Below are 137,101 nucleotides of genomic sequence, written 5' to 3' on the forward strand. Positions count from 1 at the left end.
TAAGCCAGACAGACAAAGACAAACACCGTATGATTCCACTTATATGTAGAAGATTAACTAACATATGGACAAGGAGAACAGATTAGTGGTTACCAGAGGGGAAGGGGGTTGGGGGGGTGGGCATAAGGGGTAAAGGGACACACATAGTATCCTTTTAACAAAAGAAAATTTGGATACACAAAGACACACCAGGGGCATGAATGCCCAGAGGGAGGACCATGTGAGAGAAAATGGCCATCTGCAAGCCAAGGAGAAAGACCTCAGGAGAAACTGAACTGAACTGAACTGAATCTGCTGGCACCTTGATCTTGGACTTCTAGCCTCCAGAACTGTGAGAAAATAAATTTCTGTTAAGCCACCCAATCAGTGGTATTTTGTTATAGCAACCCTAGCAAACCAATGCAAATATTAACTACATATATTCGACATCACTCTTAATTCCCCAGCACCTTCCTGTTCTCTGTTTCTGACCTTGAATTCATCCTTCAAGCCTGATTCACTCTGCTTCTCTGTTGTTGTTCTTGGCTTCTGGCCTTAGCTGCAATCGGCCTCCCTTCTCTTGCATTAGGCCTGCTTTTAGCCTCTACATGTACAAAGCAAACAGATCTAAATGGATGCTGGCACTTTTCCTGAGACCTTCTTTACAGGGCTAATGCAACCACCAAATCCCACCCTTTCCATTCTCAACCCAAATCCTGTGGTTGAATTGAGCCAATGCCTGGCAGCTACACCTTATAAACTTCTCATTAACCAATATCCCACCAAGACTTGGAGAAGTGAAATTCCTTCCCCTAGGCATTGGAAATAGTAACAAGTCATACAAAAGCTGGAATACAAGTTCAAAGTCTATGCTGGTTCATCAGCACAATAGGATCAGCCTGGGAGAGAAGCTGTTGGTCTCTGACAGCCTCACACTTGCTCTATACCAACAATCCTCTCCTGTCCTTCTACAGTTTCTGTTATGCAATGAGCATGGTACCTGGAGCAGAGCTATGTGGGGTTAGGTGATATTCCTTCCTCTTGCCAGGGTTCTCTTTACTTAAATTGTCATACATGGGGCTTTTTCTTTGGCTGGAGGAATAAAGATTTTTTTCCTTTTTTTTTTTTTTTTTTTTTTTTTTTAGAAAGAAGTGCAAAGGCAATGGAAGAGATGGAAAGAATCAAGCCAATGAGGTGATATTTGCAGCCCACCAAACCTCTCATATGAGAGCTTCTGGGAAAGAGAGGAGTTGGGACCTAAGCATGATGGAGCCCTGTCATGAGGGATCCAGTGACAGTCTAGGAATTGGCACAGCCACTTGGGGCTCAGTTGCCAGAAAGTTGAGGAGAGATTCATTCCCCTCCCTTCCTAAAAATACCCTGCTCTGACCTCTGGGGACGTCAGCAGCTTTAGCTCGACTGGATGCGTGTACTATCACAGGCATGCTGAGGTTCCTTCAAGCAGTCGTGAAACACTGGATTTGACAAGGGAGAGCTGAGACAGATGCAGCAGATGCTGTATAGCAGTTTGCTGGCTGTGGCTGAGCTGGGAGAGTGAATTCTGTGCAAGCATGTTTTGCAGGCGCTCTTTAAAGATCCCTGCAAATGGTAAGGGGAGATACTTTGCCGTGTTAGGGAGTAGGGGTACTTTGGGAGTACTGACTGGGAACAGTATTAAGGTGGGAATCTACTTTTGTTTTTGCCTCATGTGTCCATGTAGAGGGACCTCTATATCCAGGATGACCTCATCCCAAGATACTCAACTTAGTTACTTCTACAGAGATCCTGTTTCCAAATAAGATCACTTTCACAAATGCCAGGAGTTAGGAGTTGGACATGTCTTTTGGGGGAGACACTACTCGACCTGCTACACTGCCCTACAGATGTGTTCTTTCAGTTGAGAATCACTAGATTTTCTGCTCATCTCAACTAAGCAAGACAATTTTGTCCAGCTATATTTTCTATAGTTTGTATTACCAAAACTGTAGTGTTTTTTATTTTCTAGAAAATATCATATTTACTTGAATTTCAATTTTCAAAATACATCCTCTCTTTACCCACCTCCCATCCCTATGGGGTAGGAAGCCCCCAAATGCCTGCCAGTTGCACTGTGCTCCACTGATACCTACCAAGGAAGGCAGCCTCAGGCAATTCACTACACGGCCGTGGCTGATTGAACTATTTCCCTTTATTCCTGGGCACCGAGCAGACTACATTTTCCACTCTCCTTTGCAGTTTGCTATGGTCATGTAACTGAATTCTGCCCAAAGGAATGTGAGCAGAAGTGCTGCTTATCACTTCAGCTGGCCCATCAAACCGTCTCGTGAGATCACACATTCTCTTTCCCTCACACTCCCTAAGGCATTTCCATCTGGATATCTACATTCAGGGAAAACTTGAAAGCCATGTGTTGATGATGAGAATCTTCCTCCAGTCAGGGTCCTTGAATAATTTAGTAAAATAGAGCTCCCCAACACTGATTAGGAACACCAATTCGCAATGGAATAGAGTAAGAAATATAATTCCCTTCCATTCAGTATTAAGTCACTGAGATTTTGAGGATAGTTGCTCAGAGGAGTAAACATTTTCTTAATTAATACAAGCAACTAGGTTGATGAGTAATCTATTCAATTATTAAAATCAAAACCCAGAGACACACAATGGGGGGGATATTCCACGAAAAATGAAAGAGTAAAATTCACACATTTCAAAGTGACCCATTAGGCCCTCATGAAAGAGTCCCTATGTCCCCCCGCCCCCCGCCACCTCCTCTCCTATGGTTTGCACCATACACACTATGTTCCCACATACTGGTCTCTTTCCTAGGCTTGAACACACCACAGGGCCTTTCTCTACCTGGATTACCCTTCCTTCCATTCCTTGCAAGATTAGCTTCTTTTCATCATTCGGTCTCAGCTTAAACATCATCTCCTCAAAGAAGCCTTCCTAGATGTCCCTATATAAACTACATGTAAAGTAACCTCTGTCATGCCTCTAAACCCATAATTCTCTATCACATTACTCTGTTGTTCCTATAACCCTTCAAAATGATCATTTTAATTTTTTTACCTGTTTGTTTATCTCTCCTCCAGACACTAGAAGTTTCATTAGAATAGGGACCTTATTTGTCTTGGTCACTGTTGTGTCCCCAGAGCCAAGAACAATGTCAATCAACACCGAAGATGCTCAGTGATATTTGTTGAATGAATGAATGAGAGAAAAGAGGGAGAGAAAGAAGGACAGAAAGAGAGAAAGAGAGAAGATTGTTGTTACATACTTACAATAAACTTTCATTAGTTATGTCCTGCGGACATCTCTTCCTTGTTCTACGAAGGACGTAATATATACTATACTGTAGTATAATACACTATACTCTTCTGTACTCTTAGAGAATAATATTCTTTCAAATTACTTAGCTGTATTTTTCAATGTACCTCACATAGTAACCGGCACATTTCACAGAGAAGAGAATATTTAATTTGGATCAAGGATATCAGAAAATGCTTGAGAGAAAAAGATTTCACAGTTTGAGGACAGGTAATTAGCTGTTTTTGGTTACAGATATAGAAGGGACTTAGTGAAATACGGTCAAGTCTCAGAGATTAACACATCACAGGAGGGCCAGGCTTAGGAAACAGACAGGAATCAAAGCCATTTCAAAGGGCCAGGAACAGGAGGACAATAACCATCTTATGGCAGGAATGGTCTAGCCAGGCCACCCCACATCTTCAACATTGCTGCTGTTTGTCACCCTGATGATACCGAACCTCTTAATCCCAAGTGTTTGTGCCCAATACCCAGCAAGCCAAACACAGACATCGGTGCTTGGAGATGAGAAAGATTTATTCAAATTGGCCAAAACGAGTAGGTGGGAGCCTGGGTTTGCTCAAATCCACCTCCCCTAGAACAGAAAGCAGGGGGTTTTTATAAGCTAAGGGATTTGGTGGGAGGGGCTTCAGAGAAACAAAGGGGTCACTCTCGATAAGCCTCTGGGCAATCTGACTTCTGGGCGTCAACAGCTGCTGAGGGCTGGCCATCTGTTTCGTGTTGGGCCATCCGGTGATCACGACCTCCCCGAAGGCATTCTCTTTCTCCTGCAAAACGAGCTCAAAAATCCTCGAGACCTCTGAGTCACCGGAAAAACAGCAAACTGGTTTAATATCTATGGTACCCCTCAGATACCCGGCTTCACTGACATGCCTGAGAATGGCCCCTCTGTTAGAGTCTACCTCCACCACGGTGAATGAATTCAGATTTTTTATTTTTGTGCGATTTGCTCAAGTTTCAAAGAATTAAATGAGGGCATCTAATTGGTGAAGTCTAGATCATGTGACTGCTCCTTAGCTTCTACCCCATCAGCTTCTACATTAGGAGTGAGGGGAATACCCCCAAAAGAGAGATGCATTCCAGAAAACTATACTTATGAAGGCATCAAGGCACAGGCCTGCATGGAGAGGAGTTGGATGTTCTCAATGAGGTCAGAGTGAGGAGAAGGAGGGTTTTGAGGACAATAAGGAAGGCTGTGGTCCAGTTGGGAAGAGCCTTGTGTGCCAGGCTCAGAAATTTGGGCTTTATCCAGGAGAAAATGTGTACATTATTTCTTTAACCAGATTATAAATTCCTCGAAGGTTTAGAGGATAAAATATTTTCTCTCCACCCCACCACCTACCCCACACTGCCAAGGGGATAACAAGTTGACATGAATTCAAAATGAAAAAATATAAATAAAAAGTCAAAGAGCAGGGCAACTTTAGACAATTAGAAAGCACTTTATTTTTCTCCATCCTCTCCTATTTACCCTTTCAGGACCCTCGAAACACCTCTTTCCCCTCTTCTCCCCTTCCCTAGAAGGTACCCAGGGTAATGGAGGAAATAGTACTTAAATATGGGGTCAGTTAGATGCGATTGCCAATCCACGTTCTGCTGCTTACCAGCGCTGGGACCATGGGCAAGTCCTTAACCTCTTTGATGTTCCGTTTCCTTCTTCACAAACTGGGACTCATGCTAACATCTCACTGTTGTGACAGTTTAATCTAATAGGGAAGGTCCTTTCTTTCTCCTCCACCTTCGTCTCACTGAGGCACAAATCCAGGCCCAACCTCCAAGAAGTTCTCCATTGCACCAGGATTTGTTTCTCTCCTTCTCCCCTCCGGCTGCCCAGCCTCACACATTCACCTACTATATGCATCTTAAAAGAGGTAACTTGTGACGCAAAGAAATGAAACTTGAATGGTGCAATTACAGGCAGTTAGAGAGTTATCTTTGTCAGGACGTCTCCCAGGGACATTTATATAACATTAATTGGTAATCACTTTTGCATACAACACATCTGCTAGGTAGTGAGCGTTTTCAGCTGTAATGTATAAAATTAATAAACCATTAGGATGCAGAAAAGCCCAGAAGGTAAGAACATGATCTCCAGAACCTTGGAAATACTGGCTTTACCACTTAACCAGCTGTGTGACCACAGGCAAGTTACTAAAACCCTCAGTTTCCTCATCAGAAAAAGAGGGAGAATGGCATTTATTGCACGAGGTTGTTAAAAAGATTAAATGAGTTAGTATCCGTAAAGTCCTCAGAGCAGTGCCAGAGCTGGAATTGAAATCAGTTGAATAAAATGATTAAGAGGAAGATCCCTAAATATAAAGAAAATAATACATATGTTTGTACTGTTAACCTTCTTTTATTCAAAACAGCTAAACGTACAGTGTGAGCAGACTTGCAAACTCTGACTCAGGAAATACACACCTCACGCTCCTACCAAATGTAGGTTAGGCACGCAAAGACTTATGAAGTGTGACACATACTAGTCACCCATTCATGTGCTGAGAAGAAAAATAGATGACCCAAGCCAGACACAGATGTCTTTAGCTTCTCTTTCTCTCTTACACACACGCAGAGACATACGCACATCCTTTTTTCTGTCTCTCTCCTCCACAAGCTCTATATCTTGTTGTCTCAAGGACTATTAATTTTTATACAAGTTGAATGTAAAGCAATTATAAAAACTAATTAGGAATTGATTAAAAACTATAGTATGGTATAGTATAGTATAGTAGTTATGAGCATGAGCTCTGACCATACTTAATGTCTTTATCTGTTTTGCAGACAAGCACATTGAGACAAGGAGACGTTAAGTTACCTACACAAGATGACTGGGGAGTGGAGCTACTTTTATTGAGCATCTGTAATGGGCTAGAGACTCAAGTCCTCTGCTCCCCTACTCTCCACAGCAACCCTACAAAAAGGGCATTTGCCCATTCACAGCTGAGGAAACAGATCCAACAAGAATTGGAAGCTTGTGCGAGATTATAAAGCCAGTAGGTAGCAGAGCTATGATTTAAATTCCAGTTCGCCCACCCAAATGCCATGGTTTTTTCTTGGTTTCTCAACCTTCATCACTTTCCAGTAGTTAGATGGAACCATATGAAATTAACATGGAATTCATAGGTCAAAAATGGCCACATTTGGGAATTTCATATAATTCCATGTATTAGAGATGTGCTGTGCAGAAATCTTAAACAACTCTTTCCTGCCACTCCTGCTTCCCTATCTTTTCCTTTACTTTCTTGAATTCACAGCTTCACATTCTATCGGTATCAACACTGACTTGAATGGAGCACCACTGGGAAGAATTTTGGAGGAATATAAGATATGGTCTCTGCTCTCAGATGACTACAGTCTAGTTGGGGAGATAAGACAATCTCAAAAGAAACGACCAGAGAGCAAAACAATGAAGGAGAGATTCGCCATCAATCAATGAATATTCCTACTTCAAGCTCTGTGCTCGCCTCTGGTGGATGCAGTGATGAGTAAAAGAGACGTGGTTTCTGTCCTCATGGAGCAATGGAAGAGAGGTTACTGAGCAAATAAATAATCGCAGACATAAAGTATGCTTGGAGAGCCCACAGTTCTTTTCTCTTCTGGCTAGACTCCCTTCCTGGACAAGTCCTGGTCCTTCAGACCCAGCCTGGGGTCCCTCTGCAGGGCCTTCTCCGACCTCAGTGGACTGGATGTTGGTCAGCTACCTTGGGAGGCAGCCTGTTTTTATTTTCCAGACTCCCATTTCTTTGTCTTTGAAGATGACTTTTCTGGCAGTTCAGGGTGAGAACCATCCCCTTAATGTAAACCAAATATGTAACTAAACAGGGCAGGCTCGTTTTCTCTGTGAGTGACTGCTTGAAACTACAAATAAGTATCTAACTTGGGGGAACTAAATAAAGAATGTGATTAACAACTTTCTCCTTTAAACATGAAATTACAAGCCACAGCAGGCCCAGTTACAAATATGCTCATGATATGGGAAGAGTCAAACATATTTTTGATGCTTCTTATGCTACTGTGAGAACCAGATAGCCATTGGGTGGAGTACGCAAAAGAGGATTTAATTAGGTAGATAGAAGACCAGATGTGACCACTGAGGCAGTGAAACTCTTTAATTGCATATTCTTTGTACTCATGGTTGAAATTGTAACCAAATTAGATACTTTGAAAATAGACTGTTTTCATAAACATATTTTATGAAAGGCCTGACCAATTTTAGTGTACATAATTGTATGCTTTCACTAACTTGAAGCTCCTCTATTTCAATCAAGTTTGGTTTTCTACTTAACACAAGTTTTAAGGATTCCTTTAGAAGTTCAGTAGTGGGTATAATGTATCTTAGGGATGTGAAAATTAATGAAGAGAAATCTCACTAAAATAAACTTGAGAGACGCAAATGGGGAGCTTTCACTCAGTACCACTTGATGTCAATTACAAAAAGACATGTCAGTTACAGATCCCAACAGAAGAATCATCAACAGGCAAGAATCATCCATTATAGGCCCAACAGGAAAAGATGTACCTTGTATCTCCTACAAGAAATCAACTACCCCAGCAACTCAGCTAATGAGAAACTGTCCCTCTTGCTTTCCACCAATGGACTTTTGTCCAAAACAACCCCTTCCAACTTACTCCTTTTTCTCTGTAAAATAATATTCCCCCTTTTCCTTGCTGGACTTGCCTATGGCTTTTGCTGTAGCTTGTTTGTTTTGAATTGCAATTCCTTTGCTATTCCTGAATAAACCCATCTTGCTGGTAAAATAAATCGCTGTTTTATTTTTAATGTTGACAGGAAATAATAGTTAGCCAACAGCATATTTGAATCCAAGCATTAAATCACCTTTAATGGAAACCTACTATTTCTCAGAAGCTTTTATTTCATTGCCACAGCAGTAAAGATCATCTGAATGCTACATAATGGAGCACTTTAATCAATTTGTGAGTCCATTGGGTCTTAAGAGTTCTTTCTATTGCTTCAAACAATATTTGTATTGACATTTTTATGCATCATGCACTTGATTTAAAAGTTCAGAAATTTTGGGGTTTGCTTCATAAATTACTGGAAATATTACAGACTAATAAAAATAAATCCTTTCATGAAAATTAAAGAAATGAATATATATTTAACAGTAAAAGGCTCCAGCTTCTCCAAAACTTTACCACTTAAAATCAACTCAAACAGTAATAATAACAAATGCAATAAAATGAAAATGGCATCCCATGGTTTAACATTTGAACAAGTGAGAACACATTAGTTATTAATATTTATTGCACCAAATAACCCTGTGAATTTTCTCCATTTTATAAATAAGGAAACTGAAGCTCAGAGAGGTTAAGAGTCTCACCAAATATCACACAGTTAAGAACTGAGAGAGCTAAGATTTGAAATCAGTTCCATCAAAACCCAAAGCAACACAATTATCCATAAACAATACTGCCTGATGGGAAGGAAGAAAATCAACCGTCAGGCGGTCGTAGGAATCAGAGAGGCTGTACAGTGACAGCAGTAGGAAATCACCCACTGTGGCTTCCAGCTAGATGAAATCATTTTCAATAACTGATGAATGAGACATTTCAAAAGAAGAAATGACAGTAATTTAGGTGTAAGTTATAAAAATATTGGACAAAATCAGAGCTGATTTTAGTTTCCACTTTGAAAGCCATATGGTGATTAGGAACATGAACTGTGGAGACAGGCTGTTCTGGATGCAAGCTCTTGCTCTGTGTGTTAATAGCTATGCAATTCTAGGCAGGTAACCTCTTTTAGCCTTAGTTTACTAAAGGATTTTTTCAAAATAGGGATACAATAATTCTGTCTTAACCTGGATTTCCACTAAAAGCAGATCCTGAGATAAGACTTATGTACAGTAAGATTATTTTGGGAAGTGATCCTAAGGAAGAGGAGTAGGGGCCCAGTGAGGGCTGTTGGGAAGAGTCGAACACAAAAGGAAGGAAAAGCCAAGCCAAGGGCAGATGGGGGCTGGTCCCTCTGGTGAACCCTTGAAGAGCTGTTTTTATTAGATGCACCTCAGAATTTCTCCTCCAAGGAATGGAAAAGGGGAATATTTATCCATTGTCCCCTATTGGTCAGAGTTGCCTCATGTTGTGCTAACTTCCTCCAACTCAAAGATTTGTGTATGTGTCAGAGTAGCAGAGTGGACGCATGCAGGAAACCCACTTCCCGGTGGTGAAGAAACCCTAGGGCAGAAAGCATGAGATACTCAGTAGAGCTGAGGCAAGTTCCTTTCAAATTATACATGTGCACAGCTAGTTGCCATAGTAAAGACTGGAATAAAAAGGTGAACCAAAAAACTAGTGATAGAAAGAATATCAGTGATGGCCAGGGGCCAGTGGACAGGACTAGGGAATTGACTACAAACGCAAGGAGTGGTTTTGGGAAATGTTCTATGTTGTGAATGTGGTGTTGGTTACATAATTGTATTCATGTCACAAAATTTGTCTAAGCGCACACATAAAACTGGTGAATTTAATTATTAACATAAATTATAGCTCAATAAAATTGGTTTTAAAAGAAAGGGTGAGCCAAGAAGCTGTGCAGCACATACCAGAGGTGTCTGATAATAAGTACCCACCTCATATCATCCTGAGGAATTGGTGTAGTAATACACGCAAAGCACATAATGAATGCATATTTGAATAATAGTAGCTATAGTAATAATTATAACACTATAATATATAGTTACAATACAAATACAATATTATAACAGTAGTAATTATTAATCACTAACTTGAGATAATACTGGTGAATTTGAAATAAATAGGAGAGTTGGGAATTTCAATTAATTTGGAGGAAGATTGATTTAGCCCTGGATTTGTTCAAATTAAGGTAACGTTAGAACATATAAGTGACACATAAATTTTGTTAAGAATTTCGAAATTTTCAATGAGAAGTATGGAATGTATATTTGAGTGAGAGCCTCAAAGAAGGGAAAGTTAATGGAAAAAAGAGTAAATGAGAATAACAAGGGAGATTTTGCTGAAAGAAGATGAAAGAGCCAAGGAAATCATTGAGTGTGCAAAAGAAAGGAGAAAACTAACATTCAATGTCACTATATGCTAAGGACTTAGCATTATTGTTTAATTTTCATAACCACAACATTTGGTGGATATGATTGTTTCCATTATATGGATCAGGGAATTAAGGTTTAGATCAAGGTTATGCAGCCACTAGGTCACTGAGTGAGGATTCAAACCTGGGACAGGTTTGCCTGAGCCAGAACAGTCAGAGTTTAACATACATGCTCTTTCTTCCATATCATAGCACCTGAAGAGTGGGAGAGTCAGAATTATGGATGGAGACTCAGCATGACACAGGTCCTTGTGAAGATTTGGAAAGAGGCCCTGGATGTAACGACTGATACAGGGCAGTGAAGGATAACCCTTAAGGGAACAGTTTCTCTCAGTGACATGATAAGGTTCAAACAAAGATTTGATGGTAAAGAAAATGTAGAGCCAGTGGGTGCAGATTCCTTGATGGAAAACTTTATCTATGAAAGATGAAAGGGAAATATAGTAATATAAGTATATCCACTCAAGGCCCAAGATTCAGATTCTTATTTGATGTAGCCAGTGTAGACCATATGGGTTCACTTTTTTTTAATCCCTTATTTCTCTGTATGCCAAAGAGAAATAACAATCCTAAGCAGCTGCCATTTAAACAAGAGGATGTGATTGCTTTATACTAAAGGCCACTTGTTATTACAGGAATATAGTAGCGTAAAGCACAGATGGGTCTTAGCTTGCCTCTTCTTGTCATTTGCTGCCCCGGCTTGCCAAAGGTCCAGCATCTATCTTCAAAGAGAAGCCAAGAGATTGGTGTTCAGATGGTGAGACAAAGTCCTGATTAATACTGTCTCTATCTCTGCTGATTCTAGTAGTTTCTTTAGGTAATTTTTATAGTTTTAGAATTAGAAATTATTTCTCAGAATGGCACTTGGCAAGTGTGTAATACAATTACTCTCCCAGCTGCTAGAAAGCAAGGGGCATTGGAGGAGTCAGCTACTGACTTAGGGAATAGGAAATTGGATGATAGACCTTGGTCATATCATTCATTCAACAAATATTTATTGAAAACCTTTCTGTGTCAGACACCATTCTAAATGCCACAGCTACAACAGTGAAGGGAACCGACGAAACCTCAGCCTCTATGGAGCTTATAAACAAATAAATATGCATGAGCAAATAAATACTCGAAGTTAGAAAGATAATAGCTATGAAGAAAAATCATGCTGGTTAAGAGGATAGTGATATGAGATTGTTGTCTTAGAGTGCTCAGCAAAGTTCTTTCCAAGAAAGTGACATTTGCATAGAAAACTGAGTCATGTAAGAGAATGAACCATCAAGCATCTGTGTGAAGATCTTTGTGGGGAACAGCAAGTGCAAAGTGCTTGGGAAAATGATGGGAAAGTGCTTATTGTGTTTGAGGAACAGCAACAAGACAGCATGACTGGAACGTGACGGGAGAGGTGGGAAATACTAACAGAGATTTAGCCAGGCCCAGATCACGCAAATATAGTGTTGCAATCCTACTGACAGGAAAGGTGCTTAGATTTTCCCCTATAGGTAATTGAAAGCCATTGGCAGATCGAAAGCAGGGGAGTGTCATTTGTAACTTCAGTTGCTGTTGCAAGCAGGCGTGGGAGAGAATAACATACCCTTGTTCCTTATCTTTTGCTGAGACAGTTCCATCTCTTTAGTCTGGGAATCAATGCCATTTTTCTAGCCACAAGGCAGAGTAGAAAACTGCCATCCTAGGCAGTTTACGGATAATGGCAAATATCAAGCATGCACACGAGTGCCAAGTATTAAACCTAGGCTTTTCTGATGACCACGATTGTTGCAGAGGCCAGCCTGTAAAGTGAGCTTTTTCTAGGAGGGGGAAGAATGAAGATGGTTGGCAGCGATAAAAGTGCTAGTAAACAGGACTAGGGCTTATTGTAAAAGTCCAGGACCTAAAAAAGCCAGTATTCAAAGAGAGAAATTTTGCAGATAAAGAGACTTGACCCCTCCTCTGAAACCAGTGGGTAGTGCATGAGGAATTTGTATGGAGTCGGAAAGTGCCTGCAAACTCCAGAGAAATGGTTAAAGCAGCATTTTGTAGGGGAAAACAACACCCACGACTTGTAGCCCTACTTACCAGTAAATCGATAACTTTACATCTGCCAGTCAATAAAACTTTCTCATGTTTCTTAAATTTTTACTGTTTCCAAAGTCCTTTCATGCGTATGATTGTTTGACTTTCTCAACAACTTTGGGAGATGGGGGACAGAAATAAGAACCTTAATATTCACAGATGAGGGACCTGGGGCTCAAAGAAGCCGAGTCATCTGTTCAGGGTCATCTTGCTGCTCGTCTTATTCAGGGACAGAGACGGGGCTGGGATAGTCTGTTGACTCTTGATTCAAAGCTCCACACATTAGAGCACACTATTTTATGTGGATTGTAGTGATGTTGAATAAATGAAACTTTTAGGGGTTAAAAAAATAATGAATGCCTAGTAGCCCAAAAGGAGGAAATAAATTCTGGCAGTTAAAGCTCTGATATGTAGAGAAATCGAGAAAGCAGACTAATCCAGACCAGAGACTGGAGGTGCCGTATCCTTGCTTTCAATACCAGGAGGGAGAAGGGTGCATTAGACCACTTCCCGAGGCCTTTCTGGCCTCCAGAGCCGAGCCCATGAACTTACCTCTTCACTCAGGCTGCTGGAATAAAAATATTCACACGCAGTCGTTGCTCAAGTGTATACACTTAACTCTCATACAGCTCAGGCTTCCACACATCACACAATGACACCCCTAAAGTGCCTTTCCCAGAGCAAATTCACACTTTACCCATCAGTCGGCAAAGAAGTATCTCAAAAGCTCCAGTAGGCAGTTTAGTTTCCAAAGTATCGTCATTTATATCTTTATAGTTGTTTTTCTATTATGATTGAAATGCTTTTGCATTCCATCCTTAGTAGAGGACATGAAAGACAAATTTTCTAAAAAAGACACTACCAGATGATTGTAATAAAGTTGACACAAAGGCTGAAATCATTTGGAGGGCTAAAAAAGACAACGTCTTGACCCCAATCCAATACTTAACTGTGTATTCCATTATGTTAAACGAACATGTATTCATTATTCAGAACATAATTCTGGAAATGTATGGTTGAAGATTGTGTCTAAAGAGGCAGGGTGTAGCAATGGAGGAAATGGACAGATCCTAAAATTATGACTGGATAAGCAACACAAAATACTTCGGTAATAAGAATACAGAGAAACTTGATCGAGATCTGAAGAGCTGTGGATAAGATACAGACCTTTATCAAAAGAACACAAGGAGCTATCATCTTTTTGTTAACAAAGTTTACAGGAAGTTGACAAAATATCAGCAAATTCAGCATTAAAATACTTCATTAATTTTGTGCAAAATAAACAACATTAAATGTCTTCTCATATATGGCACTTCCAATATGGTGCAGAATCAAGAAATATAACACATAATTATATAAAATTATAGAAAAATAATTTTGTTGTGTTTATTTTCATTAAATCTACATAAAGCAAAGACTGTACTCATCTGTTAAATAACAATATCCACAGCATGGAGCAGAGTACCCTGTATATAGGAAGAACGTGAAACAACTCATGTCAACACTTTATTAGAATCAAACAATGATTAATAATCAAGAGGTAAAAACCAAACATAACTAGCAATTTATTATACTTTCATGTAAGTCTGTTGCTCGACTTATGTATACTCACATTTCAAACACAATTCCAAAATACATTAAGTAAGGAATTGCCTATCTCAAATCATTTGGCCAGAACTGATCTATTCCTAGAGGTTTTAATAGGGAACAGATAGCAAGGTATAGAAAAAAAAATGTGATTTCCACTTCCACAGTTAACTATGATCTTCCCCCAAACACTTCTCTCTAGGCCTGTTTCCTCATCTGTAAAAGGTAATTCTCAGTTCTAAAATGTCAATAGAAAGGGGAAAAAAAATAGAGTAGCTTAAAAATGAAGAAAGGCCAAGTCTTACTTGGCCATCTCTTCCTTTTTTTAAATCATCCCATCCCTGCCCCAAAATCCGTCGCTCCCTCCTCAGCACTCTGGGCTCCGGGCCCTCAGCTCAGACCTCTACCTCACCCTCAGCTTATCGCCAGTCATCTGCTTCCCCCTTTAGACAGTAACTCTTGTCTCCCGATTGCTGGGGAGCTGGCAGTGCACAGGGTCTCAACAGCACAGAGCCGAGGCAGAGGAGCGCTGAAGAGCGGGACGGTTCCCGCCGCCTGCGGCTGCAGCGCGGGAGGCACTCAGGGCACCGGGAGGCGGGGCAGGGCTCAGCGTACGCGGGTTGCTTTTGTCGGCAGCTGACTTGTTGGCACCCTATGCCAGGGCGCTACACCTGCTCCTCACAACAGCCCTAGGAGGGGGGTACTGCTATCGTTCCCATTTAAAGATAGGAAACTGAAGCTGACGGAAACTTGCCCAGAACCACCCAACTTTTAAGGGGCAAGGCTGAATTCAAACTCGGGCCAAAATGTACAGCTTGCCCCCACCTGTATTAGCCACAGATCCGGTTCGGCGTCCAGGAAGCGGGAGAAAAATCAAAATCCACGCGCCGCACGCGGGAGGGAGGGGCTGCTAGAATCTTGGAGGCGCGGGTCTTAAGGGTGGGGGGTCCCTTAAGGAAAGGGGGCTTTTTGCCACCCGACAAAAAATAACTCCCCAACTGGGAGGGGGTTCCCTCCGGGTGCCACCCGCTGAAGGCGCGGGGCTGGGCAGATGGAGGAGGACCAGGCCAACTGGCTGGGGGCGCAGCTGGCCCGTCGGCGGGCGGCGGCGGAGGAGGGTTCGGAGAGCGGGGAGGCGGCAGCCCCGGGGCACCAGGAGTCCGGGACGGGGCCCGACCCGGGCGAATGGGACGAGCGGGGCCAGTTGAGAATGGAGCTGACCGGCCGAGAGAGCCGGGGGGCGGCGGGCCCCGAGGGGGGGCAGGAAGAGACCAGCCCCGAGGAGGGAGAGGAGGGAGAGGAGGGAGAGGAGGGAGAGCAGGGGGCCGGCCCCGAGGAGGCGGCAGAGCCGGGCCCGAGCGGCTCGGGGGGGCCGCGGGGCGGGGAGATGGCGGGCCCGGGGGTCGGCAGGAGGGGGGAGAGGCGGGGAAGGCCGCGGGAGGGCGGGAGTGGAAAGGAGGCGGGGAGGCCGGGGGCCCGGCCGCCCGGCACGTTCCGGGAGAGGTACTGGGAGGGGTTCCAGGCGCGCTACCGGGAGAGGGCGGAGAAGAGGAGGGCCAAGGGCGCCGGGGAGAAGTACCGGCTGGAGAGGAAGCCCCAGCGGCTGCGGCCGCCGAGTCTGGTGGGGCTCCAGGACGACGTCCTCCAGGAGGAGAGGAACGAGACCTTGACGGGCTGGGTCTCGGGCCAGCAGAGCCGGCGGCCCACGATCCGGTTCAGTCTCTACCCCCGATCTCGCCGCCAGTCGCAGTGGTCCTCCGCCTGCCTCCCCTCGGGCAGTGTCATCAACGAGCTGGCGAAGATGGGCGACCCGGACGTCCTGGAAATGGTGCAGGAGAAAGGTGGGAGCCGGCGGAGGGCGCGCGGGCGGGGCGGCCCCCGCCACCACGGGCGCAGGGACCCCGGGGGACGTTGGCGACCCCGCGGCCTGGATCCCGGGGACGTTCGCGGAGTGGCGCGCCCTGCGCGAGACGGGGACCGCGACACGAACAGTCCCTGCCCGGTCGGCGCCCCGCGAGCCCCCCGCTCCTCCCGCGAGCCCGGGACCTGTGTGCCGTGATCCCGGGTCCCGAGACCACCCTCGCTGCTCCCCTGGCCGCGGGGCGGGGGAGTAATGCAGGGAGCGAGGCGAGCGCACCCGGGGGCCTCTGACCCCCGGCGCCGGGAAGAAAGGGTCCCCACTCTCGGAGAGCCGCACTGAGGGTGCGTGGCAGCAGCCCCAGGAGTGCGGAGCGGGCCCTGGCTTGAGTCCTTTGCCTCTCGTGATTTGCCGATTACTGCTCATGCTTTGAGATCCTTGTTAATTATGGGAGGCGCGGGCTCTAAGGTTGATCTGCTTGAGATTCTTATGCGCTTGGGAACGCTGCTGTTTTACCAGCTTTCATTGAATCTTTAATTCCGTCGAGAAATATTTGCTTATTGTTTGCTTATTGCTAAGGCCTTTGTACAGACCTACATTCGGTGGCTCTATTTTAATACACACATTTTCCTAAAAATGAACATATTTTTCTGGGGCTATCTCCAGGACCTTCAAGTGACACCAGGTTCCCTCAGTGACACTCTAGTTTCATGTCTTGTTTAGTATTAGATCTCAACATGGAAACAATTTCTCTAAGTGATAAAAGATCTAAGCAGTCTTACTATTCAGTCTTCAAAGGCTGATATAATATAATATAATTATATATTATATTATATATAATATATATAATATATATATTACATGGAAATATAATACATTATTGCATCCTCCTCCTAAACAGCGTTGACCTATAATTTACATACCATAAAAGTCACCCATTTAAAGTGTGCAATTCAATGGTTTTTAGTATATTTATAGAGTTTTACAATCATCACCATAATCTAATTTTAGAATATTTTCATCATCCCAACTAGAAACCTCTTAGCTGTCACTCCCCATTCCCTACCCCCAGCTCCAGGCAGCCACTAATCTATTTACTGTCTCTATAGATTTACCTATTCTGGATGCTTCATGTAAATACACTTGTCCAATATGTGATCTTTTGTAACTGGTTTCTTTCCCTTAGCATATCTTTTTTGAAGTTCATCCATGTTGTAGCTTCTATTGTTCCTTTTTATTGCCAAATAATATTCCATTGTATAGATATACCACACTTTATCCATTCGTCAGTTAGTGGCCATTTGTTCTCACTCCTTTTTTGCTGTTATGAATAATGCTGCTATGAACATTCATGTACAAGTTCTTGTATGAACATATGTTTTCATTTTCTTGGTTGTGTACCCAGGAGTAGAGTTGTTGGATCGTATTTAGCTCTATATTGAATATTTTGAGAAACTGCCAAACTGTTTTCCAAGTGTCTGTACCGTTTTGTGTTCTCACCAGCAATGTGTAAGGGTTCCAATTTCTCTACATCCTCACTAACACTTGTTGTTGTCTGTCTCTTTTATTTATAGCCATCCTAGTGGTTGTGAAGTGGCATCTCAATGTGGTTTTGGTTTGTGTTTTCCCAATGACTAATGTGTCAAGTATCTTTTCCTATGCTTGTTGGCCATTCGTATATCTTCTTTGAAGAAATGTCTGTTCAAATCCTTTGCTCATTTAAAAAAATTGAGTCATTTGTCTTTTTGTATTGCATTGTAGCAGCTCTTTATATATTCTGTGTATATGATTTGCAAATATTTTCTGCCATTCTGTCAGTTTTCTTTCTATGTTCTTGATCGTGTCACTTGAAGCAACTCTCCTTTTTTTAAAATCAAAAAATAATTTAAAGATAGAGGGAAATAAAACTATTGAAAACTTTAAGCTTTGACTAATGGCTCTGCTAAATGATGCAATAAATGTATTTGTTAGGGAAAATGATTGGTATTCAGTGGGGCAAAAGAAGTCAAATGACTTTCAGATGTATAAAAATGGAGGTCCCTTTTTATACTTATTTAATAGTTTCCTCCTTTGCTGAGAATTACTTTCTGTTGTAATTTTAGTAATCCAAAGGTCTAAATAGATATTTTTTTCATTTGAAGTGTTCAATAATTCCTTATAATTAGGTCTTCTGAAGCAAAGTTCTGAGAAGGTACCGAAATATATTCTTCACTGAGGGAAGAGTGGAGGAAGAAAATGTAGAGTATGTAACTTTCTATGTATAATGAAGAAAAAATATATCAATATGGTATTACAGAGATTGACCATTACTTTCTTTCAGATGTTAGAAAAGTATGATCTAATTTAGCCTCAAGATAATTTTACTTACTAGAATGTATACTTAAATTACTGTTACTTCAGCATGAGGTCATACAGCAGCTTGAGTCCATCCCAGGAACGTTTTAGAATTTTTCCCAAAATGATTTTGGTTTTCCCTTTTCTTGGCAAAGGACTTTGTAATTTATTTATATTCCCTCTTGTTGTGACTGCAAACTTTGCCTCTGATATGGGTGGAGATAGGAGAAAAAGATATTGATGTGGAATAATATATATTTGATGGTTGGATCTAATGACTGCATCCTGCCCAAATTCCTGTTTCCTGTTGTGTTCATAGATCCAGAACCCAAGCAGCAGAGGTGTGTGGCATTGGCACGAGCAGGGCCTAAGGAGCAGGGTGGTCTGGGCCACTCAGATGACTTATTTCTCTAAATGTTACTCAATATGTCAATTTTTTTGCTGGGTTGATTTTACTGCCTATTGTTGAGACGTCTGTTATTACCAGGGCTGTATAAAAAAGGCATTGCAATCACGATGTAATTTTAACATTGACAATCGAATGGATTTTTCGAAGCCCAGTTGTAAAAATATGTTTCTTCCTGGAGTTTAATGACATGGTTATGAAAACAAAAGTGTTGATTGAAGAAGTCTGAAAAATACTGCGTTCCACTGCATGAGTTTTTAGGAGCTACTTTCGTTTCTGCATTTTAAAATATAAATGGACTTCTTAGAGTAAGTTTACTGATATACGTAAGCCTGGATGTTTTATATGATGTATTTCCTAAGTTGCCTTCAAAGAGTAAATATGAGAAAATTAAACAATTGATTTACATGTGATAAGATTTCTTTCCAGAGAGAGACTGTGAACATTTTGCCTTTTAGACATAATAGTTAATGAGATATTTGTAGGATTCGTTACATTTTCCCTGAGTTTATTTTCTTCACAATTGGACATATAAGCAATCAGTGATCTCCAGTTAGCTGTTTTCCCCACTAGCTAGTAATTTTTAAAATGAGATTCTAAGGGAAAAGTGTAAAAGAACATCTAAATAGCTATGTAAACAAAGACTGTAGTAAAATGCCGATGTTGCTGAAATTTAACTATTGACTGGTTGACGTTGTAAGGAAGTTCTGATTTGAAATATTCATTCTTGAGCTGATTTATGATACATTCAGCATTGGAAAAGACAGTTTTAAAGTTGAATGTAAAGTTGCTTGCATCTGTACGTCTACATTAAGTATTGTATTTAAGCAAACCACCTATCCTTTAGTAAGTGAATATTTGGTTGCGTTTATTTATTTTATGCTGCTGGAAGGAGTGTAAACTGAGATGGCCATTTGGTAAATGCAAGGTCTATTTTTGGGCTCTGGGTTTGCTGGGGTGTGTGTTCTTAGTAAGGTGCTTTCAAAGCTTGGTCTTTGGGCTGGCTTTACTTTTATCTCATATTTTGTGGTTCTCCAAGTGATTGGTATTAAACCCTTCCTATCTCTGGTTTCTAGGCCATAGGAAGAGTACAGTCATGTCCATTGATTTTAGAGGAAATTGGAGGAATAACCAGAAGCTGATTTAGAGTTGTTGGCTTCAAGTCCTGCCTCCTCAGATAGGCCTCTGTTTTGACAGAGGTTTGGTGGTTATGCGTAGTTATTACAGCTTTAGACTCAGTGAGTGTGACAGTGTGTCTGGGTCTATGGCATGTGTGAATAGAGAAAGCTATTGAGCACTATGTGTGAGAAGGAGCATAGTGTGAGAGGAAACACATCTATGCTCTTTAATCTTTCTGCTTTTCAGAGAAGGATACAGTTTACAAAGTGGGCTCCCCTAAGGAGGGAGGTATAATTGGGCGAGGTTCCCAGAGAGGAAGCAGGATGGAGGCCAACTCAGGAGCAGATGAGGAGGCTTCTGGCGAGGCCTGAGAGGAGGATGTCAAAACTGTTAGAATGTGAGAAATAAGCAAGAGTTAGCCAAGGAAGAGAACAGTTGTCAGTTCTAGGGAAAGGAAGCAGCAGGTTGAATGAAGGCATTAAGAGACAACTAGAAGGGATAGGAGATAATCTGGAGGACCTCTATTGTCCCTTTAATACATTCTCAGATAAACACATCACATCAAGTTCTGAGTGCAGTTTGAAAATATTTTTTCAACTAGTTGTTTTATGTTAAATGGAGCAAAAATAATTAGAGGAAGGAGGGGTTAGTGCTTACAGTTTTTGAACTTTCTCTTCTGAAAAACAGAATTATAAAATACCCTATAACCCTAGCTTAAGGCTTGCACTTGTCTGCACTGTGCTTAGAACTAGATTTAGTTCTTCTGCATAATAGTAACTGTTTTGTCCTCAAGAAAACAAAAGCCTCCCTGAGTCAGTGCTCAAGTACCGTACTTGGAGAGACAAAGCCTGCATTTCTTAGAATCCCATTCTTTTTTTTTTCCAGTTATTTTACTGAGATCATAATGGTTTATAACATTGTGTAATTTCAGGTGTACATTATTATTTATCAATTTCTGTATAGACTGCATCGTGCTCACCACCAGTAGTCTAATTTTTATCCATCACCATACATATGTGCCCCTTTACCCCTTTCACCCGCCTTGCCAACCCCCTTCCTCTCTGGTAACCACTAATCTATTTTCTTTATCCATATGTTTGTTTATCTTCTACATATGAGTGAAATCATGCAGTATTTGTCTTTTGCTGTCTGGCTTTTTTCACTTGACATCATACCCTCAAGTTCCATCCATGTTGTTGCAAATGGGATGATTTTGTCTTTTTTTATGGCTGAGTAGTATTCCGTTGTAAATATATACCACATCTTCTTTATCCATTCATCCATAGCAGGGCACTGGGTTGCTTCCACATCTTGGCTATTGTGAATAATGCTGCAATGAACATAGGGGTGCATAAGCCTCTTTGGATTGTTGATTTCAAGTTCTTTGGATAAAAGACAACCCACCAACTGGGAGAAAATATTTTACAAATCATATATCTGACAAGGGGTTAATTTCCAAAATATATAAAGAACTCATATAACTCAACAGCAAAAAGCAAGCAACCCGATCAAAAAATGGGCAGAGGATCTGAACAGACATTTTTCCAAAGAAGACATATAGATGGCCAACAGACACGTGAAAATATGTTCAGCATCACTAATTATTAGAGAAATGCAAATCAAAACTACGATGAGCTATCACCTTACACCTGTCAGTCATTATAGAATGACTATAATTACCAAGACAAAAAATAACAGACGTTGGAGGGGATATAGAGAAAAGGGAACCCTCATACACTGCTGGTGAGAATGCAAACTGGGGCAGCCACTATGGAAAACAGTATGGAGATTTCTCAAAAAATTAGAAACAGAAATACCGTATGGTCCAGTTATCCCACTAGAATCCCATTCTTTATCTACTCAGTATAAGAGTTTGCTAGATTGGTCTGCTTTTCATTCAAAAATGCAATAAGAGACGGTCAAGACATTGTGAAGTTTTGAGCTATACGTCTAGAAAGTATTCATGGTTAAAATGCTTTGATAATGGTACTATATGATGCTTTATATTTTTCAAATAATTTTTACTTATATTTTTAATCTTTTAGATGAGAAAGCCTGCACTCAGAAAAGTTAATGATAGAGCCATAGTTACAATTTACTAGTTTTCATGCTTTACTTACAATAACTGTTAACTTGTCAATAACAGATCCTGCAGCAAAGAGATCTGAATACAAAAGAACTTTTTTCGTCTTTATTCTGACACTCTAAAACTTATCCCAAAGAATTTAAAACAGTTTTGAAAATTAATAAAGGAATAAACATATCCTAATAATAACAACATCAACAAGAATAACCAACATTCATTGATCTCCTCTGTGCCAGTGACTTCATGAAGCACTTTACATGCATTATCTCATTTAAGGCTTACACAAATCTTATGAGATAGACATTATTGCCGTTTATATGATATTTGATAGCTTTGAATTTATGTCATATTATTAAGTTGCAAGGAAGGCTAGGAAATGTGGTTTTTTGGGGTTTTTTTGTTAGAGCACATTGCTGCATCATATAATTAGAGTTTTGTTAGTAAAGAAGGAGGAGAAAGGATATTTGTGGACAGCCAGCAGCCTCTGCTGTATTAATTGCCCACCATTAATAATCTTCCCCATTTCATTAAATGGAATGTTCTCAAATTGCTGAAGCCTAGCAACTCAAGCCTAGGATTGCTTCAATCCTCTTTGTCCCTCAACTTGCACGTCTGCAAGGTGACAGCAATTTGTTTCAAATTTTTGCTCAAATATCTGTAATCCGTTCATACGTCTTCACGTGTCCAGTCCAGACTGCTCTCATCTCTTGTGGTCCAGTGCAGCAGCCTCATAATTTGTCTCCTTCCTCCATTCTTGCTTTCTTTTAACCCATTCTCCACTCAGCAACTAGTGCTTTTTATGAAATGTAAATGTAAATACTATTTAAAAGCGTTTTTATGGCTTAGTATTTCACTTAGAGAAAAATTCAGGCGTACAAGGTCCTTGACAAACTCCACACCTCTCCAGCATCTTCTCACGCCCTCTGCCATTTACCTACTCGTCTCTAGCTTGACCTTCACTTCTTTGAACACCTCAGACTGTTCCTGCCTTACAGCCTTTATGTGTTTTCACCATGGCTTGCATCCTCTCAACCTTCAGAGCTCAGTATAAATATTACTCCCTCAGAGAGATTTTCTCAGTTTCTCATATCTAAAACCCCCCTTCTCAACTCTGTTTGTCTCCTTTCTAGAATTTATCACAATTTTGGGTCTGTCTTCTCCACAGTACTGTAAATTTCTTAACAATGGAGAATCAACAAATGTTAGCCATTATCATCATCATCATTATCATTATTATATTGATGATCATTGTCAAGAACTGTGAAAGGTTTGAAATTTACGAACTTGGAAGTTAACAAGTAGCCTGTCACAGTTTCATGGACACTGGTAGAAATCATGAGATGGATATGGTTACTGAATCAGAGACAAAGGACAATTTATTACTCCCAGTATTAACAGTAGCCAGAGAGCAGCATTTTGTGCCAGTTTCCTGAGCCCAGGTTGCCACAGATCAGTGCAAAGAGGGCCAGATAATACCTGCACCTGTGGTGAGTTGCAATACAGGAGAGCAATTTAAGCTTGGGGAACTTGAGTCTTTTATCCTGGTCAGTCATTATGCCTTCCCTTTGCTCTGGAGGGAGACACTACTCCCATCTTCCAAGACTGTAAGCAAACCTGCCCTTTGCTCCAGAAGGAGACAGTATCACTGTCTTCCAAGGCTGTTAACTCAACTAAGATCTTTGAAAAGATAATCCAGAACAAAGAGCAGTCAGTGTCTTCCTTGCAAAATGTGCAGAAATGTGCGATACTCAAAGAGAACTGTCTCCCAACAATAAATGGCCTTAAGAATTCATCTGTATGTAACACTTTGGTTTTGCATAGTTAACTTTATATAATTGAAATATTACAGTCTCTGCCTATTTTTGCTAAATAGTATTCTTTGGAGATTTATCCATGTTTTTGCACACAATTGAAAAATTCATTCAATTTTGTTGCTAAATATAATATGTAATATGATTATACCACATTGTATTTATCTGCTCTACTATTTCTGGATATTTGAGATGATTTTGGTTTCCTAGTTATTCCCAACAATACTATATTGTGAACATTCTTGTACATTCCCATAGTGCATGTATTTCTATTGAGTTTATACCTAAGATAGCACTTTTCAAACTTTTAAATCTCAGGACCGCTTTATACTCTTAACAGTTATTAGGAACCTAAAAGAGCTTTTGTTTATGTGAGTTATATCTATTGTTATTTACCAGGGATATCCACTTTTGCCACTTCAGCATAGTAATGAAAGTTCTAGCCAGACAAGTTACGCACATAAAAAGGAATAAAAGGAATCCAAATTGGAAAGGAAGAATTAAAATGATCTCTGTTCGTAGATGATGTGATCTTATATGTAGAAAACCCTAAAAATTCCACAAAAAAACAGCTAGGACCTATAAATGCATTCAGCGAAGTAGCAGAATACAGAGTCAACACAAAACTCCGTTGCATTTTTGTAGACTAGCAATGAACAATCTGAAAAGGAAACTAAGAAAACAATCTGTTTATAGTAGCATCAAAAAGAATAAAATACTTAAGAAGTAACCGAGGATTTGAAAGACTTGTACAAATAAAACTACAAAACATTGCTGGAAGAAACTTAAAAAGGCATAAATAAATGCAAACACATCCTATGTTAATGGATTGGAAGACTAATTATTGTTAAGATGTCAAGGCTATCTACAGATTCAATGCAATCCCTATCAAAATTCCAATGATTTTTTTGTGGAAATAGAAAAACCCATCCTAATCATTCATATGGATTTTCAAGGGACTGAATAGCCAGTCAATCTTGAAAAAGAACAAAGCTAGAGGACTCACACTTCCTGATTTCAAAACTTACTACAAAGCTGCAGTAATCACAACAGTGTTGCTGGCATAAAGACAGACATATAGATAGATGGAATAGAGTAGAGTGCCCAGAAATAAACCCTTACATGTATGGTCAAATGATTTCTTTACCAGGATGCCAAGACCATTCAGTGGTGAAAGGACAGTCTTTTCAACAAATGGTGCTGGGAAAATTGGATATCTGCATGCAAAAGAATGAAGTTGGACTGTTAACCTAACACCATGAACAAAAATTAACTCAAAATGGATCACAGACCTAAATGTAAGACCTAAAACTATAAATCTATTAGAAGAAAAGAGGGCAAAAGCTTCACAACATTGGATCTGGCAGTGGTTTCTTGGATATGACACCAAAGACACAGGCAAGAAAAGAAAAGTAGACAAATTGACCTCATGAATATTAAAAATATTTTTGCATCAAAAGATACTATAAACAGAGTAAAAAGGCAGCCTATAGGATGGGAGAATATATTTGCAAATCATATATCTAATCCAGAATATATAGAGAACTCCTAAAACTCACCAATTAAAACAACCTGATTCAAAAATGGGCAAAGGGATTGAATAGACATTTCTCCAAAGAAGATGTGAAAATGGCTAATGAGAACATGAAAAGATGCTTGACATCATAATGATTAGGGAAATGAAAATCAAAACTACAATGAGATACCACCTCAAATCCATTAGGATAGCTACTATCAAAAAACAAAAAATAACAAGTGTTGGCAAGGATGTGGAATAATTGGAACCCTTGTCCATTGTGAGTGTAAAATGGGACAGCCACTGTGGAAAACAGTATGGCAGTTCCTCAAAAAACTAAAAATAGAATTACCATTTGATCCAGCAATTCCACTTCTGGGTATATACTCAAAATAATTGAAAGGAGGATCTTGAGGAAATATTTGTACACCCAGGTTGATAAGAAGTATTATTCACAGTAGCTAAAATGTGGAAACAACACAAGTGTTCATCAGTGGATGAATAGATAAGCAAAATGTGGTATACACATACAATTTGATATTATTCAGCCTTAAAAAGGAAGTAAATTCTGATATAGGCTACAACATTGGTGAAATTTGAGGACATTGTGTTATATGAAATAAGCCACTCACACAATGGCAAACACTGTATGATTCCACTTATATGAGGTACTTAGAGTAGTCAGAATCATAAAGACAGAAAGTAGAATGCTGGTTGCCTTGGGCTGGAGGAGGGGAGAGTAAGAAGTTATTGTTAATAGGTATAGAGTGAGAATTTATTGTTAATAGGTATAGTTTCAGTTTTACAAGATGAAAATAGTTCTGGAGATGGATGTTGGTGGTGTTTGCTCAACATAATGAATATATTTAATACCATTGAACTGTACACTTAAAAATGGTTAAGATGGTAAATTTTATGTTATGTGTATTTTATCACAATAAAAAAATTGGGAAAGAACAAAAAAAGCTGTACAAATGGTAGGTTGGTATTTTCTGTATTTTCAGAATATGTACTAATACTTCCTAAAGTTACAATTACTGTGTGGGTGGCCCTTAAATGGTAGGAATATTTTATGCTGTTTCCATTGTGATTTTCTCCAAATTTTTTTTATATGGAAAGTTTTTGACTTGAGAAATTTTTCTCAGTATTTTTCCAAGTTGGAGTTGCTAGAGAATAAGAACCTGAATCTATAAACTTAACATTTTTTAGTGTCAGAAACTTATTCAAAGATGCATTTCAGTCCAAATGATTTAACACATAACTATCACAAAGATATCTGTGCATCAGGAAGGTAATTGGGCTGATTTAGAACTGGTAGTGCTCTGTTAGTGCTTTGCTTGCAACCAGTTTAGTTCAATTCCAGGAAAATATACTGATAGAATATTAAACCTCACACAGTGAGAACTGAGAGATGGCGATGGACATCCCTACTGGATGTTTAACACCCAGCAGTTTTGTAGCTATGGATTAATAACTACATTTATCAGAGTTAAGTTTCTTTCTTTTGTTTTTGCTGAGGAAGATTCTCCCTGAGCTAACATCTGTGCCAATCTTTGTCTATTTTGTATGCGGGTTGCCGCCACAGCATGGCTGCTGATGAGTGGTGTAGGTCTGCACCCAGGAACCAAACCTGGGCTGCCAAAGTGGAGTGCGCCAAACTTCACCACTAGGCCACGGGGCTGGCCCTGTTTGATTTTTGAATTCCTGTTTTCTCCTTGTGTGGACTTTTAACATATTCTGATTAGTTGGCCATTTTAATATTTTTTTTTCTTTCTTATTTAATTTAGAGAGAAGATCCAGTAGAGAAGCAGATTATATTTTCCATATGAATGAGGTACGTTAAATATATATGTATTAGCTCCCTGTAAGTTAGAACAAGAAATCGAGACAAGGTTAGAAATGTCCTTCATATGAATACTTAGGTCTTTGTACTTCAGTTATTTACTCACACTACATTCTTTCTATTTTGTCTTGTAACTTATTCATTTTTCACTAAGTAAAGCAAATTCCATGTTTCATGTAGATTTAATACTGGATCTTTCTAGATGTTATAAGGGAGCAAATGTAAGTTTGGACTTGTTTTGAGGCTCCCTGTGAAATAAACTCAGATATGCTGAGACTTGATAGGCAAGATAATAGTATTTGGCTTAACACTTTGTTAGAGCATAATGCAGGCACAATATGTGACAGCTTTTTATGTTATAGTTATTAGTATGTGATTAGTGCTTATTGATGACTATGCAGGGGTTCAAGTGACTCAACCCAAACTAAGTAAACATATTAAATTAAATAGTAAATAATAAAATTAAATACAACTTGTAAATATATAGAATTCTCTTAACCAAAGGTATTATTTTATTTTTATAAACTTGCAAAAAGATACTAATAATTTAGATTTCTTGTTACAAGAAAGTATAAGTGTTCTAAAGGTATTTCAGATAAAATAATCTTTCATAGTTTTTTAGTTGACCCAGAGCAGCACTTATGGAGGTAGATATCCTTGAACTGGGTTAGGGGTGTTCATCCAGATAGAAAATAGTTCTTAAAAAATAGCTTTTTAAGAATGACTGAAATTCCCACCATGGGGAAACATAACCTAACAGAAGAGGTTGACTGTGTGCTAGTTAGCTGGATAAACTGGCTGGATAAGCTGGTTGACTTAAGGTTCCCAGAAGTTCTGGGATTGCTTTAAAAAAACTCAGTGACCAAAATGCTGAGTGAAACAGAGTATGAGAAGCGAAAGGACTGTGAAAATCATTTAGTCCAGTGATTTTTACAGTGTAATTTGTAGATCACCTGAATAAGAATTATATGAAGAATTTCTTAAAAATGCAGACTCTTGGGCCCAACCTCAGGCAGTCAGTATTGTTGGGGATAAGGCTAAGGAGTCATGTTTTAAAGAAAACATCCCAGGTGATTCTCATTGTCTTTAAAGTTTGAAAACCGCTGTCATAAAGCAGAATCTCCACAACTAAAGTGACGTAATTGTGGCACAGAGAAATATTGAGTGAGTAAGTGAGTCAAGATAATTATCTAGAAAATAAAGAACATGAAAAATTAAAGTTTTCATGTCTTTGGAGCAGACTGAGGAAAGATGATCTTACGAGATTGACTGATCCAATTTAAATGATAATAAATATATTTTCCTTTTCATTTTGTTCATGTAGACATAATAATAATATGCTCCTCACAGATCTTTATATATATTGCTCAAGTTAACTTCAATTACTGTTCATATTCTTTGCTTCTATGTGTATCTTTCATATTTATATATATTCCAGACTTAAACTTCTATAACAGAAAAACTACTTCATCAAGTCGTATTTATGCAGTTGCCTATCCCTTTGCACATTTCAAGAGCAATGGATATTGCTTACTTGCCTTCAGCCTCAGATAGGTCTTCATTTGAAACAATTTTGCTCAGATTTTTAAGGCTTTATGTTTGGCTTGCCAAACTGAGAAATTTATTTAATTAAATTTAAACTGTAGTATTTTAGAAATATAATATGTCATAATTTTTTTTTTTTTTTTTAGTTTTACTTTTATACGAAGGCAACAAGTGACAGGGGAATGGATTCAACCCTAGGAGAATAGCCCTGTCATACCAAACTCCCTTTTAAACTCAACTTAGAGTTTGTGTAGCTTGTCCTTTTAAATATAAAGTACTTTGGAGTAAAAACAGCACCTGTCTGAAACAAAAATAAAGAATGGCTGGTAAATGGAAATATTATTGAATTAATCAGTTCAAAAGTGACTCTAGCTTTTGCTTCCAGAAAAATAGAGCAAACAAAATTTTCCCTATTCCTTCTGCTAAGAACAGCTAAAAATCCTGGACATTATATATAGAACAAACATAAGAAGACTATGAAAGTTAGAGAGAAGAAGCCAAACTGACTAGCAGCATTGGGACTCAAGGAACAGCACTGAAGTTAGTTCCCTGGGTTTTCTCTTTGCTTCATATATTGCAGACTGAGTGCTGGAGAAGCCAGCAATGCAGAAAGCTAACTGGTACAGACAAATAAAGGATCAAAAAGAGCCTACTCTCTCTAGCCAATGGGCCAGGAAAAGGGTGACCTAGGAATAGAGAAAACTGGGTCAATAACTGCTCTTTGTAGCCAAATACCACAGAAAAAAATTGTGATCCTACCACCATCCCTTTCAAAAGAGCTTAAGTGGGGAGACTAGACTTTCACCCCCTCCTGGTGGTAACAAGGTGTCCCAACTCCCCATAGAGTTGGTGTCAGAGAAGGCTGAGTAGGGGCCAGGACTTTCATCCCCACTGGGTGATAATGTGTCTCTCCCACACACGCCTCTGCATGATGTCAGTGGAGACCATGTGGGCAGCGTGGACTTCCACTCTCATCAGCAGTAACAAGGTGCTCAACTCTTTTCTGCTGGGTTGGTGTCAGAAGTGGCCTGGTGGAGAACCAGGATTTTCACCACTGTCTAGAGGTAGAGGAGCCACCCCCACACCACTCCTTGCCATGGTGACAGTGGAGGCCATGTGGGGAGCAATAAGGAGGCACCCTTGCCTTTCCATCCGGGTTGGGATCATTGAAGGACTAATGATAAGCTTGAACTCCCACTCCCACCTGGCAGTAATGAGAAACCCTTCCACCACCCGAGCACCTCCTTGTGTCCACAGAGGCTGAGTGAGGACTTCTACCCCCATCAGGTAGTGAGGCATCACCCCATGTACCGCACCAGAGTGGTGTCAGAGGAGACATGCTAGAACAGAAGATTTAAATAAAATCTAGAGTTTCATAACATAATACTCCAAAGTCTAGATTTCTTTAGAAAATCACGTATAATACCAAAAACCCGAAGGATATAAACTTGAATGAGAAGAGACAATCAATAGATACCAATGCTGAGGTGACACAGATATTAGAATTATCTGATAAAAATACTAAAGCAACTGTCATAAAAATGCTTTAGTGAGCAATTGTGAACTTTCTTGAAACAAATAAAAAATAAGAAAGTCTCAGCAAAAAAATAGAAATTTCAAAGAAGAACATAATGGAAATTTTAGAACTTAAAAATAGAATAACTGAAATAAAAACTCAATAGCAGAGTGGAAGGGATAGAAGAAAGAATCACTGAATTTAAATAGAATAGAAATTACCAATCTAAACAGCAGAGAGTAACAAACTGAAAAAAAAAAAATGAACAGAGCCCCAGGGACCTGTGGGACTAGAATAAAAGATCTAGCATTTGCATTATTGTGGTCCTAGGAGAGGAGTGAGTGGGCTGAAAAGATATTTGAAGAAATAATAGCTGGAAATATCTCAATTTGTCAAAAGACATAAACCTACACATTCAAGAAGCTGAGAGAACCACAACAGGATTAACCCAAAGAAATTCACACCAATCAAACTAAAACTAGTTCAGAAAACTAAAGACAAGAAAAAAAAAATCTTGGAAGTAGTGAGTGAGAGAGAAACAACACCTTAACTGTAGGGGAAAAGTAATTAAAATGACAGATTTTTCATCAGAAACCATGGAGCCTGAAAGAAGTGGTACGAATTTTTTAAAGTGCTCAAAAAATGCCAATCCAGAATTCTATAGTCAGTGAAAATATTCTTCAGGAATGAACAGAAAATCAAGACATTCTCAAATGAAGAGAGACTAAAGAAATTTTTCACCAGCACATCTACCCTAAAAGATTGGCCAAAGGAAGTTCTCTACCAGAAAGAAAACAAAAGAAGGGATTTTGTAACATGGGGAAGGAGGAAAAAATAACAGAAAGAGTACAAATATGAGTAAATACAATAGACTTTCTCCTCTTGAGTTTTCAAAGTTATATTTGACAATCGAAGTAAAACTATTAACAATGTCTGGTGTGGTTCTCAATATATGCAGAGAAATATTTAAGACAGTTATAAACAAAGAAGATTTGGGGATATAAAGAGGTGCAGATTCTATACTTCACTTGACAGATGAAACTTGTACACTGTAGACTATGATTATGTATATATAATGTAATATCAAAAGCAACCATTTAAATAGCCATACAAAGACATATACTCAAAAACTGTTTAGATCAATTAAAATGGAATTATAAAAAATAATGTTCCAATAACCCACAGGATGTTAAGAAAAATAAAACAGAGAAACATAAAACAGGGAACAATCAGAAAACAAAAAACAAATGGCAGAATTAATCCCTAATACATCAGTAATTACATGAAATGTAAGTAGTCTAAACACACCAATTAAAAGACAGATTTTGCAAAGTGGATTAAAAAGACACATGAAAATAAGAGGATTAAAAAAATATACATTATGGCTGAAAATATATACAAACATTAAAAAGAAAGCAGGAATGCTATATTAATATCATATAAAGTACACTTTGGAGCAAAGAAAATTGCCATGAACATAGTGGGACATTATATAATGATAAAAAGGATCTATCCAACAATAAAACATAGCAAAGGTAAAGTTACATACAACAAATAACAGCATCACAATATGTGAGGCCAAAACTAATAGAATGGAAAGAAGTAATACACAAATTATAATTAATAACTGGAGATTTCACCTCTTTCTCAACAATAGATGGAACAACTAAGTGGAAAACCAGCAAGGATATAGATGAACTCAACACGTCAACCAATAGGATATAATTGATATTTATAGACTACTTCACCTAACAACAGCAGAATACACATCCATTTCAAGTGCTGTTGGAACATATGCCAAGATAGACCACATCTTGGGCCATAAAACAAACCTCAACAAATTTAAAATAATTGAAATCATATAGAGTCTGTTCTCCAACCACAGTGGAATCAAACTAGAAATCAGTAATAGAAAGATAACAGGAACATCTCCAACATTTGGAAACTGAACGACATACTTCTAAATAATCTGAGGGTCAAAGAAAGTCTCCAGGAAAAAACCAAAACCAAACCCAAAAAGCATTCAACTGCATACAAGTGAAAATGCAACATATTGACATTTGAGGGATGTAGCCAAAGAAATGCCGGGGGGAAATTTGTAGCACTAAATGTTTATGTTAGTAAAGAGGAAAAGTCTCAAATCAATAATAACCTTCCATCTCAACATATAAAAGCAAAATAAACCCAGAGAAAAACGGAAGGAAGGAAATAATAAAGATAATAGCAGAAATCAGTGAATTGAAAACAGAAAAATATTAGAGAAAATCATTGAAACAAAAAGCTGGTTCTTTATAAAGGTAATAAAATTGACAAACCTCTAGCTAGACTGACAAAAAGAGGAGAAAGAGAGAAAAGAGGAGACACGTATAACCAATATCAGTAATAAAGCAAGGCATATCACTATAGACTTTGCAGAGATAAAAAAGATAACAATGAATACTAAGAATAACTCTTTACATATACATTTGACAACTTAGAGGAAATGGACAAATTCCTGAAAAAACACAAACTACCACAACCCACTCATATGAAATCAATAATTTGAATAGTCCTATAATTATTAAGGAGATTGAATGTGTAATTTAAAACTTTCTCCAAAAGAAGTCTCTAGGCCCAAATGGTTTCACTGGAGAGTTCTACCAAAGGTTTAAAGAATAATTAACACCAATTTTATACAATCTCTTTCAGGAAATAGAAGAGGAATGAACACTTCCCAGTGCATTTTAGAGGTGTGCATTACCCTGGTACTAAACCAAAGACAGTACAAAAAAAGAAAATTACAGACTAATATCCCTCATGATGATGGATATGAAAATCCTTAGTAAAATATTAGCAAATAGAATATGAAAAGAATTTAGCACCATTACGAAGTGGAGTTTATTCCAATGATGGAAGAAATATTCATTCATTGTTCACATTCATTGTTCAAAAATCATTTGACGTACCTCATCATGTTAAAAGGCTAAAGAATAAAAATCACATGATTTTATCTGTTTTCTAAGAAAAAAAATCTAAACTTAATGCCTATATGTGTGTGTATACATATATATATGTGTGTATATATATATATACACACACAAACTCTCAGAAAACTAGCGCTAGAGGAACTTCCTTACCTGATAAAGAATATCTACAAAATACCTACAGTAACATCATATTTAATAGTAAAAGACTGACAGCTTTCTCCTTGTGATCAGAAACACGGCAAGGATGTCTTCATTTACCACTCCTTCAAATGTAGTACTGAAAGTTCTTGCAATAAGGACAGAAAATAAAATAAGTCACGTAGATCAGAAAGGAATAAATAAAACTCTCCCTATCTGCAGATGACATGACAATCTAAATAGAAAATCCTCAGAAATCTATTAAAAAAAAAAAACCCTTCCTAGAACTAGGAAGTGAATTTCATATAGAAATTAATTGCATTTCTATATAAGAGCAGTGAACACATGAAAGCCCAAATTGGTATATAGGTTGGTGCAATTCCTATCAAAATCTCAGCAAGACTTTTTGTAGATATAGACAAGATTGTTCTAAAATTTATATGGAAATGCAAAGGGAGTAGAAGAGATAAAACAATTTTGAAAAAAGAAGAAGAAAGTGGGAGGAATCACTCTACTCAATTTAAAGACTTATTTTTTAGCTGCAGTCTAATCAAGACTTTGTAGTATTTGCAGAGAGAGGCACGTGGATTAATGAATCAGAATAGAGACTGCAGAAATAGCCCCATACAAGTACAGCCAAATTTTTTTGGACAAACGTGCAAAAGCAATTCAATGGAGGAAGGACAGTCTTTTCAACAAATGGTGCTGGAGCATTTGGATATCCATAGGCAAAATTATGAACTTCAACCTAAACGTCACACGTTATACAAAAATTAATTCAACATTGATTATAGATTTAAATGTAAACCATAAAACTATAAAAATTTTTGAGGAAAACATAGGAGAAAATATTTGGAAACTAGATCTTGGTGAAGAGTTCTTATACATGACACAAAAAGCATGATCCATTAAAAAATTGGTAAATTGAACTTTATCAAATTTAAGAACTTCTGTGAAAGATCCTGTTAAGAGGAACAGACAAGCTTTGGACTGGGAGAAAATATTTGTGCATCATATATCTGACAAAGGACGCATATCTGCGGTATATAAAGAAATGGAAAAACCTAATATTAAAAAACAAACCCAAATTGGCAAAATATATAATGAGATATTTCCCTAAAGAGGATATATGGATGGCAGATAAGTACAGTCATGTGCTGCATAATGACGTTAGAGTCGACAATGTACCGCATGTATGATGGTGGTCTCATAAAATTAGTACCATGTAGTCTAGGTGTGTAGTAGGCTATACCATCTATGTTTGTGTAATTACCATAGAGAAGGAAGAAATTTTCCTCTACCTTCTAGGTTCTTCTGGCTGGTCTAAGATTAAATTGACATAAGACAGGTTAACAGGAGAAAAACAAATGAAAGTTTAACAACATGTATATGTGGGAGAAACCCAGGAAAACTGAGTAACTCGCCAAAATGGCCCAAACCCCCACCTTAGATACCATCCTCAGCCAAAGACAAAAGAAGATGTTGGGGATGGGGAGAGTCAGGGACTGCAGAAGGTAGGAAGGGAATTCACAGGTAGGTGAAAAGGAGCAAACATTTGGAAAACAAGTGTTTGGCCACACAGAAACAGAAGAACAGAGGGCAGCCCAACAAACAGGCTTTTCTAGGTTCCTCCCTGTCTACCAGCTAGTTCGTGTGATGCTAGGGTGATAGCTCACTTCCTGAGACAGATTTTTTTATCTGAATTCTTTTAGGCAGTTAAGGGGGAGGTAACAAGAAAAACTTTCAGAGTTTCGTTTCTTAAAAATAATCAGCCTAAAATAATCCTCATGTTAAAGAGACACATTTTGGGTTGGCAAATTTTGTTCCCCTTCTGTCCACTCTCTGATATTCACTCAGTGACAAAATTGCCTAGCAAAGCATTTCTCATAACATATCCCTGTCGTTAAGCAATGCATGACTGTACATAAAAAGATGTTCAATATCACTAGCCATTAGGAAATTGCAAAGTAAGACCAAAGTGAGATATCACTATTTTCCTATTAGAACAGCTAAAATGGAAAATAGTGACAATACCAAATACTGGTGAGGACGCAGAGTAACTGGTTCTCTTATACATTGCTGGTAGGAATATAAAATGGTACAGTCACTCTGGAAAACATTTGGGAAGTTTCTTAAAAAACTAAACGTACACTACACATACCATGTGACTTAGTAATCACACTCTTGGGCATTTATCCCACAGAAGTGAAGACTTATATGCACACAAAAACCTGTGCACAAATGTTCTTAGCAGCTTTATTTGTAGTAGCCAAGAGTGGAAACAACCCAAATGTGTTACAGTAGGTGACTGGTTAAATAACCTGTGAGACAGCCTTACCATGGACTACTACCCACCAATAAAAAGGAACAAACTACTGATACACACAACAACTTGTGTTGATCTCCAGGGCATTATGCTGAGTGGAAAAAAAAATTCTCAAAAGACCACATACTGTATGATTCTATTTTTATTCAAATGGCAATATTATAGAGATGAAAAACAAATTAGTGGTTGCTAGGGGTTATGGATGTTTAGGAGGAGGAAAGTAGACATAATGTTAAAGGGGTAGCACGAGGGAGATCTTTGTGGATGGAATAGCTCTGTATCCTAATTGGGCTGATTCTTCCTCAGATGTACCCATGTGATACAATGACACAACTATACACACACATTGTACTCATATCAGTTTCCTGGTTTTCACACTGTACTACAGTTATGTAGGGTGTGACCATTCGGGGAAACTGGGTGGAGGGTACCAAGGGATCTCTGTACTATCTTTCAAGTTCCTGTGAATCTATACTTATTTCAAAACGAAAGTGAAAAAAAAATAAAGTGAATACAACTTATTTAACTTTCCTCTATGCCATCTTGATTTTTTTTTACTGACACTCAAATGCTGTAAAAAGACAAACGCTACAATGCAGTCAATTTTTTAAAAAAGACATATTGATAACAGAATATTCATTTAAGCTGTGGATTGAGGCAGAGATGACTAGAATCATTTGATTTGGTCCATTAGCAAATTTATAGTTATGATGAATGTTTGGGCCTTTTACAAGACAGAAGAATGTGTAGAAATTCTGGTCTCACTATTTAAGAATTGTTTTATACTTTCATAAGATCTTATGTAAATTAAAAATTTATGATATGATAAATATATTAAACCTATGATATGATCACCAGAAATTAAGCAAAAATTAATTTTAAAAAGCCAACATTTGTTGGGAGCTTCCCACGTGTTATCTTATTTAATCTCACTTTACAGAAATTGTGGCATAGACAAGTTAACTTGCTCTAGTTTACATATGTAAAGTAATTAGTTTTGCATAATTGAAGGAGGTTATGAGGAGTCTGTATACTGAGAATACATAAATTTGTTTATTGTTACATATATGAAGTGTTGATGCTGGGGTTCTGAACCCAGGCAGTCTTATTCTAGGGCACGCTCTCTTAATCACTTTACAGTATTACTTCTTTAGGAATATTGTTTTAAGAACCCTATCTATGAGTATTTTTTTCTGAATTTCAATCTCTAAACCATTGCTATTTATGTTTAGAATATTCAGGATGGCTACTGAGTTTCAATGATGATTTAGAGATCTTCTGAATGCTGCCATGTTTTGTTGCTAGTGGAAGTTTGTGTCATTCATTCATCCATTCATTCATTTTATTCCATTTTGTACCACTTCATTCAATTCCTTAATGGTTGGGGTCAGGGAAGGAGGCAGCCTGAGACCTGAAAGCCGTGGCCCCTGAAGAGGGATGTGTAGAGTTGAAAAAAGCTAAGATTAAGGTCAGTGAGAAATGAGACAAGGAAATACTCAGCAAAAAGTATGAAGAAACCTATGTTATTTCATTTTACATTTTACCACTGAAGATGTAACCACAGTTTTTGATTGGAAAGTCACAGCAAACTCATTTTTCCTAAAGTGAGAGATTGTAAAGTGACTAGCCTGGTTGCTTTTGGAACCCTTAATGTATGGTATTCTTATACCCTCCCAGAAGTGAAACAACTGACTGTTCTCCAGCATAATTGAAAAAATTATGAAGAGTCAGTATAAAATGAAGCTATGATAAATTTGTATATTATCTTAAATACAAATAATTGAGTGATCAAGATATTCATTAGCTTTCTTTGATATCTGATGTATTTAGATGAGTTAATGGAATTCCTTTAAGGTCCATAGGTAGATAGAATCACGTAGCATTGAAATAGGATTTTGAGCGTATATTTAATCACGGACTCTCAGCTTCCCACAACTCTTCCTGTTTTGGTATAACTTTAATACCAGAGATGACATTCATCTTTTTATGGAATTTATATTGAATTCAGTAGTAGGGAAATTGATGTGTGTTCAAAATGATCTCTTCTTTATCCTCCTTAGGAACACTGATTAATTACTGCTTTTGTTGTGGCACCTTCAACTACTTACCTTTTGTAGCTCTGGGTATGTTTCCAAGGTACCCTTTGAGTTCTTTTTAAATATGTCCATAGTGCTTTTTATGTCCTGTTTTCAAAACTGATCTGCCCAGCATCACCTGGGTGTAATGAGATGCTGTTTGTGACTTTCCAAGAACCAGGTAAGTGAATTCGCAGTCTGGACATGAGTTGGAGGTCATTTCTGCTAGCTGCTGCCTTTCCATAGCACCCTACTGTCCCTGTCGCTAGAGATTGCTGAGAAGTGATTGGGTGTGACCTCAGGAGTGTGTGCTGTGGTGAGCGGTATGTCATGGGACATGAGGATTTAAAATCCACCATACACCAAGGGAGGCATCACCATTGCTTTAATTACAAGTGGTTCGTGTGTATTTATATCCATGTATGGCTTTTTTTCTTGGGTTATAAGTACAAATCCTTAAGAATCCTGGTGGTGCATTTTCCAAGATATTCACTTTAATAATTTCAAACAAATTTTGGAATACCTAAAATAGCCAATTAATTCTGCCCTTTCAGCCCTGTTTAGGATTCAGCATCTTCCAAAGAATGGAGCTCCCTGTTATTTCTCTGTAATGGGGTAGTTCTTAACTATTTCTTGTGTGTGATTTTTTTTTTTATGATTTGATAAAGCTGTCTCCAAAATTCTCATTCTTTCTCAAGCTCTTTCTCTCTCTTTACACACATGCACACACACACGTGCGTATATGCACATATATATACCCACACGTTCATGAACACACATGCATGTGTATACATGTATGTACATGCAGTTTTGCATTCAGCGTCAAGGGTTTCGTGGCTCCCCTGAGTTGCAGGTTTAGTATTTCTTCATAGAGAACCTAGAGTTTTTGTTGTTGAAAGTTGTATGGTCCCCACTTGCATCATTATTAACAGCATTATATCTTCCCCACGGTGCTGTTGGCAGAGCCTGAGCAGCAGAGAGACCAGCTTTCTCATCAGTGAAGAATCAGCGGTAAGCAGCATCAGTATTATACTTTCTTGCATGGACACAAATGGGGTATCTTTTTATAGTCAGTAATGATGATGTTCTCTTCCCCAGTTCAGAGTTATTTTTTAGGTCCTCATACATAATATTTGAGAATTTATGACCTTGGAAAAAATCAGTTTCTTATGGGAAAAGCGAGTAACATCAGACGTATTAATGAGGACACATAAAACAAAGCACTTACTTGCATTTTAATTTGTCAGTTTTACAAATGAGAAGAGGAAAGGTCTGAGAGGTTTAATGACTTGCCCCAAATTACCCATATGTTTAAGAGGCAGATCCTGGACTAGAACTCAAGTTTCTGAGGCCTAGTTCAGTATTCTTTCTCCATTACATCACACCTCTTACCTGTAAGTGCGTGCCTAAGAATAATCATGGAGAAGTACAATTTATTTAAAAATCAAATTTGAATATCAATTAAGAGGTTAGTAAAAGGACTCAAAATTTTTCATTAGTTGCTTAGTAGGTAAAAGACGCTGTTTGGGAAGATGGGGAAATAGAGTTATATTCTTATATTGACAGTTTTATCGTTGATGTTTTGCTTTTCACTGTGTCCAGAATGAAGGTTGTGGGGGTGATTAAATTATAATAATTGGAATTTTGTTGTTTTGTTTTCTTTTTAATTTATTTTTGATTTTTGACCATGTAAAACATGTACATGATTCCAGAGTTGAAAACCAGAGATCAAATAAGGTTTAGTGGAGCCTGAAGCTTATGCTGTTTTGGTATCACTCTTTAAGAAGAATAATGAAACAATAATTTTCTGTAAAAAATTTACAAAAGTATTTGACCATGAGAATACATTGCTAGACTCCTCCCTAAATCTTGGAGGGGCTGGTGTGAGTAAGAGGCCCTGGAGCTTGGACTCTATTAGCTTGAAGGTAAATCTATCTCGGTTATGAAACAGAGCATTTTCAGAGAAAACTTTCTTCCTTCTTTTTCCTCTTAATCCTTCTATAGTAACCATTTTTATTTGGTTTATCCTTCTAATATGTCTTTTACTTTTCCATGTGTTTGTGTGTGTGTGTGTGTGTGTGTGTGTGTGTGTGTGTACACATACATGTGCGTATTGATATTCCTCCTGCTGCTTACACTAAAGGCAGCATACTGTAGATACTGGTCTATTCCTTGATTTTCACTTAAATACACATCCTGCAGGCTAGCTTGGTGGTGGAGCATTTAAATTCGCGTGCTCTGCTTTGGTGGCCCGGGGTTTGTAGGTTTGGATCCCCGGTGCGGACCTATGCACCGCTTATCAAGCCATGCTGTGGCAGGCGTCCCACATATAAAGTAGAGGAAGATGGGCATGAATGTTAGCCAAAGGCCAATCTTCCTCAGCAAAAAGAGGAGGATTAGCAATGGATGTTAACTCGGGGCTAATCTTCCTCACACACACACACACACACACACAAAAAATACATATCCTGGAGTTCATGTATATTGTGTAGAGAATTCATTCTCATTCATTTGTAAGCTGCCTAATATTCCGTTTTGGGGGTTTAGCATAGCATATTCATCCAGTCCTTTTATTGATGGACATTTGAGTTGTTTTCAATCTTGCTATTACAAATATTGCTGCAATAAATCCCCTTGGGAATTAGTCTTGCACTATTTTGGCCCATGTATCTTTCTAAATAGGATTTCTATATCAGAGAATAAAGGTGTATGTAGTTTTGCCGTATTTGCCAAATTCCCCTCCATTCTGCTTTTCTAACCAATGAGAGTGCCCGTTTCCTCACAGTCTCATCAACAGTGTGTTGTCATGATTTTAGATTTTTGCCTGTCTGATAGTGTGATGGTGGTTGTTGGGAGCTTTTTCGGTTAGCTCTGTATTTTAGTGTAGTTTAAATCTGCGTTTCTCTCAATATGAATGAGATATGCATCTTTTTCTTTGTGGATGGTCCTTGTAATTTGCTGAACCATTCTATTCATATATTATGTCTATTTTCTTGTCAAGCTGGTAGGTTTTTCTTTTTTCTCTTGTTTTTTTAGAGGGCTGTTTACATATTTATTGTTATCCCCTTGTCTGTGATATAAATTTCAAATAATTTCCCCAATTATGTCGTATACTCTTAATTGAAATCTTAGATTCTAAATGATTTTAAAGTGATTTATGGTATTTCATCTTTTATGATGACATTGTCTTTGGTTAAACAGTAAGTTGTTAAAATTGAAGTCAGTTTCTTTTTCTAATAAACTTTTTATTTTAGTATAGTTTTAGATTTACCGATTTAATATGAATGTGAAGTGTGCCTTGTACTGCACACCCATTTTCCCCTGTTATTAGCGTTTTGCATTAGTGTGGTACATTTGTCACAATTAATGAACCAATATTGGTATGTTATTATTAACTGAAGTCCATACTGCATTCAGATTTCCTTGATTTCCCCTGATGTCCTCTTTCTGTTCCGGGATCCCCTCCAGGGCCCCCACATTGCATCTAGTAGTCATGTGTCCTCAGGCTCCTGTTGGCTGTCACAGTTTCTCATACTTTTCTTGTTTTTGATGACCTTCACAGTTTTGAGGAGTACTTGTCAGGTGTTTTGTAGAATGTCCCTCAATTAGGACTTCTTGGATGTTCTTCTCATGATTAGACTGGGGTCATGTGTTTTGGGGAGGAAGACAATAGAAATGCTGTTTTCATCACATTATATCAGGGGTACATCCTGTCAACATGACTTATCACTCTCGATGTGAACCTGATGCCTGCCTTGAATAGTGTTTGTCAGGTTGCCCCACTATAAAGTTATTCTTTGTATTCTCCTTTCCATCCTGTGCTCTTTGGAAGAAAGTCAGGTCACTATGTGCAGCCCACGCTTAAGGATCGGGAGGTTATGTTCCACCTCTTTAAGGGTAAATGAATTATTTGGAATCTTTCTGTATGGGATATTTGTCTCTTTTTATTTATTTATTCATGTATTTATTTATGTATTATTTGTGTATTTATTTATTTATATCACTATGGACTCAAGGATATTTATTTTGTATTTTGTGTTATAAACCCAATACCGCTTTATTTATTTTGTTGCTCAGATTGTTCTAGCATTGGCTATTAGGAGCTTTTTCAGTTGACTGCTGTATCCCTTTGACATATCCCTATTAATTTTGTTTTTAGCGTTTTCTTACTTTCTGGCACTACAAGGTACTCAAAGCTCATCTTGTACTTTTCCTGTGTCAGTCCTAGAGTCAACCTGCTCTCTAGGGAATTTTCTTTTAATGTCGCAGAAATATCTCAAAAGAAAAATTTGTATCAATCAAGGTCCCATTAGGCATACTCAGAGTAGGATAATTTGAGGAGGGCTTAATAAAAAAAAAACTTTTACAAATGTGGGGTGCAGGAAAATCCCAGTATGTGTACATCTGGTAACCGTGAATCTGTTATCACCCGCAGAACTGAAGGGAACAGTTATTAGAACCCAGAAGGACAGAGTCATGTACTTAAGACAGTCGCGAGAGGCTCAGTGACCTTCAGTGGATGGATACAGCCTTCCTGAATCCAGCCTCAGGAAGGAAGACACTCATTCATTCCTTTTCTCCAATCGTTTGTGGGAAGCTGGAGGTTAAGGGAACTCTTTGATAGCTAAACCAGTCACACTCACGAGAATGAAACAGGGTAGAGAGAGATAGAGAGGGGATCTGCTGGGACAAATCAGAGATAGCCAGCAGAATATGTATCACTGGACGTATTTTTGTTTTTCTTCATTAGCAAGGACATATTTCGTATTTTCTTCTTTATCAAAATTGTTTGGCTATTCTAGATCCTTTGCATTTCCATATAAATTTTAGAGTCAGCTTGCCAATTTCTAAAAAAAAATTTACTTGTGTTTGATTGGTATTGCTTAGAATCTGTAGAGCAATTTGAGGAGACTTTATATCTTAACAATATTGATCTTTCAATACATGAACGTGGAATATGTCTCTATCTTGATCTTCTTTAATCTATCTCAGCAACATTTTCAGTATACAAGTCTTGCACATATACTGGTAAATCTGTCCATAAATACTTCATATTTTTGATACTCTTGTAAATAGTATTTTTTTTTCAATTTCCAATTGGATATTGCTATATATATATCGATTATCATCTTGCTTTTAAAAGATATAAGATTTAAAATACATGGCAGAATAGTTCAAAATGTAGAACTTAAAGTGTTCAAAGGTATTTTCATTGTACAGAAAGTAGTAAAAGTGCTAATTTATATTAGATTCCAATAAGTTAAATGTGTATGTATTATCTTTTGGGCAAAAATATAGTAAAGGAATAAATAGCCAACTATTAGAGGGTAAAAATTGAATAATTTCAAAAGTAGGCAAGAAGGAAGAGTAAAAGGAATATAATACAGTATAGTTTGTCTGGATTTAGAACTGTAGGTTCAAAATAATTTTTCCTTGGAACCTTTGAAGGTACAGCTCCATATTTTAATGAATCCAGCATTGCTTGTAAGAAGTCTGGGGCCAATTTGATTCTCATTTTACTACAGGTAATCCGTTGTTTTCAGTTTGTTTGTTTTCTTTTATATAGATATGCATGTCTGAAGTACTTTTAGATTTGTCTCTTTAGCCTCAAGCTTTGATATTCCACTGACTGTGATTTTCTTTCACTTATTTTTTGTGGCACGTGGAGGCAGTTTCAGTCCTAAGACTCATGCACTTGTTTTCGGCTAAGGAAAATCTCTCCCTGGTATTTTGTTGATCATTTCTTTCCTTTATTTTCCATGTGCTCTTTTTTGGAAATTTTTATTGGCAAATACTGAACCACTGGGATTGTCTTGAATTTTCTCTCATTTTAAATTTTGTTGTCTTTTTGCTCTCTGTTCTTGGAGTTTTCCTTGAGTTGATCTTCCAGATCGCTCTCTGTTGGTGCATGTGTGCAAGGTTGAAAGCAGTCAGCATGGAGATCTCCTAAAGCACCGTGTTAGTGCCCCATGAGCAGGACGGGCATGAAGGCTGTAGGGTGTCAGATGACACAGCACTCACTGTGTGGAGGGAATTCATGAAGGAAGTCAGAATGGGCCTTGAAAAAATAAGATTGACTTGAATGAAATGAAAACATATAGAAGGCTGTAGGCCACATTTCTTTCACCTCTTGCTGTTAGACTTCCTTCCACATGTGAGCATTCTTTTATGTGATCTCACATAACCTGAAAAGTTGGTGGTAGTATTAGGAGATACTTGCTCTGAATTATTTTTTTCTGTGTTAGTTGTTATGGTATTTAATAAAACATATTAAGAAGCCTCACCAGAATATTCATTGTTTTAAAGTTCTGAGCCAGTCTATCCCTTGTTTGGAGTGCTGTACACAGCGTATTTGCCACCTGGAATAGTTAATTTGTTTTAACACACCTCCCCTACATGACAAAATATATTTCAGGCTTAATAATGAAATGAAATAAATGCTAATGATGGCCAGAAAAGTAATACATACAGTGAACGATTTATATTATTGGATTTATATGTATATGTTCTTGATAGTTAAAAAAGTAAAAATTAAAAGTAAATATATTATTACAAAAAATGATAATCAGTACTTTTAAATTATATTAATTAATTTTGGAAAAAAAGGGAAAAAAACTTATTCCTACATATTGGTCTATCTCAGCATTATGGTGCCTGTTTTGGGGCTTTTTGCAAATGTGTCAGTGATGTATTTAAAATTGAGCTTTGCATATTTATGCTCAATAGTGTATAGCCGGATTTGTAAAATATGCTCATAGTTGATCAAAGAATATATTTTATTAATTTTAGCTCCAAAAGTTTCTTTAACATCAAGCAACAGCTATACAAATAGTTAGGAAAAGTCTTAAACATAAGGATGAATGTTTTAGAGATACATAAAATCCCATTTCACAGTAAATTAAGGAAATCATAATACTGTGCATGTCTTTGTTTTTTTTGAGATCTGTTCTATCTTCTTTCAAATGTTTTTGCATTGTAAAAAAAATTCCATTAGAAGGATCTTCACCAGAAAATTCATCCTAAATTCGATTATATTTGGTAAAAATTTCCAAAGTTTTTCTTCTTCTGCAACAAAAATCAAAAACAAAGAAAATGGCTAAATGAGAGTGAACATTGACATTATTTGTCTCATTATTATAGAAGGAGTGTCTGGTTCTTGGTGAAACTGATTGATGAATTCAAACATTGAAATTTTGATTTCTTCTGGCCATGTAAGACAGGCATCTTTTGTCATTTTCCCTGGCATTCTTCTTATAAATTGGATTTTCTTTTTATGTGCAAATATCCATTTCCTTACGTTTTTTGCTGCATGGTTAATGGTTTCTTCACAATTTCTATGCGCTGGTCTTAAAGGAACAGCTTTAAAGCTTGGTGTTGCACTGTATATTCTTCAAGGTTCATTGCAGGTATTTGCAAATATTTTTGTGTCTGATTAACTCATCTAATACTTCACACTAGAAAAACAGAAAAATTTCACACAGCTATTATTACAGTTTAAACATAGGAATATGTAGACCACAGAGGCTGGGTATATGAAATGCACTCAGCAATCTTCAAGAGAGTTACACATATACTCTCAAAGTGAAGTCTTGCTGAAGCCACAATCATTGGCATATTCGGATCTGGTCATGTACAACTGGGGATGCTCCAAATTAACTTCCGTTTACTAAATTGAAACTTACATATAGATTATTAAAATTCAACAGGAATTGTTTAGGATTTAGACAAAATTATATTTTTCGGGAAGGACTACTTTATCAATGATGTTGTGTAGAATTTCCTGGTGACTGACTTTTGTTGGTTTCATTATTTGAGTTTTGCGTGCACGGAGGGTGCGCTGCCCCCGTTACCAGCCTTTGGTGTACCAAGCTGCTCATATGTCTTCATTGCCATTTGCTGAAAGTTAACAGGCTCTACCCGACAACGTTATTAAACATACCGAGTACACAGTGTCTGGCACAAAGAAATCAGGATATGTTGGCTACTATTTAATTGCTGTGGTTTTGTTTAAATTTAGGACTTGTGTAGGGTCCATTCAGTAAGGGGTTTTATAGTTTGTAGATTGAGTACCCACATCCTTAACTTCGAGGGATAATATAGATTTTAATATGAAATTCAAGTCTCAAGAGCAGTTGGACTTTTTTTGCTTACAAATTCAGAACATTGAATGTGTTGTGGTATAACTCCGTGAATTATACTGATTTTCATTCTCCTAGAATATAGAAAATGCCTATAATACTGGACTTTTTTGTCCCTAATCTCTCACAAATTATCTGTAGCTGAGACAGAAAGTGCAGTGGGCGACCTAAGTGCGGCCTGCAGTGGCGCCTACACCGGTCGGGGGCCGGCCTGGTGAGACGTTCAGACATGACAGGGAAGGGTGTGAAGAGAAAGAAATACCTAAAGGAAGAAGAACACAGAAGAGTGACGAAAATTATATATAAGAAGAGAAAGATGCTATTGACAACTCTTACTATGTAGCGCCAGTAATATAGGTTTTCAACTCTATTTCTAGAGAAGGGACTCTAAAGTATAGTAGTAATGTACAAATAAATTAGATTAAATTTAATGAACTGGAATTATATAGACAAAATTGTGTTTATGAAAAGCTGATATGAAAATTTATTTTAGTATTATGGTAATATTATGAAAAAGGCAAGAAAAATGTGTACATTAAATATAATCACTTACTATATTAAAAAATTCAGTGCTTAGACAAAACTAGAAATAAATACACCAAATAGTTACTGAAGTAACAAGGAAATAGGAATGATTTTAAAAATACGTTTTCATTAGTTTCAGTGTTATCCATTTTTTTAAATAAAAAGTGGCCATATTCAGCACATGATGGAAATATGTAATAAAGTTATTCTAAAATTTTTTTCTATAAAATGTTAATATTATTTTTTTTAATCAAGTCCTTTGGTGATCTTCATTTAGTATATTTAAAATCAAGTTAAGAAAATATTAGCTATTGAGTCAATACTTTTTCAGGACCAACTGCTGGCGTTGAGCCCGCTGGTTTTTATGAGGATATCATGTGATTGGAAAAGCGGCAGACTAACTTGATGTTAGATGTATTTATCACAGAAGGCTTTTTACCAGTCGTCAAGGTAATTTTTATGCCCTGCACTCTCAGCAGCTCTTGAATGTGGTGGTACCTACTTAACCCTGACTCCAGGGCCAACTTATCCTCTAGGCACAGTAGGCACAGTGCCTGCTGGCCCCTGATGCTTTTTGGAGCCCATGGAAATATTTTAATTTTAATTTCTTTTAAAATCAGAATAAAAAAACAAAGACATATATAATAGTATATATTTTATGTGTATATGTGTGTGTGTATATATATATATATGTATTTTTTTTAAATTTTTAATGGAGGAAGGGGCCCATGAAAGGCAAACAGGCCAGAGCCCATGAAGATCATAAGGTGATCCTGCATAGCTCCTTACTGTACAACTCTTTCAATTCTCATAACAATTCTGTAATGAATTTAGGGAAAATATCTGAGAAAAACAGTAACTTGTAAATCTCGTGAAAGATTCCCAGAAAATCATAGTGCTAAGGTGAAAAATTTCAGCCCAACAGAAGAATATAATTTAAAATATGCCTTAAACAACGACCAACATCCATCTCGTATCTGTCGTGTTTTTAAGTAACAGCAGTATTAACTCCTTTCTAAGTAGTGGGCTCATCAGTTTACAGAGCAGGGATTTTCACTCCAGTGTTAGCCTGTTCTAGGAAACAACAGTTTAAGCAAAACTTGCATGATAAGAACTGAAACTCCTTATTGATAATTTTATTAGATTATCTATTGTTTCATTATACTATAAAATACACAGAATACTAGCCTTTTTGTGCCATAGGTTTGGTTTTCTTTCAAATATTATTGATTATCCCAGATGTTTTTAGCTAGTTGCCTTGGTATTTAAAAATAATAGTCGTGGTAACCGAAGATTGAAGACAACTCAATATTTAAATAATCCAATGACTTTTCCTTTTTTCCCCCAGTATTTTGGGAGGCTATGAAATGTTTTACACTATCGAGTGAACTTTCCATTCCATACATAGTCCCAGTAAAACTGTAGTAATTTTGCTTTCTTTGCCTGATATATAGAGGAATACTTAACAGGATAACTATTTTACTTTACATTTTCATTATTCCCATGTTTCCCTTCATTATTCTTTTTTCTCTCTCCTTTCTTAATTCAGTTCCACAAATATGTATTATTTAAACTTACTGTATAAAGGACTTAGGGCAACGTACTTGGAAGTCTTTTTTTTTCCTTCCTTTATTCTTTGTTTTCTTCCTATTTTTTGTTGTTTCCTTCGTGCTAACCTCTCCCACCCCTCAACATTAAGTATTGCACACACACATTCACACGAGTGATTGTACTGAGGGTTGGTTTGCGTGTGTCCGTTTTTCGGGAATCTTTTCTTTAATCCTGGGCAGGATTCTCTAACTCTCCACTGATTGCTTCACAGCCTGCAAAACGATTCAATTTGTTCCTGAGGCGACGTCTTATGGTAAAACTAGTGTGGAATGATGCTGCTTATGCTCTGGATGGCTGCAGTGATAGCCTGAGTCATTTCTCTTCCAATGAACACTATTGATTTGGGGGGACTTTGTCACTGATTCCTAGTCCCCGGGCAATTGAGGTTTTAGAATAGTGATTCTTAATCTTTTTTGGATCTGATTAAAGCTATGGACCCTCTTCCAAAAATATCTGTTTCTGTGTGTGTGTGTGTCTGTATATATATATATATATATATATATATATAAAACATACACATATGTATATACACACACATACATACACACAATTTACATACAGTTTCAGAGGTTTATGAACCCGAATTAGGAATCTAGGTCTGTGAACCTCAGAATAACTACCTCATTCAGAGAAAAGCCACCCAGATGTTTGCCTCATTATAAATAGGCATTTCTAAGAACAAATCAAATATGAACACAAACACATACACATACTGCAAAATATGATCTTAATGTCATGTCTTGAGCAAAACAAAAGAATGATGTGTTTTAATAATATCAGTTATATGTAACAAAATTATCAGGCTTTTTCTGCCCCAATTGGCTTTAACCAATTTTTAACAGTCCTAAGACATTTACCTCATGGTGATTTACAAGGCTACCAGTGATTTCTCTGTATTTTAAAAAATTTCACAGTTCATAGTTAGAGAGCAACATAATGAGAGAAGTTGGGTTTTCTTAGGTAGCCTTTGGCTTTCAGAAGGGAAGTAGGTATATACCCATTTTGACTGAACACTCAGAAAAATTGTTGGAGTCACTGTTCTTCTAGCTACCTTGTTTACTCCCTAATAGTCAAATTTTGTGAGTGTGATTTTTGTTGATTTCTATGTGCACCACTTCTGTCACCAGAACTTCTCTTTGTGGACCTAGATTTAGCTTGTCCAAACAATAAGAGCACTTGTAAATATATGTTGTTTTAAAAAAAAAATCCTACCATGCAAAATATAGCTGTCACAGACTTAGAGTGAAAGGATTAATGCATTTTTTCCCTCTGATTTTTTGCTTTGATTATATTTAGTCTAATTAGTGTTTTTTTTTTTCTGCCCCAGTTGGCTTCTACAAGTTTTGGTGAACTTCTTAAGATATGCTAATACTATGATGATTTATGAAAGCTCAAGTGATTGTTTTGTTTCGTTTACTTTTCCTTTTTTTAGTGACATAATCAAGGTATAACATGATACAGTCTGAGCTTCCTCAGGTTCTTTCATTTTCTTTTAGGGAAAAGGAGATGATTGTGCATCCTTTGGCTGAGGTGCAGAGACCTCAGACATAACATTTGAGTTACTATATTTTGATATTTAATCTCTAGATTCCCTGAATGTTTTTTGTTTATTTTTTCACTCGTTTCCTCCTGTGCATTGGGAGCTAGTTCTTTCTGAGACACATCAGGTATACATTCATATACATAAAATACACTTACTCTGTTCATAGACCACAAATCAAATATGAGGTTTTTGTCTTATTTGTACATGACTGATCTATATCCATTCCTTTTTATGGGAGATCTGTCTGGCTGAACGTGGGTGAAAAACAGCGTAGAGTATCATAAAGCTAATATAAGCTAATATAAATACCAGTTATGAAAATTAAAAACCTCCAGTTCCCCATTCACAGTTTAGCTAAAGCAATTGGAAAGTTGTCTATATTAGAACTTTGCATCACCGGGTTAGAGAGATCACTGACATCCACTGCTTCATCTATTTGTATCATTCTGAGTGTTATATCTAGGCTATTCCAGTATTAAATATCATAAATTACTTATAAACTAAGAAGAAAACCAAATCAGTCATACATGAAATCTCTTCTTTCTCAGGCTCTCTGGTGTTTTTACACTTTTGAAAGGAAAGGAATTAATGAACTATGCAACATGTGACAGTTGAATTTGTAACTTTTACTATTACATGGAGAGAATTGATAACACAAATTTAAACAAAGGATTGATTTGGGTTCACTTAGGAAATTGATGTTGAAAGGAGATTTGCATGAGAGTTTACTTGTAGTGAAGTCAGCTGGCGAGCTACCTGCTTTCTCATTTTTAACTGCACTGTGGTTTTATTTTAACTCTTCCGAAGTTGAATTAGAAAGTGGCAATTTTATGAAAACATGGTATAAGCATTAATCATAAGTTTATTTTCTTACCGAGAGAGTCATTAATTGGCCTATAATTAACTACACCTCTAAAGCAGTGTGTGACCATGCATTATTTGTTGGACTAATTTGCATGTTTTTTAATGAAGATAACCACTCTCTCTAAATATGCGTTTTGGGGTGATGTATACATATATTCATTTTATATTTTGGTCTAATTGCAGCATTTTGTTTTGTGTGCATGTATTTAGTATGCCTGGGCTTTATTGTTCCGTATATATCTGTCTCCTTCACGGACTTTGACTTGCTAATACGAGCGTCATCTTCTGTTGATAAGAACCCTGGTTATTTGTCTTCGCCTGTCATGTCAGGACTGAGAAGAATTAGACAGGGACCAAAGTTTAGCTAATCCCTTTCATGTTTTTGCCATTTGAAAATAAAACTATGATTTAAAGTTGTGTCATTCATGTCTCCTGCAGTTTAAAAAAGATGAACAAAGCAAAGATTCTATCTTCTTCCGAGATGGGGTTAGGCAAATTGATTTCGTGCTTTCCTATGTTGATGACATAAAGAAAGAAGCAGAGTTAAAGGCGGTAAGTGTTTGTGTGAGAGAAACGGGGAACAATAAAAAGAGGCACCTTCTTTAGTTTCACAGGGATGTTCCCACTGAATTGTGTAGTGAAGGTCAGAGGCCTCTCAAGTGTTCACTGAAAGCTGCAACTCAGTGAGAAGACCACAAAATAGGCAGCCTAAGAATGGGTGTGTAAAGTCAATTTTATTTTTTTTTGACATTTCAGACAATAACTTCTTTTTCATTTTCTTCCAAGCGACTGATATTTTTTTATTCAGCTCACCAATAATGTGACCTCCAAAATTTAAATATGTCTGAATGTAGTATTTATCTTTTATAAGCAGTTTTCATTTTGAAAACATATGGCTAATCCATTCTGTCTGAAATAGCTTTCACATTATGCTCTATTTCTTATCCTATTTTCTTTTCATTTTAACATCACTTTCTAACATATTATTTATTCTTTTGTTTGCTGTGTTCAACAACATAAGTTAAGTTCATAAGACCAAGGATTTTGTCTTGTTCGTTGCTATATACCCAAATGCCTAGAATAGTAGTCGGAACATAATGGATGCTCAATAAATATTAGATATATGAAATAGTGAATTAATATATTAATCCGTTATGTGTAAGCATATATACACACACATTTAGTAACATACTTACATAGGAAATAACTGTCATATAAAATAAAAATAAAAAACTATAAGTTTTATCTCCGTAAGACCCTATAGATATCCATTTCTGTCCCTTTCATCTACCTCTTCTCTGGAAACCCTTCCACCAGACCTCTGAAATTCATTCACTATCATCATTTTCATCTCTTCTCGGAATGTGCCCTTCCGACCTGGCTCTTGGTTGAGGTTTGTTGCCTTTCCCAACAGTCCCCTCAAGTTGTGGTGGATTGTTCCTTACAGAGCCTTTTTCTGCAGACAGGTGAATGCCTGCCCTCCTTGTGTCTTATTGTTGATTGCAGTTCGTTCTCCCCGCCTTATCCCTAAAGTTCCTGAGCTTTAAATCTCAGCAGAGCTATCACCACCCCGTATTGTTGTTATTAATCTGTTCCTGGGTCTTCCCTTTTATTTCTCAACAGTTTTAGCTCCTGGTTCGTTATCAGGCTCTCCTTTTTCAATTATTGGTAATCTCCGTGTGGACAGAGATGGTTCTTTTGGCACCTAGCCTCTCTGTTTCTTGAACTCCCTTTGCAGTTCTCTTATCCTCTAACTCAGCCCTTCTGTCCCCATTGAGCAGATGTTCAGCATACACTATATTGTTTGTACAAACAGTTTAGGTAAAGTGACCACTCTCATCAGTTCTGGGAATGGTGGGAACCCTCCTAAACACCACGTTCCCAGATGCCAGAGCCAACCTTCCAGGCAGGCCTTTCTAAGAGAGCAGTTTCAGTCCTCTTCTATTAACTCTTGTGTACACCTACTGAGGGATATTGCTCTTAGGATTCTTTTCTAAATTATATTTTGTGTTGTTCTTTACTGGGTCATTCCTTTTAATAAACAAACATGCTGGTAATTCTTCCATATTAAAAAAAAATTAGCAAGAACACAAACCTTCTCATTTTTTTTTTTTTGTGAGGAAGATCAGCCCTGAGCTAACATCCATGCTAATCCTCCTCTCTTTGCTGAGGAAGACCAGCTCTGAGCTAACATCTATTGCCAATCCTCCTCCTTTTTTCCCCAAAGCCCCAGTAGATAGTTGTATGTCATAATTGCACATCCTTCTAGTTGCTGTATGTGGGACGCGGCCTCAGCATGGCCGGAGAAGAGGTGCATCGGTGCGTGCCGGGATCTGAACCTGGGCCGCCGGTAGTGGAGCGTGGGTACTTAACCGCTAAGCCACAGGGCTGGCCCCAAAAACCTTCTCTTGATCTCAGTTTCCCTGCCAGCTACTGTCCATTTCTCAAATTCCTTTCTGCCCGGATTTCTCTTAAACTCATTCCTATCAGGCCTTCACCTCAATCCCTCTGCTCATATTCATATAAATAAATCCAGTGGTCAAGTCTCAACCCTCATCTTACTTCACCTGTTAGCAGCATTTGCCATAGTTTATCATTCTGTTTTCTATTAAGTATGTTCTTCACTTGGCTTCTGGGACTCCACAGTCTCTTAGTTTTTCTCTTATTACACTAGTTGCTCCTTCTCAATCTTTTCTTCTCTCTGATCCCTTATTATTGTAGTGCTTCAGGGTCCAGTCCTTAGTCTTCTTTTCTCAGCCTGCATTGATTTCTTTGATGATACATCCTGTCTCACAGTTTTAAAACTACGTCTGTGTTAATTCTAAAGTTTACCTGTCCAGTTCATACTTCTCTCCCATATGGCTATTCTGCATCTCTACTTGGAAGTCTCAGAGAATCTTAGACTCAGCAGGTCTAAAATGAATTCCTGGACTTCCCTCAAAAGCCTGATCCATTTACAAGTCTTCTCCATCTATAATTATTCATCATACATTTCAAAGCTGCAAAGGATGTAATTTACAGTATATTGTAAATGGTCCAGTTAAATCACTTTTTAGCATATATCTGTGGAAAGTAAATACTATAGAAATTTGACACCCACCATCATTCATTTAAAAAAATGAACTCTATGAGGAAACCCTTCTTTAACACTTAACTTTCACATCATTTATTTTTCTCCTTCACCTAAAATTTCCATTCCACTTTCCCTGCATATAATCTGTCCTAATGTAAATGTTTTATCTTTGGGAATCTTTTATTGTTTGTTCAATCATAAGTTTGGTAAAACAAATATATGTATATACATTGAAATATTTTTATTTCCTTTAACCGTAACAGTCTAAGCCTTAAACTTTTGCTTTTGAGTTTTTTTTACAATTATACAAATGCATAATTGATAAAACATCACAAATATATTATAAAATTTGAAAAGTAATTATCTAATATAAAAAGTAAACTCATCATAAATGCATCAATTAATGAGATGGACAGAGGGGCTTTAAAAAACATTTTCTTTATTCACAGATGAATGAAAATTATTCCTAGAACGAGATGGTTCAGTTTCACCTATATTCCTTTTTTTTTTTTAATATATGTTAGTGTAAATTAAGCTTGTTCAGATAAACAAGTAAATTGGAATAGAAAGAGTGTTATTTTAGCAGTTTTAATCTTTATTGAACATCTGAATTATATCCCAAAATTACACAGTGATTTATCATAAAATTAATGTTTAATGATCTGTTAGCTAACAATCCTATCAGCTGTGCCTTCAATTTTGTTGAACTTGGAGAATTGGTGACCATATGCCTTGCAAAAACATTTGTTACTATAATGAGAAGAGTTATTCACTTTTTCAGTACTGAAAATAATATTTTGAATGTCCTTCCCCTGCCCCCCATTTTTTGTTTCCTAGAAGTTGGCAGTTTACCTTACTTTGGTAACATAGAGGAAGGGTAATTACGAGAGGGTAGCTGAGAGGGAGAATTTGCTCCACCGTCATAGACCTGTTTTCATATGTGGTAATAGACTTGTTCTCATAGGTAGTAAACACTGGAAGTGGAGAAAAAAGCACAATGAAATGATCTTTCATTCCTTGTATAGTTTGAAGATATCTTAAGGAACACATATCCATTTGAAGATGAGCGTCCTGTAATATTCTAGTGAACCCTTTTAAAATTTCCATTACTATGAAATTTTTCCCACTTAAATCGTAATAAGGCCAAAAGATTTTTCAAGAATCAATGCATTGTTTTAAAGCCTACAAGTAAGGATTATTTGCATTTAATTTAATTTTACTTTTTCTAAGTGAAGTTATTCTGTTCTTCAAGATTAAGAAGCCATGATGATATTTTGGCTTAAAATTGCATTAAATTTTATTACATAATTAAATTACATAAATTTCAATATCATGAATTGAAGAGTACTGATATCTTTGTAATACTGAGTCTTCCCAACTAGGAGCATGATATGTCTCTCTGTTCATCAAGTTTTTTAAATGTTATTCAGTCAAGTTTTGTGCAGTTTTTCAGATAGAGGTCCTGCACATTTCCTGGAGATTATTCCTAGACATACTGGATTTTTATAGTTATTTTGTGAATTATAGTACAGGGAAAAAGCAATACATGGCACTAAGATGGGGAATACATATGGTACTTTTATTTACAGCCATGGGAGGGGCAGAGGACCATCTGGAGGGACAGTCATTGTGAAACAAGTCTTTTATCACTGGGCTAATAAAAGAAAAGTTTTCTACATGATTCTATTGGTTTGTTTTTCCACAGGAAAGAAGACAAGTGTTTGAACAAAATCTCAGAAAAACAGGTCTTGAGTTGGAAATTGAAGACAAAAGGGTAAATGTAGTTGTTAATTAGTATCAAAATCTTGGTGTTTGAAGTGTTGTTTTCTCCTACTCTGGCCTCTGACTGGACAGACTTGTGTTTGGTAGCAACGCAGTAGCTTTTTGGCTACAGATATGTACAGGGGGGATGGTAGGGCCTGCGGTCTTTGGGTGAATAAGTAGGTCAGTGCTCTGAATATGAGATGATGAGTGGAGCACTTTAAAAATAGACATACGTAATTCTATGCAGGATACAAAGATGGTGAAGACGTGGTTTTTGTTTCATATCTATCTAATTTTGAAGGCTGCCTGTCATCTGGCACCCTCACTGGTTAACCTGGCTACCTGGCAGCACAACCTGCTATTTATGCCGAAAGACGTTTTTTCTGCTCAAGAATATGTCCTTTTTTTTTTTTAACCTCCTGCCATTTACTGGTTTTCTAGAATTTCCTTCATAATTGTTTTTAAAGACCTATTTCAGATGCCACTCTGTCCATGAAACTAATAGTCTCTAGTTGTAAATTAATACTTTCTAGTTCTTATTTATCCCTGTTTTTACTGAACTAATAAATACGTATTATACCACACAATCTATAACTTAATTATTCTCCTGTGTAATGAACCCTTATTACCGCAAGTTCTTCCTCTAGGTGTAGGCTGTATGTAGAAGCTGGGGGAAAAGAGTGAGTGCATCTTACACTTGTGTGTATCCCTCAGTACCCTAAACACAATTCTGAGCTGTAGCTAGTCACTAAACTTAAGAGATTGCCCAGAACCACATACGTATCTGTGGATTTCCGTCTAGTGTACACTGACCCTGAAATATGTTTTAAAAAAATTCTGTATTTGTCTCTGTCTGTCTCACACACCTATATATATAACATATATACATATACATACATGTATATGTAAGTATAATATTTATATCTGTTTTGAGAATTTGCTCTCCTAGAAGTTTTGCTGAAAATTTTCAATAAATTGAAAATGCTGTGACATCTTTAATTTGTTTGAGATTTTATAAAATTTTGTTTCCTTTCTTTAATCAGCTCAGTAACAAACAGATCAGTAATCTTTCTATTATTTTGCCTCCTTTTTATACAGAACTCTGAAGATGGAAGAACTTATTTTGTCAAGATCCATGCCCCTTGGGATGTATTAGTTACTTACGCCGAAGTGTTGGGAATCAAAATGCCTATTAAGGAGAGTGATATTCCCCGAGATGCAAATATCCCCTTGAGCTATCTGGCTGGACCTGTGAAGCTCCCAAGGAATGTGAAGCATCCTCGTCCTGAATATTTCACTGCCCAATTCACCAGACATCGGCAGGAACTCTTCCTCATTGAAGACGAGTCAAGCTTCTTTCCATCCTCAGCAAGAAACAGAATTGTAGGTAGAGAAGACCTTTAGCACATCCCTTCAAGTGAGGGACGTGTTGCGTGTACATGTGTGTGAGCGATGCTGTGTCTGCAGGTGTGTCTGCATGCATTTGGTAAGTGTTAGGTGGTATTGGGCAGGTTTGGGTATCCACTTGGACCAGTCAAACCTGTTAACTTCCCTACTTCTCAAACTCTTGTTTAAAAACGAATGGTTGACAGTGTGGACACAGTAAAGAAAGAGACATCATGCAATCCTGGGCAAAGCACTGAGAGCCAGAGGACTTTGATTTTATAAGATCTTTGTAAAATGGTTTCCTAGTCTTAGAGTTTGGTTTTATAAATTCAGTGCATAGCAGGAGGAATATTCGTCATTCCAAATGGAAATGGAATGTTTTAATTTCTTTATCTATAGATAGCATTTGAAAACCTCAGAACTTTTTCCTTTCATTTAAAACTATTTTCAGTCTTTTGAATAGTAATATTTCCTTTCCATTTGTAGTGCTAAGATCTTTAAGTTTCCCATTAAAAACCTCCCTCCTGGGGCCTGCCTGGTGGCATAGCGGTTAAGTGTGCGCACTCCGCGTTGGCGGCCTGGGGTTCACAGGGTCGGATCCTAGGCGTGCACCGTCGCACCACTTGTCAGGCCATGCTGTCGCAGCGTCCCGTATAAAGTAGAGGAAGATGGGCATGGATGTTAGCCCAGGGCCAGTCTTCCTCAGCAAAAAGAGGAGGATTGCAGCAGATGTTAGCTCAGGGCTGGTCTTCCTCCCCCCAAAAAAAACCTCCCTCCTAAAGAATCATAGTTTCTGTGCCAGTTTCTTCGTGTTAAGACAGGAATAACATCCCCCTCATAGGTTACCCCGAGAATTAAATGAATTGAGGTATGAAAGACTTTGAACAGTTTCCGGAACATGCTAGGTGCTCCCTAAGTGTTAGAGATTGTTATCATTGGTCTGACTTTAGAGGAAAAAAGCTCAGGGTCTTTGTTGCTCTTACCGTCTGTCTGTTGCCTATTAATATGAGCACAAAGTTCCAATAATCACGAGACCCTCCCCCTGAGGCAACTTACGCTCTTCCCTGAGGAATTAGAGGCTTCCTTCCCTTTAGGTTCAGCACTCTTAAGTGTTTAAGAAGGATCTTGAAGTACTCATTTTTTTTAGTTCCTAAATTTATTGACAGGAATATTAAACAAAATGTAATGCCTAGAATTTACATATAAAACTGTGAATCCGCAAACTAAAAATGTTCTCCCTTTTCTTACCAGGATTAAAAAACAACAACAAACCTAGGAGGCAGTTTTTAAGGGAATAAAGAGCACATGACATGGAATCAGAAGACCTGGTTTCCAGTCATAACTTTGCTACCTTCTAAATAAGATAACCTCTTCTAAAACAGAAATAATAATGAATACCAGCATTATTGGGAGAATCAAATGAAAGAGGAAGCACTCTGCAAACTGTGAAGTACTTCAGATATGCTTGTTAAGTTAGGAAGTTGTTAACAAAAGGCCAGTGACCCTGTGGGAACAAATGAGGAACTGGGTCAGGTGTAGAAATGTCAGTATTCATTTATCTTTATTTGTTCTTTGTAAAGAGTGCCGATACCTTAGGTTAATTCAGCATTAAAACACAACAGTTTTCCCTCCTTCATAGTAAAGCAATACTATTCTTGCTCTGCTGAGGAAGTTATTTGGGAGATTAATGTAGAAAAGTCCCTTCCTTCCTATTCTCATCCAGAACACTGTAGTCCATGTATGTGCAAATCGAACAATATCACAAGAGCGTCTTACATTGGTATAGAATTTTATGCTTTTCAAAGCATCTTCACAACCATCATGACATCTGCGCCTCATGATATCTATTTTGTAATATCTAATACATAGTTATAACATAGTTTTATTAAACATTTCCACTTCTGACAGCTATTGAGTTTGCTTCCAACTTTTCTGATATTACGAACAATTCTGCAGTTTACAACCTGGTAGTTACATATTTCAGCATTTATATAAATTTTTCTGCAAAATGGATACCACATGTAAAACCTCTGGATCTAAGGGCATGCATATTTAAAATTTTCTATGTATTACACTACCACCTTTTACAAAAAGATATACTATTTTAGAGTTCTAGTAACAACATGAGAGTGCTCAGTTTCCCACATATCTTTCTCAATACTGGAAATTACCCATCTTTCTTTTTCTTTCTTTTTAAATTGTAGCAAAACATAAATAGAGATAGGCCCAAAAGTCATAAGTGTACAACTCACTGAATTATTACAAAATTAACTTGGCCATGTAACCATCACCCAGATCAGAAGGGAAAACCTTCCTATCCCCTAGAAGCCCTAGTGCCTCCTCCCAATCACTGTTTCTGTCCTTCTCAGCAGAAGTTGACGCTAACTTCTAACTGCAGAGACAAGTTTAGCCTGTTTTTTAAACTTTATAAAAGTGGAATCATATAGTACGTGTTCTCTTGAGTCTGGCTTCTTTGTCTCAACATTTATTTGGGTGATTAATTTAGCTCTTATATGAGTTTTTGTTCATCCATTTTTGTTACTTTGTATGGAAATTTATTTGTGTATGTGTGTCATGGTTTTAATTTGCATTTGTCTGATACAAATGAGATTGATCTCTTTGTATATGTTTATTGGGCGTTTAGATACGCACTTTTGTGAAGTCCCTGCTAAAATCTCTTGTCTGTTTTGCAATTCGGTCTTCTCTTTACTTGTTGATTCTTAGGAACCTTTTATATATTCTTTATATGAGCCCTTTATTCATTATATATTTTACTGATATTTTCCTACTTTGTGCTTCTCTTTCTTTCTTTTAATGGTTTCTTTTGATAAACCAATGTTTTTAATTTTAATGTAGTCCACTTTCTCAAGCCTTTACTTTAGGAATAATGCTCTTAATCTTTAACTACTACCAAGATTATGAAATTAATTTCCTAAATTATCTTCTAGAAGTTGTATTATTTTACTTTTCCCATTGAGAACTACTGTCCACTTGGAATTAATTTTTATGCATGGTGTGAGATCGAGGCCAAGTTTTTCCCCCATGTTTATAGTTATTCGACTTGTACCAGTTATTGAAAGTACTCACCTTTCCATAGTCTCTTACAGTTGCGCCTTGGTTATACCTGCAGAATCTAGGTATTCGTAGCTCCACTTCTGGACTTGATTCTGTTGCTTTGATCTTTTTATCTATTTTTGTATCAACGTTGAACTTTACCTGAGCTCTGTAGTCCTGGAAAACAGGGCCAGTTAAAGAAATGCCCCACTCTTCTTGTTCTGGGAAACTGCTTACTGTGAGGAGCCACCCTTCCCCAAATGACTTAAAGAATATTCATAGACAACCCCCACAGTTTGACTTGACAATACCATTTGCCACATAGTTCATCCTAAATTCACTTGGTAGTTGAAGTGTCCATCAGTGTTAGTTGTCTTTATCCAAGGAAAACATAAAGCTTCTCATACCTCTATGTCAAGCAGGTCGTCACAACCTGGCGCTGGTGCCCAGGCTCCACTCCCACAGAGAGAGGGAGGCGGGGGTCCTCTCCTTCTTCAATCTACAGTTGAGAGAGACGGCTCCCAGAAGACTTCGGAAAAACACTTCTGGGTTGTGAAACTGGCAAGAGGCTTATTTAGCTTTTACAAAGATTTATGTGCATCTCAAACGATAGAGAAAGAATTTATAAGTTCTCTAAAGGAAATGCTCTCAAGAAAGGGAGATGGAGGAAGTCTTTCCCTTTAGGCACGAGGGCAATTTCAGTTCTTTTAGGCCTATTCTTACTCTTACAGTCTCTCCCATTTGTTACCACCTTATAGTAATAAAGGCCAGACGTAGGCCCTCCATGTTCCTGTTTTTTGTTTCATAAGTGCTTAGTTAAACTGTTTATCCCCGTTGATCCATCAAGACAAAGTACTTGTTAGCTGGATTCACCAAACTTTAATTAAACTTCTTTCTTTCACACAGGACCCTAAGCTTTGATGCACCCTCAACCTCAGCCAACATTGGCATGTGGTATAGTCCTTCCTTAACACAAAGAAAGACACTCCTGGGGCCGGCCTGGTGACGTAGCGGTTAAGTGCTCATGCTCCGCTGCGGTGGGCCAGGGTTCAGATCCCGGGCGTGCACCGATGCACTGCTTGTCAACCCATGCTGTAGCAGTGTCCCGTATAAAGTGGAGGAAGATGGGCACAGATGGTAGCTCAGGGCCAGCCTTCCTCAGCAAAAAAAAAAAAAAAAGAAGAAGAGGATTGGCATCAGATGTTAGCTCAGGGCTGATCTTCCTCAAAAAAAAAAGAAAGACGCTCCTGAGTGTGGCTTACTTATCCCTATAAAAGAAAGGCCCTTTTCTGCCTGACTTTTCAGACGTTCACAGATCTCCCTATTGCAATAGTTCCCCTCACCCTCTTGCAATAATCTTTTCAAGTAATGTCTTTCCTAAGTATAGACTTGTTTTTGTTTGACAATACCATGCTGTATTTTTTACCGTAGCTTTATCATAAGTCTTAATATCTGGTAGAGTAAAATTTTCCACTTTGTCAACATCCCAAGACAGAGTTCTTATTTTGGTGAATCTCTCCTAAGGAAATAATCCAAAGTATTTAGAATAGTTAATATTTAACACTTTGTTTATAAAAATTAAAACTGCCTTGCATAAATTATGATTTATTTACCAAGATGGAATATTAAGTTGCCCTTAAAATGAGTAACCAGATTAGATAGTGATGATTCAAGGACAACAACCATTCCAATCAACAGTTTCTTAAATGATGAAATGTAACAAAAGGGGGGAAAGGAAAATATATTTAAAACAGTGCTAAAAAGACCAAATTCAGAAATCAGAAAAGCAGAAATTCTGAAAAGTTGCTGGAAGCCAAAAGGCGGAGAAGATTGAATTGACAGAAATCCAAGAGCAGTGGACACCAAAGCCCAAATTACATGGAGGAGAAAATGGATATAAAGCTATAAGTGATTGCAAAGTAGGTGTAGAGATAATGTTGAGTTAATAAACTCAGATATCACCAAAAGCCCCTGTATAAATCATCAGAGTAATTAACTGAATAAGTGTTCAAAACAGTTTGGCCAAGTATCAATTGTACTCCATATTCCCCTACCCGAACTGTTAGTAGTGGTGATACTAGACTCCAAGGTGAAGCCCTGATAATATTAGGAATTCTGGCACAAGGTACTCGCAGAGGAGCTTGGGACAGGAGAAGCAAGATAAGTTATGATCCATTCCCCCCTCTCCCCAAGGAAGAGGGCGCTCCCATACCCAGGAGCTAAAATACCTTCAAACTACGCGCCCCTACCCTCTACATCTTCCCCCAAACATCAAAGGGAAGGTTCCTTCTGTAGTCAGAGCCCATATCTACATTCAGACCAAGTAGACGTTGTCAAGTTGTGATTGGAAAAAAATGTGGAAAGCATAAAGTTCTGAAATGTATGTCTCTTCGTGCTTACCTTGTAGGTATATTATATTCTCTCACGGTGTCCTTTTGGCATAGAAGAAGGGAAGAAAAGGTTTGGGATTGAAAGACTGCTAACTTCTCACACTTATTCATCTGCCTATCCACTCCATGATGTAAGTATACGCTTGGTTTTGAAATACTGAGCCCATTCATTTTCCCTCTTCCACATTTGGGGGTTGCCTTGTTGGGAGAGAGAATCTTCTATTTGCTTCCTTTGTCATGACAGGTTGCTTAATTCTCTCTCATGTTGGGAAAATCCCCAAAGACTCCTTGTTCCAAGCTGAGAACTTTACCAGCTATGCTGAAACACATAGTTAATGCCTCTTCACATTGGGGTTTCAATGGAAATTCATTAAAAAATTTATTACATTTGCACATGACTTTTCTTTAGAACCCATATTGAAAATAGTAGTCACATTAAAAGAACATTTTAGAACATAATATTTGGAAATTTCTATCTGAATCCATCAGATCTTTTCTCATTTATACACTTTTGAAGCCATAAAGGACTTAAATTACATGCATTCATATATGCATTCATCAAATACAGATTTGGTTTTAACTACATGTAAAGCCTTCTGTTAAGTATTATTGGAACACAATCATGAATCCAAGCTCACAGACTGGGAATTTTTGGGAAATAAAGCATATGTACAACTGCAGAACAAGCTAAAGTCTTCAGTCCATAAGAAAGATTCAGACAAGTGAAATTCAGAAAATTCTGTACGAAATTCTTTGTGATGATTCTTTATACAAAAATGTCGAGCTTTGTAAGTTCAACAAAGAAGTGACGTTTTATATGATGCACCTATTCAACCAAATGTGAAAACGTGGCTTGACAACCAAGATAGCCTAGTTCCTGAGGGAAACCTTTCCGTTTAAATTTCACCCCTGTTGGCAGTAGACCTCATGTGGCTGCACGTATGTAAACTACTTAGAGCTCATCCCTTGGAACTTCCATTTGTTTTGTTCCTGTTTTACTCTATCATACTTAAAAGACTTTTTGATGATGTGCTCTCTTTTCAAGAAACACATTCCTTGGGAATGTAGAAGAACCAAGTATCTCCATTTAAACAAGGAACATCAAATCATTGCCCAGGTTTCGAAGGGAATGTTGCTGTAATCGTTTCCAAAAGCCCAGAGCCAAACTCGCTCTTTTCCAGGACTTAAACTATTGTGCCAGGTTTACTCTGTCAGTATTTTTTCAACAGGATGAGAATGGACTTTAGGTCTGTTCAACACTGGTTAGTTGATTATCTTTGATATGATTCCTATAACGGTCCAGCAGAATTTTCCAAAATAGGACAGGAATATCAATTCAGGTGAATTTAACTTAAGTGTCAGAGAAACCATCCTCCGCTTCCCAAACCCCTCCCACTCCCCCCCCCCCCCGCCACGTTTTTTCCCTGAGGCAAAAGAATTTCTAGAGGATTATGGATTCTAAATAATGCCACAGGCGTTTGACAAAGAAGAGAGATCTACAGTAGGTTAATAAACACTTTGCAACGTGTTCTTTATCAGTCTTTCTTCACAAAAGGGCTCATTCCTTTTTTGAAGATTTTGAGGATTTTTTTGTTTGTTCGTTCGTTTTTAGGGCGTTAATTCTCCTCTTACTATTACCAGGTCATAAACCCAAACTAATATCCTCAGTCACCAGCAAAGTTAATCCATGCATCTAGACTTCCATTAGAGTCCTTTGTGCTCACCAGAAAATCAGTGTTACTGAGCTATTATTAGAGATAACTATAACTTACTATAACTTACTGTTAATTTTGCATTTTTTTCTTTCTTCTCTCCTGAATGCAAGTTTAGGTACTGGTTTTCCCTTATGTGCTTTAAAGAATAATTTTTCAACATTCCCAAATAGGCTGCTCTTTTCTTTTTTTCTATTTCATTTTTCAAGATTCAGTAGGATTAGCTGCAGCAGAAGAAAAAAGTTGGAACCTGGATGATATAAAATCTTATACCTTATCATATAGAGATTGTCACGTGTGCTTAATTTTAAATTGGATATTTATTCAGTGTCTTTTCAGCAGTTCACTTGTGTAGGTGAATGGTTAAAAAGAATGTATTGAACAGCTGTGTGTAGACGGTACTCTGCAGGGCCCTAAAAGGATGTGAATAAAGCTCCGCGGTACCTACAATAGGGAAAGAACTTGGGCGTAAAACTGTACTGAGGCTCTCAAGTGCTGAAGTTTGTTGTATATATTTTAAGTTCTTTGGGAAATGTGTATCAGTGGTGGCCAGTGAGGACAAGATATGCTTCCTATAGGAGATTCCTGTCATAGCTCTGTGACTTTGGATCACTCACTTAACTTTGCTTGGGGTTTAATTTTTCCATCTGTAAAATGAAAGTGTTGGCCTGTTTCTAAAGTCTCAGCCAGTTTCATAGTTTTATGAATCCCTGAGCCATGACTATTATATTAGAATTTGAGTAGAGAAGAAAGGGCGTTCAGGTGAAAGGAAGAGCTTGAGTAAAGGCAAGGTCTCAAACTTTAACTTGTATTTTTAAATAACTGGGTGCCAGAATTTAGTAAATAAATCACAGTTCTATAGTTCATTGCAGATGTTAGTAAATAATTCCACACCAACGGAATATGAAAATCCAAATCTAGAAGTAAAAGGGAACATTTGCTTCATTTACTAACCTTCTTATAAAAACAGTATTCATTTACTTCCCCCTTGTCTTTTGCTCTGTCGTTCAAGTCCTTTCTTCTTGAATATCTCTAGGGTCAATACTGGAAGCCGTCAGAACCTCCTAACCCTGTCAATGAAAGGTATACACTTCGCCAGAACTGGGCTCGATTTTCCTATTTTTACAAGGAGCAGCCTTTAGATTTGGTTAGGTAAGTTTCTTACATGGGATCAAACTGATTAAAACTTGATGATGTGATTTTTATTTACACTGGCGTCATATTGATTCTTTTTACCTCTATTTTCACCCACTACATTTTACACCTTCCCAGTTTGATATGTACACTATCGTTTAATCATTCGTGAGCAGAATGCTGTTGCCAGAACGCTCTAAACCACTGTGTAGAGATAGCCCGGTGGTTCAGAGGTTGGCCTTGGTATTTACGCAGGTGGGTTCAAATCCAAGTTCTTCCTCTTAGGAGCTGTATAAACTTGGTCAAGTTACTTAAAATCTGTGAGGCTCATCTGTAAAAAGGGAATAGCAGTACTCCTTATGGGCTTATCTGATAATTAAATGAGATGTATAGTTTTTGGCATAGGGGTTAGCACTTAGTGCTTAATATGTGCTAGTTTTGTTTTGTTTTTTCTGAGTCCAGGAGTTTAGAAGATAGCAGAAAGGTTGTATATGGATGTTGGTGTGTATGTGTTGATCTCAGAGAGCTGTGATGACAATTATTGTATAACTTCAATTCCTTTTTTTTTTTTAATCTTTTGGCTCAAGTAATCGACAGGCTTAGTATCTGACCCTGTCTGAGTTCCAGGCTCTTAGCCTATTTCCTTAGACAGTTTTCTTAGCTAAGCAAGAAGACTATGGTTGCAGGTTCCTGCTTTGAACCATAACAATACCACATACATACAGGCTGTTAGGAGACTCCGGGTATGATTTCAGTAAAGGATCAGTCAGATCACAGACCTCTGGTTGCTGTTTGTTGTTATGTGCCGGCAAGTCGGCTCTGACTCCTGGGAACCCTGTGAATGAGTGGTGTCCACCATGTCCTGTCCTCAACAGCCTAACTCATCTCCTGTAGACTCATGCCTACGGCTTCCTCTGTGGAGTCAATCCATCTCATGTTTGGTCTTCCTCTTTCCTGCAGCCTTCTACTTTCCCCAGCATTATTAGCTTTTCCAGAGAATCCTGCTTTCTCATGATGTGCCCAAAATAGGACAGCCTCAGTTTTACCATTTTTGCCTCTAGAGAGAGTTCAGGTGTAATTTGCTCTAGGACCCACTTGTTCACCTTTCTGGCAGCTCAGGGTATCTATAGAGCTCTCCTCCAACACCGTATGGCAGATGAATCCATTTTTCCCTGTCAGCCTTCTTCACCGTCCAGTTTTGCACCCGTACAAAGTAATTAGGAATACGAGGGTGGATAATCTTGCCTCTAATGACACTTCCTGACACTTGATGATCTTTCCTAATTCTTTCACCGCTGCCCTTCCAAGTCGCAGTCTTGATTTCTTGGCTGCTGTCTCCATTTAAATTGATGACTGAACCAAGGCACACACAATCTTTAACAGTTTCAGTGTCTTCATCGTCTACGTTCAAGTTGTGTGGTTCTTCTGTAGTCAAGATTTTTGTCTTCTTGATGTTCAAATGCAATCCTGCTTTGGCGCTTCCTTCTTTCACTTTTGTCAGAAGTCGTTTCGAGTCATTGCTGCTTTCTGCCAGTAAGATGGTGGCATCTGCGTATCTTAGATTGTTGCTATTTCTTCTGCCAATTTTCGCTCCTCCTTTGTCTGAGTCTAGCCCAGCTTTTCATATATGTTCTGCTTGCAGATTAAACAAATAGGAAGATAAAATGCACCCTGTCTGACACCTTTGCCTATAGGAAACCATTCTGTCTCTCCATATTCTGTCCTGACAGTGGCTTCTTGTCCACAATACAGGTTATACATCAGGACAATCAAGTGCCGAGGGCCCATTTCTTTCAGAGCAGCCCATAGCTTTTCATGATCCACATAGTCAAAGGCTTTACTGTCATCTATACAACAGACTAACCTTCTGAAATTCTTTGGAGCACTCCAGTAGCCAATGAATAATCACAATTAGATCTCCCGTGCCTCTCCCTTTTCGAAATCCAGCTTGGATATCAGGCATTTCTTGCTCCATATGGGGTAAAGGCGTTTGTTGCCCCACTTTGCTTGCATGGGAAATTAGAGCAATGGTCCTATAGTTAGTGCACTCCTCGGCATCTCCTTTCTTGGGGATTGGGATGTGTATTGATTGTTTCCAGTCTGTAGGCCACTGTTTTGTTTCCCATATTTGTTGGCATATTCTTGTTGGGATTTTGACAGATTCAGTCTCTGTGGCTTGAAATAAGTCTATCGCTGTCCTGTCTCCCCTGGAGACTTATTTCTTGCCAGTGCTTTCAGGGCAGCTTTCACTTCTCATTCTAGAATTATGAGTTCTTCCTCACAGGCAATATCTTTTACTTGATGATTTATGTTTGTACTGCTATGCTTGCACAGCAGCACACCATCCTTTTAAGTAGACTGATTTCAATGCATACATCCAAATCAATTGAAATGTTATCTTAACAGTTTCATTTAAGGCAAATAAGAGGGGAAATTTCTAAGAATAAATAAAAGACAGCATTTATAAACTGGTGCTTTCTGTAAATCTTTATATGAACTCTTTGTTGGATGGATGTTTTAATTGTTTTGAATAATGGTCATTTAATTTCTCATATTATAAAAGTAGCACATTTATCAAAAAAAAGTTCAACTAATAAAGAGATGTGCGAAGTTTTAAGTGAAATTTCACCTCCATTGAACTCTACAGAAGTAACTACTCTTGATTTGGTAATATCTGCTCAGTCTTATTTTTAAGTGCATGCATAATAAAACACATACAGAAAAACATTTTTTTCTCCTAGAGCAGTGGCATGGTTATTTACTTTTTCGCTGAGATTTTCTTTTTTCACTAAATAATCTAGTATTGGTACCCTTCCCTGTGAATACACACAGATCTGTCTCATGCTTTTTAACCGAACACAGAGTGCCATATTATAAATTTTGCATAATTCATTTATCTGTTTTTCTATTGAAAAACATTATGCTGTCCCCAAGTTTTCACTATTACAATCAATACTGCTAAGAACATTGGCAGACATTGTGCCCTTGGAGAATATTTTCATAGTATATCTTCAAAGACGTGAAGTTGTCAAAAGGAAGCTTTACATATTTTACATTGTTCAGAATATATTGAGAGTATTTATTCACCAGCGGTTGTTTCTGCCTACAGATGTTTCTGCTATAAGTGTTCCCCAAAGGTTTGCATTTGTAACCCTGGATATACACAGACACATTATATATATCACAGGTCCACGCGGGTGTACCTGGTTAGCGCTCGGCTAATCTCCTTTTACAACAGAGGGGAAGCTCAGCTATTTCATCACATGTCAGCATCTAGCTTAAATTTAGTAACTTTTAATGTTTTTCATTCTATTATTTTAATAACTTTCCATTTATAGCAAGTTATACTGTTTTTCCATTTCAGTGTGAGATAATTTTTTAAATAAATTTAAGTATTTAACAAAGTTTAGTGTAAAGAGTTGATAACTGGGTGTAAAGTTTTAAACTAGGTAACTGAAAAGGCAAAAAAGAAAACACTATGTAGCAATTGCAGAAAACAGCTATTATCCCTGGGGTTTCTTTTCAGTGGTTATGTAAGATAATATCCTTATTCTTCGGAATAGACAATGAAGTATTTAGGGGCAAAGGACCATAATATATTCAACCAACTTACTTTCAAATGGTTCAGAAAAAGATAGTTTTATATATATACATATATGTATAGTTGTAAAAGGAAATATATATATGGAGAGAGAGTGCAAATGGAGCAATATTTTTACAATAAATAAAATTTTACAATAAATTAAAAGGTATATGGATGTTATTTGAATTATTCTTGCAACTTTTCCATATATTTGAAATTATTTCCAAATTAAAACTTCGATAAAAGGAGAGACCAGAAATAGATCCATATTGACATATATGGTCAATTGATTTTCAACAAAGGTATCTGGTCACTCATTGGGGAAAGGATATTCCTTTCAACAAATGATGCTAGAACAAATGGATATCCATATGAAAAACATGAATCTTGACCCTTTCTTGTACAAAAATTTAAACCAACTTGAAATAGATCAGAGAACTAAGTATAAGGACTAAAACTACAAAACTTCTAGAAGAATATATAGGAGAAAAATCTGTGTGACCTGGGGTTAGACATGGACTTTTCAGATAAGACACAAAAAGCACAATTTAAAAAATGGATAAATTTGACTTCATTACAATTAATAATGTCTGTACTTTAAAAGATGCTGTTACAAAGATAAAAAGGCAAACCATAGAGTGGAGAAAATACTTGCAACCCGTTATCAATAAAGGACTCTTAACCAGAATATTTAAGGACCTCTTACAACTCAATAGTAATACAAAATAATTAAAAATGGACATAAAGATTATAACAGATTCTTCAATAAAGAAATCTATTTATGGATGGCCAATTAGTACATCAAAATACACACAACATCTTTATCCACTAGAGGAACAAAAATTAAAATGTCATTGAGATACCACTACACACCCACTAGAATAGCTAAAATCTAAAAGATGGACAACCATAAATGCTGACAGGAAGGCAGGGCAACTTGAAATCTCAAACATTGCTGGTGGGAATGCAACATGGTATAGCAACTATTACCACCCAATGTGGGGCCTTCTGCTCGCTGCAAGACATGCCAATAGTCAAGAGGCAAGGTGGTAGGAGAAAAAGGACTTTTTTATTACAGCTTGCTAGCAAGAAGGAAGATGGCCGACTCATGTCCAAAAGAACCATCTTAAGGGGGCACAAAATCTTACAGCAGTTATATAGGCCATTGGGTTATTGGGGAGGGGATTAGGAATGTTGACGTTCTGGTGTTACAGACCGGGAGTGCCACACCAGGTCTTTCAGTTTTCACTGATGATGGCTATCAGCATAGATTCTCTGGGGATCATCACATTCCTAAGGAACTCAAAAAGCAAAGTTATCATCTTATCGCAGCTGGGAGGTACGTGCACAAGCAGGGGTCGTAAAATCTACAGAGCAGTTAGATCTCCTGGAGGGTGCAGATCCAGCTGGGTTAGTTTGTCAGAGGTCATTCAAAGGTACAATAGGGTTTTTCTTTTCTACAATATGGCTTCCCTTACGTCAACCTTGTCTTGAGCCGGTATCACAACTTTGCAAAACAATTTGACAGTTTCTTATGAAATTAAATATGTACTTTCTATGTGACCCAGTAATTCCACTTCTAAGTTTTCGCTCAGGAAAAATGAAGCATGTATCCACAGAAGCACCATTACTTGAATACTCATAACTACTTAACTTATAACAATAAAAAACTGGGAGCCACCCGAACGTCCATCAACTGGTGAATGGATAAACAAATTATTATGTATTCCTACAGTATATTTTTTTCTCAGAAATAAAAAGAAGTAAATTACCAATACATGCAACATGAGGAATGAATCTGAAAAGCATTATGGTAAAGAAAAGAAGCGGGCCACAAAAGGCTACATACTCTTATGTTTGCATTTATAAAACATTTTTCTGGAAAAGGCATAACTATAGGGACGCAAACCAAAGTAGTGGTTTCCCAGATCTGGATGTTAGGGAAGAGATTAACTACAAGGGGTACAAGGGAGCCTTGGAGATGATGGAGATGCTCTGTGTGTTGATTGTGGTGGTGGTTACAAGAGTGTGTGCATTTGAACTTATTGAACAGTATGCTTAAGCCAGGTATATTTTATTGTATGTGAATTATACCCTAATCAGTTTGATTAAAAAAAACCCACTCCTCCAAGAGGATTTACCTTCTGGGATGGGGGATGGGATGGGGTTTGGTGAAGAAACTCAGAGGGGGAAGGAAGAACTTCTCCTTGGAGAATTGAGCACCGCTCGCTTGGAAGAGCTGAGATCCTTAAACAGTGGCCTGGAGACAGTATTGAAAGCTGTCCCCCAAAGATATTCCTAGTATAGGTGAGACGCATCTGGGGATTCCCCAGGAGACTGGGAAGGAAATGAGGCAAGAGATGGGGGCTAAGTTGTGCAGCTAGGAAGTGGCAATTGAATAGTGAAATACTGGCCTCATACTTCGTGGGATCTCATTTGTGCCATGTGCCAGTTATTAAGCTCCAGCCCACTTTTTTATAATTTGCTTTGTGAAATTGAGGCTGGAACTCTGAAAACCCGAGTTTGTATGGTACATACAAAACATGTATGTACACGTTTTGTCTGTTGGCTCACTGTTAGGCTCTGCCAGAAAGAGGCACTGAGGAAAGATTGGAGGAGGAGGAAGGGGTTTGTTTTCATTGTTTTTAATGGGTTTCCTGTTGCTTCCTGTGAGCATTTCCCCCATCAATGCTTCTTTTACTGGCTGTGGCCGTGCTTGCCTGTTGCTGCAGCTGAATGCAGTTTGCAATTTTCCAGAAGAACTGGCCCCCTCAAACCTCCTGTGCGATATCAGCACCAGCTGCCTTCTTCTCCTGTTATTCATTAGAGCCAACCAATTTCATGGTTTTCTGGTTAATCTTTCCTGTGTTTATTTTTATAAAAAGAAGCAGATATATGTATTAGCTAAAATTTCTCCTTCACTGTTAAAAAAAAAAGTGGCATTCTCATATAGACTCTTCTGCACTTGGCTGTTTTCACTTAATAAATCATGAAGATCAATCCATATGAATTCATAGAGGCATTTCTCATCCATTTTATGGCTTCATGGTACATCAGTATGTGTATTTGGACATTTAGGTAGTTTCTAGTGTTTCGTAATTATAAAAAGATGCTTCAGTGAATAACCACATACATATGTATTTTTGTATTGTTGGGAGTGTATCTTCAAGGTGAATCTCTGTATGTAAGATTGTTGGGTCACCCGGTAAATGCATATGTAGTCATTCACTGGGATTGGACCATTCGGAATTCTCACCAGCAATGTATGAAAGTACAGAGTGCACTGTCAAGTTTTCTAATTGTTGCTAAGCTGATGGATGAGATATGGTATTTTTGTGTATTTTAATTTGCATTTCTCTTATTATGAATGAAGTTGAACTTTTTGTGTTAAGGGACATTTTTGTATCTTTTTTAATGAATTATCTATTCATATTTTGTTCTATAGGATTTTTATCTTCTTTCTCAATGTTTATAAATTCTTTATATACTGAGGATTTATAACACTTTATCTGTGATATATATTCCTGGTATTTTCTCCAAGTTTGTCATTTGTATTTCAACTTTGCTTATGGAGTTTTTTGTTTGTTTGTTTGGTTGGTTGGTTGGTTTTTGCTATGTAGAAGTTTTTTTTTTTACATGAAGTCAAATTTATCAATTTTTTTAATTGCATTTGGATTTTTAGTGACAGAATGCTTTTTTATATGCACAAGTTGTAGAGGAATTCACCCACATTTTCTTCTATTTGCATAGTTTTTTTTTTTTTTTTATGTTTCCATTCCTGCTCCATTTGGAACTTATCCTTGCATGTTATGTGAGGAATAGATCTAATTTTATCTACTCTGTCCCAACGCCATTTATAAGAAAGTTCATCATTGCCCCAGTGATTTGAGGTGCCACCTTTATCAGATACTAGATTTCTCTATGCAGTTGAGTTTATTTCTGGCTGTTCTGTTCTAATCTGTTTATCTTGCTAACTATTCGTGTACCAGTACCAGGCTGTTTTAATTATAGCAGCTGTGCTATAGTACGTTTTAATATCTAGTTGGACTAATACCTCATCATAGCTCTTACAGTGTTTCCTTTTATATTCTGTATGTTTCTTCTTCCATATAAACTTCAAGATCAACTTCCTTAGCTCTTTATTAACAAAGATTATTGGTATTTTTATGGGGATTACATTAAGTTTATAAATTAACTTAGGTAGGCCTGATATTTTGATGATATTGAGACATTCTAATCAAGGAAAATGTATGTCAAGGAAAAGGTATGTTTTTTTCAAGCCTACTTTTGGGTTTTTCAAGATTGTTGTAGACTTTTCTTTGTGTAGGTTATGAAACTTTCTTAAATTTAATCCTAAATATTTTATGGTTTTTTTGCTATTATAAATTATGTATTCTCTTACATTATATCTTCTAGCTGGTTATTATTTATATATTGAATGCTATTGATTTTCGTGTGTTAATTTTATATTCTGATGCCTTGATGAATTCTTTATTTGAATTAGTTTTATCATTGATTCTTTGAGGCTATCCACGTATATTATCATGTCATCTTTAAGTAGAAATATTTTATTTTTTCTTTACCAATTCCTATATCTCTAATTATTTTCTTTTGTGTATTTGCATTGGCTAATAATTTCAGAACAATGTTAACATTGGAGATAGTGAGTGTCCTTGTCTTGTTCCCAATCTTAGTGGAAATGCCTCGTGTAGGAAATCCTTTTGCCCTTGTACATTACCTTATCATTTTGCCAGGGGGCTTTGAGAGTTTGTTTGTTTTAAAGTCTGGTTGTTTTAACATATTATGTCTTGGAATTGATTGTTCTAAGTCAGTTTTGCCTGGATCCTCCTGGATCCTTTCAATATGTAGCTTCTATTTTTGTTTTTTTCTGGAAAAAGAACTCTTGGGTTATAATTTTAAAATATTATTTCTTTTCCAGTGTTTTGATTGTTTTCTTTGGACTCCAATTATATGCATTTTTGGTCTTTTTTGCCTGTTTTCATATCAAACAATTTCTCTGAGACCCTTTTTACTTCTTTGTGTCATTTTCATTCTTTTGATAGGTTTCCTATTTTTCTTATTGTCTTTTATTAGATTTTCACTTAATTCTTTCATTCTTCTCTCTTGAACACCTCATAATTTCAGCATCAGTTCCGATATGATTTTATATGATTTTTCTTTTTCCTGTCTTTCTGGGAGTTCACTTCTTTTTTTTTGTTTATTACTGTTTTTCTCCACTCTTCTTCTTATGTTTATCATTCTGGTATTTTCTTCTATTTGTAATTATTTATGTGAGAACATTTAATTCAGTTTGTAGTGCTTTATTACAGTATTTCTCATGGTCTTTTGGGAGAATTTTCATTAGCTGAAATCATTTATTTCACATTTTTAGTTTTTTAAATATACTTTTGTGTAGACATGGTCTGCTTTTTTCTATTTGTGTTAGTTCACAGAGTTTTTGGCATTAGAGTTCCCTCTTTGGTTCGATCTTTCTTATTCCATGCCGTTTCTTTTATGGCTGACGGTGTGTGGTTGTCATGTGCTATTTCTTCATTTCTACAAGATCCTACCTATCCCTCTTGTTTCCTTCTTTCTCTTTACTGCCACACCTTTAAGGAGTACCACCTTTATATCTGATTTTTCCCCAGAAACGTTGCTTTTCTGAGGCTGCCACTTCCAGTCTTGCTCATTTTCAGATCTCCTCCTTTTAGCTAATGCTATGAATGACCAGGTCCCAACATGTGGTCAGTATTATGGCATTTAGTGAGACTGTTTTTCCAGGGGTTATTTTATCTGTGTTTGTCTAATGTCTCTACCCCACTTTACCTTTTTTCCCTATCATTTCATAAGCGTCTTCTTCAGTGCTCTCTGTACCTCAGGTTTGTGGCAGCAGGTGGCAGGTGCTTTGTTGGAATTGGCTTTATTTCTTTACTTACAGGTCATTTGAAGATCATGGTGTTCTCTGTCATGATGCTGAAGGCCTGTATCAGGTGTGGTTTTATTTCCTCTCCTTGTTGATTTTATGGTTTTTGGGAAGGTTTTGTGGGAAAACTTGATAAAAATAAAAATACCCTTAGAAAGAGAAGGAAATTGTCCACAGATGCATAATTACAATGCACACGTTCCTTTAATGAGCATTTATTAAGCATCACTAGATATCAGGCAGGAGGCTAGGACTACAAAGATAATCACAACGTGGTTTCCTAGCATGCATATATTTGCAGGAAGACACATAAATGCATAATAATTAGAGCAGAGTGATACTCATGAAAGAACAGAGCACAGAGGAGAAAGCACCTGCCTTTATGACAACTTGAGGGAGAGGTTCTCAGCTCTTCTTCTCGAGCTGTGTCTTGAGAGACAAGTGGCAGGTTGCTAGGTGAACAAGGGAGGTAAGACTACCCTGGCAGAGAGAACATGTCCCGAGCACTGAGCTGAGGAAGAGCGTGTGCGTTGAGTTCTTCGTGTAGGGGTAGTAGCAGGTGAGATTGATGAATGTTTATCAGAAACAAAATCGTGAAGAACACCGCTAAGATGAAAGGAGGAAACCTGTGAAGGAGGAAAAGGACATCGTTCAATTTTTTCTCTAGAAACATCACCCTGTTGGAAACAGGGAAGGTAGTTTAGAAGGATGCAAGACTGAAATTAGGGAAGTGAGGAGGCTATTAAAATTTTCCAGTAATAGATAGTGAAGGTCATATCCAAGTCACTGGTGACAGGAAAGAGAGGACACTGTGGATTAGAAAAAGGTTTTTATGACGGAATTTATTGGACCTAGTGGGTGATTGGATATGGAGGATTAAAAACCAAAGGGAAAGACAGGATGACTTGGGGTGCCTAGAAAGAGATTTAGAATATAGGAATTTGAATTCCTAGATTTCACATATTTTATGTTATCTCTACACCAAACTTAAATTCCATATCCAAATCTTTGTAAACAGTTTTACTGCCTTTTGGGCACTGATCATTTTATCATAATAGATTATATTTTTCAAGAAAAATGGGAATGCCAAGGTTGCCATCATTGGTTTATCAGTCTTGAATTTTATATGCCCTCTAATCCTATTTTTTCTTTCCAATTTAAGAGCTCCATATAATTTTTCTTTTGATAACACCTATTTGGGGTGGCTTAATACTTAGAAATAAAATTGATATACTGCTATATAGCAAATAGCTTACAATAAATATATTTACAGTGAATATAATGGTGCTATTAAAATGCCAAGACAGTGTAATAGCTAAGTTTCTCAGATGTCCATGAATTCACTATAAAAATGAATCTCTTTAGACCAAATGTTTGCATTTGTTCATTCATTCCTCAAGCCTGTATTCAGCTCAGTTGTATCATCATTCCTTTGATTATTTGCTAGGTCTCAGACTAGGTTCTAAGTCCTGGGAATACAAAATTAGACCAGTGCCTTCTCACAAGATCTCACAACCAATATCAGTGAATGTCTTCTACCATCAGATGCTGTGTTAGATGGTATGGGGCCACAGATGAGTTCAAAGTCTAGTAAGTGAAATGGAGAGGTTAAGAAATACCATAGGTGTAAATACAAGGCACATTTTTCTAAAAAATTAATACTTAAAAGAAAGGATTCTACTTATATTTCAGTCTTTTTTTGTGTGTAAGGAAGATTAGCCCTGAGCTAACATCCGATGCCAATCCTCCTCCTTTTGCTGAAGAAGATTGTTCCTGGGCTAACATCTGTGCCCATCTTCCTCTATTTTATGTGTGACACCGCCACAGCATGGCTTGACAAGCGGTGCGTCGGTGCGCGCCCAGGATCTGAACCCACAAAGCCAGGGCCGCTGAAGCGGAGCATGCATGCTTAACCGCTATGCCACCGGGCCGGCCCTGTTTCAGTCTTTTTAGAGTGTCTCATATTATTAGATTTCTCTCATTTTCTTTGTAATGAATAATAAGATAATTTAACACCTTAAATGTTCTTTTAATAATGTATACATTTTTACCATAATAGAAATCTAAGACAGTCTCTATCTTTTTGCACTCTTAAGAGATGGTTTAGTTGTTAATCGGTTATTGTTAAGATCCCCAAGCCCAAAGTTTAGTAAAATAATTTCTACAATTCCATATATAATAAATGCTCATCTGAGGATTTCTCTTTTTGAGAATCTTTTTAATACTAATTAAAGGTCTGCAGTTCTTGAGGACTTTTTTTTTTTAATTCTCAAGAAATAAGATTCTTGAAATTTGAAAGGGAGAAAACGTGGTTCTTTAAAAGTAAGGTTATTGAAATATCCAGTTCTTTGTAAATTTCTGAAGAATTTTTAGGTTAAATCTATGATAGTAATATTGATGTTTTACCTTCAAAAATGTATTGATTCTGTAACTTTTAAAACTTCAAATCGAAATAGACATGGTGAATAGTAAATTCCACAAATCAAATATTTTTATCCTTTTTTTTAGATTTTATGTTATTCACTATTGCAGTATTTGCTTTATTTACAGTAATTGCTATAGTTTTCAGCAAAAAAAAAAGGAAAAAAGCAAGTCCACTCATCTAAGTGTGAGTGAACCTTAGGAAGTTGTGAATGGCAAATTAACAAGGGAATGTGATGGAATTATAATTCAATTTCAAGTTTATAGTGATTTGAAGAGCAGAACAAAGGAAAACAACAATGCAAAAATGTTTATTATCACTGGAAAGAATGAAAGGTGGTATAAGCAGAAAGACGCCTATTTAAGTAGAAAAGATCAGAAAATTTGAAAACTGAAGAAGGAGAGGTACAATAAAATTGATATTGAATATGAGAAAAATATTTAAAAATCTTCTCATTGGGAAATTAAGTTTATACCCTTTCTGTTCAGAGTTGCCTGCTTTTTGATCATCTATGGAAATTACAATTTAATATTAAGTGCTAATAGATTTATATATAGTGTGCTGTGTGAACCCAAGAGGGATCACATCTGTTCGCCTAGGAGACTGTAGAAAGCCTTCGCGGATTTGGTGAGCTAAGCTCTATGTTAATAAGGAGGAGGATGAACCTGTTTTTTTAAAAATCCCTAGTTTTCTGAGGCAGAGAGAACTACATTCTCTGATTTCTTAAGGGATTCCTTAAGGGGGACTTGGTTTAAAAAAAAACAACAAAAAAACTTGGTTGTAATACTTGAACATTTATTCCAAGTAATGCTGTCACTTTTCAACTCTTTGTAAAGCAAGAACTGAACTGTATATTTTATGGAACACTTGTTAAGCAGTCATTTTTAATTCCTTGGTTTGTTACCCGTCTCACAATTCTATAAGCATCCATCAGAAATCCAGACTTGAAGGAAGATGGCAGTTAACACACACAACCGCTTTCACATAACGTGGTCAGAGTACCATCTTCAATTTTAGAGAGAGATAAAGCAAAGGTCGGTGCAGATTGTGAATGTGATTTTGATTTAAGTTAATTGATAGAAGTTACATTGCAGAATGTTCTGCAGTTTATTGCAAAACATTTAAAGTCTTTAAAATTTTAAAGCTTTCAGATTACCATATTGTTTCAAAATTAAAACTTCTGCTCAGTTGACTTCCTCCTTACATGTGTTATCTCTTTTAGTCCTTACACCAATTCTGTAGATAAGCATCTCCTGCATTTTATGAAGGAGAAGCTAGAGTTCAGAGAGTATAGTAACTTGACCAGAATTACAGGGCTAGAGAGCAGTGAATCCAAAATGAGAACACAGGCCTGTCTGAATACAAAACCAAGGGTCCCTGCACTATCATTCTTCCAATCTCTGATTCTATTTTTGCCCTCTTTCATAGGAATTATTTTGGGGAAAAAATTGGCATCTATTTTGTCTTTCTCGGATATTACACAGAGATGCTGACCTTTGCAGCTGTAGTCGGCTTAGCTTGTTTTATTTACGGCTTGTTATCAATGAACAATACATCAAGCAGGTAAGTGAGCTGAGTTGCCGGCATAGAGAGAATGTCGTGATCTTATGCTAACTGACCCGTTGTTATTTCCCCGGCATTTGTTTCAGACTGTTTCCTTATGGCAGCACATAATTCGTATTTCTGAAAAAGACCCAAACATAGCAGCTACCCCTCATTTGGTGCTTTATGGAAAATCTGTTTTTAATGATCAGCTCTAAAGATTCTGTGCTTCAAAGCCTGACTTGACTTGCTACAGAAATTGCTGCTTCATTGCCCCTTCTGCCATTTGTGAGGGGCTGTGTAAACAGTTGTTCTGCTAAGAACAGCTTTGGACTTGCATGGAAACACATATGACTTTTAAAACAACGTTGCTGTTCCCTCTGCAGCACTGAAATCTGTGACCCTCAGATTGGAGGTCAGATCATCATGTGCCCACTCTGTGATCTCGTGTGTGATTATTGGAGACTAAATACTACGTGTTTGGCTTCAAAGGTATGGATGCATTGTGGCATGTTGAAAAGACTTGGAATTTCCCTCCTTTTGCAGTGCATCTGATACTAAGTAGTCTTTGTGATGTTATTATTGTTTTTATAGGTCTCCCATTTATTTGATAATGAGTCAACAGTGTTCTTCGCAATATTCATGGGAATTTGGGGTGAGTAAATAGTCACACAAAAAACAGCTTTCTCTGGGTTATGTGTTATATGGCCCATCCGTATAACATATACAGATGGCATACCTTTATACCAAAGGTGATTTTGATTTTGGATCTTTATACCAAAGATTTGTGTCTTTGCTAGCATCAATACACTGATGGAGTCCACTCAGTGGTCTTCAGTCCTTGGTCCAAAAATGGTCTCTATTAATCATCTCCTCATTTCTTTGGGAGACAATATGATTTTAGAAACTTCATATGTATTCAGCTCACACTATCTCCCAGCACTTTGGTAAAAACTCAGTAAGTACTTAATTCAGGAGAGAATAAACATAAATATTTGGTGGCTGCAAGATTTTGAGTCATGGATACAAACTGGCAGAAGAATGAAAAATTGCTGAGGGCTTAAAATCAGTGTTTGAGTCTGAATTCCCAGCATCTAATTCTAGTTTCAGCTTCTGGAACATTTGTTAAAAATCTTCCACATAAAGTGGAATTCCCCTTAATTTTGGAACTGGCCTGGTGGTTCGTCTTTTTCATTTCATGTGGGAAGTAGGAGTGTTGTGAAGTTCTTCTTACCATCATGTTGTGAGGGAAATATTTTCTGTAAGAGCAACTCAGCAAGAGGAGCCTGAGGACTTCTAAAATGTGTCCCAAAATTCGGGAGAGTCTGGGAAGAAACAGACTTTTTTTCTTTCCAATTAAAAAAAATCTTTAACAAACACAAATATGTGCATTTAAAAACTGGGCAAGGGGGGCCGGCCCGGTGGCGCAAGCGGTTAGGTGCGCGCGCTCCGCTGCGGCAGCCCGGGGTTCGCTGGTTCGGATCCCGGGCGCGCACAGACGCACTGCTTGGTAAGCCATGCTGTGGCGGCTTCCCATATAAAGTGGAGGAAGATAGGCACAGATGTTAGCCCAGGGCCGTCTTCCTCAGCAAAAAAAAAGAGGAGGATTGGCGGATGTTAGCTCAGGGCTGATCTCCTCACAAAAAAAAAAAAACTGGGCAAGGGAGCAAGGGTAGCTTGATCCAGGCAAAAAGACACCAAAATTTGTGAGTGCGTGTGTGAAGCAGAGGGATTTATGGGTCTCGGTCACTTCTGCTTGGCTGCTGTGGTCTGAAGAGAGCAGCCCAGATTCAAAGAGGGAACAGAGGGCAGAGAAATGTTACTAACAATTCTGCAGCAACCCTGAGTTTGGTAAGTTGGTATGGGGACATCTCTTCGTCATGTAGCTGCCAAATCCTGCCTCTACCATTACTTGGAGTCAGAAGTGAATGATAGGCACACACATTCCAACAAATGTAGTGGTTTTCAGCTGTTTTCGTTGGGAGAGGTTGTGCACCAACACTAGCTTACATTTCATCACGAATGGAGGAGCGGCCATATGTGGAACAGCCAGCATCACTCTAAGTATTTTGAAGAGTGCTGCCATAAGTTAGTTCTTTCAGAAAAGTTTACTCTAGCGGCGAATGGATTTAGCTTTAGTTTTTGAGGATCTTGGCCAAATACTATGAAAACAGAACTTCAAGGCTGTCTGTTCTAGTAACAACTAGTAAACAATTAAACTGAATCAAAGGATGAGTTGGCAGACTAGACGAGAAGAAAAAATATTCCAGGTTAAGAAACAACATTAATCCAAGGGGTTGAGACCTGAAAATAACACGTACTATGCTTTGTACTGGAGGGTAGGAGATATTTTTTTCTTTTTGGTTTATTTATAATGAAAATACATACCCATCATAGGGAATTGAAGCAGTATATAGAAGCAGGAAGAAGATAATGTTAAAATTACCAGAAATAGAATCATTATTTTGGCCATGATTTTTCAGAATCTTTTACTCTATGTTTATGGGCACGTGTGTTCATATAATTTTACATAAATGATATAATAATATACATAGTTTTAAGCCTACTTTGTTATTCAACAAACAGTGAGTGATGAGACTCCTTCCATAGCAATGAATTTATGGATGGGTGTGTGTGCGTGTGCACGTGCGTGCGCATGTGTGTATTTATGACTGAATAAAATTGCCTTTTATGAATTTATCACACTGTATCTAACCAGTTCTCTATTGTGGGATATTTATTTTTTATTTTATTTTATTTTCTTTGTGAGGAAGATCGGCCCTGAGCTAACATTTGCCAATCCTCCTCTTCTTGCTGAGGAAGACTGGCCGTGGGCTAACATCCATGCCCATCTTCCTCCACTCTACATGGGACGTCGCCACAGCATGGCTTGCCTAGCAGTGCATCGGTGCACACCCAGGATCCGAACCAGCGAACCCCGGGCCGCCGCAGCGGAGCGCACGCACCCAACCGCTTGCGCCACCGGGCCGGCCCTATATTGTTGGACATTTAGATCACTTCCACCTTTATCCCTCCAGTTTTATTGAGATATAATTGATATATAACATTGAATTAGTTTAAAGGGTACAGCATAATGATTTGATATGTGTATATATTGCAAAATGATCACCACAATAAGTTTAGTTGACATCCATCACCTCACATAGTTACAAACTTCTTTTCTTGTGATGAGAACATTTTAGATCCACTCTTTTGGGAACTTGCAAATATACAACACAGTATTTTTAACTGTAGTCACCATGCTGTACATTACATCCCCAGAACTTATTATGTAACTGGAAGTTTATAACTTTTGACCATTTTTACCTATTTCCACCACCCACCACTCCTTGCCTCTGGCAAGCACCAATCTGTACTCTGTTTCAATGAGTTTATTTTTTTTTAGATTCCACATATAAATGAGATCATACAATATTTATCTTTCTCTGTGTGATTAATCTCACTTAACATAATACCCTCAAGGTCCATCCATATTGTCGCAAATGGCGGGATTTCCGTCTTTTTTTTTTTTGCTGGATAATATTCCACTGTGTATATATAGCACATTTTCCTTATGCATTCATCCATTGATGGACACTTAGGTTGTTTCCATGGCTTGGCTATTGTAAATAACACTTCAATGAACATAGGAGTGCAGATATCACTTCAAGATAGTGATTTTGTTTTCGACGCATATATACCTAGAAGTGGAATTGCTGCCGTATGGTAGTTCCATTTCTAATTTTTTGAATCACCTCCATATTGTTTTCCATAATGGCTGTACCAATTCACACTCCCACTAACAGTGCACAAGGGTTCCCTTCTCTCCACATCCTCGCCAACGCTTGTCCTCTTGATGACAGCCATTCTAGCAGGTGTGAGTTGATATCTCGTGGTTTTGATTTTCTTTTCCCCGATGATTAGTGATATTGAGCACCTTTTTTGTGTACCTGTTGGCTATTTGTATGTCTTTGTCAGAAAAATGTCTAATCAGATCCTGTACCCATTTTTTAATCTTTTTTTTTTTTTTTTTGAGGCAGGGGTTCTCCTGCTTTTTTTTTTTTTTTTGTGAGGAAGATCAGCCCTGAGCTAACATCCATGCCAATCCTCTTCTTTTTGCTGAGGAAGACTGGCTCTGAGCTAACATCTATTGCCAATCCTCCTCCTTTTTTTTTCCCCAAAGCCCCAGTAGACAGTTGTATGTCATAGTTGCACATCCTTCTAGTTGCTGTATGTGGGACGCGGCCTCAGTATGGCCGGAGAAGCGGTGCGTTGGTGCGCACCCTAGATCGAACCCAGGCCGCCAGTAGCGGAGCACGCGCACTTAACCGCTAAGCTACGAGGCCGGCCCCCCATTTTTTAATCTTATTGATTTTTTGCTGTTGAGTTGTATTAGTTCTTTATATATTTTGGATATTAATCCCTTATGAAATATATGATTTACAAATATTTTCCTCTATTCTGTAGGTTGCCTTTTCATTTTGTTTATGGTTTTCTTTGCTGTGCAGAAGATTTTTAGTTTTCTGTAGCCCCACTTGTTTATTTTTATTTTTGTTGCCTTAGCTTTTATGACAAATCTAGCAAATCATTGCCAAGATGGATGTCAAAGAGCTTACTCACTGTGTTTTCTTCTAGGAAGTTGATGGTTTCACGTCTTATGCTCAAGTCTTTAATCCATTTTGAGTTAATTTTTGTATATGTTGTAAGATAGGGGTCCAGTTTTGTTCTTTTTCAAATGAATATCCAGTTTTCCCAAAACCATTTACTGAAGAAAGTATCCTTTCCCCATTGAGTATTCTTGGCTCCCTTGACAAATATTAGTTGACCGTATATGTATGGGTTTAATTCTGGCTCTTGATTATATTCCATGGGTCCATGTGGCTGTTTCTGTGACAGTACCATACTGTTTTGATTATTATGGCTTTGCAATGCAGGCTCACCTCAGAGATATTGTGAGTTTGGTTCCAGGCCACCACAGTAAAGTGAATATTGCAATAAAGTGAGTCACAAATTTTTTGGTTTCCTAGTGCATGTAAAAGTTATGTTTATGCTATACTATAGTCTATTAAGTATGCAATAATATTATATCTAAAAAAACAATGTGCATACCTTAATTAAAAAATACTTTATTGCTAAAAAAAGTATTGCTAACCATCATCTGAACCTTCAGCGAGTCATAACCTTGTTGCTGGAGGATACTGCCTCGATGTCGAGGGCTGCTGACTGATCAGAGTGGTGTTTGCTGAAGCTTGGGGCGGCTGTGGCAATTTCTTAAAATAAAACAACAATGAAGTTGCCACATCGATTGACTCTTCCTTTCATGAACAGTTTCTCTGTAGCATATGATACTGTTTGACAGCATTTTACTCACAGTAGAACTTCTTTCACAATTGGAGTCAATCCTCTCAAACCTTGTCACTGCTTTATTAACTGTTTCTGTAATATTCTAAATCCTTTGTTGTCATTTCAACAGTCTTCACAGCATATTCACCAGGAGTAGCTTCCATCTCAAGAAACCACTTTCTTTGCTCATCCATAAGAAAGAACCCCTCATGCGTTAAAATTTTATCACAACATTGCAGCAATTCAGTCACGTCTTCAGGCTCCACTTGGAATTCTAATTCTCTTGCTATTTCCATCACATCTGCAGTTACTTCCTCCACTGAAGTCTTGAACCTCTCAAAGTTATCCATGAGAATTCGAATCAACTTCTTCCAAATTTCTGCTAATGTTGATATTTTGACCTCTTTCCATGAATCACGAATATTCTTAATGACATCTAGAATGTTGAATCCTTTTCAAAGGTTTTCAGGTTACTTTTCCCAGATTCATCAGAGGAATCACTGTCTATGGCAGCTATAGCCTACGAAATGTATTTCTTGTATACTAAGACTTGAAAGTTGAAATTACTCCTTGATCCATGGGCCGCAGAATGGATGTTGTGTTAGTAGGCATGAAAACAACATTAATCTCATTGTACATCTTCATCAGAGCTTTTAGATGACCAGGCACATTTTCAATAAGCAGTAATATTCTGAAAGAAATCTTTTTTTCTGAGCAGTGGGTCTCAACGGTGGGGTTAAAATATTCAGTAAACCATGTTGTAAACAGATATGCTGTCGTCCAGGCTCTGTTGTTCCATTTATAGAGCACAGACAGAGTAGATTTGGCATAATTCTTAAGATCCCTAGGATTTTCAGAATGGTAGATGCACATTGGCTTCAACTTAAAGTCACAGCTGCATTAGCCCCTCACAAGAAAGTCAGCCTGCCCTTTGAAGCTTTGAAGCCAGGTGTTAACTTCTCCTCTCTAGCTATGAAAGTCCTAGATGGCATCCTCTTCCAATATAAGGCTGTTTCATCTACATTGAAAATCTGTTGTTTAGTGCAGCTGCCTTCATGAATTATCTTGGGTAGATCTGGATAATGTACTGTAGCTTCTACATCAGCAGTTGCTGCTTCCCCTTGCACTTTTATGTTATGGAGACAGCTTCTTTCCTTAAACCTCATGAACCAACCTCTGCTAGCTTCAGCCTTTTCTTCTGGTGCTTCCTCATTTCTCTCATCCTTCATAGAATTGAAAAGAGGTAGGGCCTGTAGTTTTCTTTTCTTGTAGTGTCTTTGTCAGGCTTTGGTATCAGTGTAGTGCTGGCCTCATAAAATGATTTTTGAAGACTTCCCTTCTCTTCTATTTTTTGAAAGAGTTTGAGAGGGATTGGCATTAATTCTTCTTTAAATGTTTGGTAGAATTCATCAGTGAAGCCATCTGGTCCTGGACTTTTCTTTGTGGAGAGGCTTTTGGTTACCGATTCAATATCCTTACTAGTAATTGGTCTGTTCAGATATTCTATTTCTTCATGATTCAGTTTTGGTAGGTTGTTTGTTTCTAGGAATTTATTCATTTCTTCTAGGTTGTCTATGTTTGTTAGCATATAATTGTTCATGGTAGTCTCTTATGATCCTTTGTATTTCTGTGGTATCAGTTGTCATGTCTCCTCTTTCACTTCTAATTTTTTTATTTGAATCTTCTTTCTTTTTTTCTTGATCAGTCTAGCTAAAGGTTTGTCTATTTTGCTTATCTTTAAAAAGAAAATTCTTAGTTTTATTGATCTTTTCTATTGTCTTTTAGTCTTTATTTCCACTCTGATCTTTGTTATTTTTTTCTATTGCTAACTTTGGGCTTAGTTTGTCTTTATTTTTCTAGCTTCTTGAGGTCTAAAGTTAAGTTGTTTATTTGAGTTCTTTCTTGTTTCTTAATGTAGGAGTTTATTGCTGTGAACTTCCCTCCTAGAACTGCTTTTGCTGCATCCCACAAGTTTTTGGTATGTTGTATTTCCATTTTCATTTGTCTCAAGATATTTTTTATTTCTCTTTTGATTTTTCTTTGACCGATTGGTTGTTCACTAGCATGTTGTTTAATATCCACATATTTGTGAATTTTCCAGGTTTTTTTCTTATAATTGATTTCTAGTTTCATACCACTGTGGTCGAAAAAGATGCTTGATATGATTTAAAGCTTCTTAGATTTATTAAGACTTGTTTTGTGACCCTAAGATAGGTTCTTTCCTGGAGTGTATTCTAAGTGCACTTGAGAAGAATGTGTGTTTTGCTGCTGTTGGATAGAATGTGCTGTCAGTGTCTGTTAAGTCCATCTGGTCTAATGTGTAGTTTAAATCCAATGATTCTTTATTCATAGTCTGTCTGGATCATCTATCCATTGTTGGGAGTGGGGTATTCAAGTCCCCTACTATTATTATATTGCTGTCTATTTCTGTCTTCAGGTCTGTTAATATTTGCTTTATATATTTAGGTGCTCATCTGTTGGCTGCATACATCTTCACAAGTGTCCTATCCTCTTGTTTGGTTGACCCCTTTATCATTATATAGTGACCTTCTTTGCTTCTTATTACAGTCTTTGTTTTAAAGTCTATTTTGTCTGATATACATACAGCTAACCTTACTTTCTTGTGGTTTCCATTTGCATGGAATATCTTTTTCTGTCCCTTCACTTTCAGTGTGTGTGTATGTCCTTAAAGATGAAGTGAGCCTATTATAGGCAGCATACAGTTTGGTCTTGTTTTTTTATCCATTCAGCCACTCTATGACTTTTGATTGGAGAATTTGCTTCATTTACGTAAGTAATTATTGATAGGTATGGACTTACTATTGCCATTTTGTTAATTGTTTTCTGACTGTTTTGTAATTCCTTTGCTTCTTTCTTCCTCTCTTGCTTTCTTCCTTTAGGATATGACGATTAGCTGTAATGGTATGCTTAGATTCCTTTCTTTTTCTCTTTTATTTATCTATTATAGGTTTTTGCTTTGTGGTTACCATGAGGCTTGTATAAAACATCTTATAACAATCTATTGTAATCTAAGACAAATTAACTTCAAACGCATACTAAAGCTCTATATTTTTTCTTTTCCCCCCATGGTTTATGTTTTTGATGTCACAATTTACATTTTTTTATCTTGTGTATCCATTAACCAATTATTATGGTTATAGTTATTTTTACTACTTTTTGTCTTTTAATCTTCATACTAGATTTATAAGTGATTTACCCACCACCATTACAACACTAGAGTATTCTGAATTTAACTATGTATTTACCTTCACCATTGAGATCTACACTTTCATATGTTTTCATGTTACTAATGAGCACCCTTTCATTTCAGCTTAAAGAAATTCCTTTAACATTTCTTGTAAGGCTGTTCTAGTGGTGATGAACTCCTTCAGTTTTTGCTTGTCTGGAAAACTTTTTATCTCTCCTTCAATTCTGAAGGACAACTTGCTGGGCAGAGTGTTCCTGGTGGGCAATTTTTTTTTTTCAGCACTTGGGCTATGTCATGCCACTCCCTTCTGGCCTGCAAAGCTTCTGCTGAAAAATCTGTTAATAGTCTTATGAGGGTTCCCTTGTACATAACAAATTGTTTGTCTCTTTCTGCTTGTAAGATTCTCTCTTTGTCTTTAACTTTTGACAATTTAATTATAATATGTCTCAGTGTTGGTCTCTTTGGATTCATCTTATTTGCAACTCGGTGGGCTTCCTGGATCTCATATCTGTTTCTTTCCCCATGTTAAGAAAGGTTTCAGCCATTATGTCTTTGAATAAGTTTTCTGCTCCTTTCTCTCTCTCTTCTCCTGGGACCTCCATAATGCGAATGATGGTCTGCTTGGTATTGTTCCATATGTCCCTTAAGCTAACGTCACTCTTTTTCATTCTTTTTTTCTTTTTGCTCCCCTGATTGGATGAATTCCACTGCCCTGTCTTCAAGGTTGCTGATTCTTTCTTCACTTGATGTAGTGTGCTGTTGAACCCCTCTATTGAATTTTCCAGTACACTTATTGTATTCTTGAGCTCTATGATTTTTGTTCATTACTTTCATATATTTTCTCTCTCTTTGTTCAGATTCTCACTGTATTCATGCATTGTTCTCCTCACTTTGGTAAGCATCCTTATGACCATTATTTTGAACTCTTTATCAAGCAAATCATTTATCTCTGTTTCATTAAGATATTTTTCTGGGATTTATCTTATTCTTTTGTTGGGAACATATTCCTCTGTTTCTTCATTTACCTTGCCTCTCTGTGTTGGTTTCTCACATTAGATAAAACAGCTACCTCTCCCAGTCTTGATGGAGTGATCTGGTGTAGGAGATGAATCTTATTGATCAGCCCAGCCTGAACTCTTGGTTGTCTCTCAGCCCTCTGTGATTGTACAAGCTGCCTTCTTTGTTCTTAGTGGCTTCCAGTATGCGGAGATGTGCTAAGATATGTCAGTGTCCCCAAAGGAGAAGATCTCAGTCAGCAACTAGATGCAGGCTGACTGGAAACTGGAGCCTTAGGCAGCAGCTTTTAAAGTATGTAAGTAGATCTGTTTGAGGGAAAGATTGGAAGATCGTATTTGTGTCTGCTGACTCTGCATTGAGCCTTGGGGGGAAAGCCAGTCAAGCACTGTTTCTTTGTTATAGTCACGTTGAACCTACAATTGCAAGCCTTACTGGTCACCACAGCCAGATGATCGAGGGCTGTGTCCCCTGGGCAGTGGCTGCTAAAGCTGGGGTACCAGACGTGTTCACAAGCTGTTTTCAGGGAGACACCAGTGATCTGGAGTGGGGCAGAAGGAGAGTGCAAAGATGGCTCCCAGTTGCCTTCCCAGTCTCTGGAGGGGATTGCAGTAGGCCTCTAGATGTGTGTTAAATTAGAAGCCTGACTCTCTGGCTGCAGCTTTTAAAATATGCAAATCAGCCTTTTATGGGGAAAGACTGGGAAATGGGTATTTCTGTCTGCTGCCTCTGTATTGAGCCCTGTGGGAGATAACCAGTTAAAAACTGTTTCTTTGTTTGCTAAGGTCCCATTGAACCCATACACCCAAGCCCCACTGGCCACTAAAGCCAGGTGATCAATGGATGTATGCCCTGGGTGGCTGCCCATGAAGGTGTGGTGTCAGATGTGTGCACAAGCTGTTTTCAGAGAGACAGTGGCGACCTGGAGCCGGGCAGAGGAGAGTGTGAAGATGGCTCCTGCTGGTGTCCCCAGTCTCTGGACAGGATTGCAGTCAGCCTGAGATGTATTGAATTAGAACCCTGACCCTCATGCTGTAGCGTTTTTAAGATATGCAAATAGGCCTCTTTTAGGGAAAGGCTGGGAGATGTGTCTGTCTGACAGCAGCCTCTGTGCTGGGAGGATAGCTGGTTAAGAACTGTGTGTTTGTTTTCTACAGTTCTGTGGGACCCGCAAATGCAAGTCCTAACTGGCCGCCAGAGCCAAGTGATCAAGGGGTGTATCCCCTGGGCAGCAGCCGCTAAAGCTGGAGCAGCAGACGTGCACACAAGCTCCTTTGGGGAGATACTAGTAGGGTGGAGTAGGATAAAGGGAGAACCTGAGATAGTTCCTGCCGGCCTCCCCTGCTAAATTAGGAGCCTGACCCTCGGGCTGTAGCTTTTTTAGGATATGCAGATAGGGGGCTGGCCCAGTGGTGCAAGCAGTTAAGTGCACATGCGCTCTGCTGCGGCAGCCCGGGGTTCGCCGGTTCTGATCCGAGGCGCGCACCAACGCACCGCTTGGCAAGCCATGCTGTGGCAGCGTCCCATATAAAGTGGGGGAAGATGGGCACGAATGTTAGCCCAGGACCAGTCTTCCTCAGCAAAAAAAAAAATAATAAAGAGGAGGATTGGCAGATGTTAGCACAGGGCTGATCTTCCTCACACACAAAAAAAGATATGCAGATAGGCCTCTTTCAAGGAAAGACTGGGAGATGAGAGTTTTCTGCCTACTACCTCTGCACCGAGCCCTCTGGGAATAGCCATGGTGAGTCCTCGTGAGCCCATTAAGAACTGTTTCTCTGTTTGCCGTAGTCTTGTGAGTCTTATGGATGCAAGCTCTACTGGCTTTCAGAGCTAGGTGTTTTGGGGGCCCATACCTCTGGTGGAAGTCTTAAAAGTTGGGATGCTAAGTGTTGGGTCCACATCCTTCACTCCTCAGGCAGAACTGAGAGTTGTGAGTTCCCTCCCAATTGTATGTCCTGTGCTGGGGGATGGGTTTGTGGAGACAGTATGTCTTAGCCTTTCCTACCCATTTCAATGTGGGTTTTTTCTCATTTGCCAGATATGTAGGAGTCACTCAGCTAGTTTTTGTATTTCTTTTAGAGGGAATTGTTCTATGTGTAGTTGTAGATTTGATATGTCCATGGGAGGTGAGTTCAGAAGCCTCCTGTGTCACCATCTTGGACCAGAACCCAATCACTTCTACTTTTTTATTTTGGTGAGGAAGATTGGCCCTGAGCTAACACCTGTTGCCAATCTTTCTCTTTTTGCTTGAGGAAGATTAGCCCTGAGCTAAGATCTGTGCCCATCTTCCTCTATTTTGTATGTGGGTCACCACCACAGCAAGGCTTGGTGAGTGGTGTAGGTTCACAGCAGGGATCCAAACCTGCTCTGGGGAAGAGAGAGAATCCCCCTCCACCCTTTCCCTTAAGGTTCTTATGGCTGGCCAAATAATTAAAAGACAAGTTAGCAGGAGAAAATAACACCAAGTTTAATAACATGTATACATGGGAGAAACCAGGGAAACCGAGTTTCTCAACAAAATGGCAGAGATTCTCATCTTAAATATCATCTTTAGCTAAAGACAAAGGAGGATGTTGGGGGGCGGGGTAGTGGTTTGGGATTTCAGAGGGGAAGAAGACAATTTATATGGAGAGGGAAAGTCAGGCAATTCTTTACAGGGCCACCTATAGAGGATGTGGCTGGAAAGACAGAAATCATAGTAATCAAGAGTGTGTAGATTTAAGTCCTCTTCTTCTGTCTTGATAAGAGTTTCCAGAGATAAGGTCATCCCACCCTCTTCTTAGTACACAGAGGGAGATACCTTTACAAATGTAAATATTTGGTAAACAGAACTTTGAAAAGAATGGGCTTAGTGAGGACCCCGCCAGTCTGTCCATACCCAGAGTTAAATTTCTTTAGGCAATTAGTGGGGGAGGTCAATGTCCATCAGAGAAAATAATCAAGGTAAAGGGACATTTTGATTTCCCACACTGCGAACCTGGGCCACCGAAGCAGAGTGCGCCAAACTTAACCACTGTGCCACTGGGCCGGCCCTAACTTTTTTATCATTATAAATAATGCTGGAATAAAGATCTTTTTGTACTTGTACAACTATCTTCTAAAATAAATTATTAGTTGCTGAGGGGAATTATATTTACAATTTTAAATCTTTGCTATATATTTCCATATTGTCTTACGCAACCGTTGCACCAGTTTAAATTCCCGCAAGCATTGTATGGGTTTTCTTGTTTTCCAATCCTGGATAAGCTTAGGGATTGGCAGTTTTTTTGTCATTTACAGTTTATTAGATAAAAATGCTATCTTATTGTGGTTTTTATTTGCAGTTACTTAATTACAAGTCAAATTGAACATTTTTAATATTTATTGAACATTGACTTTCCTTGCCTTTTGAAGTGTTTGATTTTAATAATTTACAGTTGTTTTTATATAATAAACACAGTAACCCTTTGTCTGCCACATAAATTGCAAATATTTTTTCAAATGTCATTTGTATTTGAGCTTGTTCCTAGTCAATAGAAGTTTTAATTTATACGTACCTGGGTCATTAAACTTTCTATTATAGCTTTTTTGTTTCATGTGTTTCTTTAGAAAAATCTTCTCTACTCCAAGACAATGTAAGATGGTCATCCATATGTCTTTCAGAACTTTAATTGTTTCATTTTATTTCTACTTTAATGTAATTCCGCAAGTATTTTTTCAAGTTTCTGCCCTGGGAAAGGTCCTGTTCAGGACAATGGGGATTTAAATATGAACACACGTGGTCCTTGATGTTCAGGCACTTTTTCATTGTGTGTGCCTCCATGGTTATAATTGTTTATAAGCCAAGCTCATCACCAGATTGTATACTTCTTTAGGGCAGACACCATGGCTCTCATCTCCATAGTTCCAGGGTTAGGCATATGGTATGTATTCAAATATCAGTTGAATAAATGAATAATTTGGACTAACTGTATTCCTTCTTATATGTAAAAAAGGTCAAGTCCTACTTAGGCAAAGGCCTAAGGCAAAGGTCTCTAGTTTTTAGAAATCTTTTTTTCTGGAATACCTGAATCCTCTGATTCTTGTAGACTCATGTAATAACAAGAAATCCATAGACATCCTAGGAACAATTTTAGTTTTAGTACATGTCTTTTCTTTTTCCTTACAGCACTCTTTTTGCTTACTGTTTTATAGCGTCATTAACTTCTCTCACAACCCCATCTATGTTGGTCAGTTTTCTTATTTCTACTTCAAAATTGCAAACTTTGAGACAAAAGAGGTTGAACTGTTTAGTGCATTTAAACTTTTAGCAATTTATATTTAGAACATCCAATCTGTTGCATAGCCATGGTGACCAAATACTACTTCTAAAACTTATGGTAGTTATTCCCTTGTAATATAAATAAACAAGCAAATATTGAAGCACTGCTTAATTGTACTAGGCTCTTAAAACTTTGTTCTCCCTAGTAACAGTGTATCTACTGAGTGGATGAGTAAAGATATGAATAAATGAGTAAAAGCTCCTGCCTTGTGAAATTCACAATCAATATTAAATGAGAGAATAAATAAATAAATGAGTGAAATGTAATCTGTTGTTAAGGTCACAATCTAACTGGGGACAGAATCTAACACCTACTTTCATAGAAGTAAATTTTGAGCGCTGAGGGAGTGCAGAGGAGGAAGGAATTACTTCCTGACTAAAGGAATTGAGATAACTTTTATAGAAAACATGGAATTTGATTTGGATTTAAAAAAATGTATAGGATTGGGCCGGCCCCATGGCTTAGCAATTAAGTGCGCGTGCTCCGCTGCTGGGGGCCCGGGTTCGGATCCAGGGCGTGCACCAACTCACCGCTTCTCCGGCCATGCTGAGGCCACATCCCACACACAACAACTAGAAGAATGTGCAGCTATGACATGCAACTATCTGCTGGGGCTTTGGGGGAAAAAAAATAAATAAATAAAATTATTAAAAGAAAAATGTATAGGATTTTGATAGGGAAAAGGGTAGGAGATGTATTCCCAGGATAGAACAGTCTGGTTTGAGCATTAGCTTCCAATGGTCTATCCTCTGTGCCTTCGTTGTAATGAACGGTCACCAAGAGTCCCTTTAAGCTGAAGTTTTTTGCCGACATCATTTCCTCTGAGACATCATCGTTTTCCTCACAACTGCCTTCTTCATTTATGTCCGTAAGTTTGCCTTTGCCAAGTTCCTCTGGCTGTATATGTAGAGTCTCTTAAATGGCAACAATGTCAACATTCTCATAGTCATCTATTTCTTCTCTAATTCCACTTACGTTTGATTTGAATTACACTTCTAGCATTATCACTTTTCATTTCTTTGCTGCAGTTTCATTTTTATTGGCCCATTCCATCTTTTGATTATCCATTTTTGTAAAATGTCACATGGGTTTATCACAGGGAACCACAAATACATGCTTTACTGTCTGTACATGAACTGAAAAACAGATATGTGGTGTTCCATCACCAACAGCATTTAAGGACAGGAGGTGATTGGTCACTAATCATGATACACATCTGCTCCTTGTGTAGGGATTTGTGGACTGAAGAACTAGCAGCTAAGTTTGTACTTTATGCAAATGTTCACAGGTAATACACCATGGTAACTGAAATTTGAGTCATGTTGTTGGGGGACTGGTGTTATATAACTAATCCAGGGAAACTGAAATCCATACATATTAGAACCATGCAAAACAAGGACTGCCTGTATTTCCAAATGTTTGGAGGAATAAAAAAATGAGCCATCTCGTGTTCATGGACTGGAAGACTTAACATTATTAATATGTCCATACTACCCAAAGTGATCTAAATATTCAATGTGATCTCTATCAAAATCCCAAAGGCATTTTTTATAGAAATAGGAAAAACAACTTAAAAAATTCACATGGAATCACAAAAGACCCCAAATAACCAAAGCAATCTTGAGTAAGAAGAACAAAGCTGAAGACGTCATACTTCTTGATTTCAAAATATTTTACAAAACTGCAGTAATCAAAATGGTATGATACTGGCATAGAGACAGACATACAGACCAATGGAACAGAATAGAGTCCAGAAATAAATCCACATATGTATGGTTAACTAATCCTTGACAAGAGTTCCAAGAATACACAATAGGGAAAGGATAGTGTCTTCAGCAAATGGTGCTGGGAAAACTGGATATCCACATGCAAAAGAATGAAATTGGATCCTTATCTTACACTGTACATAAAAATCAACTCAAAAGTGTATTAAAAGACTTAAACATAAGACCTGAAACTGTTAAACTGCTAGAAGAAAATATAAGGGGAAAGCTTCATGATATTGGTCTTGGCAATGATTTCCTGGATATATCACCAAAGCCCAAAAAACAAAAACAAAAAGCTGGACTACATCAAACTAAAAAGCTGCTATGCAGGAAAGAAAACAGTCAACAGAGTGAAACAGCAATCCACAGAATGGCAGAAAATATTTGCAAATCATATGTCTGATGAGGAGTTGATCTCCAAAATATAGAAGAAACTCCTACAACTCAATGGTAAAAAAAACTAATAACCTGATTAAAAAATGGACAAAGGATTTGAATAGACATTTCTCCAGAGAAGATATCCAAATGGACAACAGTTATATGAAAAACTGCTTAATGTCACTACTTATCAGGGAAATGCAAATCAAAACCACAATGAGGTGTCATCTCACACCTGCCAGGATGGATGTTACGAAAACAACAAAAGACAAGTGTTGGTGAGGATGTGAAGAAGTATGATGGACTCTGGCACACTGTTGGTGGGAATGCTAAATGGTGCAGCTGGAAAGCAGTTCCTCAAAAGATTAAAAATACAATTACCATATGATCCAGCAATCCCACTTCTAGGTAATTACCCAAAATAATTGGAATCAGGATCTCGAAGAGATGTTAGCGCTCCTGTGTTCATTGCAGCACTCCCCACAATAACCAAGGTTTGTAAACAACCTAAATGTCCACTGACAGATGAGTGGATAAAGAAACCGTGGTACGTATTCCTCCCTTAGAAAGAAGAAATATATATATACTATTCACCCTTAAAAAGAAGGAAATTCTGCAATATGTGACAACACGGATGAACCTTGAAGACATTATGCTCGGTGGAAAATGCCAGTCATAGACAGAGAAATACTTCATAATTTCATTTATATGAAGTATCTAAAATAATCAAATTTTAGAATCAGAGAATGGAATGGAGGTTGGTGGGGCTGGGGGAGGGTGATGTGGGCAGTTACTAATCAATGGGCATATAGTTTCAGTTAAGCAAGATGAGTAAGCTCTAGAGATCTGTTGTACAGCTTTGTACCTTTAGTCAACAGTAACATATTGTAGACTTAAAATTTAAGAGAGTAGAGATCACGTTAACTGTTCTACCACAATAAAATAAAATTTTAAAAAAATGAGCAAAAGAAAACATATGCAAATGTATATGTGAGCAAATGAACAAATAACAAACTTTAGCAGTCAGGTGATATGTTTGCATTGAGAAGAAGCGATATTGGAAGGAGAGAGACCAGTTAGATGACTATAATGATACTTAAAGATGTAATTAAGACTTTAGTAACATACAGACAGAATCCATAATTCCTTACAATTATTTAAAAGGTAGGGAATGAGTCAGAGGATGCATTAAAATTTGAATCTTTCATGGGTGATAAAATTATGTTAATATTGATTGTGTTAGTATTTCATTCTTAGCTATATACCCAACAGAAAGGCATACATATGCCCACCAAAACACATATACAAGGATATTCACAGCAATGCTATTTGTAATAGCAAAAAGCTGGAAACAGCTCAAATGTCTATGAACCCAAGAATAGACAGACAAGATTGTAATTTACTTGTACAATGGGATACTATACAGCAATGAAAAATGAACTTTTGCTTCACACAGCAGCATGAATTCAGTTTACAAAAGAAGTTGAACCAAAACAGAAGTTGCCGCAAAACCTACCTGTTGTATGATGCTGTTTATGTAAAGTTGAAAGAGAGGCAAAACTATCCTATAATATTAGAAGCTAGGGGACTAGTTATATTTATGTCTCAGAAGAGTCATAAGGGAGGGTTTCTGGGGGTGCTGGTGATGTTCTATTTTTTGATACTGGTGCTTATTACATGAGTGTGTTTATTTTGTGAAAATTCTTTGAATTGTACAATTATGTTTTATGTACTTTTCTATAAATGTAAACTGATTACTTTTCAATCGAAATTTTATTAAAATTATATGTAATATATAATATATATGTGTGTGTGCATATATATATAGAGAGAGAGATTGTGCTGTGGAATGGCTCTTATGTTTTCTTTAAATTTCCCTAAGCCTGAGAAAGTGGTACAATTGCTTGAATGATTTCAGTAAAAGGCATGCAAACAAAACCTAGATGTTAGTAAAAAATTGTTTAAATATTACTTCACATTGTCTGAATGAAGAGAGACAGTAATGTGCCTAAAAAAATTTTTTCTTGCATGTACTGCTGTCTGAGAAATTAACTTGAATATTTGTGTATGAGTTATTTCAACATTATTACATGTATTATGCCAACATTAATCATTTTATTGTTTTATCATTCAACATAATAGTGACAGAACCATCATGCAGCCAAAATGATTTTTTAAAGTAGTAGAGAAAAACCCAGTTATTTTCATATTCACTTTATTTCTCCATCTCTTGATTATGTTTGTTTGTATACATTTCTTTGCCTGTAGTCACGTTGTTCTTGGAGTTTTGGAAACAGCGACAAGCCAGACTGGAATACGAGTGGGACCTGGTGGACTTTGAGGAGGAACAGCAGCAGCTTCAGCTAAGACCTGAATTTGAAGCTATGTGCAAACACAGGAAGATGAATGCAGTGACTAAGGTAGATTAGGAAACAGAAACGGGCAGCAATCTCAATGGACACACTGCTGTAGCTTGCCCCTCAAATAACAATGTGTATTTTAATTTGCCTTTAAAATATTCTCCAACATATAAGTCATATAAACTTCTTTACTTATTTCTAATATATATTTCAAATACGTAGAAAAGTAGATAGGAAAGTAAAATGAACCCCAGGATGGACCCATCACCCAGCTTCAATTAATGTTAATTCATGGGCAGTCTTGTTTCATACACCTGTTCCTCCTTGCCGCTAGATTATGTTGAAGCAAATACAAGGCATCATATTATGAAATACATAGTTTTAATACTAAGTGAAACAAAAGGAAAATGGAAAATAGTATATGTGCTGTGGGCTTTGCTTATAAATATATATACACATGGAAATGAGACTAAGTTAACATGCAAAAATTTAAACTGTATTGTGTGAAGATAGTGGGCTTATGAGTGATTGCTTTAGTAGACCAAATTTTATTCACCTAGTCCCTTTTAATTGATTAAAAAGGGAAGATCGTTGCACTGGTGTCTAGTGGGGGAAAGGTCAGATTTGGGGCTCTTTAACTGGCAAACCAGTTGTGTGTTGTTGACTGAGTAGTTTGACTTCTTGGACCTCATTTTTTCTCATGTGAAAATGGGACGGCACTTTGTCTTCCAAGACCAGACTCTTGGCTGCATATTCTTAGAGCCCCTACCTTTCCATAACCTGTAGTCACTGTGCTACCTGATGCTACTAAAGGGAGGGTAGAATGTGTCTCTAACAGTCTCTTCAGTAGAATTCCCTACTCTGTTCAGGACACCACTCTTGTGGTGTAATATTCAAAATTCTGTTCTTTAGGCATTCACTAAACCTTTACTAAATTGCATTGAAACATTACAAAAAGTTGAGTAAATGAATAAAGGAAAAAAACACCTCAGAAAACACATTAATAACTTGGGTTGCATTTTGAAATTAAGACAATATATTAGAAGAGAGATCGTCATAATGATGACATGATGTGTATCTATTCATATTTCATGAGATAAAAAAGAAAATAAAAGCAGGCCTCTAGGCCTTGCCAAAAATTGACATAAAAACAAGATGTACTGAATGTTTACATTTGAAACCAGTTGAAAAACAATATGTATTGATTGACAGTGAGTCGTGGACTTCACTTGGCTTTAATAGTTTTGAAATCAAGTTTTTTTGACTTACTTGCAGTGTTTTCTCAGTGGTCAGTACAACAAGAACTCTCGTGGCTGAGTGTGTTTAAGGAACACACACGTGCATGCATGGACACATATATTGGATACCCACATGCACACACATGTACACAATCACATATATGTATACATGCACACACATCCTGGGGTTCAATAGAGCTCTTGGACAGCCTACTCTGCCTGTTGAGTTCTGTTTGCATTCAGTCCCCCCTAAAATCCTTAAGATGTAAAATCTTATATTTTAGATAGAATTGCATGATTTAGATATCTGCTGACAGCTATTTTTTACCATATGGCAGTATTCTTTGGGGTAAGATTTAACTGCCTCTTGATATAGCTAAGAATGTCAACAGACATAATTAATATCTTCCATTAATGACTTAAAAAAGCATCAAGGTGGAAAAGCCTGGCCCCCTGAATTAGGTGGAGGAACACAATTAATCCTATAAATATAATGAAGGCCCCCTATTTAATACCATGTCAAGCAATTACAGAACAATGCAATTCATCTCAATTCAACTTAATTCTGTTGGAATAAAATTATAACATCATTAAAGCATGTCCACTCGAGTACCAGCCCTCAGGGGTTGACATGTTTCCTGTCTCCCAGGCCCTGAATACCACTCTAAATCAACACTCAGGAAATAGTGTGTCTGTCCTGCCTCATCTCGTGTGAAACGTCTCATCTGAGAGCCCGGGAGGTTTCTTCTTAAACGGGAGGAACCATTACTAGAATGTAGTTTTCCATGAGCTGTAGTGGACCCTTTGGGGAAGTTTCTACTTTAGGCGTTGTGATTTTGACCACTGCTTGGAGTCCCAACTTTGAGGGTAGATATTGAATTTTGCTGTGATTTCTTCAAAATTACAGGAGATGGAACCTTACATGCCTCTATGTAGTCGTATCCCATGGTACTTTCTATCAGGAGCCACGGTGACGTTATGGGTGAGCATTCTTTAAAAACTGTTATCATCTCTGACACGTAGTTGTGTTAGGATTTATCTCCACAGTTTCGTCTGCAGTAGCTCTCGAGTCCCTCCCTCCCCAGTCTGTTTATCTTGAGTGGAGCTCTTTTATAAAATAAACTGTAGTTTACATGAATGTGCCCTGACTGAACCTTGGGGAAAGAGCTGGAGGGAGAGAGGGGTGCTTTAGCTTAGAGCCTGTTCCTCCCCCTCTCCCAGCTCTTCGTTAATTAGGTGAGAACGTGAAACTTGAACAGTATAACAATTTGCAGACTCTTTGGTTAGTTTTTTAAAAATCATTAATTAATTAATTAATTTTATTTATTTTTCCCCAAAGCCCCAGTAGATAGTTGTACGTCATAGCTGCACATCCTTCTAGTTGCTGTATGTGGGACACGGCCTCAGCATGGCCGGACAAGTGGTGCGTTGGTGTGCGCCCAGGATCCGAACCCGGGCCGCCAGCAGCGGAGCGTGCTCACTTAACCGCTAAGCCATGGGGCCAGCCCCATTAATTTATTTTTATCTCTACTTCAAATAACTGCAAAAAATGAAAAAAAAAAAACGTATAACCAATAAAGATCATTCTCTTGCTGAGATAAACAGAAGAAAATGTTATTTCTCCTCCTTGAAGAATTTAATTAACATGTCCCATTGTGAGGGAGTCGGGTTTTCTCCATGCCTTTTATCTGATAGATTCTTCCATCACCATAATCTGTTTCCCACCCTCCCTTTTCCAAATTTGGGCCCTCCTACAGGTGGACTTTAATTTTAGGAAAGGCCATGTTACCCTCTGGCAGTTGAGCATGTTGAAGTGTAAATAACTAGCAACTGTAGGCTATAGTTTAATCTCACCAGTCCATATTGTCCCATAATTTTTTATCTTTAACATTTCTTGTTAAAAGTATTGATTTTTCTATTTTAAATGTGTGCTTTCTTAGATGATATAACAATCATTGAGGAGAGATGATAGAATAAAAGGGGGCAATAATCCATTTGGGGCCCTCCTTGAGAAATACTCTGGAGTGTGGTCCCAGAAAGATTATTCTACCTTTTATTTCCAGTAATCACTCAATCTGATTCAGTTCCTCAACCTGCAGAATAGAACTCTCCAATCGTTACTATAACACCATCCCTAGATCTTTGTGTTTCTGTAGTATGGGAAATGTATAAAGTTTATACAGAATCTATAGAAATATCTACACTATCAGGTGTGTCAGACTGCTAATGGCAACATTCTGAGAGGAAATGAAATAGAAGTTTCAAATGTATTTTTCTTGGGAAAGTAAGTGATGTTCACACTACATGTTTAACTACAACCTACAGCAGAGCTTGGCAAGCATTTTCTGCAAGAGGGCCAGATATATTTTAGGCTTTGTGGGCCACAGATAGTCTCTGGCGTGTGATCGCATAATTGTCTTTATTTATCTTTATGGCCTTTAAAAATGCAAGAAACATTCTTAAATCCGGGGCCATATAAGAACAGGTAAGGCCACGGGCAGGATTTGCCCTTCTGGCTAGAGGATGGGCAGTGAGTACGTTTCTCTTTTAGACTTACCCAGCTGCTACCATATGCCTCATCTCTAACCCTTTTACCTTACCATTATTCATTTCCTGCCATCTATGGGGTGAGAGGCTGACTTGGTTTGCTGTCCACGTCGGTGCTGCTAAACTTAATATATGAGCTGATGAGAGCAGTGTGTATCAGATATGTGTGCATCACAGAGACACAGGGACCACGGCGACCAATTCTTTGTTTCTCTTCCCCAGATGGCTCTTGTCATCGCGTGTATGGTAGCTGTGATTGTATACCGCCTGTCAGTCTTTGCGACATTTGCCAGCTTCATGGAAAGTGAAGCATCCTTAAAGCATGTCAAAAGTTTCCTCACTCCCCAGATAACGACATCACTTAGTGGGTCGTGCTTGAACTTCATGGTCATCTTGATCTTGAATTTCTTTTATGAAAAGATATCTGCCTGGATTACAAAAATGGGTAAGTTGGCCAAAGCATTAGTGTGACTCTGAAAAAGGGTTCCTACCAATGCTATGCATCCATTTTGGATCATCCCCCAGGGAGTTCATTTTTTAACGGCACATTTTAAGGCAGTTTTGCTCTATAGATGGACCCATAGCCTGGTGCTTCAGAATCCCCTAACAGCTACATTCAGGCCCGTGATAGTGCAAGCAGGAAGAAGAACTAAAAGGAAGAATTAGGACTCTGTAGATGTTTTTGAGTATTCTTGTCTTAATTCTCCCTTGATGGGGCTAGTTGAATCCTAAGAAATCCTCACTTTTCTCCAGGCAAGTAATTTTTATTTTGTGTGTGGTATTTAGAAGATATTTGATTTTGAAAACCATCATGAGAAAAACCGAACAATCAGCTTCTCCTGAATAAATCTAAAATTTTGTACTTCTCTTTTCAGTTGCCATGTGTTAGAACCTGGATTATTTTCTTTTTAAAATATTAAAATTTCTCCTAAGGCTGTGAGGGAAGGTGAGGGGTCACGGGTGACGGGGGAGATTCCCTCAGGGAGAGGCGCACGGAGCACTGGCCTGCCCCCGGCGTGTTGGAAATGAGATCAGACTCCGCGGGAGGCGTCAGCTTCTCTGAGCGCCCTCTCCAGGAGCCAAGCCCTCCTCTAGGTCTGTGCAGTGGCCTCGTGCCCCGTGGTGGGAAAAGAGCCCATTATTCACTCAGCACTGGGGTGAGCACTGGGAAGCAACTTTCGTTAAACACGATCCTCGAGTTTGGAGTTCTTTTCTCCCCGTTTTACTTTTCTTCTGCCACCAACAGCCAGAACAATCATAGCAGACAGCCCCTAGAAACAAAGCACCTAAAAAGTCACTTACATTCACATGAGAGTTTGTAGGAATGCAACTAAATTTCACTGAAATGGAGGAGTTGTCTGGTCTTTAGGATAATGTGTGTTACTATTCAGTATCACTGAAAATGTGATGGATTTGGCTGGATCAGCTCATGCTCTTGGGCAGTCATCAGCTCAGAGAAATACGCTCCCTTCCTCTTGTGTGCCTCACGATGCTCTGCTGTGGGGTCAAGAGAATCTCATATTTTCTTATCTTTAAAATTCATTAAATGACAGATCATGAGCACGCATTTTAAACAGAGGAGAGAGAAATGTGTGCTATTACTGCCACCATTCGCATGACATTGTTTTCAGAATTGATACAGCCATTTAATTCATGAGAGGAAATACAATTCTATTTGGAAATCATCCTCTGCCCTTGATGTGAGTTTACTTTGTTTAAACCTTATTGAAGACAGATGAGAGAGAGGTCTGATATGTTTACAGGACATCATGTCGTATATGGGGGTGAGTATGAGGCTCTTTAGTCTGATATCGGTTTGAATTCCATATTTCCAGTCAGATTCTGACTGGGTGACCACGGGCCAGTATTTCACCCCTCTGAATGTAATAATGACCACTTCCTAAGCTTCTCCAGAGATTAGATTAATACAAAGTCTCTAATAGAAAGCCTGGCACAAAGTAAATAGTCACTTAATATTGGTCTATGATGGCCGGAGTCGGGAGCATCTCAACAGGTTCTCAGAATAATGTGACTAGATGTCCGTTTGTCCCAGGAAGTATGAAATGTGAGGAGAAGCAGGAGACTGCATTATTAAACTGTGGTGTTTTTCACTTACCAGAAATTCCTCGAACTTACCAGGAGTATGAGAGCAGTCTTACCTTGAAAATGTTCCTGTTTCAGTTTGTAAATTTTTACTCGTCCTGCTTCTACGTAGCTTTCTTCAAAGGGAAGTTCGTGGGCTATCCTGGAAAATACACATATTTGTTCAACGTGTGGAGAAGTGAAGAGGTAAGAATTCTCTTGAGAGAGGAGGTTTGTGGCTTCAATAACTTGGTGTTAACTAAGTACCTTCTGTGTGCCCAGCGCTAACTCAGATGTTGTCAAGTTGCAAGAGACGTGTAAGACACTGATCCTGTGCACAGAAAGTATTAGTCTTAGAATCCTGTCATCTGATAGATTTTCCAGTTTCTTTTGGGCAAGAAGTTATATTGTGCCTACTGTTTGGTAGTAAAATATGAGCTGTTAAATGGGATAAGTAAGTTCTATATCCCTGAAGGCTTCCTGCAGAGGATGAATGATAGCTTTCTGGAGGTGTAGCAGAAAGGGCTCCACCATGGGTTGTAGAGTTAGACCAGATCAGTGGTTTCCAAACCTGCCTGTGCATCCAAATAAAGATTCAGAATTTCCTAAGAATGAGACCAGGAAATTCACAGCTGAATCTAATACGGCAGCCTGGCACTGGTCTGGGGTGCTGCTTGGAACTATTGAGCTAAATATCCCTTTAATATCCATTCCAACCCAAGTCTTCAGATTCTGATCTTCTGGTTTGGGATTTGTTTTGTTGCAAAAGTCCATCTTTCATCGTTCACTTTTTTTTTTCTCTTCTTGCTTCTGACTAGTGTGATCCTGGAGGCTGTCTAATAGAATTAACAACCCAGTTGACCATCATCATGACTGGGAAACAGATCTTTGGAAATGTTAAAGAAGCCATTTATCCGTATGTATGACTTACAAGTTTTTGCTTGATTTAAGTAACCATGAGAGATTTCCTCTGGAAGAAGATGGAATTCTTTGATTATCATGGTGCTTTTGTTAGCAAATGTTCTAGTCAATAAAAAAGCTTCCTTTTTAATCAACAGTCAAGAATGAATTAAGGTAATAGAGGCTTTTAAATGTGCATCTCGACTGCTTGAGTGAAATTGAAGGAAAGGTGATTATCCACCTCTCCTGTGAAGGTTCCACTGGGAAGTCTAAATGTTATCTCCTCTGTAGATTATTCTACATGGTGCATACTATTTCTCAAGATTACTAAACGTTGAACTCTGTAAAAAGATCTATGTGTTTCCTTAAAGTAATCCAACCTTATCATGATATATCATTTTTTATATAGTGTGGATTTAATTAGGTAATATTTTATGTAGGATTATTGCATTTATTTTCATGTATTAGATAAGCCCCTGTATTTCCTTTGTCATACATTTTCTACTGTAACCAATTTGTCATTTCCTTGAGTGTCCTTCTGAGTCTCATGACAACATGAAGGTTGGTAAATTACATAGAAAAAACGGTCCTATGATGACCCCCTCCTCCACACGCTCTTTAACAGAACTGTCTCTGAGTAAATATGCTTCCATGGGGAGAGTCAGGGTTGTCTTATTTTCTTAATCACCCCAATAAAGGACTTCTGACCTCAGCATGTGTTGTAAAAAGAACACTAGATTTTGGTTTGGATTTTAGCTGTAGTGATAGCTCTACTTGCTCTGTGATCTTAAGTTACTTAACTTCTCCTACTACCAGTTTCTAGATCTAACTCGCTGATTCTCTGACCCTTTTCTTTTTAACTCTATTTCATGTCTTTACTTTTATCAATTCCAACAGCCTGGTTCTGAATTGGTGGAGACGCCGAAAAGCTCGGACCAACTCTGAAAAGCTGTACAGTAGATGGGAGCAGGATCATGACCTTGAAACTTTTGGATCTCTTGGGCTATTCTATGAGTACTTAGAAACAGGTAATTTTCTACTAGTGTCTTGAAACACAGAGTCAGGCTGAGTAAAATTATTGTTTTTCCAGCTCTTAATATTTATTCCTGCTTTGCACATAGTAGGTGTTCAATAAATTATTGGATGATGGCTGAAAAGGTAGATGGATGAACATAGAAAAGATTGGTTCAGTATTTATATTCCTTACCAAAAAGAATGAAGAATGGCATTTACTTTCAAAACACCAATCTTAGAGATATTTTTCCTGTCAATTGAATGTCAATATTGTTGAACAAATAAAGTAAGGATGACTTTTTAACAGCTGTCTCAAATTAGCTTAAATAGCTCTTTCTCCTTGTTTGCCTCAGTGACAGCTCAGAGAGAGAATAAGTTGAAAAATATTTCCAGAGCCTGACATGCATTTAGTTTCAGGCTGGAAAGAAGGCTAAAAGCAGCTATGCAAAGAAAACCTAAGTTGAACACAAGAAATATATAAAGTATTCTAAGGATTGAACAGAGAAGAGATCTTGAGGTGAACTTTTAGGAGAAATAATGATGGGACTGCTTGTGTAGCCTACTCAGAGTGCTTCCTCTCAAGGGACCTCTGCTTCTCTGGTGGAATTAAGGAGGACAATTTTCTAAGCCCATAAAATCATGATGGAATGAATGAGATGATCTGAAATTATTACTGATTCTCCACTGCAATACATACATATGATACCTGGATTGAAATAGATCAATTTAGGACAAATAGAAAGAAGTCTGTTTTATATGGCTGGTTGTAAAATTAGATAGTCCTTGCTTTATGGAGTGATAAGGCTGTAATTTTTAATTAATTGTGTAAGTTTCAAATGAATTTGTACATAAATATGTCAAAGATAATCACTCAAATTAAAAAATGAAATCAAAATTTCATAACAAGATTACCATTTGTTGAGATACAACTAAGAGTTAATTTATTCTGGATGTTTTACATATATTATCTCTAATCTTGAAACTTTCTACAGAGTAGTCATTATTTACTGCATTTTATTTTAGAAGATACAGAAACTTGGATAGGTTAATTAATTTGCCATGGGCCACAGGATTTTAGATAAAGATCTGGGATTTGAACCTGGGAAATTCAAGCTGTTCCTACGTGACGCTTCCTCTTAATCTTCTCTCTCTTGGTTCAGTAGAGAAGTCAGGAAAGGAGGTGGTTTGTTGCCTTGGTTTAGTGATGACAAGACTGAGTCTTAGGAGGAAGTCTCATGAGAAGCTGAAATCCAGAAACACCCGAGATCCATCTAGAAATAGAGGACTTGTGGAGGATTCCTTCTTCCTTCCTTCCTTCAATGGAAAGCCGTCCCTGTGTCTCTGACTGTCCTCTCCTCACTCATGTGGGGAGCCCAGACTGCCAGCTGATGCAGTCTTTTCCCACAAGCATTGTGGGAAACAAAAGAACAAAAATGGGGAGAGAAGCCAGCTATGCAATTGTTAAGTCTTAAAGAGGAAAGAGAGTAAAACCTGTTTAGGAAAATGTCAGGGTAGTACAGTGGATCAGGAGTTTAACACATACCTCATTCCAGAAAAGGTATATTTCCTTTGCCCATATATAATTTATATATGTTTCTGATGCTTTAGATTATTTTCTGATTTATTCTCAAATATCTTGTTTAGCACTGCCTTTTCATCTGTTAGCTTCTTCAAATCTTGAATAACGCATTTGTTCATAAGGCTTGTAGTTGAGTACTTTTATATACCCAGCACGTGCTGGCTATTGGAAGCATCCAAATGAATCAGTCATTATCCCTGAGCTCAAAAAGTCCGTGGATTAGCAAGACAGAGAAGCTTGATTGCCTCACTAATGAGCCAATAACAGTGATGTAAAGGCTAGACCAGCATAGACCTAAACATAGCCCATAATAAAAGGCTGTGTTTTAAGAAGAATGAGTATATCTTATCTAACAAGAATGGATACTTTCTTCAGACAAGCAGATCTCAAAAGAAACAGCAAGGACGGAAGTGAGCTATGCATACCCAGTTTCTCCTTCCTATTGTAGCAAGCAAATAAGTCACTATGCTTCCCATGGGGAGAGGGGAGTTGGCAGATGAGAAGAGGCCTGGAGTGTTTTGCTGGTGTAGATCCCTCGAAAGTAAAGGAAGTGGCAAGAGTTGAGCAGAGTGTTCCCTCTTTTCCCTTCCACAATAATAAGTTTGTGAATTTTTCTTTTTTCCCTACAGTTATCCAGTTTGGATTTGTTACATTATTCGTGGCCTCTTTTCCTTTGGCTCCTCTTCTCGCTCTCTTGAATAACATTATAGAGATCCGAGTGGATGCCTGGAAACTTACTACTCAGTACAGGAGGCCTGTAGCTGCTAAAGCTCACAGCATAGGTGTTTGGCAAGACATTCTTTATGGAATGGCCGTCCTTTCTGTTGCAACTAATGTAAGTGGACCTATGTCGGTGGGGTGACTTTGTATTTTATTTTGTTTTCTTGGGGATGGGGAGATGTGAATGATGCTTTACTCAATCTTTATTTACATTGATTGTGGTGACAGTCCATAAAGATAAAACATCCCTAAACTTTTATGCACTAAACAACATAGAGAGATCTATGACATGCAGACTCTTAGAAATACAAGGAAAATTGTAAAATCACTCTCTTTAGAGTACTATAATAACAGTTTCATAGCACGTGACAAAGTAGACAGAAAATAAGTAATGGTATAAAGGGTTTGAATAATAGGATAAAAACTTGATTATACATAAAGCTATATACTACAAACAGAATACAGAACATTTACCTGTTATGTTTATGGAGCACTTATTAAAAAATGATAATAAAACTAAATTCCCCAAAGCAGAAATTTTACAGTGCAGATTTACCTACCCTGGTTTAAAAATTGAAGTTGATAATAAGATAGTCACAAAAGAAAATCTAACCACTAAACATTCACGCTTCTAAGTAAGCTTTATCATATAAAAAGAAACTGAAATTGAAATTATAGAGAGAGCTTAATTAAAATGAAACCTATAAGAATTAGCCAAAACCACAGTTACAGAAAAATTCATAGCAATAAATGCTTTCATTATTAAAAAACACTGAAAAACATGAGCTGAGCATATAACGTAAGAAACTAAGGAAAAAATGTAAAACTAATCAATAGAAAGTGGTAAGAATTAATAAAGATATTATCAGAAATAATCAAATTAGAAACCAAACAAAAAGCAATATAATTACTAAGTAAATCAAGAGTTGGTCTGTTGAAAAGACAAATGAAATAAGCAAAACTCTGAAAAACTCTAACAAGATAAGAAGAGTTATAAGGTACAAGTGAGAAAATTATGAGAGACTACTATGTACTCATATATTCCAAGAAATTTTTAAATCTATTTGAAATTGTCACTTTTTTAGAAAATAAAAACTGCCAAAATTATTCAGTAAGTTATAGAAAACCTAAATGGACCAGTAGCTGTAGAAGTAATATTAAAATTTTTAAAAATCTACCTCTAAAAATATAGATGGCAGAGCCAGATGGTTTTAAATTAACTTATCTAACCTAAAAGAAACATGCTATTTATACTGTTCCAGAGCTTAGGAAAGGATGACAAAATACCATTCCTACGGAATCAAATATTTGCTTGATTGCACTGAACTGTGGGAAATTTACCAGCACAGGGTCTTCTATCTCTCCATTCCCTCCTTGCCGGCCTTCTACACACACACACACACACACGCACGCACGCACGCACGCACGCACATATATAGTCACTGTCCTAGCCTGTCGAGTTGGTCCAGGCCAGTGAATTTGGTTAAGGAGAATAGAACTGTGCCATGAAACAACAAGAAATGTAAGAAAGTGGGCCAGCCTTGTGGCTTAGCGGTTAAGTGCGCGTGCTCCGCTACTGGCGGCCCGGGTGTGGATCCCGGGTGTGCACAACACACTGCTTGTCCAGCCATGCTGAGGCTGCGTCCCACATACAGGAACTAGAAGGATGTGCAACTATGACATACAACTATCTACTGGGGCTTTGGGGAGAAAAAAGGAGGAGGATTGGCAATAGATGTTAGTTCAGGGCCGGTCTTCCTCAGCAAAAAAAGAGGAGGATTGGCATGGATGTTAGCTCAGGGCTGATCTTCCTCTCAAAAAAAAAAAAAAAAGAAAGAAATGTAAGAAAGCAAGGCATGGTGGAAAGAGCATGGTAATTGGGGACAGATACTTTTAGGTTCAGTTTTCAACTTAGCCACTTTCTAGCTATGCAATTTGGAATACTAATCATACACTGTAAATGAAGTATTTCATCTTTTAGACCAAAGACTCATAGATTAACATGATTTGTAATAACATTTTAATCATTTTTCGTCCATATGGCATGTGGAACTGAAAGATACACAAATGGGACATTTTTAAAACTGGATTGTTAGCTCATGATCTCCCTCTTGCTTTGTCCTCTAGGCTTTTATTGTTGCATTTACATCAGACATCATTCCTCGTTTAGTTTACTACTATGCCTACTCAACAGATGACACCGAGCCCATGAAAGGATATGTCAATAACAGCCTGTCAACATTCCTGATAGCTGATTTTCCAAACCACACCGTGCCCTCGGAAAAACGAGACTTCACCACTTGCAGGTTTCCTCCTGTTTTCTTAGGTTTTAATTTTGCCCTTTAAATATATTTCTTAAGTTTGCCCTTTCCTTTATGTCTTACAATGTAAAGGATTTACTTGGAGCAGTAAAAATCCTGTATAGGGCTGGCCCCGTGGCTTAGCGGTTAAGTGCTCGCGCTCCGCTGCTGGCGGCCCGGGTTCGGATCCCGGGCACGCACCAACACACCGCTTCTCCGGCCATGCTGAGGCCACGTCCCACATACAGCAACTAGAAGGATGTGCAACTATGACATACAACTATCTACTGGGGCTTTGGGGGAAAAATAAATAAATAAATAAAATTATAAAAAAAAAAAATCCTGTATAAATGAAGTGCGTCAATTCTAGAATTCACACATTGTGTGATTCTGATTGGGAGAAGTCGAATGTCCAAAAGTAAGAGAAAATTATGGGTAAAGATAACGTCAGTTTTCAATTCTTTCTTACTTTCTAAATTTATTAGAAAGATTTCTCACTAAGAAATGCCCCAAGATCCCAAGCCACAATGGCATGATCCTACTGTATGTGCATTTAATCTACTTGAATTTAACTATATATCCTTGGAAAGAGATAGAGTGAGAAGGAGAGAAATAATAATACGATGAGTTCCCCAGCAATCCCACCTAAAGTGTTTCTTCCTTGCAGGGGGTGTGAAACTGGATTTGTGGACTTACTGTTTCTACTTTCAGTGTATCATGTACTGCAAGGACCTTTTTATTCTAGGATTTAAAGGTTATATGTCTATATGATCTTTATGTAATATATATAATTATATTTTATTACATATATATAATACATATATTAATGTATATATATATATTACATCACAGCCCCTTAACTTCACCCTTAAACCAACTGCTTCATCTGGGATTCCAACAAAGAAACAGAAAAGGGTTGCAAAACAGGTAGACAAAAGCATTGTTATATTCCGTATTCGCATATAGAGGAGTCATAGCATAGTGTCTAAGAGCATAGACACCTGTGTCCGATTCTTGATGTCATCATTTCCTAGCTGGACTAAATCTTTGAAGAACATCAACATCTAGCAACTTTGTAGAAAACAGTGAGATTACAGAGTTGAGCAATAAGAAAACTCCAGAAGGATGGTAAGGAAAACAAAAACAATGCAGTGTCAGATAAGCCAAGAGAAAATAGAGTTTCAAGAAAATAGAAATGGTCCACAATGTCAAGGCTTATCCTTGAAAGATGAAACAAGATGAGGATTAAAACATTCCTTCAGTTTAATGACAGGAAACGATTGGTTTTAGGGGAGTGATGGATAGAACCAAGTGTGTTAAGGAGTGAGAAGAGAGGGAAGGGAGACAGCCAGTTTTGCTAACTCTTGAGAAATTTACCTTTGAAGGGCAAGAGAGAGGTTTCACTGTGTCTCACAGCCTCACTTGAGCTACATCTATACTCTACATAAGTACCATATGGCCATGATTTTCATCTGTACAAGAAAGATGAATGTTTCACAATAGCAAGTATCTTCCTATGACTTGACTTTTGTGATCAACTAAAAGGGTCTTTCAAGGGAAATAATGGGAATTTATGCAAGGCCTCTCTTTTTGAAGTGATAGCTCACTTTTTGCATTTACTTGTATTTTTCAGGTACAGAGATTACAGATATCCTCCTGATCACGATCAGAAATATTTCCATAACATGCAGTACTGGCATGTCCTTGCTGCCAAGATGACCTTCATCATAGTTATGGAGGTAAGCCTCTCTTAACCTTCATTCCAGCTGGTCTCTGTCCTCCTTTTAGTCTTATTTCTAAAGGTATCTGCTCAACAGAAAAATTAGCGTTATCTCAATAAATTGTTTTGAAGTATTTGTTGTTGTAAAAAGCAACTTAGGGATATTTACAGTACAATGGATTGCCTGTTATTCACTTACTATTGTTGACTATAGCAAGGTGACAGAAAAGAAAAGAAAAAATATGGCCTCTTCCCCTGAGTTCAGGAACAGGGCAGACGACCCACTGATTTTACAGAATACCTGTTATATACTGTTCCAGAGGCTATAATAATAACCTCGTAACTTATTCACCCCCTGAAAAATGAATCTGGGACTCAGCAAATTTAGGTAGTTGGTTTAAAGATAATCAGCTAATGTTAGAGATGAGTTTCAATGCCAGCTGTCTCACTCCCAAGTCTCTGTCCACTGTGTTATGTCTGCTCCCGTGTGGAACATCTAGTATGGTTATGGATGTAATGCATGCAGTGAAAGAGAACAGATACAGAGGGGGCCACAAATTGAATGCTCCAGACCATCAGACGCGAAGGCCAGTGTGGGAGACAAGTAGATGGAAGGCACTTTCTCACTCTCCAGTAAAACCCAATAATAGACCAGTCAAATGCAGGCCACACAAATTCCAGTTAGTTTTTGTTCAATTTATTTTATTTTTATCAAGGTTATACATGTAAGTAATTTAAAAAGTTAGATAATTCTACATGATGAAAAAGGGAGCAGTCATGTAATATTCCTCCCTGTGTTTTTCCTCTCTCTCTCAGTTCTTTATGAACTTACTGCTCCTTCGTTCCCACATCTTCCATCAGAAGTTTGGATCACCTTTCACTCTCATAAATTGCACCAGAATTCTTTTGATTTTTTTGTTTTTCTTTATTTATTTTTCTTATTAATGTTTTTAATCGTCCCAGGCTCTGACTCACCATCATCCTGGAACTTCTCTTTACCTTCTCTTGTATTGAATACTATATTTTCTGAAATCTGTGTTTCTCCCGTTCTTAGATTACTAGCTTATTTTGATGAAGCACATCTTTCAGTAATTTTCTGAGGAAAATTATGGGCTTTCAATTTTTGAGACCTTGAATATTGAAAATTTCTTTTCTTTCTTCATAGATGATTAATCATTATAGAATTCAACATTGAAAGTCATTTTCCCTGAAAGTTTTTTTTTTTTGAGGAAGATTGGCCCTCAGCTAACATCTGTTGCCAGTCTTCCTCTTTTTGCTGAGGAAGACTAGCCCTGAGCTACGTTCTGTGCCCATCTTCCTCCACTTTGTATATGAGATGCCGCCACAGCATGGCTTGATGGGCAGTGCATAGGTGCACACCCGGGATTCAAACCAGTGAACCCCAGGCCGCTGAAGCGGAGCGGAGCGCACGAACTTAACCACTACACCACGGGGCTGACGCCCACTAAAAATTTTTTAACCAACCTTATTTAGGTATTCCTGAAATTTTTAAAGACATTGCTCTATTTTCTGTCAGCTTCCAGTGTTGTTATAAAATCCGCTGTCATTCTGATCCCCTAGTCTTTATGATCTTTTTACAAATCAATAAGCTTTAAGGATTCTCTCACTAGTCCTTCTTTTATGAAACTTCACAAGGCATTTCCTTGATTTTGGGCAACGTTCATTGTTCTGGACACTGAACCCCATGGATCTGAAAACATGCTTACCCTTCAAGTTGAGAAAATTGCCTGTGTTATTTCTTTGATAATTTCCTTCTTTTCTCTCTTCTGTGTTTCTGGGTCTTCTATTATTCATGTTATACTTCCTGTTTTGAAATTCTAACTATCCTTTATTCTCTCTACTATAAATGAATGGATTCACATCTTTCTCTTTTTATTCTACTATTCTTTTGCTCCCTTCATTACCTCTGTTTCCCCTTAGTTCCTATTTATGTGTTTCAGTCTTTTTCTTTCATATCAGAGACTTTTTTACATATTTGGTGGTTCTTGGCAATCTGCTTGTATATAAGAGTGAAGCAGTGAACGCTGATTATGATCTTCATGTGCATACAAGAGGAATGTCACTTGCATTTCATTGTAGGATGATAAGGTAGTAAAGGGACCTTTTTATTTGAGACCTACAAAATTTTGATATCTGTAGTTCTAATTTCACAGATTATTTTCCCAGAGAAAAATCTTCTAACCTCCAGTCTGTTGAACCATCTCATGGCTGCCTGTGTTCTGAGAGCTGAGCGAGGCAGAAGGAACTAGGGATCTCAGGATTCAGTGTGCTCAGTTCCACTCAGTTGCCCCGTTTTCAATATGGTGGCCCACCTCCATCCTCTGCTTCACTGGTGCCCCTGAGTCCACAGCTTTCTGTTTTAATTTCTGCAGAAAATTACTCAGCTGCTGCGAGGATGGGGTTGGAGAGAAGTAGTACCTGGATATGGATGGGAGAGGTTCTGAAAATTCAACTGCTCCTTATATAGATTTTTAACTAATCCTCTTGTTTTCAACTCCACCCACACTTATGTCTTCAAAGTCCTTAGGACATTCTTTCCTGTGCTTTTCTGATGATCTGAAACAAAATTGGCTTTTGTCTGGTTGGTTTCTACCATCACCATGTCACCAATTGCAAGTTTAGGTGCCAGCTTTCTTCACTCTTGACTCTGCTGGCACTCTTCCATCCGTCTTCTTTTTGTCTTTGTGAGTTACACCATTTTTTTACAATTCCATTACAAATGTTTTAGTAGGTTCTCAGGAAGGAGCATAGATAAAGAGTATATTCAATAAGCATGTTCAACAGGAATTTCTATAATTACATATTTTAGTGTATGTTTGTTTAATGTTGCTCTTTGTAGGAAAGTTCCAGGACAGGGACCAAACCTTCTTGCTGTTCCTGGGACCTGTTGTGTCAGCACAGCTTATTGAATGAATGAAATGACTCGTAAGAGCTTCCTGCTGGACATTTGACGATTCTAACAGTGTCTCTGATTTTCTTTTCTGTTTCCTCTAGCACGTTGTGTTTTTAGTTAAATTTTTGTTGGCCTGGATGATCCCTGATGTTCCAAAAGATGTTCTGGAGAGAATCAAGCGAGAAAAGTTAATGACTATCAAGATTCTCCATGACTTTGAGCTTAACAAATTAAAAGAGAACTTGAGAACTAATTATGGTGAATTTTCCAAGCAAGTCATGATTGAGGAAAACAAAGTATAGCCGGCTAAACCAACAATCTGATCAACATAATGAGAAGCAGCTGGTGACCTGTCTGGCTTCACAGTTTTCCCTGGGTTTAGGGCCAGAGGCCAGAAGCCATGTGTCAATTTTACTCCTTCTTTTTTTTTAACTCAAAGTTTTTGTACACTTTTATAGAGGCCAACTTTGTGAGGTTGGAAGAGTACCACTTGTCTGCTCCATGGGCAGGGCCCTCCCAGATATTGTTTTCTGGGCTTCTGTAAGTGATTGTTAAAAGTGCATGTGGAATCACAATATTGGAAAATCATGGAATGTTGCAGCTTAGAATTAAACACTGGACTTGGGCTGTCCTAACCCCTTCCAGTGCATCTGCACATTTTCATGGTCTTCTGTGGGGTTGTTTTATATCTTCTTCCCATCAAGAACAATGTTGGGACGAAAAAAAGGAAGTCAGGAGGCCTAGTGAGCCATCTATATCCTGCCATTTTAGACTATGCAAATGGAAAACCAAAATCAGTTGACATAAGGAAACTCACATATTAATAAAATATTGGGTAAATATCATGGCAGGGGTTTGTTCCTGAAATCATCCTGAATAAGTTAAACTTCCCTCAGAATCCCAGATAGTCCTTCCAGGTAAATGCAGAGTTGATTTTTCAAGAGACTGAATGCTTGGATTTCAACAAAAGACTAACAACTCAGTTCTTTAAAGATAACATCTTGGTAACAGTAGTTTCAAGACTGGATTGTCTTATCTGGAAAATAGCATTAAGAACTTGTTAGATTGTTTCAGGTCTTCAAGTAAATGAAAGATATTATAGAGAAATAAATGTGTCTTCTTAGTAGTTAACAAATGCAAGACAATGTATATTGATTAATTTATTGAGCTTAATCTAAAAAAATCGTTGAATTATTCTTAAAAATCATTTTTCTTCTACAATGCCTATTTTGCATCATGAAGCCTGTTTGAGCATTAGTTATTTGTATAAGTTAGGTACAAGTTGTTTATGAAATTTGATCTCTTTGTTTAAAGCGATCTCAAATCCTTTAGTGAGTTGACAATCTTTTCTGTTGATGCATCGCTTCTCAGTGCCTTGTTTCTATGCCTTTGACATACAAGAAGTGGTATTGTTGGCTGTTAATATGGTGTGATGTAACATCTCACATGTGAGCTTGTTTTCGAGAAATTATCAGTTTAACATCAATCACAGAGTTTAACACCAAAAGTGGATAAACCAATTAAGAATGAAGTGATGGATTTGATAGCTAAGTGAAAAAAAATATTTGTTGAATTATTTCTCTCATTCTTAGGCCTGTGGCACATGAACACCAGTTCTTGTTCTTCTTTCTCTTAAAACAATACTTCTTATGTATTTTTAACACTTCAGAGCGAGAGATACACGTTCAGTTATATAGTATTTGAGTCTCTAGTTTCAAATTATACTTCAGTTCCAAAAGGATAGTGTGTTTTTAATTGCACACAAAAGAAGAAAGTTTATCACAAGATTTTTTCTTTTAAAGTTGTGTTTCATTATTTGAGGCTAATACATTTTTGTGGAATTGCCAGTATTAAGTATATGGCAGGTAGTATTAACTAATGATCAATAGTAAGCATTTAGAACTGAGGATTATGAATTTTATAAGACCATGAGACAGTTACCCCAATATTGGTAGTAATGATTTGTCATCCACTGGGTAGATTTTATGAACATTTTTGTGTAATTTGAAATTATCTCATTATTGAAGAATGATTTCACATGCAGAGGAGATCTAGTTCTTGCTTGAGAAAACAAGTCCGTGTTAGTATGAAATGAGCCACGGAGGCAGTATCTTTGGCTCGTCAGATCAAACTCTGTGTTACTGCGATGTTGTACGTTGCACACAGCTCATATTGCTTCCTTCCTGGGTGCTAATAAAAATAAGGAAGAGCGTGAAATTGATTTCCTGGACATAAGCTTTAATATTTATGGCTGAACAACATTATATAGAGAGCTAGATTGTAAGATAAATAAAGACAAATTTAACTCACAAAGTTATCTGTATACCGCAACCCTAAAACAAACCAACTCAAGTGTCGAGTTTCTAGGATGTATGGAGAAACTAGCAGGGAACAAATAGTTTTTAAGAAAAGTAAATAGTTCCTATGATTGGTAGATATTTTCCTTTCAAAATGTGATTGACAAATACTTTGTATTCACGTTATAATTTTCTACCAAGAAGTTTCTCCTTGTTTCACAAATTTTAAAATGAAATACAAGTATCCCGCACTTTCCTAAAAACTTGCTAACCAAAATCTGAAGCCAAATTGATTCAGATAGATTTGTCTTATCTACTTAAACCCATCGGTTATTATGGGAGGGCTGAATCAAGAGCACCTGACTACCAAATGTAAGTTGATATTTATCAGCATGGCAGATGTTTTTATCATCTAATCAAACTCATAATTATTTTTTGCAGAAATGTTCCAAGAAACATTTGAGATTTTATTTGAAATAATTTTAAGCCAAAAAATATAAAACTCTTTTTAGATGTGCTCACTAATTGTTGCCTTCATCAGTTTTTCTTTGCCCACAAGACGCAGAATCCACTTCAGAACATTTATGTTAGGGGAATCCATCAAGAAGGGAGTATCTTAGTTAAACGGAATGCTGTCTTATTTTTGCTGCATCTCATGACTCCTCCTGGATGTAACCTTCTTTTAACGAAATCATTAAGCAAGTTATCAAAGAGAAGGAGAAGGGAAGAAGACGACGATACGGAAGAGCAGCGCACCTGGCCTGGTGGCATAGTGGTTAAGTTCAACTGCTCCACTTCAGCTGCCCAGGGTTCCTGGGTTTGGATCCTGGGCACGGACCTACACACTGCTCATCAAGCCATGCTGTGGCAGCGTCCCATATACAAAATAGAGGAAGATTGGCACAGATGTTAGCTCAGTGACCATCTTCCTCACCAAAAAAAAAAAAAAAAAAAAGAGCAGGGACAGAGGAAGAAGAGAGAAAAGGTCTCCCCTTATGAACCCAGGGAATGCTTCTGTGGGGAGAGAGGTGTTGTGAGGCTGCATGCTGCACCTGTGGGGTGAGGAAGTGTCTTTCCTAAGCCCTCTAATGAAGTGAGAGAAAAGGCAAAGGAATTTCAAGTTGAAAACTATTATGTGTCAGAAGTACAACCTGGATTCCCAAGTGCTTTTGTGGTGTCGAATGCTGTGTGTAGCCCTGGACCCCTGTGGACTGACTCCAGCTGAGGGTGAGGCATTGGTACTGCTCCTTCAAAAGGACAATTGATTGTTTTGAAAGAACCTGTATAATAGTTGTTTTTAATTAGTAGTAGTTACCATGTTATCAAAGAATGTTATTAAGGAAGATAGCATTTCAAGAAGTGCCATTGGTCAGGCTTGGAAGTGTGCTACCATGAGTCACTATAACTGTGATATTGTTCTTTTTCTAGACAAAGTTTTACTCTTCTACTTTATATGTAATAATTCAAGTATGTCCAGCATTATGTAAAAATTCACGTAAAAAAGAATAGCGTGGTTCAATGTGTGTGAGATACCTGCCTCCATCCTCCCAAAATATTTGACTAGGTATGTCTCTCCTATGAGGGATTATGTATCATGATGTTAACCAAAACAATACGTGCTCCTTTTCTTTTCTTTCTTTCTTCTAATTGTTTTTTTGTATGTGCGAGGAAGTGGGTATGCAGGTATGCAGGGAAATTTGCTCTTAAGTAAATCTCAAGAGATTCAGATTCACTCAGTGAATAAAGTAATACTTAATTTTAAACTGTATTTTGACATGAACTCAATTTGTTCTTACAGTAAAATGTTATGATTTTTCTGAATTTGAGTGCTTTAAGAGGTTTTAAGTTGTTTCTTTGTTGTTGTTTAGAAACATTGATATGCATTAGATGTAACATGTTTTATGAAATTACGTTTGTCACATTTACAGATGCAAATTCCTTGAAGTAAGTGGCCGGATGGTCCAGAAAAATTGGAGAAGGTGGTAGTCTTTTTGTTTTGCCTTTTTCTTTTTTCTACTTTGGGAGCTGGTAATAAAGGTGAATAGAAAGACCAAAAGAGACAAATAGTATGTTGAGATATTGTCTGAATTTTTTTCTGCTCCCATCTTTCTCAAAAGGAAATCCACAACCACTTTTGTTAGAATCCTCTGGGCTCCTTGTGAGAAATGCATATCCCTTGGTCCTGTCCCAGATCTCTAGCAGCAGAGTCTCTGGGAGAGGGGCTTTAAAAAAATCTCCTGGGTTACCTTTTGCGGGGTATAAGATTGATGAGAATTTCATAAAATGCTAAATTCCCTAGCATAAAGCATTTTTTTGTAATAACTCTCAAAAACATTCATTTATCATTCCAACCCATCAGGGATGTATGTGAAGGCATGTAGACTCGGGATTTCCAAATTTTTGTAGGACTGCTCTAATCTTGCAGTATGAAGAAGTAATTGAAATCTTAGACCCTGAGAGCCTTAGACCTGAAGTTTCCACTTTATTATTAAAAAAAAAAAAAAGAGGGATAAGATATGATGCATTTGCTTTTACCAATATATTCAAGAAAAGAAAGTGCGTACTAGCCAGAAATTAGGGTGAATACATCACGTTCTGTTTTTGAAAGAACAAATAGATTCTCAGGATTTAATCAGGACAGCAAAGCTACTATGAATATTGTAAAATAAAAGATTTGTTGTAGAAGATAGACCTTTTGAAATTGTGGGAGGAACTGGGAAGTAATGACCTCGAAGGGAGATTTGGAGGGCCAGAGAAAAGGCACCGTTCAGCTCTCCTGAAATGCTACCATGAGTGGACGACTGGAGCACGCACAGATGTCCAAGCGCTGAAGTGAGACTGGGACGGACAGCTAGAGAAGGAGTTTGTGGAAGCTGCTGCTTCTGTAGAGCTACGACTGCTGTGAGTTTCCAGCCAAGCTTCACTCACGGGCTCGGGGTCACTGCTGGGTAGGAAGGTCTGGACATGGAGTGGAAGAGTGAGGACCAGCTGCAGCCCACTGGAGCCCTTTCTGCACGTCCCTCCCCATATCTGGCCTGGAAGACCTTGAGAGAGAAATAGCTGCTGCTTCACTTCTGCCTGCTTTGCAAATCTGACCTGACACCGAATAAGGAAAAGACTTCTGGAAAATGCAACTCCAGCTTAACCAAGGTGGCATGGTACAAACTGCCATATAGACAAAGAAAAATTAATAAGACTATTGATCATTTGAACATTGTGATTAAAAAATAGACTTAATTTGCCTTCATAAAATGTTGTACTCAATAACTGAAGAACAGGAATTTCTTCTTAAGCACATTCTAAACATCTACAAAATCTGACCAAATACCAGTCCATTAAAAAAAGAAAACCCAGCAAATTTCAAAGGACTAAAATCAATCTGATAATTTTCTCTATCCACAATAAAATGAAACTAGAAGACAATAATAAAAAGATAACTAGGAAAATTATGTAAAAAATTTTGAAATAACTTAATCAAAGAGGTAAGGAATTTAGAAGATAATTTTAATTACATGGTACCAAAAATGCTATACAGCTCAAATTTTGTGCGTGCACTAAATATTTCCTATGGGTTGTTTTTAGGGGAAATTTATAGCCCTTTAATTAAGCTATTCAAAAAGATCAAAGACAGGAGAAAACAGGCTAAGCACTGAAAGAAGTTAGAGAACAGCAATAAAAAGGAAAGAGGAAGGAAAAATCTATTAAGAGGAGAAATTAATGTAAAGCATACAGAAAACGTGATTCTTAATGGGAACGGTAGACTCATCCTCTTTATAATCAGGCACAAGAAATTACACTTCCATTAATGATATCCTGGATTTTGTTCAAACCATTGAAACCCTTAGAACAACTAGAAAAATTGGGTAAAATGTTTAAAAAATTGAGACTATCAGACAAATGATAAGGCGAAGGGGGACTTGTGGCATTATAGAACCAACACCTGGGGGAGGAGAGAGAAACAGTGAGAGAGCCCAGCCTGCGTTTGTGGTGACTTTTGCCTTTGAGTAAGTTGGAGAGAGCAAGAGCAAAAGTAACAGCTGAAAGGAAGAGAAGTTCAGCTGAGCATTCAACAGACTTAGGGCTTAGCAAAAATATTTAAGTTTAGGGCCAACCAAGAATATGTAGCCTTAGTAAAATCCCAGACCTTTCTGTTGAGACATCACATATAAGGACACAGAAAGGTTAAAAGTAACAGAATGGAAAAAAGATACTCACTCCATGGAAACACTAACTAAAATAAATGAAATGAAACATTTCAGACAAAGTAGATTGTGAGGCAAGGTGTAATACTAGAGATTGAGATATTTTATAATGAAAAAATGGTAATTTTTAAAAGAATACATAACTTTTCTAAATATGGATGCAACTAATAACATAGGGAAATATAGAAAAGAAATGTTGATAGAACTAAAAGGGATAATAAATTCCACAACTGTATTTGAAGATGTTAACATGCTCTTAATAACTGGCAGACTAAACAGGAAAAAAAAATGTAATAAAGATATAGAAAATTTAAATGATGCAATCAATCAACATGACAACTGAAAAATAGATAAAATTATATCCAACAATGGAAAAATCACATTCTTTTCAAGTGTACATGAAACCTTTACCAAAATGGAACATATCCTGGGCCATAAAGCATACACAATTAATTTCAAAAGACTGAAATGATTTAGAGTACGTTCTCTGACCATAGTGGATTAAACTAGAATTCAACAATGGAAAGATAATTAGAAAATCCCCCAAAATGTTTGTAAATCAAGGAACACAGTTCTCAATGCCATATGGGTCAGAGAACAAATCTCAATGTATATGAGATAATATTTTAAAATTAAAGTGAATATTGACAAATCTGAAAGAACCGATGATACCAAGTGTTGGAAAAGAGGAGCACCTGGAATTCTTATATTTGCTAATGGGACTGAAAATTGTTACTCTCACTTTGCAAATTGTTTGAGATAAGCTACTAAATCTAAACGTTAGTTTACCTTTTGACAGAGCAGTTCTTAAATACTTACATCCACCAAAAGACGTGGAAAATGTCCATAGCAGCTTTATTCATAAACTTGATATAATCTAAAAATCCAACTACAATATAATGGAGAATTAAGTTGTGTTACATTAATTAAATAGAATATGAAAAAACAAATTATGGATAAATTTCACAGAAAATAAAAGAAGCTCAAAACAAAGGAGTATATTTGCATATCTAATGCACGTGTTTTTGATGTATATAAAGTTAAAAAAAGACACAAAAACTAACCTATGATGGTAAAGGTCAGAATAATGCTTACATTGTGGGATAGTTATCATTTGTGAGACTGCATGAAGGAGCTTCTTGTGGTTCTGGAAATGTTTTATATTTTCATTTGACTCGTGGTTACACAGGTGTATATATAAATGTGAATTCTCCAAGCTGCACACTTATTGTTCACTGTACTCTATGTAAGTTACACATCAATATAAAGAAAAAAACATTGGGGCCGGCTGGTGGCATAGCAGTTAAGTGCGCACGCTCCACTGTGGCGGCCTGGGGTTTGGATCCCAGGCGCACCTACGCACCGCTTGTCAGGCCGTGCTGTGGCCGCATCCCATATAAAGTGGAGGAAGATGGGCACGGATGTTAGCCCAGGGCCAGTTTTCCTCAGCAAAAAGAGGAGGATTGGCAACAGATGTTAGCTTCGGGCTGATCTTCCTCACACAAAAAAAGAAAAAACATTGAAGTTATAAGCATGAGATGGAAGAAGATCTTTATAACATATATTTCTGACAAAGTATCCACAATATTTTTGGAAACTGCTACAAATTTATAAGAGAAAGACAGACAACCCGTTGTAAAAATGGTCAAGAGGCTTGAACACACACTTCAAAAAAGAGTTCCAAATAGCCAATAAACACATAAAAGAGTACTCAACTTCCTTAGTATGCAGGCAATATCCTTCATGAATATAGACTTAAAAATCCTCAAAATATTAGCAAACCAAATCCAACAATGTATAAAAAGAATTATGTGCCACAACCAAGTGGGATTTATCCCACTTATGCAGGGCTGGTTCAATCTTCACAAATCAATTAATTAATCCATCACATCAACAGGCTAAAGAAGAAAAACTATGTTATGTCAATAGATGCAGAAAAAGCATTTGACAAAATCCAACACACACTCATGATAAAAACTCTCCATAAACTAGAATAGAGGGGAACCTTCCCAACTTGATAAAGAACATCTACAAAAAACAGTTAACATTATACTTAATGACGAGAAACTTGCAGCTTTTACACTAAGATTGGGAACAAAGCAAGGACGTCCCTTCTCACCACTGCTTTTCAACATTGTACTGGAAGTACTAGCTAATGCAATAAAACATGAAACAAACAAAAAAGGAAATAAAAGATATACATTTGGAAGAAAGAAATAAAACTGTCTTTGTTCACACATGACATGATCTAGAAAATCCAAAAGAATGGGGATAAGAAAACTTCTGGAACTAATAAGCAATTATAGCAAGGTTGCAGGATACAAAGTTAATATACAAAAGTCAATCACTTTCCTACATACCAGGAATGAACAAATGGAATTTGAAATTGAAAACACAATACTGTTTACATTAGCACCCCCAAAATGGAATACTTAACGTATAAATCTAGCAAAATATATACAAAATCCATATAAGGAAAACTATAAAACTCTGATGAAATCAAAGAAGAACTAAATAAATGGAGAGATAGTCCATATTCATGGATAGAAAGACTCAGTATTCTCAAGACATCATTTCTTCCCAACTTGGTCTATAGATTTAATGCAATTCCAATCAAAATCCCACCAAGTTAATTATATTTCAATAAAAATAATTTTTTTAATCCCACATTTTTTTGCAGATATTAAAAAACTGATTCTAAAGTTTATATGGAGAGGCAAAAACCCCAGAATAGCCAACACAATATTGAAGAAGAACAAAGTTGGAGGACTGACACTACCTAGCTTCAAGACTTACTGTAAAGCTACAATAATCAAGACAGTATGGTACTGTCAAGGGAATATACAAATAGATCAATGAAACAGAATAGAGAGCCCAGGAATAGACCAAATAAATATAGTCAATTGATCTTTGACAAAAGAACAAAGGCAATACAATGGAGCAAAGATAGGCTTTTCAACAAATAGTGCTAGGACAACTGGACATCCACATGCAAAAAAAAAAAAGGGAAAAAAAAGAATCTAGACACAGACCTCAAAACTTCACAAAAATTAACTCAAAATGAGTCACAGACCTAAACGTAAAACACAAAACTATCCCAGAAGACAACATAGGAGAAGATCTAGACAACCTTGGGTTTGGCAATGACTTTTTGGATACAACACCAAGAGCACAATCCATGAAAGAAAGAATTGATAGCATGAATTTTATTAAAATTGGAAATTTCTCCTTTGCAAAAGACACTGTCAGGAGAATGAACAAGACAAGCCACAGACTGGGAGAAAAGATTTGCAAAAGACATTTGATAAAGGGCTGCTGAGCCTTATCAGGAGGAAAGGAGGAAGAGTCCCAGTAGCAGCAGCAGAATTATGAGGGAAACAGAAATTTGAGCAAGGTTTTCATCTCAAAAGGAATGATGGAATAATTTTTAATATTTAGGTATGATAATGGTATTATTGCTATAATTTTGAGAGTACATATCTTTTAGAAATACATCCTAAATATTTGCAAGTGAAATGATATGATGATTTTATCCTTTGAAATAATCCTGGATCTGGGAGGGGAGGTTAAATGGAAGGAGATATAAGTAAACCAAGATTGCAGGTGTTCACATTCATTGTGGTTCAGTAATGGGGACGTATGGGTTTTAGGAGCTATTCTTTCTACTTTTGTACGTGTGTGAATTTTTTCACAATAAACAGTTAACAGCAGCAACAAACTACATGCTGTCTGACCAGCAATTTCACTCTAGAAATCTATGTTACAGAAATACTCACAAGTTTGTGAACTGCAGATAGGAAATTGAGTGTAGAAAGTTGACAGTTCAAGTATATTCTTTTCATTTCAGCATTGTTTATAACAGGCAAATATTGGAAATAACCTGAAAGTAATTAGTAAAGAAATGATTAAATAAGTTAATATTAAGGGATATAACACAATCCACTCATTAAAATTAATGTGGAGATCTGCAAAACAGTCATCTCATTTGTGTACAGTTGAGTTCACAATTTAAGTCACTAGAAACTGAGATAAGCAGCAAAAAGACCTTATTTTTGTCTGTAATTACTCTTGTCTTGATCGCCACCTGGTGGTAGGCTGGGAGAAATATAATTTTTAACCATTACCAGGTTTCCAATTTAGTTCGCTCCAAAGAAGTAAACAGTACAAAGGTGTACTTTAGAAGGGTCTCAGTAATTCCTAGATAGCCACAGTCCCTCAGAGAGCCTGCCTCCCCTCTTGCTTCCACGGCAATGATGGTGTTCCAGTTTATTAGGAAGGAAATGTGACACGGGAGAAGAGTCGTCTCTTGTCTCATGTTGATTTTGGAGTGTGTGTGCTGCCCTCTACTGTTCTTTGGCAAAATAACCCTTGTAGGTCGGCTCCCTGGGAGCCCTGCTGGCACCCTACGGCGAGTGTACCTAGTATCTGCTTGGATAATAGTCCTCTGGAGAGGCAACTGTCTTCCACTTACCAGCTCTACTCTCCTTCAGGCTTTGCTAGCTAAAAGCCCCCGGGTTTATGTCACGTCGTCATCTAGCCCCCGGCCCACTGGCCTGCTCTCAGTCTTTGCTAGATAGTGCCCTCAGGCTCCCAAGTGCGCTAAATGGCGTTTTCACAGGTTCTCAGCTCAGCATCCACGCTATGAGCAAAAATTGAGGGAGGCTTCAGGAGAACAACTAGATGTTCTGTCTGATCATACCCATCCACTCCTTGCTTTATGCTGGCTGATCCATATTAATGTGGCCTCCTCTGTGTAACTTCCCAGTTTCCTCTTAGAGACCCAACTGGAAATCGGGAAATCACCCTCCTGCTTTCAGTGCTCCCCTGCTTGTTCCAGAGACTGCGATCAGGATTTGGGTGAAGTGTTGTATTTAGGATGTGATTCCAGGGAGTAAGAAAGTGAGACGGGGAATAAACCATGTGTTTATTGGTGGGTTACCATCATGGGAAACTAGAGTTCAGCGTCACTGAGAGTCCTCAGAGAGACTGTCTAAAACAAAACTCAGAATTATTACACTGAGAGATGAACAGGTGGGGTCTCTATCCACCCACTCCCATTGCTCCTTGATTGAGAGTTGATTCTAGGAATGATGACTCCTAGGCAGTTCTACCCGCCCCACCAGGCCAGGCACATTCTTGCAGCCAGAAAAAAAAAAAATCATTCAGGTAGACATGCAAGTACTTGGGGGAGAATGCCCACAGACATGGAAATTGTCCACTGAAGCTTCAGGTAAACTCTAGGGGAGTAAGGGCAATGGGTGAGGAACCAATGGCATCTGCTCACATCCCCTCACCTCATTAGGACATGTATTCCTCTCTGGACTGAAGCCTAGGAAGAGGAAATTGAGATTCATGTCTGATTACTGTGTTTTCTTCCTTTTGACTTCATCTTTCTTATCACCATCTTCCAAAGCAGTAGGATTTCCCCTCATCATATCTTGCTTCTTCTCAACTCTAAATCCAGTCTTGTTTAAGTTTTCTTAATGGCAAACCGAGATTGTTTTCTCTATGCACTAGAGGAACTCTATGGGTGACACCTCTAAACCAAGAGTTTAGCTCTTGGTTGTCAAATGGAAGCCAAATGAATTTACTATTTAAAAAACAGCTTTATTGAGGTATAAATATATAACATACAATTCAATCGTTTAAAGCACAATTCAATGACTTTTAGTATATTCACAGATATATGTGATCATCACCACAGTCAATTTTAGAACATTTTCATCACTTCACAAAATAACCCTGTACCATTTAGCTGTTACCCTTTACCCGCTAATCCGTTTCCTAGCCCTAAGCAACCGCTAATCTATTTTCTGTTTCTGTAGATTTCTCTATTTTGGATGTTTCATGTGTATGGTATCACATAATATGTGGTCTTTTCTGACTAGTTTATTTCAGTTAGCATAATGATTTTAAGATTCATCCATTTTGTAGCATATGCTAGTACATTATTCCTTTTTATAGACGAATAATATTCCATTGTATGGACATAGCAAGGTTTGTTTATCTATTTGCCAGTTGATGAACATTTTGGTGGTTTCCACCTTTTGGCTATTATGAACAATACTGATATAAACATTCACTTACAAGTTTTTGTGTAGACCTGGTTTTCATTTTTCTTGGGTAGAAACCAAGGAATGGAATTGTTGGGTCATATGATAAACCAATGTTTAATCATCTGAGAAACCAAATGAATTTAGTAAATACTTTCATTCTATGTAACGCCTGTATTTCAAAATTATTAAATTGCTGCGAGATTCTATCTTGCCTCTTAGAAGCTGAATATCACCTTACACTTGCTCTCTATATTTTATTTTAAATAAATCTTAATTAATCCAGCTGGACCAACATCTTGTTCTGACTAAGATGAATATTGCCTATGTACTTGGAAATACAGATAAGTACACGAATAATTTTCAAAATATTATTCTCTTTACATGTGTAAAAAATTGAGTGCTCGTATGAACCTAAAAGTAGATTTGTAAGGATACAAACCAAATTGTCAACAGTGGCTTCTAAAGAGTAGGTTGAGGGAAATGGGGAAGCTATACTTCCATTTTTCACTTTCTGCAATTGGTTGTTGTATGAATTTTATTGCAATGAGTATATAATAAAAAGATTTACTTTTAAAGACTGGACGATCCACATGTATGATGAAAATTACTCAAAATGTTATGAAATCCAAATATTTCTCTTGGAAGGACTCATATATTGAGATCTCATTAGGTGAACTCCTTGTAGTGTTACCTTAACTGACTTGCAGTTTGGATTTTTTTTTTTCCAGCTTTATTGAAATGTTGATATATAACACATATAAGTTTAGGGTGTACAATGTGATGATTTGATACACATATATTGCAAAATGATTACCACAGTAAGGTTAGTTCACACCTCCATCCTTTCACATAGCTACCATTTATTGTGATATTAAGACTTAAGATCTATTAACAACTTTCAAGTATGTAATAAAGTATTGTTAATTATAGTCACCATGCTGTACGTTAGATCCTCAGAACTTATTCATCTTATAGCTGGAAGTTTCTACTTTTGACCGTCTCTCCATTTCCCACGCGCCAACCCCCGAGCAACCACCATTCTACTCTGTACTTCTACGAGTTCAGCTTTTTTAGATTCCACATATAAGTGAGAACATATAGTATTTCTTTCTCTGTCTGACTTGTTTAACTCAGGATAATGCCTTCAAGGTTCATCCATGTTTTCACAAAGGCAGGATTTCCTTATTTTTAATGGCTGAATAATATTCCATTATATATGTCATATTTTCTTTATCCATTTGTCTCTCATTGGACACTTTGGTCATTTCCATATCTTGGCTATTGTGAATAATGCTGCAATGAACATGGGGGTGCAAATATCTCTTCGAGAGAGTGATTTCATTTCCTTTAGATATTTGTTGAGAAGTTGGACTGCCGTATCATATAGTAATTCTATTTTTAATTTTTTGAGGAACTTCCATACTGTTTTCCATAAAGACTTGTACCAATTTACATTTCCTCAAACAATGCTCAAAGGTTCCCTTTTCTCCACATCCTTGCCAGCACTTATTATCTCTTGTCTTTTTGATAATAACCATTCTAACAAATGTGAAGTGATAGCTCATTGTAGTTTTGATTTACATTTCTCTGATTATTAGTGATGTTGTGCATCTTTTCATGTACCTGTTGGCCATTTTATGTCTTCTTTGGAAAAATGTCTATTTAAGTCCTCTGCCCATTTTTTAATCAGATTGTTTGGGTTTTTTGCTATTGACTTGTATGAGTTGCTTATATATTTTGGATATTAACCCATGATATCCAAATGTTTGCAAATGCTTTTTCCTATTCTGTAGGTTGGCTTTTCATTTTGTTGATTGCTTCTTTTGCTGTGCAGATGCTAATTTTTAGTTTGATGTAGTCCCGTTTGTTTATTTTTGCTTTTGTTGCTTACACTTTTGGTATCAGACCTAAAAAAATTTTGCCAAGACCAATGTCAAGGAGATTTTTCCCTATGTTTTCTTTTAGGAGTTTTATAGTTTCGAGTCTTTTATTCAAGTCTTTAATCCATCTTGAGTTAATTTTTGTGAGTGATGTAGGATAGGGGTCCAGTTTCATTCTTTTACATATGAATATCCAGTTTTCCTGACACCATTTATTGAAGAAACTATCCTTTTCCCATTGAATACTCTCAGCTCCCTTCTCAAATATTAGTTGACCATATACGCATGGGTTTATTTCTGGGCTCTTGGTTATGTTTCATAGGTCTATGTGCCTTTTTATGCTGATAACATACTATTTTGATTACTATTGTTTTGTAATATAGCTTGAAATCAGGTGATGTGAAACCTCCAGCATTGTTCTTCTTTCTGAGGATTGCTTTGGCTCTTTAGGGTTTTCTGTGTTTCCATACAAGTTTTAGGAGTGTTTTTTCTATTTCTGTGAAAAATGCCATTGGAATTTTTATAGGGATTACATTGATTCTATAGATGGCTTTGGGTAGTATGCACGTTTTAACAATATTAATTCTTCCAATCCATGAACATGGGATATCTTTCCATTTACTTGTGTCTTCTTTAATTTCTTTCATCAGTGTCGTGTAATTTTCAAGGTACAGATCTTTCGCCTCCTTGGTTAGATTTATTTCTAGGTATTGTATTGTTTTTTGATGCTATTGTCAATGAAATTTTTTAAATTTTCTTTTGCAGATAGTTCATTGTTAGTGTATAGAAACACAACTGGTTTTTGCATGTTGATTGTGTATCCTGCAACTTTACTGAATGTGTTTATTACTTGTGAGAGTTTTTGGTGGAGTCGTTAGGATTATCTATATATAACATCATATCATCTGAAAACAGAAATTATTTTACTTCTTCCTGTCAGATTTGAATGCCTTTTATTTCTTTTTCTTGCATAATTGCTCTGGCTAGCACTTCCAGTACTATGTTGGATAGGAGTGGTGAGAGTGGGCACCCTTGTCTTGTTCCTGATCTTAGAGGAAAAACCTTCAGCATTTCACTGTTGAGTATAATATTAGCTGTGGGTTTGTCATATATAGCCTTTATTATGTTTACATAATAATTCTTACATAAATAATACTATGATTACAGCCTCAGGAAATTGCCTCCTCCCAGTGTGACTTTTTCCTGGAGGTTTAAAGAAAGAATTGTTTGTTGGAGTGGGAGAAAAGGAGTGTTCACTGGTGATGCCATGTTGCCTGAGATTTTCTGATGGTGTTCACACCTTCCTCCAGTGGCTTTAACTCAGAGAGGAGGTGATTCATCTAGAGGAGTTCACAGACCACTATAACAATATAAATGAGGAGTACTGGTACCCTCAAAACCACGGTATATTAGAGAACACGTACCTTCTGAACTAGAAGTGTTGGAAGCAGCAGATAATGAATTTAAAATAAACATGATGATTAATTTGTTTAAGAAGATAAATGACTATTTAAGAAATATAAAAATGACACATCCTTAAAAAAAGAACAAGGTAGGGGCTGGCCTGGTGGTGTAAGAGGTTAAATGCGTGCGCTCCACTGCAGTGGCCCAGGGTTCGCCGGTTCAGATCCGGGGCGCGCACCGACGCACCGGTGGCTTGTCAAGCCATGCTGTGGCAGCGTCCCATATAAAGTAGAAGAAGGTGGGCATGGATGTTAGCCCAGGGCCAGTCTTCCTCAGTAAAAAAAATAGGAGGATTAGCAGATGTTATCTCAGGGCCGATCTTCCTCACCAAAAAAAAAAAAAAAAGAACAAAGTAGAAGCATTACTAATTATGATTATTAATTATAATTACGATTCAGGGATGTTGAAATTTTTTTTCTTTAATACACTCTAAAGAAGGAATGAGTAACTTACATGTCCTACAAGTCCATACTGGCAGCCTAAGAGTATGAAAGATTGTAAGATTTAAATAATCATAGTGGTGGCATTACAGCAAAGGAGAGAGCTTATACCCCACCTGAGGGAGGCAGCTGCTCTCCATCTCTACACAATCACTCTGAGGTATGAATTAAGGCTCACAGTGGCCAGGTCTTCTAATTACTAGAGAAAAGCCAGAAATCCAGAATTTTATATGAAATGTCCCATTTAAAACATGGCTTTACTGAGATATAACTTACATACCATAATATTTACCTATTTAAAGTGTGCAATGAAATGTTTTTAATGTATTCACCAAATGCGCATCACCATCATCTAATTTTAGACCATATGTTCCTTCCCAAAACAAACTTTGCACCCATTAGCAGTATCTCCCTGCTCTCCTTCCTCCAGCCCTCCGTAAAGCACTAATCTTTAGTGCTTTATGTCTCTAGAGAAATCTCCCAGTTCTAAAATATATGCTCTGGATTTTTGTCTTTTGAAAATCGTCAGGGCCAAACAAACCAATATGTGAGCAATATCCGGCCGATGGACATCGAGGTTGACACCTCTGATATGGACATAAAACATCAAGGAAGAGCTTTTTCTTGACGTTGGGAACTGGGATAGATAAGAATAGATGATCTACTAAACATTGATTTATCGCTACTATGAACTGAAAAAGGGGCAGGTGAGGGAGAACAATAACTATTAGCACCACCATTCATGGCATTGTGCTAGAGGACTCACATATGAACTTCAATTTAATACTCATATATTATTAAGACGCTGTGAAGTGCACTTCTGCTTCTGGATATCAGAGGAGCTGGTCCTGGACTCGCCCTCAGACTATAAACAACTTGACTTCACTGACTTAGGCTCCTTGAGGGAAGGGAAATAAGTGAAAAGAACTCTTCCAGCACCCTGGCTCTCCGCCTGCAGACACTTCCAAGGCTGAATAATAGGGACAGGAAGCCCAAGAAGGGCCTGGCTTGTGGAGTGGAGGGGTAAGATGTTGGAGTTCAAGGAGGTGAGGCTGACATTTGCAGGACATAGTCCTGGCAAGGAGGGATCTACGTAAAGAAAGAGCTCCAGAAATCTGCACAGGAACTCTCTGGATGATTTTGCTCAGCACTACGCTGTGCGTGAGACCAGGCACAGAATTACCTGACTGCTATAAGCTGAGCAATTCTCAAAGCTCACATTGGCATGGGAAAGCTTGGAGTTCTGACTATGTGCAGTAGTCCCCCCTTACCCATGGGGGTTACGTTCCAAGACCCCCCCAGTAGATGCCTGAAACCACAGATAGTACCGAACCCTACATTTACTATGTTTTTTTCATATATACCTATGATAGGTATATTTTTACATATATACTTAGGATAAATTCAATTTATAAGTTAGGCACGGTAGGAGATTAACAACAATAATTAATAATAAAATGGAACAATTATAACAATATATTGTAATAAAAGTTATGTGAATGTGGTCTCTCTCTCAAAATAGCTAATGGTGCTGTCCTCGCCCTTCTTCTTGTGATGATGTGAGATGATACAATGCCTACATGAGGAGACGGAGTAAGGCACCGTGAGGTAGAGCTAGGCTACTACTGACCTTCTGATGATACATCAGGAGGAGGATCATCTGCTTCTGGATGAGATTGACCACGGGTAACTGAAACTGCAGAAAGTGAAACCGTGGATAAGGGGGGACTACTGTATCGGGGAAAGAACTGGTGAACACCTATGACAATCGGTAGAGAGCCTCGAAAGGTCACACCTTAGGAATAGATTTAAATTAGCCCTAGGCCACTCTTAAGCCAATTTAACAACGCTTAAAAATAAGCCATGAAAGAATCTGATTGATTCATAATAATTGAACTGTTTTTCAAAAACTTCCTTTAAAGGAAGAAAGAAAAATCCAGACATTCAACAGTGTAACATTTACAAAATTCAGCTTATAATAAAAAATTATTAGACATGTAATGAAGTGGGAAACTATGATTCATAACAAGAAGTCAAATTAGTCAATAGAAACAGATGCAGGAATGACAGATGTTTAAATTATTGGTCACTGACTTTAAATTTCCTAATATCTATAGAGATAGGGGAAATCTTTGCACAAGGCCAGGGTTTTTGCTTGAAACCGCTTCTACTCAATATTGTGCTGAAGGTCCTAATCAGTGTAATAAGGCAATAAAAAAGAAATCAAAGGCATAGAGATTGGAAAGTAAATTAAAAAACTGAATTTATTTGTGATGAAATTAAAAAGAAAAACTGGCACTACCAACTGTTGGCAAGGATGGAGTTACTGAAACTCTCATACTGGAATATAAAATGGTATAATTACCATTGTTTGGAAACGGACTGGCAGTTTGTTACAAAGTTAAATGGATGCTTGCCATAAGACCTAGCAATCCCAAGAAAATAAAAACATATACACACTTCAAAGAGTTATACTCAAATACTTATAGCAGCCTTATTCACAATGGCCAAAAACTGTCAACAACTCCAGGGTCCATCAACAATTAATGGATAAGCCACCTGTGGCACATACGTAAAATGGAATAGAATAAAAAGGAATGAATTACTGATATTTGTAACAACACGGATAAATATCAAAAATATTATTCTGACTGAAAGAAGTCATATACCAGAGTACATATTTTATGATTTCAATAATATGAAATTCCAGAACACGCAAAACTTATCCATAGTTACAGAAAATAGATCAGTAGTTGCGTAGGGCTAGGTAGGTATAGAGATGGGACTGACAAGCTAAAGGCAAGAGGGAAAACTTAGGTGTAAAGGAAATGGTCTATTCTTGATCATGGTTGTGGCTACATGAGTATTCATTTGTCAGAACTCATCCACCTCAACTTCAAATGGGTAACATATATAAATTATATGTCAACCGCATTAACTAAATTTTTAAAAAATGTGAAGTAGATATTACTATACCATCTACTCATGGAGCATTAAATATCTAGCCATAGGTCTCTATTCACTGCCAGCTATTTGGCAGAGCTGAAGTTCAAATCTGTGTTTCTGATTCCTAAATTGGTACTCCTAACTACCAAAACAATGTGACCGATATTAAGAACAATGTAGATGGATAAGTTCTACAGAACTAGAAAGTATCTAAATCTGATTTGTTCTCTATAGTAGAATTTGTGGTTCTCACAAAGTAGCAATTTGATGATGACAACACCACAAAATTGGTGCTGCAAAGAGCAAAGTCTACCCTCTTTCCACACGTCTCATGCTAAGGAAAACAGGACTCTTATGGTTCAGGAGATGATTACATGGCTCATCCTATATACCTTCATACATCAATATTTGTTCAGGGCATCAAAACTTTTTGTCGAATGAATGGAAAATAATTATCATTTATTGTGTCCTTACCGTTAACTACCATATTTCATCCTTATATTATTCCTGTGTGTTATATATTATTATCCCAATGAACAAATGAGGAAATTTAGACACAGAAGTAAACAAACCTATCTAAGTATTGCTAACAAATGCCAGAAACAGGATTTAGATTCAGGGCTAAGTAAGACTTGTTCTTGATTACTACGCTATACTTTCTACTATGTGGCCGCTTTCAGGTATTTTGGGGTTTTTTTTGGTGAGGAAGATTAGCCCTGAGCTAACATCCATTGTCAATCCTCCTCTTTTTGCTGAGGAAGATTGGCCCTGGGCTAACATCTGTGCCCATCTTCCTCTACTTTAGATATGGGACACCACCACAGCATGGCTTGACAAGTGGTGCGTAGGTCCACGCCTGGGATCTGAACCCGTGAACCCTGGGCTGCCAAAGCGGAGAGGGCAAACTTAACCACTATACCACTGGGCCAGCCCCTGTTTCAGGCATTTTTATTGAAGGAATTTCTGAAGAATAGAATCAGTAATAAAGTTCCAATATTACCTTCTGCTAGAGCAGGTTGTTGTAAGGAATATCACCTCCTATCCCAGGAAACTTCCTTTGTCCCTGGGCTCAGATCCTTTGAGTATTTTATTGCTACCACATTTGTTACAAAATTTTCTAAGAATGCATCTTCTAGACCCACTGCTCTACTCTGTCGAAACCTGGCCTTTCTTAGAAACTCCAGAGCTAGGCTAGGTGGGGACCAGAAGGGGGACATCAGCATTCCAGTATGTGCTGGGCACTATCTTAAGCACTTTACGTATGCTATCTCTTTTACTGGTCAATGCAGTTTGTAAAATAGGGATTGCTATCTTCACGTCATATGATATGTAAAGTAGCTGAGGCTCAGAGAATGAAGTAAGTTCCCAAATATGTAACAATGGAGCCAATGTTTCTTTTTTAAACCTGATCAAAACTGAAATGAATTAGTTATCTGCTAAAAGTATACATAGTTGAGATTTCAGTTGCAATGCTAACTATTTGTGAAGGCTACCCTGGAAGATTTGTGATATAGGTTGACATACTGGGTCAGAAATGATTAATTTTTGTTCTCACGAGCAATGTGAAAGCAAGAAGCAGGATGCTAGAGAAGGCAAGTTGAGGGGAAGCAAAGATACCAACAAGGGGCTGTGTCAGAGTGGCTTCGGGTTCCTGAGACCAGGAGACACAGCTCCAGGACGTCAGCAGCAAGTCCTTCAGGTGAATCTCTGATGGATCGCAGACCCTGAGAGAGCAGGGCTTGATATGTGGGAACAAGATGTCCACATCGCCTGTGTCATTGCAGCAGGAAGATTCCAGGGAGAAGGAGACATGGGCTGGAAGCACTGTGCTTGCTGACAGTTTCTTGTCTTGGCAAAATGCTCTTTCTGGGAAGATAGAGGTCACCTTGCTTCTTACAGAATCACTAACATATTGAAGACAGAAAAAAATTACGAAGATTAACGAAAGAGTTTTTAAATAAGATGATGAATGGGGCTGTAGCTTATAAACAAGTTAGGTAGTTGGTGTCCATAACCACTTGCTTTTCATTCGGGAACTCCAATTTGGATTACTCTTTTCTTTCTTACATCCTTTATTATTTTTGTTTCTTTGTTCTTTCTCTCACTCTTTCCTTCTTTCCTTCCTTCCTCCCTCCCTCCCTTACTCCTTCCCTCCTTTCCCTTCTTCCTTCCCTCCTTCCCTATCCTTTCCTTTCTTTCTCCTCTCCTCTTTTAATAACCTGACCAGAGCGACACAGTAAAATTTCTCACAACTTAAAACAGTCTCATTCCTTGTTTGGAAGAGATATAAAATGTTCTAAGCTGTCTCTTCTAGGACCAACTCTGCAGAGTCAGGACATAAAGTTTTGAAGGAGCAAAAAAGACATAAAGTAATTTCCTAGTTCTGCAGAAATCTGTGCTGCAGCAGAAATGATCCATCAACTTTTATATAACTCGTTTTTTTTCCCTTTTAAAAGCTATTTTACATCTAGTGTATATCAATACATTAAAATATAACTTAATGTTCTTACTGTCATATTTTATTAAAATTTTACCAAGCAACTTATATAAGACAGAAGCACAAAAAAATATTAGAAAACAGTTCAGAACAGAGATGAATAAGGCTTTGTGGGAAAAGAGGATGGGGCATCCAAGGAAAGTTAGGGTTCCTATCATCATAGATGCTGTCAATTCATATGATTGTCAGGGAAATATGAAGTCACACACTACTGAGTGAGGAAAAAAGCACTTTACATAATAGCATGATTATCATGAACCCATGTCAGTTAAGATAGCTACTTAATTGGAGTACAATGACTTAAAACCAGACATGTATTATCTCAGGTACAAGAAATCTTACAGATAGGCAGTTCCAGGACTTGCTCACTGTTTTAATCATACCAGCAAGAAGGCAAGCTCATTCTTTCTTTCCATGCTGTAATCCTTATTTGTTGGTTTTTATCCTCATTTTCATTTCATATTACAAGATGGCTACTACATCTCTAGGTGTTGTGGTGGTATTTGAAGCAGAAAGAAGGTGTATTAGTCAGGGACTTTAGCTGAAAACAATAAATTCACTCTTGCTAGTTTAAGCTTAGAAATAATTTATAGTATATTCAGCAGCTCGTGAAACCATCGGAAGTGTGGGGGAAAAGACCATCAGTTGAGATTCCGGGAGAAAATCCCATAATCTGACTGTAAAACACACCAGAAACTTCAGCCATTGTCATTGCTTAGCACTAAATTTCAGGACCTTGGTTTCACTGAAACTTGAATTTACTACTAAACCTGCATCAAGAATGTCATCCTAGCCATCAGGTAACCAACTGCCCAGGTTTTCCTGGGTCTGAGCAGTTTCCTGAGGACACAAGACTTTGTGGCAAACTGTGAAAGCCCTGGGCAAACCAGGGTGCATAGGGCACCCTACCTCACCACCACTAGGAGAAGGCCACCATTGCCACCGATGATACCAAATTCCGTTGGCATCAACGGAATTTGATACCTCAACCATCAACCATCCATGTTAGCAAAAGGTAACTCCATCAGACCCTGTTTCCCAACGGCACTCACTTTCAGATCATTCTCATGAAGGTGTCTGAAGATGGGGCTTAGATTGTATGCCTGTCCGGTTACAAGATCCTGACTTCTGTATCAGGCAATTCAAAAGATAATGAACAGTCACAACTATAAGTGTCTACTTCAAAGGCTGAGGGGCCAGTGGCAATCAGTTTGCCTCTTGTACATTTCTGCTCTGTGAGAAAACAGATTAGATTTCCCAGAAGCTCTCATTGTCCAAAACTGGGTCACGTAGCCAACTGTAACTGCAGTGGAGACAGGCCCTATTGGGAGAACCTTATAGGGGAAGGCCACAAGGGAGAAATGAATTGGATGTGGCACTGGAGGAGTCAACCAGCCATGCCTGTCAGAAGGATAGGTGTGAATTTGTGTACCTTTTTCTATATTGACGCCGAGTGTCATCTGCAGCTGTCATGTTCTAGCTGTTGTTTCTTTTTTTATCCAGATGCCGTCTGCAGATCATCAGCAACAGAAGTGCCTCAGATTTTTAAAAGTCTCCTGATATTTTAAATCTAGAATCCTCGACCCACCCTGGATTTACTGAGTCACGATTCCTTGGGCATTGAGACGGGGAATCTGCATTATTGCCAAGCTTCCTAGGTAATTCTGGTGCACGTAACTCTGAGA

General features: G+C 37.6%; 1 protein-coding gene across 1 annotated transcript; it reads left to right on the top strand.

Moving 5' to 3' along the window:
• The first annotated feature begins 15,556 nt into the window (after window positions 1-15,556).
• Window positions 15,557-116,742, top strand: ANO5 (anoctamin 5). The gene is made up of 21 exons (XM_058546148.1): window positions 15,557-15,885; window positions 26,962-27,008; window positions 38,547-38,594; window positions 50,703-50,816; window positions 55,043-55,111; window positions 56,200-56,484; window positions 61,949-62,062; window positions 64,680-64,795; window positions 78,134-78,268; window positions 78,634-78,739; window positions 78,842-78,902; window positions 96,529-96,680; window positions 98,766-98,840; window positions 100,628-100,850; window positions 102,525-102,694; window positions 103,306-103,403; window positions 104,285-104,415; window positions 106,610-106,815; window positions 108,828-109,006; window positions 110,634-110,739; window positions 113,736-116,742. Exons 1-21 carry the CDS (start codon window positions 15,846-15,848, stop codon window positions 113,934-113,936), a joined length of 2,676 nt encoding a protein of 891 aa, XP_058402131.1. The 5' UTR covers window positions 15,557-15,845; the 3' UTR covers window positions 113,937-116,742.
• The last annotated feature ends 20,359 nt before the right edge of the window (window positions 116,743-137,101 follow it).

This window comes from Diceros bicornis, chromosome 7 (genome assembly GCF_020826845.1).
Source record: "Diceros bicornis minor isolate mBicDic1 chromosome 7, mDicBic1.mat.cur, whole genome shotgun sequence".
Lineage (NCBI taxonomy): Eukaryota > Metazoa > Chordata > Mammalia > Perissodactyla > Rhinocerotidae > Diceros > Diceros bicornis.

Excerpts from the sequence above, each read along its gene's own strand:
- ANO5 (XM_058546148.1), top strand. The coding sequence starts at position 15,846 with ATGGGCGACCCGGACGTCCTGGAAATGGTGCAGGAGAAAG. Across the intron at positions 27,009-38,546 it reads ATATTTTCCATATGAATGAG|AGCCTGAGCAGCAGAGAGAC; the intron begins GTACGTTAAATA and ends TGCTGTTGGCAG. Across the intron at positions 78,740-78,841 it reads CTACGTGTTTGGCTTCAAAG|GTCTCCCATTTATTTGATAA; the intron begins GTATGGATGCAT and ends TTGTTTTTATAG.